The sequence below is a fragment of the Podarcis melisellensis genome (assembly GCF_964234715.1).
Source record: "Podarcis melisellensis genome assembly, chromosome: 16".
In the NCBI taxonomy this organism is placed as follows: Eukaryota; Metazoa; Chordata; class Lepidosauria; order Squamata; family Lacertidae; genus Podarcis; species Podarcis melisellensis.
Genome location: NC_138533.1, coordinates 2,579,971 through 2,720,407, shown reverse-complemented (window position 1 = coordinate 2,720,407; position 140,437 = coordinate 2,579,971). Strand labels below are relative to the sequence as shown.

The window sequence follows — 140,437 nt, the reverse complement described above, 5'->3', positions numbered from 1 at the left end:
TGTCTGCAGCCACAGCAGGCGCTGTGATTCTTCAGCCGTTTGACTTCACCCCAAGAGGCACACTCCATTGTCCCTCAAGACAGGTGGATGGCAAAAACTATTGGCTCTGTCCATGGTGCCAGAGCATAGTTGTTGTGGCTAGTAGCATTCACTGGCCATGAATTTGTGCAATCTTATTTGAAAGCCATTTAAGCTAGCCGCCCCAGAAAGCCAAAGATTGGAAACACGTCACTTGATGTTTTGGGGAACTTCCTGAAGTTGTGTTAACCCTCAGGATGCTTTCCCCATTTTTATTTTATTTGCAAAATGAGAAATCTCCAAAAAGAGAAGTTGTTTTTCTTCCCCTCTCCGGCTTATAGAAAGGGGCTGGATAACACCCCTTATGTCCTATAGAAAGATTGTCACAAATCTCCTCCGATAAGCAACGAGAATCTGACACTAGGTTAATGAACCCAAAACTCTTTGGGTTGGTATCCAGCTAAACAATGTGCAGAGTAGACCCACACTGAAATAACTGGATCGATGTTAGTCATGCCCATGGATGTCAGTGGGTTGTACAAAGTTATCATCAGAGTAGAAATTAATGAGCCTAAGTTAGCCTTGCCCATGAATTTCAATGGATGTGCTCTGCGTAGGCCTAGTAATGGATACAATCCTTTGTTACTGCAGCATAGGTTAACAAGGGATAATGTCTGTCATTCAAATATGTCAAGGGAGCCCAAAATGCATGCATCCAATCCAGCTCAGGAGTGCTAATTACTCCTGCTCATGGGATGAGCAAAGGAGTGATTAAAATCAGGGTTTCATTGGGGACAGCCTGGGCCCAGAACTTATTTTCAGTGCTGATGTTTAAACTGGAAATTGGCAGGTATTTAGCTGGCTGAGGGAGTGGCGGGCATCAAGTTGGGGATGGACTGGTCCAGGAAGACAGATATAAATACAGTTACACACACACACACACCACAGTGAACACACACATGCCCATCAGATCCACTAAGCGCAGCTCACCCTAACAGCCCTTAGTGAAAAATTAATTGGCTTACGCAAAGGTTTTAAAACCTTAAGAACATCAGAAGGGCCTGGCTGCTGGATGAGGCCCAAAGGCACATCTAGTGCAGCACATTGTTCTCACAGTGGCCAACCATGTGCCCCAGTGAGAAGCCCACAAGTGGGACCTGGGTGCGAAATCAGCTCTCCCCAACTGCAGTTCTCATGAACCAGCATTCGGAAGCATTTAAGCCACTGGTTGTGGAGGCAACATGGCCAATAGCCACAGATAGCCTATTCCTCTGTTGATGTGCCTAATCCTGTTTTCAAACCATCCAGGTTGGTAGACCTTCCTACAACTTCTGGGAGGGAATGCCAAGGTTTAGACTATGCGCTTTTTGAAGAGGTATCTCCATTGTGAGACAGCATCTTAAAAAGCAGAGACATCACCTTGCCAACAAAGGTCTGTATAGTTCAAGCTATGGTTTTCCCAGTAGTGATGTATGGAAGTGTGAGCTGGACCATAAAGAAGACTGATCCCCGAAGAATGGATGCTTTTGAATTCTGGTGCTGGAGGAGACTCTTGAGAGTCCCATGGACAGCAAGAAGATCCAACCTCTCCATTCTGAAGGAAATCAGCCCTGAGTGCTCACTGGAAGGACAGATCCTGAAGCTGAGGCTCCAAGACTTTGGCCACCTCATGAGAAGAGAAGACTCCCTGGAAAAGACCCTGATGTTGGGAAAGATGGAGGGCGCAAGGAGAAGGGGATGACGGAGGACGAGATGGCGGGACAGGGTTCTCGAAGCTACCAGCATGAGTTTGACCAAACTGCAGGAGGCAGTGGAAGACAGGAGGGCCTGGCGTGCTCTGGTCCAGGCAGTCACGAAGAGGTGGACACGACTAAACAACAACTACAAGATCTCCCTTGTATAAGTCCTGTCTCTCCTAACATTGCTAAGAACATAAGAGGACAAGGAGAGACCACTGGATCAGGCCAAGGGCCCATCTGGGCCAGCATCCTGTTCTTGCAGGACCCCCTCAAATGCCTCTTCTGGGAAGCCTACAAGTACAAGAATCTGAGTGCAAGAGCTCTCTCTCCTGCTGTGGCTTCCAGTGACGGGTATTGAAAAGCATGGCTTCTTCTTCGTTTGATGGCCCTGAGTTCAAGTATCGTAGAATCACAGAACTGTAGAATTGGAAGGGACCCCAAAAGCACAGCTGTCAACTTTCCCCTTTTCTTGCGAGGAATCCTATTCGGAATAAGGGAATTTCCCTTTAAAAAGGGGGAAATGTTGACAGCTATGCCCAAGAGTCATCTAGTCCAAGCCCTGGATGGGCTAGAACCACCAACCTTCAACAGAGAGACACACTGACCCATTGCGCCACCAGTACTATGAGCGAAGAGAAAAGCATCTCCTCTTTCAATTTCCCCACAGTTTACAATTTGATACAAAACAGATTTCCTGTATTCAAGCTCTTTCCCCCCAGAATTTTTGGGTGCTTTCGATAGGAAAACGTACGCGCAAAGCTTTTAAACATCTTCTTGATAAATGCCTCTGAGATTTGGCTCAGTTCTAACGCACGGCGCCTGGATGCTCTGCCCAAAATTTCAGGCCATTTGGAGAACAGCATTTCATTAGCATTTAAAGAATGCTCAGACCCGGGAGGCTGGTTCGTTAGGGTGAAAGGGGCCGTGCCCTGCCAAATGCACGTCTGCTGTCTGCCAGTCACCACCTGTCTGCCTTCTTGCAACCCATCCAGCGGGTGGTGACCTTGGCCGCCATCTTCCTCCTCCTTGATCTCAGTGTTGCCCGTTTAGAATTGAGCAGGAAGGAGGAGGAAGGCAGAACCAGAATGAGCTCTGGCGCCTCCTGCTGTTGGGCTCCCTGCATTCCACCCAGTGGGTGCCTTCCATCGCTGTGCTCAGCGTTTACAATGATGCCTAACCTCTTCCATCCTTACTGGCAACCTGCCCGTATCAGCATATTATAAGACAATAAAAAATAAAGGGACCCCTGACCATTAGGTCCAGTCGTGACTGACTCTGGGGTTGCAGCGCTCATCTCACTTTACTGGCCGAGGGAGCCGGTGTACAGCTTCCAGGTCATGTGGCCAGCATGACTAAGCCGCTTCTGGTGAAACCAGAGCAGCGCACGGAAACGCCGTTTACCTTCCCACCGGAGCAATACCTATTTATCTACTTGCACTTTGACGTGCTTTCGAACTGCTCGGTTGGCAGGAGCAGGGACCGAGCAACGGGAGCTCACCCCGTCGCGGGGATTCGAACAGCTGACCTTCTAATTGGCAAGTCCTAGGCTCTGTGGTTTAACCCACAGCGCCACCCGCATTCCAATATTATAAGACAATGGGGGCAATCAAATACACTGCAGGGGAAAAGAACCCACCGTAGAAATTCAGAACCAAATAGGTGAATCTGTGCATAGACAGTGCAAAGTTGATCCACAATGTGATAAAAGAAAGTACTTTTTCGCACAGCGTCTACTGTGGAACTCCTACATGAGATATTCATGGCCACCATCTTGGATGGCTTTAAATGGGGACTAGACAAATTCATGGAAGATAAGGCTATAGAGCCAGTGTGGTTAAGTGGTGAGAGAGCTGGACTAGGACCCGGAAAAGAACAGGGTTCAAATCCCCACTCGAATCCATGAAGATCACCGGGTGAGACTTTGGGCCAGTCCTTGCCTCTCAGCCTAACCTACCTCACAGGATAAAAAAATTCCTTCCAGTAGCACCTTAGAGACCAACTAAGTTATTGGTATGCGAAGATCCATATAGTTAAAGCTCTGGTTTTCCCAGTAGTGATGTATGGAAGTGAGAGGTGGACCATCAAGAAGGCTGATCGCCGAATAATTGATGCTTTTGATGCTGGTGCCGGAGGAGACTCTTGAGAGTCCCATGGACTGCAAGAAGATCAAACCTCTCCATTCTGAAGGAAATCAGCCCTCAGTGCTCACTGGAAGGACAGATCCTGAAGCTGAGGCTCCAAGACTTTGGCCCCCTCATGAGAAGAGAAGACTCCCTGGAAAAGACCCTGATGTTGGGAAAGATGGAGGGCGCAAGGAGAAGGGGACTACAGAGGACGAGATGGTGGGACAGTGTTCTCGAAGCTACCAGCATGAGTTTGACCAAACTGCGGGAGGCAGTGGAAGACAGGAGGGCCTGGCGTGCTCTGGTCCAGGGTCACAAAGAGGCGGACACGACTAAATGACTAAACAACAACAACAACAACAACAAGGTTCTAGTGGAAGGAATTTTTAAATTTTGTTTTGACTATGGCAGACCAACACTGCTACCTACCTGTAATTACCTCACAGGGTTGTTGTGGAGAATAAATGAGAAATGTAAGAAGAGCTAGCTGGGTCAGGCTAATTGCCCATCTAGTCCAGCATCCCTGTTCTCACACTGGCCAAGCAGATGCCCCCATGGGAAGCCCACAAGCAGAATTTGAGCACAGCAACACTTTCCACTCCTGCCGTTTTCTGATATCTGGAACCATGTAGAACTGCTCCCTGCGGCAGCGAGTTCAACTATGCTCTGTAGGCATACAACCATGTGCACCGCCTCAAGCCCCTTGAAGAAAAAGGTGGACTAGAAATAAAAATAATAATAAGTAAGTAATTTATTATTTGTAACCCACCCATCTGGCCGGGTTTCCCCAGCCACTCTGGGCGGCTTCCAACAAAAGATTAAAAACACATTAAAATGTCACACATTAAAAACTTCCCTTCAGATGTCTTCTAAATGTCAGGTAGTTGTTTTTCTCTTTGACATCTGGTGGGAGGGCGTTCCACAGGGCAGGCGCCACTACCAAGAAGGCCCTCTGCCTGGTTCCCTGTAGCTTAGCTTCTAGCAACGAGGGAACCAGCAGAAGGCCCTCGGTGCTGGACCTCAGTGTCCAGGCAGAATGATGGAGGTGGAGACGCTCTTTCAGGTCTACTGGGCTGAGGCTGTTTAGGGCTTTCAAGGTCATCACCAACACTTTGAATTGTGCTCAGAAACGTACTTGGAGCCAATGTAGGTCTTTCAGGACCGGTGTTATATGGTCTTGGTGGCTGCCCCCAGTTCCCAGTCTAGCTGCCGCATTCTGGATTAGTTGCAGTTTCCAGGTCACCTTCAAAGGTAGCCCCACGTAGAGCGCATGGCAGTAGTCCAAGCGGGAGATAACCAGAGCATGCACTACTCTGGCCAGACAGTCCGTGGGCAGGTATATAATAAATAAGCTTCAACACAAGTCCCTGGAGGAAGCCCGGACATGGACAGCCAGACCCAGGCCAGGAAGAGGGAGAAAGCGCGCCCCTCTCTGAGATTCTACCCCGCCCTGCATTCAACGCAACTGACTTGCCTAGAGTTTTCCTCCCCTTTGCTTCCGGCTAGGAATTTGTTGAGCATCCCTAAGCCAACCTCCCTCGCGCTGCCCCATTGTTCGGCTATGGAGCTGTCCTCGGTGCTGAAACACAGCTGGCCAGATCACAATTAGAAGAAAGGCCTACCTTGGGGAAGACGGGCAGGAAATGGACCGGGGGGAGGGAGGCTGGAGCAACCCCCCCCTCGTTCGCCATGGAGGGAGGGAGGGAGGGAGAGAAGAAGAAAGAGGGGCGGAGGGAGGGGGAGAAAAGGCTGTGCCAGCAGCCAAACCTCTACCCACCTCTTCTCTCTCATATGCACACGACTCTAGCCTACCCATTCGCACTGGCACGAGGCTTGGGGCGTAACTGGCTCCTGCGCTCACCCTGGAACCTTCCCCCACCCCCAGGATATATGTACAAAGAGAGTGCCTCTGAGCATATGCAGAGAGGCTTGCTTTCAAAAAGCAGCCAGCCTTGTGATTCAGGGATCTGGAAGGGTTGGAGAGACCCCTGCCTTAAACCCAGGAGAGCTGCCGCCAAATGATAACAACAATAACAATAATATCCCACCTTTCCCCCAGACAGGGTCTCAAGGCGGCTTGCACAGATTAAAGCGGAGACAAAATTTTAAAAAGATAATTATAAAGTAATTAAACTCTAGTAGAATCAGGACAATAAAAAACCTACCCAAATACAGAATCAAAAGTTTCAATTAGTGTTGACCATACTGGACTCCAATGGCTGACTCAGTACAGAGGCAGATTCTGTGGTTCCTAAGGTAGGTTTTCAAGGCAGCCAGTCACACAAAGAACGACAACAACAACAACAAATCAACCAGAAGAAATCCAAAATCTACATTAAGGCAATCTTTTAGAAAATTATGAGCAAGTTCCTGGGTCCTTCAGTCTAGAATGGTGGAAGAGTTGTGGGGTGCTTAAAAGCTTACATATTGTTTTTAAGCAACGCGGGTGGCGCTGTGGTCTAGACCACAGAGCCTAGGACTTGCCGATCAGAGCTCCCATTGCTCGGTCCCTGCTCCTGCCAACGTAGCAGTTCAAAAGCACGTCAAAGTGCAAGTAGATAAATAGGTATCGCTCTGGCGGGAAGGTAAACGGCGTTTCTGTGCACTGATCTGGTTTCGCCAGAAGCGGCTTAGTCCTGCTGGCCACATGACTCGGAAAAACTGTCTGCGGACAAACGCCGGCTCTCTCGGCCAATAAAGCGAGATGAGCACACAACCCCAGAGTCTTCTGCAACTGGACTTAACTGTCAGGGGTCCTTTATGGTTTTTATTGTTTTTAAAAAATTTGGTGGCACAGTTAGTGTGACTTTTACAAGTCCTGACATCTCTTTTTCTTTTAGAAAATATGTCCAACTATTGTTCTCAGTTGCCCTCTCCTTGTATAAGGATTTCTCTATGGCATTTCATGCTTGCACGACTCCCCAGGCCTCTAATTTGAAAACCACCTTGAAAGGTGGGCCATCAACCTGCCTGTTGTATATCTCAAAGATTAGAAGACTTGCCTGCACCTTTTCTGCAAGAAAAGGGTAAAGCCTTTGGGTCTTGGGTGATGGTGGGGATATACCCAATATATTTTTGGTCTGGAGACATAAAACCAAAACAGCTTCCTGTGGCCCAGAAACTCCAGCGGGTGCAGAATGCTGCAGCGAGGCTCCTCACGGGGTCTCTGCCATGGGAGCATATTCACCCAGTGCTTTTCCAGTTGCACTGGCTCCCGGTGGAGGGCAGGGTCAGATTTAAGGTGCTGGTTTTGACCTTGAAAGCCCTTCACGGCCTAGGACCCTCGTACCTACAGGACCGCCTCTCCTGGTATGCCCCACGGAGAGCCTCAAGGTCCATAAATAGCAACACCCTAGAGGTCCCGGACCTTAAGGAAGTTAGGAAGGAAGTCACCAAAGCTAACTATCCAGACTGGTCCTACATGGGCCAGAAAAAAGCCAGGGAAGTCCCAAAATAGGAGTTCCATCACAGAAGGAAAAAGGAAAGAGGGGAAGAGGATCAAGTGGATTCCAAGCCAAAGGCCAGGTGGAACAACTCTGTCTTACAGGCCCTGTGGAAAGAAATCAGATCCCGCAGGGCCCTGGTCTCATGAGACGGAGCATTCCACCAGGCAGGAGCCATCACTGAGAAGGCCCTGCCTCTGGTTGAGGCTAATCTGACTTCCTTAGGGCCCGGGACCTCTAGGGTGTTGCTTTTTATGGACCTTAAGGTCCTCTGTGGGGCATATCGGGAGATGCCTCTAGCAGAGCCCTCAAGCAGGGCAGAAGGCCTGAGCTGCCCCCTGGCACTTGAATTTCAGGGGCACACTACACCTATATGTGGGTGTTCTGTTCCTAAAGATCACGCCAATAAGAGAAGAAGGAGAGACCTGCTTAATCAGAACAGGTAGCCACCTCCAATACCAGCTTCCTGCTTCCAGCAGAGGACAGCCAGAAAATCTCTGGGAAGGCCACAAGAGGAACAGGATGCGCCAAGGGCCTTCTGGAGGCTCCCTCATTGCGAGAAGTGAGGTTACAGGGAACCAGACAGAGGGCCTTCTCAGTAGTGGCGCCTGCCCTGTGGAACGCCCTCCCATCAGATGTCAAGGAAATAAGCAGCTATCTTATTTTTCAAAGACACCTGAAGGCATCCCTGTTTAGGGAAGTTTTTAATGTTTAATGCTGTATTGTTTTTAACACTTGATTGGGAGCCACCCAGAGTGTCTGGGGAAACTCAGCCAGAAGGGTGGGGTACAAATAATAAATTTGTTGTTGTTTAGTCGTTTAGTCGTGTCCGACTCTTCATGACCCCCTGGACCAGAGCACGCCAGGCCCTCCTGTCTTCCACTGCCTCCCGCAGTTTGGTCAAACTCATGCTGGTAGCTTCGAGAACACTGTCCCACCATCTCGTCCTGTGTCGTCCCCTTCTCCTTGTGCCCTCCATCTCTCCCAACATCAGGGTCTTTTCCAGGGAGTCTTCTCTTCTCATGAGGTGGCCAAAGTCTTGGAGCCTCAGCTTCAGGATCTGTCCTTCCAGTGAGCACTCAGGGCTGATTTCCTTCGGAATGGAGAGGTTAGATCTTCTTGCAGGCCATGGGACTCTCCAGAGTCTCCTCCAGCACCAGAATTCAAAAGCATCCATTCTTTGGCGATCAGCCTTCTTTATGGTCCAGCTCTCACTTCCATACATCACTACTGGGAAAACCAGAGCTTATTATTATTAGCATACTTTCCAGTGCATGCCACCTTTTTGCAATGGCTCTAGGTTTGAGGGGGAGTACCCCCAGAGCAAGAGCCCCCCTTCTCTCCTGTCTGTCTGTCTCTTTGCCTAATCTGTACCAGTGTCCAGCATAATAGAAGAGGGTTTGGGGTGGTTTTGTTGCTGCAAAGGAGGAGAAATCGGAGCAGCCACAGCAGAGACAAGGCCCAAGAGATGGGCAGTGCCCCTCTGCCACACGCAGGTCTCAGCCAATGCCCCACGCTGCTGCTGCTGCTGCTCCCTGGTGCCTTCCAAGGCTGGCGATTCCCTTCCCACCCCACCCCCACCCCACCCCATGGCTAATAGCCTCAGCGCCGCCACCTCCAAAGCGTTAGACTTGCGGAACCTCCTCTCTCGTAAGAGGCCCTCGGCGCCTCGGCGTGGGGATGGGCGAGATGCCCGCCCGTGTAATATATATTGGCATCTGTCGAGGAGCGTGCACTGTTTGTTGATATTGGAGATGACAAGATGATTTAAGAATTTGCTCGTTTCCACGATGATCTCATTCGTGCTTGGGGAGGGGGGGCGTGCAGAAGAATGAACTCTCCACTTTCCCTCTCTTTCCCTCTGTCTGTGTAACACACACACACACACACACCACTCGTCTTATGCTAGCAGCCTGGTTCTGAGATACTCCCCACCCTCCCAGAGGCCAGTATTTAATTTTTCAAAACGAACGGTGTTTTGCTCAGCTGTAATTCGTTTTGACCTGGATTACGGTGGATCAAATCAAGCGGAGAGGCAGTAGATCTAGAGCGCAGGAAAAGGTGTGCTTAAAAAGGGAGGCAGGCGGACAGCCCTCAAGACTCTCAGGGAGCCAGAGTTGGAAGGGACCCTCAAGGATCATCTAGTCCACCCCCCCCCCCACAAAGCAGGAACCACAACGAAAGAATCCCTGACAGTTGTTCTCTTGCAAAAGCATTCCTACATTTTCTGGGGGTGATGCTCTGTAACCAGAAAGGTCCATCGCTGGAGAGCTCTAAGCAAAAAAGGACTGTGTACCATTCGGTGGGGGTAGAATCAGATTTGCAGGGAAAGTGTTTTCCAGGCAAGGCAGTGGAGTCTGGTGCTGCTCAGTTAACTCCAATGCAGTCTGACCAAAGCTTGTCCAGGTGGGTGATGCTTTAATTCTAGAGCATTTTAGTCCAAAAGCAGGTTATAAGTCAGGGACCAAAAGTGCTCTTCAGGTAGGGTTACCAGATGTCCCCGTTTCCCGGGGACAGTCCCTGGATTTGCGAATAAGTCCCTGGACAAATTCCATCCCCGGAATGTCCCTGGATTTCATCTAATGTCCTCGGGAAACGCAGCAGCAGCAGTCTTAGCAGCCTGGAGCAGTTGGCTCTTGCTGGCTTCAGGAGCTGCTCAGAAGTCCCCATATGATGGTTGTGCAGGGGCTCAAAGACGCAGCTTCCGGGCTGCCTCCACCTTCCCTGACCCCAGCAACTCAGCTGTGAAGGGAGGCTTCATGCTGCCTATCAGAGCTTGCGTGCAAGTAGGAGGGGGCAGGGATATCTCAGTGAGGCAACGGGAAGCCTCCCTTCCCAGCTGAGGGATCCCCGCCCCCTCCTGCTTGCACGCAAGTAGGAATGGGATTGGGGCTGCTCCGATGGGAAGGGAGGCATCACACTGCCTGAGAGATCCCTGGCCCCTCCTGCTTACATGCAAGTAGGAGTTGGGATGGGGCTGCTACTCAACGTGTAGCATTTATTTATTTATTTATTTATTTATTTATTTAAAGTGTTCCAGGATTCATTGGGGAGGGGGGAACTGGTAACCTTACCCGGGCTTCAGGTGCTGTTGATCTCCCAGCTCCCATCAGTCCCAGGCCTTAGAGGTCAGACTATCCTCCCCCTGGGCCAGGGCCTTCTCAGTGGTGGCTCCGACCTGGGGGAATGCTCTGTCCCATGAGACCACAGGGCCTGTAAGACAGAGCTATTCCACCTGGCTTTCAGTTTGAATGTAGCCTGATCTTTTATTCCCCTTCCTTCCCTCCCCCTCCTCTTCTTATGAAGTTCACCCGCTCTGAGACCCCACAGCTAATTCTCCCCTGGTCTCCTCGCTGGCCCAAGTAGGACTAATTTAGCCAGCTAGCCCTGGTGATCATCTAATGTTTATTGGATGGATTTCCCCCCTAAATTGATTTTTGAATTCTGAATTTACTGTTATTCACATTTTATACTGTATTTTAAGCTGTTTTTTGTTGCATCAATTAAGTGTTTTAAGTTTGTTGTTAGCCGCCCTGAGCCCAGTTTTTTGAATCGGGAAGGGCAGGGTATAAATAAAAAAATAATATTATTATTATCAGAATTTAAAGACCCATTCTAGCTATGATAATAACAAAATGAATGTGGGCTGGGGAGAATCCTAAGGGCCAGAAAGACAGGGCTGGGGGCCACATCCCAAAAACCTGCTCTAATAGTTTTGGTTTTGAGAGCCCGTTCAAACCTGGGAAGGGGTGCAGAATGTGCTTTCCTCCACAGCTTTGTTATCTGTCAGCTTTGTACCAGAGGGGGGGGAGCTGGTTGGATGGAAGGAACATGCACTCGGGAGGGGGGGCGTCAAGGCGAGCCTGAACAGCTTGAGCCCTCCATGCCAGGGGGTGGAGGGGAAGGAACAGAGAAAGTGGGTCAGGAGGCAGCCCGTGGCTTAGAGAGACGGAACAGCTGCTGGAGACGGAGGAGGGCAAAAGGCAGGTTCGGCGGAGGGGCGAGAGCGGAGGGGGTGTCCCTCCATCCTGATTTGGAGACCTGCCAAGGTGAGTCTTAGCAAGAGTTTTTTTTTGGGGGGGAGAGCTGCTGGGAATGGCCTGCCTTTTCCTGGATGAGCTGACAGGTTTCCTCAGCTGATTTCTGACCGTGAGGGGTGATAAGACGTCTCTGCACCCCAAGACTTAAACCAGCTTTTATACAGTCACAGATAACAGGGAACACAGGGAACTGGCTTGTGTTCGGTTAGGACATAGGTCCATCTACCTTAGTACTGCAGACACTGACTGGCAGAAGCTGTTCAGGGTTTCAGGTCTTTCTTGGCCTTGTACTGGGAGATCTCACTGGAAGGACAGATCCTGAAGCTGAGGCTCCAAGACTTTGGCCACCTCATGAGAAGAGAAGACTCCCTGGAAAAGACCCTGATGTTGGGAAAGCTGGAGGGCACAAGGAGAAGGGGACGACAGAGGGGGGTCACGAAGAGTCGGACACGAATAAACGACTAAACAACAACAACAATTGGGAGATGTTGGGGGTTGAACCTGGAAGCTTGAGCATGCAAAACAGGCATGTATGTGATAAAGGGGAGCCATACCGGGGTGAAGGTGTCTTCTTCTATTTGTCCCCATGTCAGTTTCAGTTTTGGGGACGCAGGTGGCGCTGTGGGTTAAACCACTGAGCGTAGGGCTTGCCGATCAAAAGGTCGGTGGTTCGAATCCCTGCGATGGGTGAGCTCTCATTGTTCAGTCCCTGTTCCTGCCAACCTATCAGTTCAAAGCGCAAGTAGATAAATAGGTACCACTCCGGCAGGAAAGTAAACGGAGTTTCCGTGCGCTGCTCTGGTTCGCCAGAAGCGGCTTAGTCATGCTGGCCTCATGACCTGGAAGTTGTACGCCGGCTCCCTCGGCCAGTAAAGCAAGATGAGCGACGCAACCCCAGAGTCGGCCATGACTGGACCTAATGGTCAGGGGTCCCTTTACCTTTACCATTACAGTTTCAGTTTATTGGTTAATTTTTCTAGTAGGGCTGTTTCCCATACTATTTGGTACCACAGTGCCCCAGTTCACACAGGATTTTGCTCCCAAAGTTAAGACAAGGTCCCTTTCTGCTGTCTGGAAGACCTGGGAGCCGAAACCCAGAAAGAAATTCAAATTTCAGCAGTATCTCCAGTTAATTCCAGGGAAACCTCAAATGCAAGGATGACCCAGGGGGATTGGGATAGAGATGAGAAATTGCACCTTCTGAGACCATATGTGCCTATCCCTTGAGATTTGTAATTCTTTAAATGTTGTGATGTTGTTCTCCAGAAACAACAAAAGTGTACAGAAATGCTTATATTACTAGGGTAAAGCATGCATAAGGACACATATATTAGTGAGAACAACCTGCCAAAATAAATCAGAGGAAACTGCAAATCCTCACACTGAAATCCTCACTTTCTACAAATTTTGCGATGCCGTTCTACAGCCATGTTATGTGCACAAAAATGCATATATTGTACTGGGAAACAAGTATGCATATTAACATATATATTAGGGGAAGTTGCTTTGCAAAAAAATATATGTGTGTACGCTGGGCCAGACAGCATACAAAAACGTGTATATTGGGAGTAATTTGCACTAAACCACTGAATATATTTTGCATGGACTTTTTAAACAACAAAAATGTACAAACTGATGGAGAATGTGGTGAACGGAACTTAAGATTGTGTCAAAATGAGAAACTGGAATTGACTGTATTTGCTCATCCTTATCCTGTCCCAAAGGGGATGCGGATGGCACTGTGGGTTAAACCACAGAGCCTAGGACTTGCCGATCAGAAGGCCGGCGGTTCGAATCCCCGCGATGGACGGGGTGAGTTCCCATTGCTCAGTCCCAGCTCCTGCCAACCTAGCAGTTCGAAAGCACCTCAAAGTACAAGTAGATAAATAGGTACCGCTCCGGTGGGAAGGTAAACAGCATTTCCGTGTGCTGCTCTGGTTCGCCAGAAGCGGCTTAGTCATGCTGGCCACATGACCCTGAAGTTGTCTGTGAACAAACACCGGGTCCCTCAGCCAGTAAAGCAAAATGAGCGCTGCAACCCCAGAGTCGTCTGCGACTGGACTTAACGGTCAGGGGTCCCAAGGGACCGCTGACCATTAGGTCCAGTCGTGACTGACTCTGGGGTTGCATTGCTCATTTTGCTTTACTGGCCGAGGGAGCCAGCGTACAGCTTCTGGGTCATGTGGCCAGCATGACTAAGCCGCTTCTGGTGAACCAGAGCAGTGCACGGAAATGCCTTTTACCTTCCCGCTGGAGCACTACCTATTTATCTACTTGCACTTTGATGTGATTTCGATTTGTTATATCATGTGGGGTTTTTTGAAAGAGAGAAGGGGGTGTTGAAAGGAAGCAGCCGATCATTGGACAATCAAGGAGAGAGATAAGGGACGCTAGAGATAAAGGAGGCTGCCTGGGAGGGGGAGGTAAAAGCTCATGGATCCTCAGGATTTTTACATTGGGTCATCCAAAATTCACCATCAGATCACATGTCTGTGGCCACAGCATGGACCACAAAAACCATACATCCACTGTTGCGTTCAAAATATTTTTCCCCCCTTGTTTTCCTCCTCTAAAAGCTAGGGGCGTCTTACGGTCAGGTGTGTCTTATGGAGCGAAAAATACGGTAAACAGCTGAGCTCAGGGTTGAGGAAGAACCATTTCCAGCTTGAGGGCCACATTCCAGACAATGGGCCCAAGTTAGCCAAATCCCTTAACCTTAATGGGTCTACTCAGAGTAGGACCAACACTGGCAACAAACCTAGCCAGATTTCTACATGTGCTCCTCTCTATCCAAGGAAGGAAGGAGCACGGCTGGAGTCCAAGGGCCCAATCCGACCAGGCAAAAACACTCCAGGAAAGGGTGCAATGCAGGGTTGCAGAAGAGGGCAGCCTGGGCTTTTATAGAGAGGACTTGACGGTCGCATTCAGCCACTGGCTTGGCCTTTCCAACCAAGGAAATGGAAAAACCACGACCCGCCCCCTCCTGACTTTGCACCCCTAACCAATGCCTCCCTTGCCAAGCTCTTGCCAGCTGCCTCCTTGCCTCCTGCTGGGATGAGGGAGAGCAGCTGGGGCACCTCCTACGGCAAAACATGGAAGGACCGCAGGAAGCAGCTTTCTTCATGTCTATTATCTGCTCCCCACAGAGAGAGGGGAGGAAGGAGGAGAAGGGGGGGCACAGAGGCGGGGCTACAGAAGGGACCTGTCTGAAAAGCTGAGGAGTGGGTGGGGGTGGATGGGAGATGCTGCCTTCCCAGCGGGGGGCCCTGAACACATCATCTCTTGCAGAAAGGGAACTGGGCAGATTCAGCTCCAGTGACTTCTGGGAAGGCCAGGGCCGTATTCAGCATATCCGGCGCCGTGGTGCAAAGATCCCTCTGATGCATGCCCCCCCCGGCAACTCCAGAACAAGAGAGGGGGTGTGGAAAATGTCCTCTGCCTCCCCCACCGCCCTGATCCCTGGTGTGGTGGCGGCAATTGAGCAGGAAAACGTGCTGGCGGATATGCTGTCTGGCATCAGGGCACCCAGGAAGGCTGCACATCGCCTTTCGCCAGGAAGTAGGAGGAGGACGATGACCAGGATCAGGGCCGTCTTTAGCAGATGCAGAGGGCTCTGCGGGGATCACTCTCCTCCCAAGGAGGCTTAGGAAGGAAGCTGCCCACCTGCCTGCCATATACCGTATTTTTCACTCCATAAGGCGCACCTACTTTTTGGGGGGTGGAATTCAAGGGGGGGGAAATGCGGCTCTTGGGGGCTTTTGTGGGAGGTGGGGGAAGTGAGAGAGCCTCGCTCTGTCCCTTCCCCCACCTCCCGCAAAAGCCAGGGATAGCCGCGCAAAGCCTTCCCAGGGCAGCAGTATGAAGCCTTCCCGCTGCTCCCCAGGGCTGGCAGTGGGGGAAGTGTGGCTTTCCCCCACCGCCAGCCCCACAAGCTGGGGAGCAGCCTTTCTGTTGCTCCCTGCGTTTGTGTGGCTGGCGAGGGAAGCCCAGGTCCACCCTCCCAGCTCCAGGGACCATACATTCGCTCCATAAAACGCACAGACATTTCCCCTTAGATTTTAAGAGGAAAAAAGTGCGTCTTATGGAACGAAAAATAGGGTAGTTGGTGGGGCGCGGCTGGCAGACGTGCTGGCAAAAGGGAGGCTGCTAGCAAAGCCACGCAGCTTCCCCTCTCGCTGGGGTGCCCCTGAGAGGCCGGCACCCTGGCACAACACACCACTAGGACCAATGGAAAAGACAGCTCTGGGGACAGCAGAACCGGCTCCTTTCTAAAGGCAGACACAGGGCTCCCATTTCCCAATATGCCTGTGGCCGACCCTCCTCACCCACCCGCTGCCTGGTCGCCGTCACAGCGACAGAGAAAGCGACTATATAAGAGGCAGCGTGGCCTAATGGTTAGAGTGTTGGACTAGGACCTGGGAGGCTGGGGTTTGAATCCTCGCACAGCCATGGAGCTCCCTGGGTGTGACTTTGGCCAGCCACTGCCTCTCAGCCTTACCTGAGGGGCTTCCCCAGCCCTGCCTGGAGTTGCCAGGGGCCGACCCTCTGCATGCAAGCTGGGCGCTCTTTCCCTTAGAACAGGGATGGAAGAACTGTTAAGGGCACTGGGAAAGGGTAGCTCTGTGGGGGGGGGGGGTCCTAACAACTCCCAGCATCCTTAGCAGCCTACATTTCCCAGGATTCCTTGGGGGAAGCCATGACTGTTTGAAACAGCACAATAGTGGTTTAAGAGCACCGTGTGGGTGCGACTCAGCTTCAGATACAGTTGAACCAATATGGCATACCAGACCTTTCCAAACTGCACTGATTTATAAAATTTCCGTAACATTCCAGTCCTCATGGTTCTGAAGAAAGGGTTGGATTTCAATTGAGAATCGAGTCAGGCCACTGGTCCATCGAAGCCCAGCATTGTCCATACTGACTGGTAGCCGCTCTCCAGGGTTTCAGGCAGGAGTGTCACCCCCTCTCCATCCCCCCTCCCAGTTCTGCCAGGAGATGCTGGGGATTGAACCTGAGATATTGTCTAAATGTTGTTGTTGTTGTTTAGTCGTTTAGTAGTGTCCGCCTCTTGGTGACCCCATGGTCCAGAGCACGCCAAGCACTTCTGTCTTCCACTGCCTCCCTCATGCTGGTAGCTTCAAGAACACCGTCCAACCATCTCGTCCTCTGTCATCCCCTTCTCCTTGTGCCCTCCATCTTTCCCAACATCAGGGTCTTTTCCAGGGAGTCTCCTCTTCTCATGAGGTGGCCAAAGTCTTGGAGGTGTTGGTCACGTGAGTCACCCAGAAGACGAGCATCCCAGTTTTGGGTTTGAAATGTTGGATGGTATGGTACTGGCCTGAGAGAGGGCCTTCTTAGGTTCATCCCCCCAGCATGTGAAATTCCCTCCTCGCAGAGGTGTGCCTGGCACCTTCATTGTATAATTTATGTCATGGGCTGAAGACGCATCTCTTTGCTCTGGCCTCTGATGCTTGAAGATGTGTATTTGTAGGACCCTGCCCTGTTCTTGTGACTATGATGTGTTGCAATGTTTTTAATACCGAATTTTAAATGTTTAAGAAACAGAGTAAGTAATGCTTAGTAGTGATCCTTCTTGACTGGCAGCTGAATATGGGGATTGACACCCCACCCAAAACTATATTTTGAGGCGTGAGGTCATATGGGGTGATAGGAGACTTTGAGCTACAACTGGCAGTTTTGCAGTTGGGCCTATTCGTAGGCTTGTAGACTTTCTTCTTTGGCTTGGTTTCATGAAAAAGTTTGCAGACCCCTCCATTTGGAGGAGACTCTTGAGAGTCCCATGGACAGCAAGAAGATCCAACCTCTCCATTCTGAAGGAAATCAGCCCTGAGTGGTCACTGGACGGACAGATCCTGAAGCTGAGGCACCAAGACTTTGGCCACCTCAGGAGAAGAGAAGACTCCCTGGAAGAGACCCTGATGTTGGGAAAGATGGAGGGCACAAGGAGAAGGGGACGACAGAGGACGAGATGGTGGGACAGCGTTCTTGAAGCAACCAGTATGAGTTTGACCAAACTGCGGGAGGCAGTGGAAGACAGGAGGGCCTGGCGTGCTCTGGTCCAGGGGGACATGAAGAGTCAGACACGACTAAACAACAACAATATGAGATTTGGAAGGACCCAAGCAGGAAAGCTGCCTGCTGCATTTTGGACTAGCTGAGGTTCCTGAGCAGTCTTCAAGGGCAGCCCCACATAAGGGACATTGTAAACAATCAAATCCAGCCAAAAAGGATGTGTGTGTGTGTGTGTGTGTGTGTGTGTGTAACATCAGATTGATTGCCCGGTTCTTTGCCAGGTTGCAGAAAGAGGCCCGTGGGCTGCTGATTGCCCTTCAAGGAGCAAATGTGCAAACGACTGTGTTTAGCGATGCCACGGCCGCCTCCGCTCGTCAGGAGATAATTGTAATTATCCTGCCAGGCCAGCTTCCCACCACTGGCAGCGCCGTGCGCAGCAGCCTCTGTGAAGTGACATGAGGCGGCGAGGAGAGGTGAGCCCATCCTCTCAATTGGCAGGGCTTAATTTGCACCAAGGCAGCCGACAGATCAGTTTCCAGTTGCCATGCTCATGAGAATCTAAGTGGAGACTGTTACATTAGACCAGGGGTAGGCAAACTAAGGCCCGGGGGCCTTCTCAATCCGGCCCACGGACTTTTCATGAGTAGAATGTTTCTTTTTATTTAAAATGCATCTCTGGGTTATTTGTGGGGCACAGGAATTCGTTCATTATTTTTTTTCTTCAAAAATATAGTCCGGCCCCCTACAAGGTCTGAGGGACAGTGGACCAGCTCCCTGCTGAAAAAGTTTGCTGACCCCTGGATTAGACCAAAGGCCCATCTAGTCCAGCAACCTGGTCCTACAGTGGCCAAATATCCCTAAAAATCTAGGAATCTAGATAGACTCCCCTGGAGCTGGAGGTTTTATAAAACAACCCTCCCTGAATCAGGCCAGCATCCTGTTCTCACAAGTCATTGCCACTAGTCCTTTGTGCAACAAAGCACATCCTTTGGCACTCAAAGCATCTCTCCCCATCTCTCTCTCTGCCAGTTTCTCCTTTCCTCTTTTCCAAAGGTCGCGGCTCTATCCAGAAATCTCAAACCAAAAGTCATCTTGGCACAAAATATCGACTCTGGAGTGCGTGGCCTTCTTGCAGGCAGCTATTTCAGGCCCTCCTCGTTTTCCCACTTTCCCATCCCTCTCTATTCCCTTCCCCATTCCTCCATCTGACATTCACTTGAAAGAAAATCTTCCCTACAAAAACCACAAGGGGGGGGAGGGATGTTTATATATCCAGGAGAGTGAATTTGGCAATGCTTCCCAAACCACCCCCACCCCCACTCCACCTGCCCAGAGATGCTGGCTGGTTTGTGAGAATTTCTTCTCGAAAACTCACTAGATGGAGGCCTTGCTTACACACCCTTGCCAAACCCCACGACGCTCCAGGGGGCAGCCGTTGCCAGCTCCTAGCCTTGCTACAGGGAACCAGGCAGAGGGCCTTCTCGGTGGTGGCGCCTGCCCTGTGGAACGCCCTCCCACCAGATGTCAAAGAGATAAACAACTACCTGACATTTAGAAGACATCTGAAGGGAAGTTTTTAATGTGTGACATTTGAATGTATTTTTAATCTTTGTTGGAAGCTGCCCAGAGTGGCTGGGGAAACCCAGCCCGATGGGCGGGGTACAAATAAATTATTATTAACTATTATTATATTAACCCTAACCCCCCGAAACTTGAAGCATGGGAAGTCCCAACAAAAGAATTATAATTTAGGCAGAATATTTGGACTATTTGAAACGTATTTGTAACATTCAATGTGATTGGATTGGATTGTTAAAATAGGAAACTTAACATGTTTTTTTTAAAAATAAAAATTTATTATTATTATTAATCATTTATTATTATTATTATTACAGGGCCTTGGTGCTGTCCTTACCTCTTTACCTGCCCCGCATTGCAAGAACGCAGCCTCAGTTTCCCTTACGGTCTCCTCTCTGGGCAGTTAGGCAGTTAGGCAGCAGAGGGCGTGTAGGTGCCATGGCTTTGGAGCGAACCCCTGGTGGGGCACGAACCCCAACAAAAAGCCTGTCGGAAGATGAGATGCGATAGAGAAGGGAAGCTTCTGAGCATGGGCAGAGTGCCTACCTCGCCAAAGGGCAAGAATGAGTTGCTGGGTCGGCCTGCACCACAATAACAGTGCTCACTCTTTCTGTCTCGTTTTTGTTTTCCTTAATTAACCAACGCTGATATCCCGTTCAATTTCCGTGCCCTTGGTGTGGGAAGAGAACTTTGGAAGGTTGGTTTTAACCTTTCCGCCGCCATCAAACCATTTTGCTGCAAGTTTCTCTTCTCATTTTGCCCCCTCCACCCCGCACTCCTGCTCCTTGGCCATTTTCAAGGGAGGACTTGCGGTCGCTCGGAGAAAATAAATAAATCTATTTATACAACCGCACAGCGAAACGAAAGAGGCTTCAGATAGGACTGGGAGGCTGCCAAGGCCCTGAGGGCTGGGGAGGCTTAAGATAAACTCACGGGTCAAAACACTAACTGCCAGTGCCTGCCCAACGCCCAGGAGGCTCACGTGCCTTTCCCAGCTGCACATTCAGGCAGAAATCCAACTGGTGAAGTTCTCTCCCCCAACTGCACTTGAAGAATTCCTGCCTGTGTTAAAGGCACAGCGCTTGTGCCAGCTCTGCTGATCGTGTTTACTTCTTCACCTTATTTATTTGTCGACTTTCTTACCCTTCGTCATCTCTCAACCTCAGCTGCCTCACGAGGTTGTTGTGTGAGTGCAGAATGGGCAAGGAAGTGGGAGAGAGAGCCAGGTATGTCACACCTTGAGCTCCTTGGAAGAAAGGTGGGATATAAATGAAATGCCTTATTTTTCGCTCTGTAAGACGCACCTGACCATAAGACGCACCTAGTTTTTAGAGGAGGAAAACAAGAAAAAAAATATTCTGAATGAAACAGTGGATGTATGACTTTTGTAGTTCATGCTGTGCCCACAGACATGTGATTTGACGGTGAGTTTGGGGTAGCCCAATGCAAAAATCCCGAGAATCCATGTGGATCCGTGATTTGTAACCATGTTTTTGCGCCATTGCGGCCCCACGCAACAGCGGATGCGTGATTTTTTCGGTGCAGGCTGTAGCCATGGACATGCTATGTGATCTGATGGTGAATTTGGGGTGACCCAATGCAAAAATCCTGAGGATCCATGGGCTTTTACCTCTCTCCTCCCAGGCAGCCTCCTTTATCTCTAGCGTCTCTTATCTCTCTCCCCAATCGCTTGCCGATCAGCGGCTTTGTTTCAACACCCCCTTCCCTCTTTCAAAAAAAAGAGAGCATGATCTGCTTTTTGCCCCTGGGCAATTCGGCTCCCGGGACCACGCATTCGCTCCATAAGACGCACAGACACTTCCCCTTACTTTTTAGGAAGAAAAAAGTGTGTCTTATGGAGCAAAAAATACGGTAAATATTACTAAATAAAGAATAATCTCCCCTGTCTGCAATCAATTGGTGGTTAAGAAGCCCTGGAAATCTGGGGTCTAGGATTTTTCTCTCTCTCTCTAGGTTCTCTTTTGTGGATTCTCCCATATAGAGAGGGTATATTATTGAAACTGCATTTACTGCCTGAGGTATAAACAGCGCATACCCGGAAGGAAGGAAGGAAGGAAGGAAGGAAGGAAGGAAGGAAGGAAGGAAGGGAGAGAGAGAAAAAGATGGAAGGAAGGAAGAAAGGAGAAGGAGAAGGGGGGGAGAGAGAGAGATGGATGGAAGGAAGGAAGGAAGGAAGGAAGGAAGGAAGGAAGGAAGGAGAAGGGGGGAGAGAGAGAGAAAGATGGAAGGAAGGAAGAAAGGAGGAGAAGGGGGGGAGAGAGAGATGGAAGGAAGAAAGGAAGGAGAAGGGGAGAGAGAGAGAGAAAGATGGAAGGAAGAAAGAAAGGAGAAGGAGAAGGGGGGAGAGAGAGAGAGATGGAAGGAAGGAAGGAAGGGGTAGGAGAAGGGGAGAGAGAGAGAGAGAGAGAGAGAGAGAGAGAGAGAGAGAGAGAGAGAGAGAGAGAGAGAGAGAGCGCCTGCTTCCCGAGGAATCTGGCGGGGATCCTGGCATGCGTCTCTGTGTGTCTCTGTCCCCATGGCAACGCCAGCCGCCTGCCTGCCTGCCTGCCTGCCTGCCTGAGCATGGCGCTCCGTGACATGGTGGACTTGGACTCCGGCCTGCAAGGCCAGGACTGGGGGGCCCTCAACCCAGAGCAGCAGATCAAGCTCTCCCACTTCAAGGTGGGTCAAGGGGAGGAAAGGGGGGGTGTACGGGGAGGGGGTCCCTTAGAAAAGACCCACAAAGCTCGGCACTGTGGCTCCGCTTTCCCAAGGCATGCTGGGAGTCTGGTTCACACTCCCTGCAAAGGGGCTTCTCTCGTGGTTCGGGGGGGCAAAGCGGGTTTGGAGAGGATGCCATGAGGCAGCTGGGCAAGAAATAAAGCGGATGAAAGGTGCGAAGATGGGGAGCACGGGGAAATAGGCAGTTTAGTTTTGGGGTGTGCAAAAGTCACAGCCCCCTGGAGAAGTTGCTTAGCATAATCACATTGGGGTTATGATTATGATTACTATTATTAAACCTCTTTCTTTCAGAACAGAGTTTTAAATAACTGCCTGCTTCGCGTTGGCTTCTTTTTGTTGTCCTCCCTCTCTCTCTCTGTCTGTCTAATCTCTCTCTCTAATATCTATCATCTATCTATCTATCATCTATCTATCTATCTATCTATCTATCTATCTATCTATCTATCTATCTATCTATCATCTCTCTATCTCTCTGTCTAATCTCTCTCTCTCTCTAATCTAATCTCTCTCTTCTATCATCTATCTATCTATATCTATCTATCATCATCATCTATCTAGCTTTTCTTTGTCTCTCTCTAATCTATCTAATCTCTCTCATCTATCTATCTATCTATCTATCTATCTATCTATCTATCTATCTATCTATCATCTATCTATCTATCATCTATCATCATCTCTATCTCTGTCTAATCTCTCTCTCTCTAATCTATCTAATCTCTCTCTCTTCTATATCTATCTATATCTATCTATCTATCTATCTATCATCTATCTATCTATCTATCTATCATCTATCTATCTATCTATCTATCTATCTATCTATCTATCATCTATCTAATCTGTCTGTCTATCATCTATCTATCTATCTATCATCTATCTATCTGTCTATCATCTTTTGTCTTTTTTTATGTGATGGCGCAATTTGGAGCAGGATTGACTTTATTTTTCCAGTGCAAAAGCTTCCAGTATTTGTCCATTTTGGGCGAGCCTCTGGGGCTGGCGTTAGCGATGGCTGCAAACTTGGATGGGTTTTAAAGAGGACTAGGCCTGCTCACAGAGGATATAGCTTTCGGGGGGGAGGGGCTGGCTGCAAGTGCTCATCAGCACTCTACACATGCTCAGAGGTACTTATTTTGCACTCAAAACACTTGCCTGCAATTAATGGTGATCTTTGCAGGTTGGGCTGTGCTGCTACATGGCTGCTGCTGAGATACGACAAGCAGCTGTTACCTGTACTTTCCGGAAAGAATCGAATACATTTTTATTTTATTTCCAAACTGGATAAAAAGATCTCTTTTTTATCTTTTCTTTGCTTACCATCTTCAAAACTCTCTCTCTCTCTCTCTCTCTTTTTAACGATACGACGGCAAATGGCCTTGAGACATGAATGTAAAAGCAGATTCGTAAATTAATAAATCATCGCCATCCTTTTAAGTAGACGCCCTCCCCGGTTTGCAACTACATCGGGATTGTTTTGAGATATTTTAATTGCTTTCTCGTTTGTGCAGTTGCTGCCCTGGGCTCCTCTGGGAGGAAGGGTGGGATATAAATTTAATAAAATAAAACAAAACAACCACAACCACCATAAAAGCTAACCGAGGCCGTATTTTAACTGTGACACGTCCCGGAGAGGGTAGCCTGGAGTTACGTCTCGATTCAGCCAACACGGGGGAAAAGAGGAGCGCCGTGGCACCATCAAGACAAAACAGATTTATTGTGGCAGACGGTTTCATGGACTGGAGCCCAGCACATCAGGCGCATCCAGTCCGCGAACGTTTATGCCACAATAAATCTGCTAGTCTTTAAAGGTGCCACATGGATCTTTGTTGTACATTTTAATGGGCCTCTCTGCAAGCTAAAGGTGTCTATATTATTATCGGAGTGGGTGGGGAGGATCCCTGTGGTCTTGATTTTCTGGGTAGTCTATCCCCTACCCATATTCTTCCCTTTAAGGAATGTATTACTAAAATGGCTCGTGCGGACTACAAGCCCCATCGTCCCTGACCATTGGCTCTGCTGGCTGGGGGCTGATGGGCATCGGAGTCGGAGAACATTGCTGAACTATAATTCACACCCCCTTGGCCACTGGCTGTGCTCAGGGCTGACGGGGCTGTAGTAAGTTACCTCCCACTGATTCTTCAAGACCAACTTCGCTGGGGTGGTCATGTTGTGCGGAAGCCTGATGATTGTCTTCCAAAGCAACTCCTCTATTTTGTACTTAAAAATGGAAAGCGTAATGCTAGTGGTCAACAAAAGAGGTCCAAAGACTCTCTCAAGGCAAATCTAAAAAAAATGTAGTATAAACACCGACAACTGGAAAACACTGGCCTGCGAGAAATGGGTTGTGAACAGTCTCCTTCAACAGTTACCAGGTTTTTTGCCATAGCCTGCAATAAGATTTGGAACTGGGGAAAAACCTCGCCTCCAAGTCAGGACAAATGTGCTTAGATGCTCAGATTTTAGCTTCTTCTCGACTCTTTCCTCCACCCAGATAAACACCAGGATCGCTAATGAGAAATACCTTCGTGCGCACAAAGAAGTGGAAATGCTGCTGTCGGGATTTCTCAGGTAAGTTTTTCGACTTCTATGATTGGCAGGTGTGTGTGTGTCCATGTGTGTGTGGCTCAGCCTTGGAAGAATCAGCTGGCGACCCACATTTCACTGAAAAAGTTCTTTTAATTTACAAGGTGCCCAGGGTATTTCTTGCGAGGCTGCAGTTCACCCTCACGGAAAAAAAGTTTGGCAATTTCCCCCCACCCACCGCACTTTCCTAGCTGCCTTGCTAATTGCTTTATCGATTCCCAATGAAGGAACCGTTGTAATTACGAAGAGGTCTTCTTAATTGTTATAAATATTTCCTCGGCCCTGTGACGGTTGTACGTTCTTGTTCCTTGTTTTTAATATAAAACTCCATCACACACACACCCCCCCAAAGGTGAATGCAGATGTAAATTAAACGTTTCTCCCCGCTTGCTAATTGGCTTATCGATTCCCAATAAGGAAAGAGTGATTTACCAATTTGTCTTGCGTACCTTTGACAAGGACTTACAAAATCAACAGAGAGGAGAAAGGGGGGGGGGGAGACACAATCAACTGCTTAAAAAACTCCCTTTTAAAAGTCTTTTTTTTCCCTGTCCACCTCTCTCCCCCTCCTCCCTGCTCCATGTTTCCAGGGAAGTTCTGCTGCAAAGACCAAATAATATTCGGGAGTTTGCTGCTGGTAAGAGTTCCATTTCCTAGCCTTACATATTGAGAGATTTTACTTTTTCACATACCAGTTGTTGGAAGGAACTGGAGGGGAGTATTTTCTTGCGCTCAAATCACACAGGTTTCCCGCAGGCATCTGGTTGCACTCAGGATGTTCAAACGGAAGGGCCGATGGCCTGATCCTGCAAATGCTTCCTATGCTATTAAGAGAAGGTAGCACAGCAGCGTCTGGCGATGGGGTACCTGCAGCTCTCTGGAGGCTGTTGGGACTCCCAGCATCCCCTCACCCTTGGGTGTCCTCCCCCCATCCCTGGCCTCATGCGTGCAACACCCGTGCAAAAGATTGTGGAGTCCGTCCCTGGCCATTACCTCCACAGCTGGCAGGACCAGCTTATGTGAGATGGCACTGGGCGTCACGGAACGCCCACAGACATTTCAACTGTGCAGGGGAGAGAACAGTCACGGTCCGGTTCCCGGGCGGTCAAAGTCCCGGATAGGGATCTTGGAACCGGGGGCAAAATGGCGGGGTGGGAGCAGGAACAGGGGTCCAGAAGCCAGGAAGCCAAGAGTCCAAGGGTCAGAGAGCTGGGAGTCACGAAGTCAAGGGGTCACAAAGTCAGGTGTCCGAGGGTCAGGAAGCAAGGGGTCATGAAGTCAGGGGTCCGAGGGTCAGGAAGCAAGGAGTCATGAAGTCAGGGGTCCGAGGGTCAGGAAGCAAGGAGTCACGAAGTCAGGGGTCCGAGGATCAAGTAGCAAGGAGTCGCGAGTCAAGGGTCCGAAGATCAAGGAGTCAAGGAACCAAACGCAGCAAGGCAGGGAATGTGTTGCTGTGGCCAAGAGCGGAAGGGAAATGCTGACCTTATATCCCTTCCCAGCACTTGCCACCAGGTGCTGTGAGTTACCAATTGGCCTCACCTGTGCAACCGTGCCTTGCCTCTTCAGAACAAAGTTAGGAAGGCCCCAGTCCTGCAGAGTCCTATTGGTCACAGAGCCTGGCTCCTGCACACACACCTGACAAGAACCAAGCACACCTGAATGAACTGCACACCAGTTTCTGCGCGGAGACAATGTGCGCTTGAGCTTCTGCCATGTACCAAGGAGGTTCCCACCTTCCCGATTCCCATCCCTTGTAAATCAGCGTCCCCGTTTTTCCCTTTCGAGAGCGTCCGGTCAAAATTTAGCCAAGAGTGACCAGTACTGTTCTCCTACAGGGAACCCAACCCATGTCCTTCTGAAGGCTGCTGGATCCCAGTTCCCACCAGCCCCAACCACAGGAATGATGGGAACTGTAGTCCCAAGAACAGGTCGGGGGCCACGGCTTCCCCTGGAGTCCCTTTCCCTCATGACGACACAAGACCCACCTGAAAAATCAAGTTTTTTGAAAGAGGAAGGGGGCTCTCAGCGCAAGGGGCGCCCAACTAAGAACCCAGCCCCGTCAGAAATCAAATATCAGGAGGGAGACACGGCTTGCAGAAGGAATATAAACCGAAGTCATTCCAACAAGGGCTAATGGGCTGGTCCCCTGGGTTTCCGTGAGGCGTGGTCCGAGTCCAGTCCAAGGTCGAGGCTGCAGTATTGAGGCCGTCTGTCAAAGCTGAAGCTGGGTCCAAGGCAGGGAGCCGGGTGAGGTCAGGAGATCTGGTAGGACAGGGTGCAGGCAGGAACTGGCTACCAACAACATTGCTCCCGCAACTTGGGATTGGGACTGGCTGGCTTTTATCTGCCCTGAGGCATAGGGCGGCCCCGATCCTCAGGTGACTCGCCTCTCCTGGCCTGGAGGAGAGCACTCCTCCTGCGGGAACTTAGTTCCCTCCGCCTCTCTGCCCTGAGCCTCTGCAGCTCAGGAGAGGCTGGAGGGTTAACGGACCCAGAGGCAACCTCAGCTTCCTCTGACGGGGCTGAGAGTGGAGCACCTGCAGGCAATGGGTCCTCCATCACTTCAGGGGCCAGAGCAGACTCAGCTGGTGCCTGCATCTGAGGATCCAGCACAGGTGAGGACCCTTCAGGCTCAGGCCCCAGGCTCAGCTGGTTCTGGAGGCAGGGAATCCTGTGCAGGTTGGGATTCCTCAGGTTCAGCCTCTGAGTCCGAATCCCAAGCCATCACAACTGATGCTCTGGCACTGGGAGGGGCGCTCAGGAATGGCCAGAGCATGTAATACTTGCTGTCGGGTCTGTGACAAAGAGAACAGATGGGGCCATTCAATCATGGCCGGGGTGGGTGGGAAGAGAACAGGAAGCCGAGGCCTTGCTGTCCCTTTCTACTCTGCGCCCTAGAGCTTTTATGGAGAATGAATGGATGAGGCAGGCACCAGGTGTGACTGGGGGCTCAATGCGGCCCCCAAACCACTCTCCCTGGCCCTCGGGGAGCTCTCGCCAGGCCACGTCCCTCACCAGCCCTGCCCCACAGATTCCTTGTCTGTTTTTCTCTGGCTGTGACATGCGCTCTAGGGCCACGTATGGGGAACGTCAGGAGCCAGATGTGGCCCTCCAGACCTCTCCGTCTGGCCCCCGAGAGTCTCCCCAGGCAACGCTTCCCTTCCACAGCCACACACGACCAGAGGGCTTTTGCTCGGCTGGGATATGCCCTTGAATTCTTGAGGACGCCTTGAAGGTCCTCGGTGCACCTTGGAGATGCAATAAATCTGTTAGCGGCACCCAGCTTCCCTCTCTTTGGCTCACCTTCTCGTCTTCCTTCGCTCTCTCCTCCCAGACTACTTCACCAACCCAGAACTCCCCAAGAAGATCCAGCAGCAGATGATGGAGAAACTCAACGAGGCTGTCTAAGCGATGCCTCGCACTTGGGGCCCTCTTGGAGGAAAATGCAAACTCTTCGCCTTTGGACTTCCCATCGCAAATGAACAGACCTTCCCCTGGAAATGGGTTGTTTGCGACTAGCTTTTGCTCAAGAGGAAAACCTCTGAAACCAACGTCCACCAATTTCAGTGGGTCTCCTCAGAGCAGGAGTGCAGAGCAGACAACCCAACTCTTTTACTCTCTTTTACAGAGAATAAAGCTGGACTTCCAAAACAAGGGTGATGTTGACTTCATTTGCCATAACAATTATTTGCTTGGGGATTAGAGAGTATCCACGAACCAGGGGTCAGCAAACTTTTTCAGCAGGGGGCCGGTCCACTGTTCCTCAGACCTTGTGGGGGGCTGGACTATATTTTGAAGAGGGGGGGGAATAAACGAATTCCTATGCCCCACAAATAACCCAGAGATGCATTTTAAATAAAAGCACACATTCTATTCATGTAAAAACACGCTGATTCCCGGACCGTCCACGGGCCGGATTTAGAAGGCGATTGGGCCGGATCCGGCCCCCGGGCCTTAGTTTGCCTACCCATGGGTTAGAAGGTAGACCTTTGTAAAAGGAAGTATGCCATTCTAAGTAGCCTTCCTTGGGAGTAAGGCCACATTTACTTTAAACAGCAATACCACTGTCAGGGCTACCCCCCAAAAAATTCTGGGAGCTGCTTTTTGCACCCTAGTCAGAGACCCCAGTTCACCTCACAGAGCTACAACTCCCAGAACTACTCCGGGGATTGTACAACGAAGCTGCATGCCGGTTCCCTGCTCAGTCCACTTTTGCCCAGCTTGGATCCGGAGTTAAAAAAAACCCCTCTAGTTTCCTCTTTGGTTCATCTAGCTGGTCCCTGGATACCCAATGAACCCTCTGCTATTTGTGACGCATATTCTTTGAGGGATGTGCTTTGATAGTAGGCTCAAGCGACAGCAGGGCCTGGGCAGGGAGGGCAGAGTCTTTAGGATACCTGCAGGATACCTGTGCCGCAAGGACGTTAGTTACGAAAACAAGGTAGTGTTGGGAAATGGGTGGCGAGAGGCAGAATTCGCTTAGCGGTTCGAGGAGTCGAGGGCAGGATGAGGGCAGACAAGACAAGGGAACGCCCTCGTAAATCACCCAGAGGTGTGATTCGGCTGCCACCTGGTGGTGCCAAACAGGAAGGGGGGGGAATTTACGTTGTCAGGGCTGTAAAATGAATAAAAATAGAAGCCAAACTGTAGGAAGGTAGACACCAACAAAAAAGGGGAGGTGAATCTCTGCTTCATTAGTGCAGATTGCCCTTCCCCTCTGCTCACAGCTCCCCAAGACTCCTAAGAAAATAATAATAATAATAATAATAATAATAATAATAATAATAATAATAATAATAATAATAATAATTTTATTACTTATACCCCATTTGGCTGGGTTGCCCCAGCTACTCTTGTGTCTAGGCCCTGAGCTCTCACTAGGGTCCCAGATGGCATTTGTTTCATTATTTACCGTATTTTTTGCTCTATAAGACTCACTTTTTCCCTCCTAAAAAGGGGAAATGTGTGTGCGTCTTATGGAGCAAGTGCAGGCTGCGCAACTATCTCAGAAGCCAGAACAGCAAGAGGGATTGCTGCTTTCACTGCGCAGCGATCCCTCTTGCTGTTCTGGCTTCTGGGATTCAGAATATTTTTTTCTTCTTGTTTCCCTCCTCCAAAAACTAGGTGCGTCTTGTGGTCTGGTGCATCTTATAGAGCGAAAAATACAGTATCTCCTGCTTTCCTATTGGAACAAAGCTGCTCAGAATTTAAGAAAGGGGAGAGGGCAATGGTGACCAAGAACTGGTGGCCACCCCTCTGGTTCCACTGGCCAACCTCTGGAGGAGCCGGTGTAGCAGTGTAGCAATGCCAGGCAAGGACTCTGAGTGACGAGGGTTCAAATCTACACTTGGCCATGAAGTTCACTGGGTGCAAGCCTTTGGCCCTATCTGAAGGAGTCTCCACCATCGTTCATTCCGGACACTGAGGTCCAGCTCCGAGGGCCTACTGGCGGTTCCCTCACTGTGAGAAGCCAAGTTACAGGGAACCAGGCAGAGGGCCTTCTCGGTGGTGGCACCCGCCCTGTGGAACGCCCTGCCACCAGATGTCAAAGAGAAGAAGAACTACCAGACTTTTAAAAGACATGTTTGATGCATTAAAAAGGTAAAGGTGAAGGGACCCTTGAACATTAGGTCCAGTCGTGGACGACTCTTGGGTTGTGGCGCTCATCTTGCTTTACTGGCCGAGGGAGCCGGCGTACAGCTTCCGGGTCATGTGGCCAGCATGACTAAGCCACTTCTGGCAAACCAGAGCAGCGCACGGAAACGCCGTTTACCTTCCCACCGGAGCGGTACCTATTTATCTACTTGCACTTCATGATTTTGAACTGCTAGGTTGGCAGGAGCTGGGACAAAGCAACGGGAGTTCACCCCGTCGCGGGGATTCGAACCGCCGACCTTTGGATCAGCAAGTCCTAAGCTCTATGGTTTAACCCACAACACTTTTAATGTTTTGTTGAAGGCCGCCCAGAGTGGCTGGGGAAGCCCAGCCAGATGGGTGGGGTATCAATAATAAATAATTATTATTATTTTCCCTGCCTCTCAGCCTGACCTACCTTGCAGGTGGTTGGGGACACTACAGAGAAGGGGGAGAGCCCTGCATATGCCGCCTTGAGCTCCTTGGAGAAAAAAAAGATATGGAAGAAATTCAATAAATCAATGCTAAACGGCTGGGGAGTATCTACAAGGGATGGGGAGAGGCAGTAGGCCACACAATGGCAGGAGAACACTGCAGGGGTAGCTAGCATGGCTTCTTCCAGATATTGTTGCCAATGGCCAGGGATGCTGCTAGCCACAATGGCTGTGCCTTTTCTCTACAGTCGGAGGAAGCAATGCTTCTGAAAATTGGTACTTTTCCGAGCACAATTCAAAGTGTTGGTGCTGACCTTTAGAGCCCTAAACGGCCTCGGTCCAGTAGACCTGAAGGAGCGTCTCCACCCCCATCGTTCTGCCCGGACACTGAGGTCCAGCTCTGAGGGCCTTCTGGCGGTTCCCTCACTGCGAGAAGCAAAGCTACAGGGAACCAGGCAGAGGGCCTTCTCGGTAGTGGCACCCGCCCTGTGGAACGCCCTCCCACCAGACGTCAAAGAGAAAAACAACTACCTGACATTTAGAAAACATCTGAAGGCAGCCCTGTTCAGGGACGTTTTTAATGTGTGACATTTTGATGTATTTTTAATCTTTGTTGGAAGCTGCCCAAAGTGGCTGGGGAAGCCCAGCCAGATGGGCAGGGTATAAATTATTATTATTATTATTATTGCTGGAAACCACAGGAGGGGAGACAGTGCTCTCAGGCTCGGGTCCCATTTGCATGCTTCCCTTTGGGGTGACACGGTTGGCTACTGTGAAAACAGGAGGCTGGACCAGATGGGCCATTGGCCCATCCATGAAGGCTCCTCCTGTGTTCCTGTGCTGATGGGAGTCTGGCAAGATCTGGAGGACCAAGCGTTAAGGAGTCCCTGAGCTAGCTGAGGGTGGGTGTCTATAGACTGTGGAACCGACTCTCTCAGAAGGCAGCGGACTCTCCTTCGCTGGACGTTTTTCAGCAGAGGCTGGATGGCCGTCTGTCAGGAATTCTTGGGCTGCGAGGGGGTTGGACTGTATGACCCCTGGGGTCCCTGCTTGCTGGGCTCAGGGGTAACCCGGGTAACGTGGTCCAGGTCCGGTCCTAAATCCAAGTATGCCACGAGGAGTCAGTCTGCCAGGACACGAGGCAGAAAGCCAGGCAAGGTCAGGCACCGGATCTCAGGCAGGTTCTGGCAAACAGCAATGTTGCTCCCACAACCTGGGGCAGGGTCCGACCACCTTTTATCTCTGTCAGGATAATGGCCAGTCCTGATCCCCCGGCAACTCACCTCCCTGTCTCGCCCAAAGGCGAGCACTCCTCCTGCGAGTACTCAGGTCTCTCCTTCTCTCAGACCTGAGTCTCTGCAGCTCGGGAGACATCAGTGGGTTACTAGACCCAGAGGCCGCCTCAGCCTCCCCTGACCCAACCAGTAGTGGAGCAGCTGTAAGTGATGGCCCAGCTGGAGGCAGCGAGGTCATCCCCACATCTGGAGCCAGGGCAGGCTCAGGCCCCTGACTCAGCCCAGCTGGTGCTTGTTGCAGGGGGACCTGTGCAGACTGGGACTCTTCAGAATCAGGCCCCAGACTCGGTTCAGATGCCGCCTGAGGCAAAGGATCCGGTGCGGACTGAGACTCCTCTGGCTCCGAGTCCCAGGTCATCACACCTCCCAACTCTACCATTCTATGACCTTCCAGGTACTGTTGGGATTCCCAACTCCCACCAAGAGCGACGGAACTGGGGGTCCAACCACATCTGGATGGCACCACGCTGACCGACTGCGCTTCGCAGCAAAACCAGTTTGTGTGTGTGTCTTTACTCGCTAGCAGATGGACAGATATTTGCATCCCAGCTGGGAGATCAACTTCCCACATCCGTCCCATTAAAGGACGAGACAGGGGTCAGTGCGCCACACCCTCTCCCTCCACCAGGCCCCCCCCCCGTCCTCTGAGCCGCCTTCCCCTCCCTAGCTTGGAAGAATCATCCTCTGACATTATCTCGGGAGTCACCTTGACGAGGTGGGACGTCAGCCACGCCATAACTGATGGGCCTTCTGCGGCAAAGGGCTGAGCGCCTCTGTGAATATTCATGGCCGTGTTCCGTCTCCCACCGGCAGAGAGAGCCCCTCCGCCGGCCCACGTAAGGGGCTTAATGACACTTTTGGCAGCTTCCCCTGCTTTGCTTTTAAGAGGGAGGAGGGGAGGACGAAATAAAAAGCTTTCCCGGCTATCTTCCCCGCGGGGAGGACGCAGCAGCACGCCCACACTTTCTTCCTGCCCGGGCCGCTCCAAGTGCTTCGCGGCTAAAGTGAGTGAAAGCTCGTGCTTCCCCTCTTGGGAGGGAGGGTGGTTTTTTTAAAAAAAGGAGGAGGCAGAGGGCCCCATCCATCATCTGAAGGGTTGGCTCCGAAGGCACACCGCCCCAGGCGTGAATTATTCCAGGGCGCGCTTCAAATGCCATTGTTCATGCCGAAGGTGCGCAATGCTGTAATTAATGGCTGTGGAGGAGAGACGCAGACCCGAACAGGCGAAAGTTCACAGGCTGGGCTGCCAGGTGTCGTCCAGGATGGAGCCATCGGTTCCGTCTCCTTTTGCATGACCCGGGGAAGGGGTTGCCAAGGCGGCAAAGTCTCCTTGTGGCGGGACACACCGCAGAGGGAGATGCGTCGCTGCTGCAAGTCCTTCCAAGAGTTCTGTTCTCGAAAGGTTCAAAACTTCAGCTGGGTCACAGCTCAACCCACGCAGACTGCCAGCAGCAATCCAGTGTCTCAGACAAGGATCCCAGTCCTATCGGGAGGTATCATGACACAATGACCCTAGCACCTTCTGTATGCACTGAGCCACGGTGATTCCTTTAAAAATAAAGCAAGATCCCAATTCTCACAACTCTGGAAACATGATTCTGATGATGCATGGGTTTCTCCGACCCACAAGCGCCTCTCTTCTAAAAGGTAAAGGGACCCCTGACCATTAGGTCCAGTCGTGGACGACTCGAGTTGCAGCGCTCATCTCGCTTTATTGGCCGAGGGAGCCGGCGTACAGCTTCCGGGTCATGTGGCCAGCATGACTAAGCCGCTTCTGGCAAACCAGAGCAGTGCATGGAAACGCCGTTTACCTTCCCGCTGGAGCAGTACCTATTTATCTACTTGCACTCTGACGTGCTTTCAAACTGCTAGGTTGACAGGAGCAGGGACCGAACAACAGGAGCTCACCCCATCACAGGGATTCGAACTGCTGACCATCTGATCGGCAAGCCCTAGGCTCAGTGGTTTAGACCAGTGTTTCCCAACCGGTGTTCCGCGGCACACTAGTGTGCCGCGAGACGTTGCCTGGTGTGCCGTGGGAGGGAGGCGGGCGAGTCGGGCGGCGGGAGCGCAAGGCTTGCGGGCGGCAGCCGGCAGCACGGAGCAAGCCTTGCGCACCCGGGGGCGCGTGGGGCGCCCTGAAACAGAGGGTTCCCCATGCTGCGGACTGTAGCCTGCCGCCCGACGCGCGGGGCGCCCTGAAGCAGAGCGCCCCTCGTGCCAGGCAGACATGGGCCAGCCCCACAAGCTCGGGGGACAGCGGGGAGGCGCAGCACCGCCATCCCACTGTTCCCCGACCTGGTTTTTTGGGGGGGGAATAAAGGAAAAAAAAATTTCCTTTATTTCCCCCCCCCAAAAAAAGTAGGTGCGTCCTATTTCATAATAAAGTAATTATAAAATACTTTCTTTGTGTTTATTTGATGCCTATTAAAGAGAGTTACTTTATATATAGTCAATATAGGCACACAGTTAATTTTTTAAACATTTTCTAATGGTGGTGTGCCTCGAGATTTTTTTCATGAAACAAGTGTGCCTTTGCCCAAAAAAGGTTGGGAAACACTGGTTTAGACCACAGCGCTACTCCTCTAGCCTGCTCCTTTTCCTGGTTTTCTGCCCTCGCAACTCTTCCTCCTCCTGACCGTCTCCCTGTTTCCCCTGGGACCTCTCCCTCTTCAAACCTTCCCGTTCAAGTCTTCTTCCACCTCTTTGCTGGGATATTCTGCCAGCCCCACCCCTCTAGAGGAAACCAGGGGCAACTCAGCCAATGGCCATTGACAACTGCCTCAGCTTCAGGGCAAGCTCGGCCAATGGCAAATCCGTAACCTTTAGGGTCAGAGCAAGGTTCGGCCAATGGCAGATCAGCGGCTCCCTTCCATCTCCACACCCTGCGACCGAGGCAATTAATGGAGGCCAAGTCCTCCATCGCCATCACAAAACCCTTTCAGCGCTTTACTATCCAGATGCCCTTGGACATTAAGAGAGGAGAGACGCAGAGTGCTTCAGAGGCTGATCTCCCTCCGACTCTCCTTCCTGGTCCACAGGGGATCTTGGCCAAATTACTCACTGCAACCAGGAGGAGTTTCTGATTTTGAAACATTTTTATTTGTAAGAGTCTCAACATTCTGTTGCTCCTCAGGAGAGGAGAGAAATCATAGAACTTTAGTTGGTGTTTTACTCGAGAGAAACGTGTCCGTCAGAGATGCCTTTGAACATTTAGGACAGGAGTACACCTCCCAAAAAACCTCCCACCAATCTGACGAAGATCTTGTCCAAACCCGATCTGATGAAGGTCCCTGGATCTCCTGAGCTGTGCAGGCAAGCTGGGTGCCCCCCAGTCTCCATCGCTTGTTTCGAGAGCCCCCGCTGCTCCCTTCTCCTCCTGGGGTGGGGCGGACTTCAGTGATATTGCTGAGGAGCGTCTTCCGGCTGAGCCAGCCAGACTCTGTAGCTTTCGGGCTTGGGCTCTGCAAACCGCACCACGGAAAGAGGTACCCGGACGGTGTCGAGGTCATTCACCTGCAAAAAGAGGGCAGAAGTGGGACAGGGGGCCCGGGTGTGTCCCCCAGAGCCAAGACGATGGTCAATCGAAAGAGGAGATGGGGAAGACGTTTAAACTCCCCTGCTGAGACTAGGACTGCCTTTCCCCATCCCTGGCCAGCTACGGTCCCTTTCAGGCAGACGCATCGGCCATGGGACTCTAACGTCCAGGCTGGATTATCGCCCCCACAGAAGGCAGTGATGGCCTCATCCAGCAGACTCTTCTTAAGCTTTCATTATTACTGCCATGCGCTCTATGTGGGGCTGCCCTTGGAGGTACCTCGGAAACTTCAACAGGTCCCAAACACAGTGCCCACATTACTAGCTGGGGTTCCATTTAGATGAAATGAAATGAAATACTTTTTTGTCACTTGTACAACTTGTATACAGTGAGATTACACGAGCACCCCCCACTCAGCTCTCTTAGTCTTAATTTAATCTTAATTAATCTCTTAGTCTCATATGACGCCACCGTTTTTAAAACAGCTGCCTGGGCTGCCAGTTTGTTTCCAGGCCCAAATCAAGGTGCTCACTTTAGAGTTTGAAAGCCCTAAATGACTTGGGCCCCAAATATTTGAAATATCATCTCCCTGTACCCCACAGACACTCTCGGGTGCTAGGATCAGTTGAGGGGTCTCTCTTGGCAGTTCCAACACCCTCAGAAAATTTGGGGAATGTCCCTTGGCCTGGGGAGGGGGGTCTTCTCTGTGGCAACCCCCTAACCTGCAAAATTTCCTCTCCTGGCACCATATAGAGCTTCTGTTGTATGCAGAAGACACGCCTCTTTCCTTTCATACCTGAGATATATTTTTTTAAGACCCGCCCTAATCTTGCTCCCATAACTTGTTTTGAACTGGCTTTCATATTGTACTTCTTAAATTGCTGGGACCTTGTGGTGACGAGTGGGCAAAAAACCCCGAATAAACAAAGAAACAAACGAACGAACGTATTTTACACAATACATGCATCATTTACCCTGGCATTTTGGAGAAAAAGAGGGCACAATTTTCCTATTACAAATATCCCATACATTGACCTGCGCCAACGTACAAGAGGCAAACTTACCGTAACTTCGCACCAATATTCCCCCAATTCCGTGATGGGCTCGTCCGGAAGCTTCAAGGTATGCGGCAGAACCACAACCCCGAGCTGGAAGGACCAGGGCACAGCGTTATCAGAGCAAACCACTTCAAGCGGGGCAGGGGCATGTTGTCTGAGACCTCCGCATCCCCTAGGAAAACACCTCCTCTCCCCTCAACCCTACCTGCAAGGATATATGCTGCCGAGAGCCCACCCTTATCAGGTAGAGATCAACTCAACAAAATGCTCTTAAAACCCTCCGTTGCTATACCTCACCACCCCGTAACTCATTAGGGCTCTCACACAAACATCCTTGCCTTTCTTTTTTTGCAAATGGAAAAACACTGTCACAAATCTAATGGGCAAAACAACAACAAACCTCTGGTTACGCGAAACATTCAATAAGAATACAAGACATAACTGGCTGTACGTTTGAAAAAAATAATATGTATTAAATTGTAGATTACAACAGAAGTAGCTCAAAGTTCAACGAAAAAAAGTAGAAGACCCAGTGGATCAGTTCATTCTCTAATCGGTTTATGCATAAGGTCCATATATGTGAAAGTGTCTATTCCACCTGTCTGTTCATAGAGTCCAACAATCCACACGAAAGGTTGTTGCAGTTTCACAGAATCCTTTCACAGAGTCTGAGACAAGGATTTCCAGAATATTAGCCTTGTTTCACCGTCCTACGCTTCATCAGTAGTATAAACTCTAGGCAATGCAAATAAATACAGTATCGTAATCTCACACCTTTTTACAGCAAAAATAATATAAAAACCGTCAACAACCATACGTACCATATATGATATCACAGGACACTGGATCTTTTACAGAGCGGAGTTATATGGACAAGCACAATACTGATTCGAGTAACAGGTGTTGGCAATCAACAGAAACAAAATTTCTTTCTTAAAAGTGACCCATGTGGCACAGCAGAAGTAAAACAAACTTAATCCATACTCAGATGTTATAAACAGTAATGCAAGTCATACAAAAATGTAATCAAATATCAGAAGGTATTATTTTTTCAAACGTACAGCCGGTTACGTCTTGTGTGCTTATTGAACAAGTCTAATGGGCAGCATGGCCATTTTGGCTGACGATTCCCACCAGCCCCTGCCAAGACAGCCATTTTTTTACTACGGCTCCCATCAGCCAGCCCAGGACTGAGAGGAGCCGGCCAGATTCCCTCCGTTCCCCACGCCAGGAAGGCAGGACGCCAACGGCCGCGCAGGCGGGTCTCACGTTTCTCAGGAAGTGCCGTGCCACGATCTCGTGGGTCAGCTCAAACTGCTCGCAGTCGTTCACTCCGACTTCCAGGGTGCACTTGCGCAGGAACCGGACGGTCTGAAAACCGGGAGAGGAACAACAGAAAGCCTTAAGAAAAGAAGCCCTCCAAAAAACTACACCCGGAAGATCGTCTTTCGCCCATGGCAGAACACCTGCTTTGAATGCAGAAGGTCCCAAGTTCAATCTCAGCATCTGGGGCTAGGGGAGACCCCCCCCAAATAAAACCCCTGGAGAACTTCTGCCCATCAGTGTAAATGCGGAGCTGGATAGGCCAGTGGTCTGGCTCGTGTAAGGCAACTTCCTCTGTTCCTATTTATCAGCCCTTTGTTTAGAACAATAAGGACTAGACGCTTGCTTTTCTTTCAGGGGAAAGGCTTAGCTCAGCGGACAGAGCAGAAGACACCAGGTTTAATGGAGAATGGGAATGGAGTTGAGAGATGACCTAACCTGGGGAGAAAACAGCCAAGACCCGATGAAGAGAGCACAGCAGAGGTTATATTTTCTGAGAATCCTCCGGGAAAACAATCTCTCAAAGGACCTGTTGATGGCATTTTACCATTGTACTGTGGAGTGTATTAACTTATGGCCTGTGTGTGTGGTTTGGGAGCTGCACGGTCAGGGAAAAAACAATGCTGTTCAGGGTTGTAAAGACTGCGGAGAGAATAATTGGGTGCACTCTTCCCACCTTGGATCAAATCTATGCTTCCAGGTGTCATAAGAAAGCTGCAGAGATAGCGCAGGATAGTGCGCACCCCGGAAATGATCTCTTTCAGCTTCTGCCTTCTGGAAGAAGGTACAGGGTTATAAAGACTAGGACTAGCCACCCGAGAAACAGTTTCTACCCAAATGCAATTCTGGTTTTAAATGCGGTATAAGGAGTCTCTATAGCAGTATATTGTATTTTAAAATGGGGTTTCAGAGTTTTTAGGGGTTTTTGAATGTCGTACGTAGATTTTTCAATGTAATTGTTCTGTATGGGACAATGACAGTAAAGATATTGCATCGTATCATAATCCCCAACAACTCCAGGGGGGCTGGGGAGACTCCCCACTGTCTGAACTCCTGGAGAGCCAGGGAGACGAGACTGAACTAGGTGCACAGGCAGTCTGACTCTGTAATAAGCCGCTTTCCCTGTTCCTCATAGTGCTGGGTCCTCCTGCTTGTAGCTGAAGGTGCCATTTGATGGGGCTTCTGCATATTCAAATGCAAGGTGGGGTTTCCTGGCCAGGGAGGGGAGAGATGGCCTGCTGCCACCTCCCGCCCGGCCAAAGAGAGAACTGCAAGGGAGAATATACAAAGCTACCTAAATACTGAATTATGAGAGTTCTCTGCAAGCCCCACAGCCATTGACCACACTACCAAGTGGTTGCTATTTTTATTATTATTATGAGACGTATTGCTCACAAGGCCTCCCGGTGGGCCACAACAGTGTACAACAATGTATGAACGTAGTACAAATTCACTGTTGTATTCAATGTACAAGATGTATTCAATGTACAAGGGGAGGTTAAGGCTATCTCCAGCTTTCCCACCCCGCACCCCCGCCCAGGAATCCATGAGTTAGGAACTCTCACAAGATTTGCAACGTTCACAAAAGCGGCAAGCACTCGGCCACACATGTTGCCATTGATCTGGTACGTGGCCTGCCAGGTTCTCCCTGTTGTGCCAGGTAGGGAACTTGGAAGAGTTTTAGTAAACTTCACTTCCCAGCATTAGATTTTTGTGCTCTGTTCCTGCTTTCAGGTTTCCCACTGGGGCATTGTCCTACCAGAAAACTGCATTTACACACACGCCGCAGATCTGCATCAGTTTACCTTTTCGCCAGTGTGGGTCTGCAGCCTCGGCAGTTTCCCTTCCTGACGTAACTAAGGGGCGAAAAAACAGGAGAGAAGTCAAGGACGAGCGAGACAGCTTCCATATTGTCCCACACAGCTCAGGTGGACCAAGGCTACAGGCATACACATATCAATATTGAGGAAGGGTGTAAAAAAATAATAATCATGCACTTTCAGGAGAAAGCAGATAATCTTTTCTCCCTCGCATATAATACGAGAGCACGGGGCCGTGCAATGAAGCCAGATAACGAAGATTCAGGGCAGAACAATGCACTTTTTCATACAGCAAATAATTAAATGATGCTGCCACAGAGAGTATGTTGATGTCCACCGATTTTGTTAGCTTCGCAGGCATGCACCATCCTAAAATCCACCTTTTTGTACACAATTCTGGCCAATATGCATTTTTTGTTGTTGTTTTTGCAAGCTGTAGAGACATAAGAGGTTTCTCTCACTCTCTCATCATAACTAGAAGTTATGATGATGATGATGATAATAATAATTTATTTATACCCCGCCCATCTGGCTGGGCCTCCCAAGCCACTCTGGGAGGCTTCCAACCAAATACCAAAAACAATACAGTGTCAGACATTAAAAGCTTCCCTAAACAGGGCCGCCTTCAGGTGTCTTTTAAAAGTAAAATAGTTGTTTATTGCCTTGACATCTGCTGGGAGGGCGTTCCATAGGGCGGGCGCGACCACCGAGAAGGCCTTCTGCCTGGTTCCCTGTAACCTCACTTCTCGCAGGGAGGGAACCGCCAGAAGGTCCTCGGAGCTGGACCTCAGTGTCTGGGCAGGATGATGGGGGTGGAGATGCTCCTTCTGGTATACTGGACCAAGGCCATTTAGGGCTTTCAAGGTCAGCACCAACACTTTGAATTGTGCTTGGAAACATGCTGAGCTTCAGAGATTCAGTCCAGGCAAAGGGAAAGATCTCTTCACACAGTGTGGTTAAATTGTGACGCTCAATCCCACGAGAGGCATCGAAGGCCCCCAACTTGGAAGGCTTCAGGAGAGAACTGGACAACTCCATGGAGGTGAAGCCTATCAATGGCTCTGCTCTGCTGTCACTGTCAGAAACTGCTTTTGTGCTTGTGGGGCACCTGATTGGCTGCTGTGAAAACAGTGAAATCAGGATGGTGGACTAGATGGCTCCCTTTGGCCTGATCCAGTAACCAGGCTCTTGTGAGGTTCTTCTGGAACCTCCAAGTCCAGGGGCAGTCTATCTAGATTTCTAGGTTATACGGGGCATTTGGCTGCTGTGAGGACAGGAGGCTGGACTATGATGAGCCCCTCCCCCGGCCTGATCCAGCAGCCAAGGTCTTCCAGTGTTCTTACAGCACTCACCCGGTTTTCCTCCTCAAATATCTTCTTGTTTTCCGGAGAGGCGTAAACGGCTTTGTTCTGGTTGAGGAGACGGCTGCGGCCGAAAGATTTGGGCACCAGGACCGTGTCGCCTCGGCTTCCCACATCTGCGAACGAGAAACGTGGAATGTTTTCGCCTGCAAAGCGGGGTAGGAACTAAAGCGCTCTCCCAAAACACAGGGCAAGAGAGAGAGAGATTATGCTCCCTTTACATAACACACCCGGTGTGCAATTCCTTCCTGGGTATCCCAGCTCAATTTTAAAATAAAAATTAAGGCAGGAGAGAAGTTTCTAGCCTGTATCACAGGGGTCAGCAAACTTTTTCAACAGGGGGGCCGGTCCACTGTCCCTCAGACCTTGTGGGGGGCCAGACTATATTTTGAAAAAAAATAATGAACAAATTCCTATGCCCCACAAATAACCCAGAGATGCATTTTAAATAAAAGGACACATTCTACTCATGTAAAAACACGCTGATTCCCGGACTGTCTGTGGGCCTGATTTAGAAGGCTATTGGGCTGGATCCGACCCCTGGGCCTTAGTTTGCCTACTCATGACTTACATCCTAGGAGCCTACACAACACAAAACACTGTTGCTGTATGTAGGTTTTATTTTATTTTATTATCTTATATTTTGGAAATGTACATCCAGTTTTTTCCCCTTTACATTTTTTGGCCCCCCCAAAAAGAGTGGGGCCCTAAGCTATAGCTTGTTTAGCTTATATGTAAATGCGGCACTGGTCGTCGCATACATAAATCATTGTCTCTGCTCCTCAAAACAAGGGATTTCAACTCACACAGGTCTGTAGGTGCAACGGCTCAGAGAAGCAGGTTGGAGAACACCACAGAACTGGTCCTTTCTTCTACTTTCCTTAATTGCGGGAGTGGAAGACAACGCCCTCCTTGGGCGAATCTGATTCACTTCCATCCCATTCTGCCTAGCCCGGATTTAGAAGGCGATTGGGCTGGATCCGGCCCCCAGCCTTAGGTTGCCTACCCATGCTGTATCACAACAGTTACTAACCTGATGCTCTCCAGATGGTTTCGGACTACCCCCTACTAAATATACTTAACTGCACTATCCTAGCATCTATGTTTGGATGAAGATGCGATTTAGAGAACACGAACGAATAAATCTATTGGAGATATTTTTGTTTTAATATAAAGCACAAAGTCCACAGATAGCCCTGGACCCTAATGAAGGAAAATCAACTTAGAAACGTATTTATTTACCGTATTTTTCGCTCTGTAAGACACACTTTTTCCCTCCTAAAAAGTAAGGGAAAATGTGTGTGCGTCTTATGGAGCGAATGCAGGCTGCTCGGCTAAGCCAGAAGCCAGAACAGGGAGAGGGAGCGCTGCCGAGTGCTCTGTCTCACTGTTCTAGCTTCGGGCTTAGCTGCGCAAAGCCTCCGCAGGGCAGTGGGGTGCCTTCATCCCGCTGCCCTGCGGAGGCTTCACGGGCTGCCCCAGAAGCCAGAACAGGGAGAGGGAGCGCTGTGCAGCGCTCCGTCTCGCTCTTCTAGCTTCGGGCTTTGCTGCGCACCCCACTGCTCTGAATTGCCCAGGGGCAAAAAGCAGATCATGTGCTTTTTTTTTGAAAGAGGGAAGTGGGTGTTGAAAGGAACCAGCTGATCGACAAGCGATCAGGGAGGGAGATAAGGGAGCCTAGAGATAAAGGAGGCTGCCTGGGAGGGGGGAGGTAAAAGCCCATGGATCCTCAGGATTTTTGCATTGGGTCACCCCAAATTCACCATCAGGTCATACAGCATGTCCATGGGCTACAGCCTGCACCACAAAAACCATACATCCACTGTTTCGTTCAGAATAATTTTTTTCTTGTTTTCCTCCTCTAAAAACTAGGTGAGTCTTATGGAGCGAAAAATACGGTAAATTCGGATTAGCATCTTCTGCAGAACGGCACCAGATGTGCAAGTAAGATGAGGAGCTACGTACCGTCCACGGTTTGGGTGAGGATGAGCTCCAGAGGCTCCTTGGGTTTGTGTTTGGTGTCCTCCACCAAGCGGTAGACCTTATACCGGCGGTGCTTAATCCGAGGCTCCCGGCCCACCTTGCTCAAAGGCACCTTCCACCAACGCTCCACGATGCACGTTTCCTGAGCAGCGGAGACAGAGAACTTGGGATAAGTCACCAACACCTCCGCTCTGACACAGCCGCTTGGCCTGCCTCCTTGCCACTCCCTGTTAGGAAGCCCCCTCTCTAAAAACAAAGGTTCTAGTCCTCATGGTTCAAAGACAAGCATAGGAAGCAGCCTTGGGGCAAAAGCCAGTTCTTTTTTTAAAAAATTATTTGCTATAAACTTATTACATACATACAAAAAGGAATAGGTAAAGGTAAAAGGACCCCTGACCATTAGGTCCAGTCGCGGACGACTCTGGGGTTGCGGCGCTCATCTCGCTTTACTGGCCGAGGGAGCCGGCGTACAGCTTCTGGGTCATGTGGCCAGCAGGACTAAGCCGCTTCTGGCGAACCAGAGCAGTGCACGGAAACGCCGTTTACCTTCCCGCCAGAGTGGTACCTATTTATCTACTTGCACTTTGGTGTGCTTTCGAACTGCTAGGTGGGCAGGAGCAGGGACCGAGCAACGGGAGCTCACCCTGTTGCGGGGATTCGAACCGCCGACCTTCTGATCGGCAAGTCCTAGGCTCAGTGGTTTAACCCACAGCGCCACCCGCGTCCGATGTGAGTATTGTACCCCTAAACAATTTTTTAGGAAAAAAGCACTGGACACACACACACATAAGAGAGATGGACACTTCCCAGACACCGTTCCCACCTTGCATTCTCTTTGAATTTCCCCCTAGTCACCCCACTCCAGAGCAACCCCAGAGCCTCCCTTCTGCATTTTCTCTTGCATCCCCTTACCGAAAGAAAAGTCTACTCTTAAAGGCAGCAAATGCCTAGATTTAAATATATAGCAAAACACGGCCACGTGCTTCTCTTGTGCTCCAAAAGCAACCTCAAAGCCCCCCTTCCCCCCCAAAAAATCTTTGCTCCCCCCCCCATCTCCTTTGTCTAAACTTACACCCCCTGGGCAGCAGAGACATACCTGCACTGCAAAGACATAAATGCACAGAGTCCATTGAACACCCCCTTTTACAGTCTCTCTCAGCTCCCGCCCCCCAAATAAAGAAATCCCAGGGCCCCCTCTCCATCTGCACTGCCCCCTATATTGTGTGTCTACTACATTTCCCCCCCACCCCACCCCACAAAAGAAACTCAGCCAGATGGGCGGGGAATAAATAATCAATTATTATTATTATTATTATTATTATTATTATGGCAGCAAAGGCATAGATTTAAATTCAGATTAATGCAGCCCCACACCTGCCCCCTGAGACTCCCCTCCCCAAAAAGCGACCCCCAGAGACACCCCCGCCCTGTAATTTCTCTGAAATGACCCCCAACCTTCGTCCCCCCCAAAAAAGAGCCTCGTTTTAAAGGCCTCCATTTAGATAGGCATCAAACACACTCCTGCCCCCTTTCGCCCCCTTAGCAGCCTCCTCCAAGCGACTCCCCTGCACCCCCCACCCCCTATATTTCTCCCCAAATCTAATATTTTAAAATATTACTCTCTTTACCCCAGGGGTCGCTTGGGGGGCCCACCCACTTCTCCCCATACATTTTACCCCCCCCCTCCTTCCTCACCAGGGGGGCCGAGAGGCGAAGCCCCCTACACCCGAGCGGGACCCCCAGGGAGGCCCCTGCCAGGATCAGGCCCCTCGCCGCCGCCAGCATCGCCCTTCCCCTCACGCGCCTCGCCTCGCGCAGGCCCCGCAGAAGCCTCGGCCTCGCCTGGCTCCGCCCGCCGGGGTGGGTCGACCGCGGGGCGGGCAGCGCGGGAGGGAGGAGCCGGCGTGGGGGCGGGGGACAAACCCGGCACGCTTTCTTCCCCCAGGATTTATTTACTCCTTTTCTCTCTTTCTCTCTCTTGACTATCGTGACACGGAAGCAAAAGCCCACCTCCCCCGCCGCCCCCCAAATAAAAGCATGTCAAGAGTGCCACTGAGCATACGCAGAGTGCAAAAAATATTATTATTTTTTTGCAAAGAGGAGTCCTTTGCTGCAACCCGCCTAGGGTTAAGGCTGAGTAATCGATTTACATTCACTAGTTGTTATCCCCAGAAAGTTTTTGATTTGAGTTTCTGCTGCATTTTAATGTTGTGTTTTAATAAATTGTATTTTAATCCATTTTTTAAAATGAATTTTATTAGTATTTTCCACACAACAACAACACGAAAGATATCAAAAAATAACTACACAACACACAAAAATCAACATTCGAAAACTAAACAAAAAAACACACACCAAAAACAAAACAAACAAATCCATATCTTACAAGTTAATATTATTAACACTAAAACAACAACAACAACAAGACATTCAATGTCTTGGAAGTCAATGTCTTAATCCATTGTTTTTATACCTGGTGTTAGCCGCTCGGTCTTGGCTGGGGAGGGCAGGGTATAAATAAAAATTATTAATAATAATAAGAGATGGTGGAACTAGATTGGAAAACTTAAAGTTTATTTATGGAAATACTGTAAAATTAATGAGTGATAGAAAAATCGTGGAATGTTATTATATGGATTTAGTAGAAATGTTAGAAGAAGTTAAGAATAGATAAGTACGGTAATTTAATCTTAAAGGGAAATAAGGTTAAAAAATATGTTATTTACAAGACGATAAAAAACAGAGAAAGATGGAAAGGATTTGCTGAAACAATTAGAAGAATTGGAATACAAAAAGGGAGGTGTGAGGAAGTCGAGGAAACAAGGAAATGAAGGATAGAATATGGAAAAGGAGAGATGTATTTTAAATTGTTTTTGTTTTGATTTATTTATGTGTTTAGTGTAATGGGATTGGGATGGGGTTTATACTGTATTGTATTGTGGTGTTTTTTTTTTTTACTTTTTTGTTTTCTTTCTTTCTTCTTTTGTCTTTAAACTTCCTTTTCTTTTTCTGTAACTTTTAAAAGTAATAAATATTATTTTAAAAAATAAATAAATAAAAATTATAAATATTATTATTATTCATATTTCTATTGCCAGCAAGATCATCGTTAAATTTATTTACTGACGCCCTGGATGCCGGTGCGGTTGGGCTGCATGGTGCCCGCAGGATGGGCACTGGGGCCCAGTGCGGAAGAGTGGTGAGTAATGGGGTAATGATCTCCCTTGCTTTGAATAGGCTGGACCAGTGGCTCTGGGCTGTGGGCCGCCTCCAAATACTGGGAAACAAGATCCTGGTCCTCATGATTGCAGCCGAAAGCTTTGCTGTTGGGCTCTGGGCTCCAGGCAGGTTTGTCCACAGACAGCTTCCGGGTCATGTGGCCAGCATGACTAAGCCGCTTCTGGCAAAACCAGAGCAGCGCACGGAAACGCCGTTTACTTTCCTGCTGGAGTGGTACCTATTTATCTACTTGCACTTTGACGTGCTTTCGAACTGCTAGGTTGGCAGGAGCAGGGACTGAGCAACGGGAGCACCCCCGTCACGTGGATTCGAACTGCCAACCTTCCGATCGGGAAGTCCTTAGGCTCTGTGGTTTATCCCACAGCGCCACCCGCATCCCTCTTAAGACAACAACTAAAAATCTCGGCCCAATATGGATGGCACAGCCCAGGTTCGCTAGCACCCTATTTAAGGGGCAAGGAGGGTCGAGTTTGTTCAGGGGTGGGGAGCTGGGTCCTTCACACCAACCACAAGCCCCTCTTTCCCCTTCTGATTTCAGGACATCGATGTCGGTGCAGAGCTGGTGCGCTTGGGCTACGCTGTGCAGTGCCCGCAGGATGGAGACGGCGGGGCTGGAGATGGGCCCGATCCGTCGGACAAAGGTGCCCAGCACAGAAGCCTGGTGAGTAATGGGGTCTGTTGATCTGCCCTCCCTTGCTTTGAATAAGTTGGACCAGTGGCTCTGGGCTGTGGGCCGGCTCCAAATGCGAGGAAACAAGATCCTAGTCCCCATGATTGCAGCTGAAAGCTTTGCTCTTGGGCTCTGGGCTCCAGGCAGGCTGGCAAGCGATAAGAACACAAGATTCTAGTCCTTAGGATTGCAGCTCTTGCTTGAAACGGGGAGTGGGTGGGGGGCAGGATGTGGGTGGGGGGCGCTGTTTGATGCATCCCAAAGTCTGGACTGCATCTGTCCACGTTGGTGGAGCAGAAAGTTACAAAAGTCACAAATTAGCAGGGTGCTCTCTCTTTTTTTTATAACACTTTTTATTGATTTTAACATATAAATTATAATACGTTCCACAAAACTTTATCACTTATATAATCTTTTTGGACTTCCATCAGCACCTCTGATGATCCACCGTTTTAATCACTTCTTATGCATTTCTTAACTTTATTTTACCTTTAAATTTCTTAACTCATCATCCTCCCCCTTATCCATTTTTGCAATAGTTCCTATCATACTCCTCACAAAACTTCTTGCAAACCTACAAACATCGTCTGATCTTCACAAATGCTTTTCAAATAATCCGTAAATTTACTCCAGTCTTCGGTGAATCTCTGGCCCCGCCGATTTCGAATCCTTCCTGTTAGTTTGTCCAGTTCTGCACAGTCCATTAATTTCATCCTCCAAATTAGCAGGGTGCTCTCAATGGCCTCTGAGCATGCACTGAGTGTTTCTCCTTTCCTTTCTGCAAGTACAGCATAAAGGTGATTTTTAAATTTATTTAAAAAGTCGTAAGACAAAGTGACCCAGAAGCAGCACACTGTGTCTTTCTCTCACCAACAACCCCCACAGAACAGAGGGTCTTCAAAAAGGAAGAGCAACGTGCCTCTGAGCGTGTGCAGAGTGCGCCCCTGAAGATAATTCACTGGTTTTTTTAAAGAAATGCATAGAAAAAAAATGAAATGATTTTAGGCTGTTGTAGCATTTTACTGTTGTTAGCCGTCCTGAGCCTGGCTTCGGCTGGAGAGGGCGGGATATAAATAAAATTTTATTATTATTATTGTTATTATTAATGCAGAAGGTCCCAGGGTTGGTCTCCAGCATCTCTTAGACCCCTGCCTGAAACCCTGGAGAGCAGCTGCCAGTCAGTGTGGACAATACTATGGGCAGTCCTGAACCATAGATTTAAAGCACACCCACATACATTTCAAACACATGGCTTCCCCCAAGGAATGCTGGGAACGGTAGTTTGCCAGGGATTCTGCGAGGGGGGGAAACTACAGCTCCCATGATCCTCCTGGGGAAGCCGTGAGCCGGATATATGTGTGTTGGATGTGCTTTAAATGCATCCCATTTGGTGCGGACCCAGAGCCAGGTGTCCTTAGGAGGGAGAGGATGCTGTGGTACCCAGGACTGGGAGGAGCTTCGCCTGGGTGTGGCCAGGAGGGGGCGTGGCCTCTCACAATGATGCTTGTGACACAGCCCAGTTGCCATGGGGCAGAAACTCACGCAGGTCACAATAGGGGTCCCTCGGGTACTTAAGGCAGGGGCCCTGCCACCTAGGACCCACTTTGCCCGGGGCCGGGAGGCACTGCCCAGCAAAACGTGGCGGAACCGGGCACCCACAAACACCCTTTCTTGGACCAAGAAACTGCCTTTCTCCGCTCTCATTCTCCAGCCCCTCTTTCTGCGCCATCAGCAAGCGCCGCCTTAGATATCGGCGGAAAATGACGCCCAGTGGCAAGAGGTAAGAGGGGGGCTACCTTGGGTGCAAGGGACACTGGTGGCGCTGTGGGTTAAACCACAGAGCCTAGGTCTTGCCGATCAGAAGGTCGGTGGTTTGAATCCCAGCAACGGGGTGAGCTCCCATTGCTCAGTCTCTGCTCCTGCCAACCTTGCAGCTCAAAAGCACATCAAAGTGCAAGTAGATAAATAGGTACCGCTCCGGCGGGAAGGTAAACAGCGTTTCCGTGCGCTGCTCTGGTTCGCCAGAAGTGGCTTAGTCATGCTGGCCACATGACCCGGAAGCTGTACGCCGGCTCCCTCGGCCAATAAAGCGAGATGAGCGCCACAACCCCAGAGTTCACCACGACTGGACCTAATGGTCAGGGGTCCCTTTACCTTGGGCGCATGGGTGCCACATAGGTATCTTGGAGGACGCCCCCCCCCCCCCGCCACCCATACAGTGGTACTTCGGGTTAAGTATTTACCGTAATTCGTTCCGGAGGTCCGTTCTTAACCTGAAACTGTTCTTAACCTGAAGCCCCACTTTAACTAATGGGGCCTCCTGCTGCCTCTGTTCTGCTGGAGCACGATTTCTGTTCTCATCCTGAAGCAAAGTTCTTAACCTGAAGCACTATTTCTGGGTTAGCGGAGTCTGTAAACTGAAGCGTATGTAACCTGAAGTGTATGTAACCCGAGGTACCACTGTATATTGCTAGGCACATATAGTAAGCACAGCTAAGGATCAGAGACTATGGGAGTGGCTGCAATGTCCTCCATCCCTGTATTAGGACTGGGAACTTTTGGACCCCCAGATTTTGTTGGGACAGCCGTCTGGAGATGTAGAAGCACCATAGTTCAATGGTGGCACAGCTGCTTGTCATACAGAAGGCCCCGGGTTCTAGGCCTGGCTTCTCCAGGCAGAGCTGTGTCAGAGACATGTTTTCAGAACGATGAGGACTAGGATCTTGCTTCATTTTTAAATCTCAGTGGTAGAGCATCTGCCTTCAAGCAGAAGGTCCCAGGTTCAGTGCCCCCACCATTTCCAGGTAGGGCTGGAGGAGACCCCTCTCTGAAATGCTGTTACGCTGCTGCCGTCCTGTGTAGACAATATTGAGCAAGATGGACCAATGGCCTGACTCTGCTTAAATCTGCTCGCTTGCTATTTCCCTATTTAAGTCAGCCCATTATACTGCAGATATTAATATTGCACAGCTTGAAGCAAGTGGAAGCATACAAACTGACTCCTTGTTGTCCAGACCCACAGGTTTGATTTGAGCTTTACTTTTCCTTCAAAACAGAACAAAAACATCAGAGATACATCCAGATAATTCCATGCACTTATCTTGTGCGTGTCTAGCACAGGCTCAGCATCTTAAAAATAACTTTGAACAGGATTGAGATCAAAACTCTTCTCTGTCCCCCATCCCAGCCTGAGACTGCAGGCTCCTGGAGAGCTTCCTTATCGCATCTTGCTTCTACTCTGTTTGGGAACAAAAGACTATAGTCATACATCGGGTTAGATGTGCTTCAGGTTGAGCATTTTCAAGTTACACTCCACGGCAACCCGGAAGTAATGGAGTGCATTACTTCTGGGTTTCGCCGCTCGCGCATGCGCAGATGCTCAAAATGACGTCACACGCATGCGCGGAAGCGGCAAAACGTGACCCACGCACGCGCAGTCGCGTCTTATATTTTACTCAGGATGCGAACGGGGCTCCGGAACGGATCCCGTTCGCATCCAGAGGTACCGCTGTAAAGGCATCTCCCTTTCAAGATGAGGATTTGCAACCCAATACTTCCCATGTGATCTAAAGTTAAACACATTGCCAGAACTAGCAGATAACAGTAACAGTTCATTTCCAACCCATCGAGAAGCTCGGAGGAAAATCTCCCATGTTAAAAGCCTTCAGGCATTTTTCATTTCAGTGTGAATTGAGCCATTATACTTTGCACATTATTATTCAGAACTATGGGGCCTAATGTCAAGTTTCCAGTCCCTTCTGTTCAAGATACAGTACCTGCCAATTTCAGAACCTGCTTCCCGGGCTTATCCATGCCGTCTTATTTTCTTGTTTCCGTTCTGCGGCACAGCTCAACCCTTACCCAACGTGAGAGTTTGAGTATCCGGCCCCGCTACTGCCCGCAGTGCTCCTGAGTTCGTGGGCGGCTGCCCAGACAGGAGAAGGAGCCTCGAAGGAGACCAAGCGAGCCTTAAAGAGGTATATAAGGTAGGCCTCTTCTGCCTCAGGCCTTTCCGGCCTTGCATATGATCATTATTTATTATTATTATTATTAGAAAGTTTATTACGGTCCAGGGACCCAACAAATCCTTACAAAGCAATGCACAATTCATACAGCCTACCTCCAGGTTAAACAAGCATTTTGTTCAGACTTAAAGATAGGGATCATTGGTTCTTGCAACCACCGATAAAAACTTCACCACTGCTAATGTTCTAGCATTTGTCCGGTCATCCAATAGGAACCTGACATAGTGAGCCTCTGATTTTCCCGGGAAAGGTACCAGCAAAGGTAATATCAGTTCAGCCCTGGCTTGCTCATATTTTGCACAGTGCAGCAAAATATGCTTTATGGAATCGATGTCTTGAGCACACGAGCAAAGTCTGTCCTGGTAGGGAACTCCTCTCAACCTGCCATCCAACACTGCAGAAGGAAAGACGTTCAGTCTGGCTTTGGTGAAAAGCCTTGGATAGTTTGGTACTGTCAGGTTTTTAATGTAAGATGTTACATATTGTACTCCTACTGCCAGCGGACTACAGACTGCGTGTGATCGAGTTTGCAAGTCACTGTGTGCATTATCCCATAATCTTTGCTTTAGCATCTTTTGGGCTCCTTCATAACCCAGGTAATACAGTTGGGGTGGTGTGACAGACCGATAGAGGTGGCTTTTCTAGCCCTGGTTTTCTGCCATTTGCTGACAAACTCCTCATTGGTCTGGTGTTGGTACAAACCCATCTCTAGATCAAACACTGAAATCCTGAGCCAATGTTTTAGGGCAGCCCACCACGCTTTAGTTGAAACAGGGCATTCACCAGCTTCTAACAGAAGTATGGAGTTGGGGACACAGTTGGGTACCTGCAGCAGAGATCGGAGAAATTTTGCCTGAAAGCCATCTATAACTTAGGCAGGTCCCCATTATGCCAGACATTTGCAGTGTACAGGAGTTGAGAAATGGATTTTGAAAACCCTTAAGGTTGCTGGAACGTATTTGCCGCCCTTTGTGTTATAATAGACCACCATCTGCTTGCACGATGCTGTACAAAAGTGCACAGAAAGGGTCTCAGCCCCAATGAGCTTACAATCTGAAATCTGACAACAGGGCTCCCACCCCCATTATATATCTACCCCACCGTTTTTCTCCAAGGAGCTGAAGGTAGTATACACAGTTTGCCCCTACCCCCCCAACCTCAGGGAAATATCCTGTGTCTGAAGTCCTGAACAGCTGCTGCCAGTTTGTGTAGACAACACTGGGTTTGATGGACTCATGGTCTGGCTCAATACAAGGCAGATTTCTCAGGGGAGAATATTCATTCAGCCTTTACTGACACAATTTAGAGACAATAAAAATCACAAGAAGAGGTGTGGGTGGGAACATAAAATATTTGCAATACAGACCTATTGAACACATATAAAAGACTCAGAAGCCACCATTAAGTAGCTTTAAATGAGATTTTGAAAAAAATCTCAACTAAATAGTCTGAAACCATCTCAGTAGTTGGGGGCAGGAATATCATCCCTCAGTGGATATTGGATTACAGGTGCTTTGCAAATAGATACTTTAAGCTTCAAAGGAGTCGCCAGCAGGTCTCTCAGAAGAGTGTTGATTTCACAAACTGAGTTGGGGGGGGGAAGGTTGTGGACTCATTATTTTGCTAGTTTCCTTCCTTCAACTGGTTTAAATATATTGCATGGGATTGGGGTGTATATCGCCCTCTGGGGTCCCTCTTCCAAACTCTACAATTTTCTAACGAAATGTTGCCATAACTCAGCACTTGTGCAAACCAGCTGACATCTCCATCTTCCCCAGGGATGGAGGCATTTTAGCCAATCAATCAATCAATCAATCAATCAATCAATTAATGGCACTCTTCACCTGAAGGTTGGAATCATAGAATCCTAGAGTTGGAAGAGACCACCAGGGCCATCGAGTCCAACCCCCTGCCAAGCAGGAAACACCACCAGAGCACTCCTGACATATGGTTGTCAAGCCTCTGCTTAAAGACCTCCAAAGAAGGAGACTCCACCACACTCCTTGGCAGCAAATTCCACTGTCAAACAGCTCTTACTCTCAGGAAGTTCTTCCTCATGTTTAGGTGGAATCTTCTTTCTTGTAGTTTGGATCCATTGCTCCGTGTCCGCTTCTCTGGAGCAGCAGAAAACAACCTTTCTCCCTCCTCTATGTGACATCCTTTTATATACTTGAACATGGCTATCATATCACCCCTTAACCTCCTCTTCTCCAGGCTAAACATGCCCAGCTCCCTTAGCCGTTCCTCATAAGGCATCGTTTCCAGGCCTTTGACCATTTTGGTTGCCCTCCTCTGGACACGTTCCAGTTTGTCAGTGTCCTTCTTGAACTGTGGTGCCCAGAACTGGACACAGTACTCCAGGTGAGGTCTGACCAGAGCAGAATACAGTGGCACTATTACAGTGGAAAGAAGGGGGATTTTGCTAAGGTGTTTTCTAACCAGTAGTTGCAAACGTTTCACCCAATAACGGCACAGGCTGGGAATCTCACTGTTTTCGCCGGCGAACGCCAACATCCCGACCAGCCGGTTCAGTTGGACTTCCATTTTGCCCGCGGCAGCCAGGGGGTCAGCCACTGGCACGGCCTCCTCCAGGCGCGCACGGTTTTCCTCGACACGCCTCACCTTGCCCTGGACTGCAACAGCCGCGAAAGGTGAGAGCGATTCTCCGCTGCGACTGGGTGTCAGAAGTGGTTGGCTTTGTCATTGCGCGCGGAGTAGACCCACTGAATGTCCCTACGTTGGCTGTGCCCATTCTTCTCAAGACATCTGCTCTGAGTAGGACTAATGTTGGAAACAGCCCAGCGTTTTTCCAGCAATTTAGAGACCACCGCTCACCCCCACTCCAGCTCTCGTGGGGGGAAATATTAGAAGCAAAGTGGGGGAGGCACAAAACCAATGGAACCCAAACTCAAAGCGCTGAGGATTTATTTATGGGCAGAGATGGTGCTGGGTGCTGTCGCCTGCACCGGACCGTGGGAACCTAAGATTTACAGGAGGAGGAAAAAAGCTGATGGGTTGGGGTTGAACTTCAGAAACAGCCCAGTGTTCTGAACATGCTCAATGATAATGGGGTGCTAATTTTTGCATGAGCCAGAGGGAGGGAGGAAATGGAATAGAGTACTGTATTTTTTGCTCTATAAGACTCACTTTTTCCCTCCTAAAAAGGGGAAATGTGTGTGCATCTTATGGAGCGAATGCAGGCTGCGCAGCTATCCCAGAAGCCAGAACAGCAAGAGGGATTGCTGCTTTCACTGCGCAGCGATCCCTCTTGCTGTTCTGGCTTCTGGGATTCAGAATATTTTTTTTTCTTGTTTTCCTCCTCCAAAAACTAGGTGAGTCTTGTGGTCTGGTGCATCTTATAGAGCAAAAAATACAGTATCTTCAACAAGAGCTCCTTGCGCTGCAATTTTTTGCTGCAGCTAACGTCAATAGATTTCCACCTCCCAAAATGGCCGATCTGAACCGCTAGCAAACTCGGCACTATGCTTTGGCTCCGTAAATAATTGTGGGGTGCATGCAAAGGGAGTGGGGTCAGACTGGGGCGCTTATGGCTGGACCTCCAATTTAAAACGGGGAAAAAATACACAACACCTTTCCCTGTATGTAGAAATCTAGCATGTCAAGGAGAAGAGTGGCCTTTTCTGTGACAGTCTGGTTTTCTAGGTCTAGGGAATTCTTTGTATGGATACACTCATGGGAGATCTCACCCCCATTTCAGTGGTATGGGCCACACACAACCTGAATGCCTTACTGAGGACTAGTCCCTTTGCAAGCCCTGCTTGCAAGAGAACAGCGCCCTTAATAATAATAATAATAAACGCTCAATACAGACCCTGTGGCTGTTTCTGCTCCTAGCCTGACTGCAACGCTGGAATACGTGGAAGAAAATACAGAGGCGGACCAGGTGCTTGTTAACTTCCACAAGTCTCGACGGGACAGGGGTAAGAAAAGAAAGATTCCCCTTGCTAACAGAATCTGGGTTTTGGGTTCTGGACTATTCCACATGCCAGAAATCTGGAAATGATATAGAAAAGGGCAAAGGGGGGGAGGGAGGATCCCAATTCCAAATTTGGGCTTTTATTAGGCCAGAAAAAAACCACCATAAAAAAGCATTAAAAAGGGCCAGAACATTTTGGTTGAGCGTCATCCAATTTGGTCACCAGGTAGGTCCAGGAGAGAACCTTGCCTGAAACCGCAGAGATGCTGCCGGTCAGTGCAGGCAGACTTAGCTGGACTAATGGTCTGGCTCACTCTAAGGCAGCTTCCTATGTTCCCATTCAAAGCCACGTTTTTTTCAGAACCATGAGGACTGGAACCTTTACTTTATTCCAAGGGGGTCCCAGGTTCAATGCCCAACGGCATCTCCAGGTAGGGCCGGAATCTACCTGTCTTTAGAGTGTGAGGTGGAAAGCGGAGTGAAAACCAGTTTGCTACTGGACCACTTATGTTCATTCACAAAGCTCCTCTAACAGCTGGGTGTCCAAATACTCCCTGATCCTTTATGCTCTGCCATGATCCTCTGGCAGGGCGCTTTCAGAGGTTGCTCATGCACCTCTTGAAGTTCAGTCAGCTCTGTGGCCCTGCGGAACTCCTCGCCACTAGAGGTTGGGCAGGAATAATCCCTGCCTTGCTTTTGATGTCTGTTAATCTGACAGGCCTCTGCCATGCAGTTTTATTTTTACCAGCCAGCACCAACTGCTGTTTCGACTGCTCTTAAGGGAAGCGTGTATATACAGTGGTACCTCGGGTTAAGTACTTAATTCGTTCCAGAAACTGTTCTTAACCTGAAGCACCACTTTAGCTAATGGGGCCTCCTGCTGCTGCCAGAGCATGATTTCTGTTCTCATCCTGAAGCAAAGTTCTTAGCCCGAGGTACTATTTCCGGGTTAGCGGAGTCTGTAACCTGAAGCGTATGTAACCCGAGGTACCACTGTACACTGCATTTTTATGAAAGTGTGGCTTGACAAACATGTGGATAAATGGGATAAACCAGAGGAAAGATGGGGAAAGATCATCTCGCCCTTGGTTTCCTAATCCTCTTCTTTTTCTCCCCTCGCTCGAAGGAGACTTGCTACGAGCCTTTGGCTTCTTGGGTTTCACGCTCCTGCGGCCGGATCACCCTTCCCTTCCTCCCTGGGAGGACGTCATCTTCATGGCTTACCCCATGGAACGAGAACTTTGCCAAGCGGAGGAGGATGAGAAGTGGAGGACCCGGAAACCAGAGCCATCTGGGCGGCAGGGTGGGGCTGTTCTCGGTGGACAGGCTCCCTGAATGAGCAGATCACCCATTCCCCCAGAGGGTGGCATTAAACTGGCACCACAGCTCACAGCATCCCGTTTGTTTCTTTCTTTAAAGGTAAAGGGACCCCTGACCATTAGGTCCAGTCGTGGCCGACTCTGGGGTTGCAGTGCTCATTTCGCTTTACTGGCCGAGGGAGCCGGCGTACAGCTTCCGGGTCATGTGGCCAGCAGGACTAAGCCGCTTCTGGCGAACCAGAGCAGCGCACAGAAACGCAATTTACCTTCCCGCAGGGCCCCCAACCAGCGACTAGTTCTTGTCAGCTGATGGCAAGCGCAGTTTTGGTCTCCCTCTTCCCCCTCCCCATCTCGTAAATCCCTGTTAAGACGGAACAGGTGTCCTTTGTTCCTCTGGTCATGGTACCACATCTGTATAAGGAGGGCCAGTTGAGGTCCAGCGCCGAGGGCCTTCTGGCGGTTCCCTCACTGCGAGAAGTAAGGTTACAGGGAACCAGACAGAGGGCCTTCTCGGTGGTGGCACCTGCCCTGTGGAACACCCTCCCACCAGATGTGAAGGAAATAAGCAGCTATCCTATCTTTAAAAGACATCTGAAGGGAGCCCTGTTTAGGGAAGCTTTTGATATTTAATGCTGTATTGTTTTTAACACTCGATTGGGATCCGCCCAGAGTGGCTGGGGAAACCCTGCCAGATGGGCGGGGTATAAATAAAAAAAAAATAAAATAAAAATAATAATAATTAATATTACTATCCTCCAGTCTTTTTTCTAAACCTCTTTTAAAGCCCTCCACATGCCCTGCTCTTGAGGCAATACCATGGTTTACCTATGCGCCGTGCTCAGCACTGGTTTCTTCCTGACAAGAACTCGAGAACAATCCAAAAACGAGCCTTTATTTAAAGAGGAAAACAAGAATCAATGTAATAATGCATGTAACGCACATCGAGTTCAAACACCGCATTTTGTTTGTGGGGGGAAGAGGCGGACACAGCGCCAAAGGCGCTTCCACCTTTATGTACGACACCCAGTCTTGTCTGTCCCCCCCAGATGCAGACATGAGAACTCCCACCATATCCAAAACTAGGATGCTTTTAAAAAATAATGGGAGCAGGAGGCAATGTGGTCTCTTTCGGACAACACAATCTTCTTGCTTCTGAGAAAAGCCCAACCCCCTTTTAACACCAAAAGAATAGGGCTCAACCTAAGGTTTTTAAGACTTGTGTCACAGTAGGGCTAGATGTTGAGGGCACCCCTTCTCTCACCACCCCTGGGCCAAAATGGCCAGAGGCAGGTTGCCACTCCTAACAACCCTCTAGATCAGGCATGGGGCACCTCTGTGCCTCTAGAGGTTGCCGGACTACAATTCCCATCATCCACGCCAGTGGCCATGGACGATGGGTGTTGTAGTCCGGGAACATCCGGATGCACAAAGGTCCCCCTGCCCTGCTCTAAGCTGGACTCAGCCTCCTCCCTTCCCTGGCCCCTTTCCATATCTGAAACGTCAAGCTTCCCATTGCCACTGCCATTTACAACCACCCTTGTGAGAGGACGGCTGTCGTTCAGCCTGTCATCTTAACGATGGTTTGCCTCCTTTGAGCTTGGCCTAATCGATGGTCTTGCAGCCCATCAACACATGCAACAAAAGTCACCCGATGCAATCCTGCCGGACTGTACTATTTAAGGATATGGCTGGGGGACCTTTGCGGACAATCCCCTCCATTTCAAATGCAACAACAACGCTAGGAGAGAACTCCACTGCCCTCTCCGCAATATGATAAGGAGGCATTGAATCTGGACTGGGTGTGGTGGGAGCATTCGCACCGTTCCCCCCGGGCAAGCCGAAAAATGGTACGACCCTGGAAACAAGTGACCAAAAGAGACCAGATGAACGAAGGTCGCTGCAGTTGGTTCCCTACCCACCCTGTGACAGAGGGAAGAGGAACAGTTAGCAAAGCCAACAGAACTTAGAATAAGGTTTGCAACATTCCTCTGCTGAGGCCAGCTGACCTGCAGGAGAAAAGACGATGACTCTAGTAGCTGTGCTCGTCTCCCAGCTGCTAGTACCGGTTGAGGATCAAGAGGACAGAGTCTCAACCCACAGCTGGGCATCTGTGCGTGGGCAAGATCCTCAACGGAGCGCTTGACCCTTCACCGCAACGGCGCTAACAAAACTTTGCAAATAAACAGCAGCAGCACATGCGAATCCTTCTCAGAAATCCCTTTGGAAAAGCTGTGACCATGCGGAACAGAACACAGCTCTGGGCCTGCCGAAGTCTTACAGTTTTGCAAGCTTTGAGAAGGAGCAAAAGTCTTTTTTTAAAAAAATAAGGCTCTTCGCGGCTACAGCCAACAGGCGTCCCCTTCCCCTCGGACGTGGCGACACGCCAAAAGCGTCAACTTCCCCCGGCCGGTCAAGAAGTCGGGATGTTCCCGGGTCACTGAGCAAAGCTGGAGGAACAGGCGATTCCCTGTGCTGCTCAAATCCAGGCAGAAAATCTGGAAGCAAAAGTGAGGACAAGAGAAGGAGAGATCAAATTCCCTGTCATTTGCAAACAGCTGCCACCCGTTCCTTCTAATACCCAAATCGGCTGCTTTTGTGCCAAGCGTTTGCCCAGCACAGCAGCTGCCCATTTCTCCCCGAATGGTTTCTCCACGTTTGGGAGACTTGCCAGGTATGTAGAAATGTTAAGTGTGCAAATTTAAAGCCCCTCAAAAGTGAGCAGGCGAGAACTTGAGAAGAGCCTGTTGGATCAGGCCAATCGACTGGGCACCAAGGTTCTTGCTCGCTCACGATCCTTCCTCTCTCAGGAAGGGCCCCCCAGGCACTCGGCACCCCCAGGAACTCACCGGCTTCACAGCGGGGCTCCCCACCTGCGCAGCTCAAGGGGTCAAGGAGCCACTGTCCAATGGAAGGAGCTCACCAGCCTCTGAGACGGAGGCAACTTCTGCAGAGTTGAGAAAAAGTGAGTGTTAGGACGAGGTTTGCTGGGGGGTTTCCCGCTACCGTTAACAGCGACAGTGTGCCACAGGGAGTGTAGATGTGCTCAGAAAGCATCCCAGGAGTACAAGCCCCTTCGAGTGAGTGCGTTAAACCCCACAAGAAGCAGGATGAAACCTGGGATTTGAGCCTGACAACCACCGATTTGGAGACCCCTGCTGTTACATCATATTCTGCCCGGTGCTACCAGAGGATGGGAGATCTTTCAGCAAAGCGGACCCCAAAGGTCTGAGTGGGTGCTGCTGCACTGGGCAACAAAGAGGACGGACAACCCCGCTTGTCATTTTTAGCTGATCGCATATAAAACAGGCGGCTTTTCCAAGATGCTGAGGACAAGGCAACAGCTCAGCAAATCATGAAAGAAAGCTACAGCCTGCGGAAAGGTCCCTTTCACGGAGTACGGTAGATCCAGGAAAACCTGAAGGAGGTGTTGGGATCGTGCTACTCGCGTGTAGGACCCTGGCAGAGGCACATGCCCGACTGGCACGTTCTCTCCCTCTTGGTCGTCGTTCGGGAGCTTCAAAAGCTTTCTTCAGCCCGAACATCACAGCGACCGATTCCAACAGACACCGGCACACATAATAAATAAATAAATAAATAAATAAATAAATAATAATAAATTATTTATATCCCGCCCTCTCCAGCCGAAGCCGGGCTCAGGGCGGCTAACAACAATAAGGGATCCGCAGAGTTTGCGCAATTGCATAACAGATCTCAGCAACTCAGCATTTTGGCTAATCTACTTTATTTATATATAATACACTTGGGGCATTCTGCCCTAGCTCCTTCCTCTTTCTCATCAGACAACAAAGAGAAGAACAAAGGAAAATAGTCCCACTTCACAGAACACAGTAATACCGCAACATCCCATCTCCGTCACTTCCCACACTGTGGAATGAAAACACACACCATCATGTGATAGAAAACAATCCCATGACTGCGAACATGGAGCAAGAATCCTAACAGGAGGTCGTGTGTCAACTTCCAGTCTCGATGGCTCCCATTAGCCTTCAGGGGTCAACCAGCTTAAATGAAAGTTGATTAATCTACGCATAAAAAATAGCGGCTTTCCCCCAAATACCTAAGGTCCCAGTCCTCATGGTTCTGAATAAAAGGGTTGATACTTGAGGTCTGGTGGGGCCCCCACGGTCTCCTACCTAGGGATGTTTCCCCTCCACCCCCAGAGCTCTCCAGAACACAACCGCCGTCCCAAAGCAGAGGTGATCAAGGCAACCGAAGCTGGCATCCCGTGTGTGGCAGGCAGTGTGTCCAGTGGCCCCCGGCTCAAGCGCAGTGCTCCCCCTTCGACACCTCCAGGAGTGCCGCTTCAAGCGGAGAGGACCATACCTTCCCTCCCGCTGCCTTCAGAAACGGGGCTGGAGGGGCTGCAGGACGTGCCGCTAGACTCGTCGTCAAGAGAGGGGGACCCTTTGCAGTAGAAGACCGAGGAATCGCAAGTGTCCCCGGACGAGGAGAGGTAGTAGAAGTAGCCCCGGGGAGAGTAAGTGCTGCTGTCCGCCTGGCTGATTGACAGGTCCTCCTCGCCGGGGGAGCCTTCGCTCGAGAGCCAGGGGGACGAGGCCCCCCCTCCAGGTTGGCCAAGACCGCTGGGGGTGGATGCCTGTTCCGCTTTGGCCGCCCACAGCTCAACATCCGGCAGAGGGGTCAACTCCATCGCCGCCTCTGCCTGAGCGGGCGTTTCTGGAGGCAGGTTCGAATGGGAGCGCCCACTGCCGCCCCCTGTTTCGCAGGGGCGAGGTGTGGAGCGGTAACCCTCCGAAGGGGTGGCAAAGGGGAGGGAGAGCTGCAGGGACTCCAGCGAGGGGGGGAGACCTTCCAGGGTGGATGCCAAACAGTGGGGGGGCTCCGTCTCATCCCGAGGTCCTTCAACAGGCTCATCTGAAAAGGGCTGAGTTCATTTCACACACAAAAAAGACATACACTGCCTGGTTGCAAAAAACCTCAATGCGGTTTACACACACACAAAAAAAGATTACTGGTATGAAACAATCTTAAGAATTCCGAAAAGCTTTTTTTAAAAATAGACTTAAAGACAGATTAAAACGCGCATCAACTTCCCAGTATGCTTTTAATATTCATAAAATAAGTATTAAAATATAGGGGGAGCTATTGGTTTTATTTTTATTATGTATTTTGTGGTTTTATATCTTGGTTTTATTCTGTGAACTGCCCTGGTATAGGGCGATATATAAACTCAATAAAGAATACTAATAAATAATAACTTGCGTACTGCTCTACACCTGTAGCTCTCAGGGCGGTTCACAACATAAAAATACAATATAAAAAAACCACAAAATACATAGTAAAAACAAGAGCTTGTCTAAACGCACGTGTTTTTAAGCAGGTGGCAAAAAAGAGTACAGCGAAGGCGCTTCTCTTCTCAATCGGCAGGGAGTTCCAAAGTGCAGCTGCTGCCACGCTAAAATGTTGAGTTCTTCCAAGGGCGGAATGGGTGGTAGATGGCACTTGTAGAAGTGCCGATTCTGCCAGGGCACTTATGGGGTAAGGCTATCTCGTGGGTAAACTGGTCCCGAGTTGTTAAGGGCTTTATTCACTAGTAGTAACTCCTTGAACCTGGCACCGTTAAACACGCACCGGAAGCAGCCGTCCTTCGCAAAGGGCTGCTAAGACTCAAAGCTGGAGACAGGACACTTTCTAAGGGAATCAGCCAAAGCCTGTCTCTTGCTTTAATTCCCTCTGTAAAAAAAAACCAACGCAAACACACTCCATTTACACTGTGTCAGGAGTTATTCAAGGTGCAGGATAGAGAAGGGGTTGCATTCAATGTTCCAGAACTTCCTTCCTCTCTCCTGAATGGCCCTGAGTTCCCCCCAGACTGCAGGAGCAGATTTGGGGGCAACAGGAAACACACATTGGGGTTTTTTGGGGGGGAGGGAAGGGAAGGGGAGTCACACTGACCCCTGTGTTAGCGCAATTATTGAGCTGAATACTGAGCAAAATATAAATGACTCTCCCCATAGTGCAGAAGATTTGATAGGAAAACTACCGTCCAGAGATGTTCATACTAAATGCGGCCAAGACAAAAGAAAACGGTGGTGCGATTTATTTATATATAATGGAAGTGTGGCTTAACGGTTAGTGGGTTAAGGCCAGGGCTCAAATCCCCACTAGGGATAGAAAGCTGACTGGGTGTCACTTTCTCTCGGACAAACCTACCTCGTTGTGGGGATAAAAAGGATGAGGTTGTGGAAGAGGAAGAATGCTGAATGTCATTTTGAGAAACTTGGATATAAACGTCAGTAGCGAATACACCAGTTGCTGATTTGCTACCTGGCCAGGTTCAAGGTACTGTTTTCAGTCAATAAAATAAAGCCCCCACTCTGTGTTTGTGAGAATCCATCATGGGAACTCCCTGCCTATTGAGGCGCCTTCGCTGTGCTCTTTTCTGCACCTGCTGAAAATGGTTTTGTTTGGAAACTGAGAAGGCTCGAGTGCAAAAGCAGGGACTGGCAGAGCTGTGAAAAGCCCCTTGTATTTACGGCACCGCCTCTCCTGGTCTGCCCTGCAGAGGAGCTTAAAGTCCATGAATAATCATAGTTTAGAGGTCTCTTGGGCCCTAAGGAAGTCAGACTATCCTCCACTAGGGCCAGGGCCTTCTCAGTGATGGCTCCAACCTGGTGGAATGCTCTGTCCCATGACACTAGGGCCCTGCAGGATTTAACTTCTTCCGCCGGGCCTGTAAGACAGAGCTATTCCGCCTGGCCTTTAATTTGAATTCAGCCTGATCTTTCATTTTCCTTCGCTTCCCTCCCCCTCCCCTTTTATGAAGATCACCCGCTCTGAGCTGGCCCTCGGGATTATCTAATGCTTATTTCCCCTAAATTGATTTCTGAATTTTATTGTTATTCATGTTTTTATACTGTATTTTATGCTGCTTTTACAATTAAGTGTTTTAAATTTGTTGTTAGCTGCCCTGAGCCTGGTTTTTGAACCGGGAAGGGCGGGGTATAAATAAAAATTTATTATTATTATTACTTGGAGAGCCTCTATGGGGCTCACAGACCAAGCGCCCAGAAGCCAGCTTTAGACAGCTTCCGGTGTCCTCGCGTTCCTGTTTTTGGAAGTGACCAGGGCACACCGGTGCACAAACCCACCTGGCGGGACAGAGGAGCTTACCGGAAAGGCTGAGGCAAGACAAAGTGAGGGGCATCTCGTCGGGGGTCTTCTGCGTGTCTGAGAGAAGGCTCTCCAGGGACACCCCCGTCGCGTCTCCCTAGGGGTCAAAACAAGGGCTGTCAAGGCACATGCAGAATGAGAAAACATTTGGCCCTGTCTCTCTTTTTCCACTGGAAATATGGCTTACAGAGTTTGGTGCTTCTTCCAGATTCATAAAGCGATAAAGAAATGTAGAATTGGAAGGGACCCACATGGTCATCTAGGCCAACACCCTGCAATGCCAAAACATCTCATAAAAACAGCCTGCTGGATGAGGCCCATGAGTCTGGCATCCTGTTCTCACAGTAGCCAATGAGACGCCTCTATGCGAGCAGAACCAGAGCGCAAGAACTTTCTGCCCCCTCCACCAACCGGTATTCAGAAGTGTTTCTGAATCTGAACATGGAGGCAGAGCACGGCCATCGTGGATGGACAAAGCCAAGACTTTGGGGTGCAGCATAAGTGGAAGTCACAAACTATACCCACAAAGGAGGAATGGATTTGTAAACTAAAAGAATATTTAATTTTGGCAAAATTAACTGCTCTAATAAGAAATCAGTCGAATCAAAATATTTTAAAAGGAGTGGAAATGTTTTGATGAATACTGTATATGGCAAAATATTACTAAAAAAAAAAAAGATACGCCAATGTGCCTAGATTAAAATGGAAGAAAAATTAGTAAGGAAAGATAGTAAGACTATATAGATGATCTGAGAAGACTGTAGAATGCAAAGATTATTGTAAATTGTATAATGTGGAGGAAGTCAATTGATGGGTTGAGGAAATATAAATGTAAGGGGGGATGCGGAGGAAATGGTGTTGGCTTTGGAACATCTGTATTGTAATGTAATATGTGAAAACCAATAAATAAATTTTAGAAAAAAGAAAAGAGAGAGAGACAGAGAGAAAAGACTTTGGGACGCAGCAAACGGCACCCCCCAACATCTTGCCCCCCACCCCACTCCCCGTTTCAAGCAAGAGTTTCAGCTGCCATCCTAAGGACTAGAATCTTGTGTTCTTATCGCTTGCTAGCCTGCCTGGAGCTCAGAGCCCAAGAGCAAATATTTCGGCTGCAATCATGAGGACTAGGATCTTGTTTCCTTGCATTTGGAGCCGGCCCGCAGCCCAGAGCCACTGGTCCAACTTATTCAAAGCAAGGGAGGGCAGATCAACAGACCCCATTACTCACCAGGCTTCTGTGCTGGGCACCTTTGTCCGATGGATCGGGCCCATCTCCAGCCCCGCCGTCTCCATCCTGCGGGCACTGCACCGCGTAGCCCAACCGCACCAGCTCTGCACCGACGTCAATGTCCTGAAATCAGAAGAAGGGGAAAGAGGGGCTTGTGGTTGGTATGACGGACCCAGCTCCCCACCCCTGAACAAACTCGACCCTCCTTGCCCGTTAAATAGGGTGCTAGCGAACCTGGGCTGTACATCCATATTGGGCCGAGATTTTTAGTTGTTGTCTTAACAGGGATGCGGGTGGCGCTGTGGGATAAACCACAGAGCCTAGGACTTCCCGATCGGAAGGTCGGCAGTTCGAATCCACGTGACGGGGTGAGCTCCCGTTGCTCGTTCCCTGCTCCTGCCAACCTAGCAGTTCGAAAGCACGTCAAAGTGCAAGTAGATAAATAGGTACCGCTCCAGCGGGAAGGTAAACGCTGTTTCCGTGTGCTGCTCTGGTTTGTGCGGAAGCGGCTTAGTCATGCTGGCCACATGACCTGGAAGCTGGACGCCGGCTCCCTTGGCCAGTAAAGCGAGATGAGCGCCGCAATCCCATAGTCGGCCACGACTGGACCTAATGGTCAGGGGTCCCTTTACCTTTTTAAGATCTTAACACTCAACCCACGGAAGGGCGCCACACAAACCGTGACCTACCTGCCTGCTGGTGGTATTGTACAATCTGACGTGAGGCCAGGTGCTGCTCCCAGCAGGCAGGTAGCTGGAGATCTTCGCCAGCACCGGCTTCCACTTGGCGCAGTGTGTGAGGCGGTCAAACTCGTCCAACGCGGCTTCGGACCAAGACTCTCCTGTTCAAGACACGGAAGCAAAAAGATATCAAGGTCAAGCAGCCCCATCCTAAGCGCGTCTCCCCTGGAAGGGGATTAAAACTTTGCACCTCCCCTGGAAGGGGATTAAAACTTTGCGCCCCCAAACCAAGTGGTGCGTGGAGGGTGGCAACATGAGAGCAGAATGCTTTCCTCAGGGAGATGTGCCTGGCACCGTCCTTGCCAGTCTGCGGCCTTTTAACTCAGGCCTTTGGCAATCAAGTTTCCTTCTCCCACGCTGCTTAACTTTTAGTGTTTTATTGATTTAAGAAAGTGTATAGCCGGAGGCCTTTACAACAAACGGCAGAGGGCAAGAACAAGGTTTTCTTCTGAAATCACACAGCATAGCCTATGAAATTTTACAGCATTAAACATTCGCAGCATAAAGTTTTAAAATGAGAAAGCATCAACAGAACAGAAGAAAGCAGCAAGGGAGCTGGAATGGAGCTTCTTAGCTGCCAGAGCAAATTTGACTACCAGGCATGTAATTTGTAGATCTTTATTGGCTAAAAGCTCGACTGTCACTTCCTAGGGGAGGCGACACCTTTTAGGAGGGTGGACTGGACTTGTCTTTATCAACAGCATGTTGCTGGTGAAACTCGAAAAATTAGAATATTGTGGAAAAGTTCATTTATTTCAGTAATTCAGCTTAAAAGCTGAAGGCTGCTTTTGAAGCATCCTGGTCTTCCATGACACCTCAGCAGTGCTACAGGCTGATAGCATCTATGCCATGTTGCATTGAGGCAGTAATTGATGCAAAAGGGGCCCAAACCAAGTACTGAGTACATATGCGTGCTTCTACTGCTCAGAGGTCCAATATTGCTCTATTTGAAATCCTTGTTCTGCTGATTTCATTTAATATTCTAAATTTCTGAGATTGTTAATTTGGGGTTTTCATCAGTTGTACACCATAATCATCACAATTGTAACAAATAAAGGCTTGACATATCTCGCTTTGCATGTCATGAGTCTATCTCATATATTAGTTTCACCTTTTAAGTTGCATTACTGAAATAAATGAACTTTTCCACGATATTCAAATTTTTTGAGTTTCACCTGTGTATCCTGGTTCCATGGCCTGCTTTGCAGGGCGACTTGGTTAAGAACATAAGAGCATCTGAGCTGGATCAGGCCCACCCAATCCAGCACCCTGTTCTTACAGCAGCCAAACAGATGCCTCTTCCGAGAATCCTGCAAACAGGACCCAGGCGTGGCAGCAACGCTCCCCACTTGCGATTCCCAGCACTTGGTTTTCAGAAGCGATTCGCCTCTGAGAGTGGAGGGAGAACATTGCGGCTAGCAGGCTTGGGTGGCCTTTAATAATAATAATAAATTTTATTTATACCCTGCCCTCCCTGGCCAGAGCTGGGCTCAGGGTGGCTAACACCAATAAGAGCACAGTAAAAACATAATAGGGGGGAACCAATTTAAAATACAGATTAAAGTGCAATTTAAAATGTAGCCTCATTTTAAAAGTAGCCGATAGATCAAGACCATAAGGGGAGGGAAACATAAGGGTCAGACTGAGTCCAAACCGAAGGCCAGGTGGAACAGCTCTGTCTTGCAGGCCCTGCGGAAAGATGTCTAGTCCCGCAGGGCCCTGGTTTCTTGTGACAGAGCGTCCCACCAAGTCGGGGCCAGTACTGAAAAGGCCCTGGCCCTAGTTGAGACCAATCTAACCACCTTGCGACCTAGGACCTCCAAAGTGTTGCCATTCGTGGACCTTAAGATCCTCCGCGGGGCATACCAGGAGAGGTGATCCCTTTGGTATGTGGGTCTTAGGCCGCATAGGGCTTTAAAGGTCAAAACCAGCGCCTTAAACCTGACCCTGGACTCCACCGGGAGCCAGTGAAGTTGGTAAAGCACTGGATGAATGTGATCCTGCGGCAAGGACCCTGTAAGGAGCATTCTGCACCCGCTGGAGTTTCTGGGTTTCTTTATCCTCTGTGGATGTGTCTGTGCCTATGAAGAGTCAAACTGGTGTTTCCTGAGCATGCAACTCACCCACTGGAGCGATTCCGGCAAGGCCACACTCTATCGCTTGGAAGGGGAGGCTGAGGAAGTCACTCCTGGGGGAAAAGAAGATGGGGAATAGGCCTTAGCCACCTTAAACAGGGGCTTATGTTTACTTCCAGGGAACAACAACCCTCCCAGATGCCTCGGTGCACAGTTTCAAAAGAGCCAACAGAAGCGGCGAAGGGACTTAAACCTTCAGAAGGGGACCAATTTCTCTTGCTTTGGGGGTGCCGAGGGGGGGGGGCTAAACACACAGCCTGCCAAAGGACTGCCCGCCGCCGCCACAAAGGCAGTGGTCGAAACTCCCATTGCTCCAGGTGCATTTTGCAACAGGGAATTCCCCCTTTTTTTTAAAAAAATATATATATAAATTTTATTAGTATTTTCCAAACAACAACCACAACAGGAAAAATATCAAAAAATAACAGTGCACAAAACACAAAAACCAACATTCAAAAAAACACAAATCCATCTTACAACTTAATAATATAAACACTAACAAGAAAAACAAACATTGACTTTCACCAGTCCCACAGCACCTCCTTTATCTCTCATTGTGTCTTCCTGTCTTCCTGATCATCTTTATCCTAGCTATGACAACATCATTATGATGGGAGATATGAACGGGATCGTATAAACTAACATGGATAAGTCACAAGGCCAAAAAGTTACTAAAGATGGCAGACTACCAAAGACTTTTTTCGAAATGACAGACAATATGGACTGGATTGATATTTGGAGAACGAAAAACCCCTTGGGAAAAGAAGGAACATTCTTCTCTGAAGCCCATCTGACTTGGACAAGAATCGACCAAATATGGATTACTAAAGGTCTGGCACCTAAGGTTAGGAAAGTGGAAATCTGCCCAAAGACCTGCTCCGACCATAACGCCTTGAAAATGGATATGACATTACTACCAACCGGTTCCTTTAGATGGAAGATGAATGACAACTTATTCAGAGATCAGGAGATCATCAAGAGGGCCCAAAAAGTTTTGAAGGACTATTTTGAGATAAATTTGAACACTACGGTGGAAAAAAGAACAATTTGGGACGCAAGCAAAGCCGTGATGAGAGGGTTCTTGATACAACAGAATGTTATAAAGAAAAGAAAAGAAAATGAAAAGAAAGACAAGATTTTGGAGAAAATTAAAGAACTAGAGAAGAAGTTAAGAATAAACCCGAAGTCACAGCTGATTCTGAGAGAAATCAAACTTCACCAGGCACAATATTCTAAACTGATAAATCAGGAAATAGAATGGAAGATTAAATCAATGAAACAAAAAACGTTTGAATCGGCAAATAAGTGTGGGAAACTGCTGGCTTGGCAGTTGAAGAAGAGACAAAAGTTGAATATAGTAACAAATTTGGAAATTGAAGGAAGAAATATCCAGAACCCAGTCCTGCTGGCCATATGACCCGGAAGCTGTACTCCGGCTTCCTCGGCCAATAAAGCGAGATGAGCGCCGCAACCCCAGAGTCAGTCACGACTGGACCTAATGGTCAGGGGTCCTTTTTTATATGCCTATCACACTTTTAAACTTAAAATCCATTGTTGTATAGTTTAAAATGTTTGTTTTGCTATTGGGATTGTAGTTCCATTTGTGTTTCTCAAGCTGGTCTCTGACAGTAATAAATTTCATGTTCAAATTGTTGCAAGGGTGTGTTAAATGCATGGGGCAGATGTCTCTTGTGGTCGGGTTTTCACAACGTGCTCTGGGAAGCCTAAAAAGCAGGATAATAATGCTTTAACACAAGGCTTCCTCAACCTCGGCCTTCCAGATATTTCGAGACTACAATTCCCATCATCCCTGACCACTGGTCCTGCTAGTTAGGGATCATGGGAGTTGTAGGCCAAAAACATCTGGAGGGCCGAGCTTGAGGAAGTCGGCTTTACACAGAAATGAATGCAATTCTTTTTTTAAAAAACCTCGACAGATAATATCCAACAGGTCAGTTGATTAAATCCTCTTTTTTTAAAGGAGCATCCGAACACCCAGGAATCGGGACGCAGGTGTGGCGTTTGCCTCCTAGGTGAGTCATAAGGAAACGGTTAAATGAGTGTGATGTGATTGGCCAATGGGAATGCAAGGGGAGAAGTAAAAGTTAGAGTAGGAGGTTTTGAAAGTCAGTTGAGGTTTGGGAGTTCAAGAAGGAAGAGGGAAGATTAGATGTGGGTTGCTCGAGTTGTATTGTGAGAGAGTGAGAGGAATTGTTAGGTTGAGTCAGATAGATAGTTGGAATAATCAGTTTGGAGTTGTTAGGAACCAAGATTAAAAAACTGAGAAGAGAAAAATTAACTGAAACCATACGCTTGTTCCTGCATTTAAAAATAAACTTGATTATTTGTTAATGTTAACAACTGTCTGGACTCCATGTGTCCCCGTGAGAAACGAGATGGTGGTAGCGAAGAAAGCAATCACAGTGATGGCACAGGGTCAATAGACCGTCAAACGTCCGGGGGCCCTGTGTGATCACCACAGCAGGTTAGAGGTGTCATCCTCTTTCCTCCCTCACCGTAATGGCTGCAGCTTCTCCAAAGGAGCCTCTCCATTGTCACCAAAGTCCACGTAGTAGAGGTCCATGTTTCCATTGCCCAAGGTGCCGAGGACTCTGGCCCTGTACCAGGCGCGGTCTTCGGGGTACGGGGCGGCCACGATGTCCCCCACGTTCACCTTCAGGGGTTCCGACTGGGGAGCCTGAGTGAAGGAATCGGTTTCCCAAATCTAAAATCGGACTGTGCATTCACTCTGAAACGGGCCCCAAAATCCCATTCTCCCTTCTCCAAGGGTGCATTAGCTAAAAACCATTAACTTGAGCTCTTGAGCAAATGTATAACAGGAACCCAGCTGTATAAACAGAGCTCTCTCCTTTATCAGTCTGTGAGGCCTAATGAATGGCCTTGTCAGTTCCAAAGTTGAGCAGGGTTGACACATCTGGGTCTTATCTTACATCCTGACCACGCTGACGCACAGACCTTGTCAGCCACCCGGGAAAGGCGCCAAGAGTGCTCTTAGAGTTGGTGACCTTCTTACCCCAAGATAAGGAATACAGGAACAGGAACACCCTTTTATGGTTAAGAGTTCAGGAGCAGGAACATCTGTAATGTCAACTTACGTGTATATGCTTATGTGGCTGGATTCCTGGGGAAGGGGGGAGAGGGTATATATACTGCGTGGAATCTCTCATTTCTTTGGACTTGCTGTGAACTGACCGCGCAAGTGCCTTCTGCTATCCGGAGAGCAGAATAAACTCTTTCTCTGAATCAACCTCAGTGTCATTTGACTTCCTTTCTCCCTCCTGGGAGCAACACAGACCCCACCAGTCGGTAAAGTCTAAGAAGGCTACAGAGGCACTAGGAGGGGACCCTCGGACACCCACACACTAGCACTGCAAAAGGACTCGGAGTTCAGACCGGGTGGGCGAGGGAACGAAGGGGGTGCCCTCCTCTCCCCCATGCCAGGGGCCTCCCCCGCCGCACAAAGCCTCACCGAAAGGCCACTGTCGTAGTACTGTGTCATTTCGTGGGTGAGCTTGTCCAGCTGGAAGGTACGCGAGCCGATAATCTGGATCCAGAAGTGGTTCGGGCTCTCGGAGGCCGAGACGTAGACCTCCAGGTGCTCATTGGCGTGGAAGCTGAAGTCCGGGCTGGGGACTGAAGACCCAGAAGGCAAAGAGTGAGGAGCAGATGCCAGCCCTCTCTCTAAACCAGCCTTTCTCAACCTGTGGGTCCCCAGATGTTGTTGGACTACAACTCCCATCATCTCTAGCTGGCAAGGCCAGAGCTCAGGGATGATGGGAGTTGCAGTCCGACAACATCGGGGGGGGGACCCACAGGTTGAGAACCGCTGCGAGTCTAAACCCTCCCGGACGCATGGCCGGAGGGGTCAGGGTCTGACTCGTAGCTTCCCTCCCCCCATCTCTTCCTCCCTAGACAACACCCCAAAGATGGCGCCTCCACAGGACCCCCCAGCATCAGATAAGATTGCAGTTGTGGGAAATCTATTTCAACCTATCCTACCAAGAAAAAGGCACTAGTCCTCATGACTACCTCCTGGAAGCGGGTTAGCACACGGCAGGGAGTCAACTGTCTATTGTCAAAGGTAACAGTCGCTTCTACAGTTGTAGATATCTACGCAGACCAATCTAGCAACTAGGCCAGGCATAGGCAAACCTGGCCCTCCAGATGTTTTGAGACTACAGTTCCCATCATCCCTGACCACTGTTCCTGTTAGCTAGGGATGATGGGAATTGTAGTCCCAAAACATCTGGAGGGCCGAGTTTGCCGGTGCCTGGACTAGGCGGTTATAGAAATAAAATCATCACCATCATTATCATCATTCCCAGGTGGGAAGTCAATACATGAAACAATGTGACTATTTAATTTGTTGTTGTTTTAAAAAAAATTATTTGGTTTTTCAGATTAAAATTTTAGCCACACGTCAAGCATACAACATAAAAACAAGAATCCAAGGAATCTCTGGAACTTCCCTCCTCCCATTTGAGGGTCCTATTGTTAATAATTTTCTCCTGCATCTTTTATAACACAGTTATACCTCGGAAGTCGTTCAAATGCCTTGCGTCTCGAACGTTTTGGCTCCTGAACGCCGCAAACCTGGAAGTGAGTGTTCCGGGTTTTCGAACGTTCTTTTGGAAGCTGAAGGTCCGACAGAGCTTCCTGCAGCCAATTGGAAGCCGCACCTTTGTTTCCGAACATTTCAGAAGTCGAACAGACTTCCGGAATGGATTCCGTTCGGCTTCCAAGACACGACTGCAATCCAAATCTTTTGTCTCTCCATTGTATCCAAAATTCACCATTAAACTACAAGCGATATTCCAATCCTACTAACGATTTCAACTGTTTACAATGGTCTTTGAGATAAGTTATAAATTATCCCCATTCCTTCTTAAAATTTAGGTCTTCCTGATTTCTGATTCTTTAAATTGAAGCTAATTTATAAAAAAATATAAATGGAAACGCAATAAAAATTATATTGTGGGGGGGGGCGTGGGGAAGCTTCCTGGACCTTACAACTGAATTAGCGGCAGTACGTATGGGGCTGCCCACCGTCTTAAGACGGTTCCTAAAGCGTTGAGGAAGAGATCAGACAAGCTGACAGAGAAGTCGACCAACAGCTGATAATTAAATGGAACCTCCAGCTCCAGAGGCAGCCTACCTCTGAATGGGCTTGATGGACAACAGCGCAGGGGAAATTTTGGTTTTTTTAAAGAGAGATGCCTCGTTCCGCTTACCTTCAAAAGCATAGCTCAGGCAAGAGGCTTCTGATAAGGACTCCTCGGAGGAGCCGCCTTGGCTCCTCAGCTCCTGCGGCTCTTCGGCGGGATATTCTGGGAACTTCCCGGCGGCTCCTTCCGGGCGCTGGGTCCCCAGCGGCTGGCTGAAAGCTTCTACGGTGCAAAGAGGATCCCCGCTCTGATCGCCGCTGGCGCCAGCGTCCTCCTTCCTCGTGCCCAGAGGCTGCTTCCGCTGGGACCGGGCCAAAGCCGCGTGCGAGAGTTTCTTGTGGAAGGCCTCATCCTCCAAAACCTTCTCCGCGATCAGCTTCTATGGGAGATTTGGAAGAGTAGGAAAGCATGCTGATGGGCCGGGTGCGAGTTCCCTTTGTCTAGAGCAGGCTGCAGTCGGAACTGGCTCCCAACGTACTTCAGGGGTCCCGATTCAGCTTGCAGCCTGGCTGGCCAAGGAATTGCACCCCTGCAGAGGCCTAGGACTTGCCGATCAGAAGGTCCAGCTCCGAGGGCCTTCTGGTGGTTCCCTCCCTGCGAGAAGCTAAGTTATAGGGGACGAGGCAGAGGGCCTTCTCGGTGGTGGCGCCCGCCCTGTGGAATGCCCTCCCATCAGATGTCAAAGAGAACAACAACTACCAGCTTTTTAGAAGACATCTGAAGGCAGCCCTGTTTAGGGAAGTTTTAAATGACTGAGGTTTTAATGTATTTTTAATTTTTTGTTGGAAGCCACCCAGATTGGCTGGGGAAACCCAGCCGGATGGGTGGGGTATAAATAATAAATTATTATTATTATTTGTGTGTGTGTGTGTGTGTGTGTGAGAGAGAGAGAGAGAGAGAGAGAGAAGATGAATGAGAGAGGGAGAAGAGGGAATGAAACTTCCTCACCTCTGCGATACAAGGAAACAAAAATCTTTTTTAAAAAAAGAACAAGGAGCCCAGTATAGTAGCAGCCAGGCTTAACAATAAAACCCAGCCTTGGAAATAAGTTGCACTTAATTATAATTACAACTGACTAATAAAACTAATAAAATTGAAAACTAATAAGAATAATTATAAAAAAGGAAATGAGTTTCACAGTGAAGCTTCTCGCCCCCCCCAATAAAAAATAAAAACCCAACAGTGCCACTTTCTGAAATAGAACTGGCATAGACACCACATATTTACCTCCTCTGGAATCCCCAAACTGTAGTTTAACCCTCACAGAACTACAACACCCAGCACCCTTAAACTGCACTTCCCAGGATTCTTTGGAGGGGGGGTGTTGGGCCCCCTGCTCAGAAAGGAGGTTATGCCTGGAGCTTCAGAGGGAGTAAGGCAGGCCTCCTTGGGGCCAGGATCCCAGCACACGGCGAGATCGAATCGGGGTCGCCCACCACGACCTCACAGAACGACGCTGGCAGCTGGGGAGCAGGGCAGGGGGCTCACCTTAGCTGCCAGCACCTCCTTGCGAGTCCCAGAGAGCGTGATCTGGCGGGTGAGCGAAAAACTCCCTTCGCGGTCGCAATCGATCTTGGCCCCCGTGCTCTGGTGGATGGCTCGCACTGTCTCCCCGCCCCTGCCTGGGGGACGAGAAAAGGTTAGCAGAAACCGCAAGGATCGTGTCCTGTCCCCTCCACTGTCCTCTGAGGGCCCCTCCGTTGCAGCACTGGGAGAGATTGGAAGAGGAAGGCTTCCTCCATCAGCTTCGCCGGAGGCCCATTTGGTCATTGGAGCAGCTGTTTAGAAATCGGTGCCTGAGTGTTGGGGCTTTTGTTTTCCTCTACCCTCCCAGTTCCTCTTTCCTTGTGTGCTGACCTTTGTTGGGTTTTTTAAAAACATCGCAAGGGATTGTCTTCTTTAGACCGTATGTAAACCACTCCTGGAGTCTTTATGCCTGAAGCGGAGGGCACTAAATGCTCCAAATAAATAACATCAAACTATATAGGCCCAAAGAGCCTAATCTACGGGCAGCAAAATATTTGCCTTGTTAACTTTCTGCTTGTTTCCTCCTAGGGTGATGAGTCTGCAAACCCTGACATGGGGGGGTAAAGGCAGAGTCCAGCAAATTGCCAAGTGGCTGATCAGAGTTTGCAGAGCCTGGGGCTTTGTGAACACTGCTGACCTGTGCAGGTAATACAATTTAAAAGTAATATTTAAATATCTAAAGGGCTTTCATCTGGAGGAAGCTTGTTTTTTTCCTTCAATTTTTTTTAATTGATTTTCAACATTTATCACAAAAATAACATTAACACACAACAAAGAAAAACACACCACACTACAACAAACTAAATACATACAAAAAAGTTCTTCAAATATCCAACTCCCATCACACTGATAACTGACTTCGAGTCCTCTCTAACTGAATCTCATCATATCTCCTGTATAACAGTTCTCCAAGTTCATATTTCTAATAAAATTAACTCCTTTCATTTACTAACCTCTTCTCCTTTATTGATATTCTAATCCTTAACATTTACTACCACATATTCTTATTCTACCCCTAGGCCTATTTGTTACTAGAATTATCTGTTTATCTTATATCACAATATTTAGCTAAATATTCCTTGAATTGGCGCAAGTTGGTTTCCTGCGGCCCGGAGGGCAGGACCCGAAGCAGTGGATTCAAGTGACAAAGAAAAGAGATTCCAGCTCAAGATCAGGAAGAACTGTCAGACGGCAAGAGCCATTCAATAGGGGAAGAGATGGCTTTGGAAGGTAGAGGGCTCTCCTTGGGGGAGGCTGCTAAACGGAGTCGGGTGGCCGCCTGTCGGGGATACTTCAGCCGTGCTTCCTGCTTTGAAGAGGGCTGGACTAGATGGCCCCTAGGGTCCCCTTTTCCAACTCTACAATTCTCTGTTTCTATGAAATAATAATATAGATGGTCCTCGCCTTTCATTTTACCCTCGCAACGCAGCAAGGCACATTAGGATGAGGGACTGTGACTGGCTCAGTGTCACCAAGTGAGCTTCATGGCTAATAAAAATAATAAATTTATTTATAGTCCATCCCTCCCCAGCCAGAGCGGGGGCTCAGGGTGGCTAGCACCAGAAAAATCACAATAAAAACATAATAGGAAAAAAAAAAACAATTTGAAATACAGATTAAAATGCAATTTAAAATGCAGCCTCATTTTAAAGTAGCCGATAGATTAAGACCAGAAGGGGAGGGAAACGTAAGGGTCAGACTGAGTGCAAACCAAAGGCCAGGCGGAACAGCTCGGTCTTGCAGGCCCTGTGGAAAGATGTCAAGTCCTGTAGGGCCCTAGTCTCATGACAGAGCGTTCCACCAAGTCGGGGCCAGTACTGAAAAGGCCCTGGCCCTAGTTGAGACCAATCTAACCACCTTGCGACTTGGGACCTCCAAAGTGTTGTCATTTGTGGACCTTAAGGCCTTCCGTGGCGCATACCAGGAGAGGCGGTCCCGTAGGTACGTGGGTCCTGGGCCGCATAGAACTTTAAAGGTGAAAACCAGCACCTTAAACCTGACCCTGTACTCCACCGGGATTTGAACCCTTGTCTTTTCAGGTCAGAGTCCAAGACTCTAACCACTAGGCCACACCGACCCCCAACAGCAAAGGCACCTGAAGTTCCCTTGCTGTTGGTTTATAAGCCCAGGACAGGCACCAAAGGGTGCAGGCTTCCCGCCACCCAATCAAAACAGAGCGCAAGAAAGTTTTGAGGGATTTAGAGGACGCAGAAGAGGGATTACCAATGATGCGCCCCACGGCACGCTGGGGCACGAGGATCTTTTCCGTCACGGCCATGTTCTCCTCCAGGATCTGGTGGATGGCGGCTTTGGCCTTGCACACCTGGACGGCGGAGCCACAGATGCGGATCAGGCGCTCCTCGCCAGAATCCTCCACGTCAACGTCTATGCGGGCCTGGGTCTCCTTCCGCAGCTGCAGAGAGAGGGGACAGGGGCTCTTCAGCCTTGGCAATCTCCAAAACAGCGACGGCAGGGCCGGGTCGGAGTGCGCCCGGTTCCCAGCAGCCTCTACGGTGGGGGCCTCATCCAATTTTATAGATGGTGGCAGAGGCCCCAATCACACCAGCGTGAGGATTAAACGGTCGCCGCTTCCCTCAAAGGATTCTGGGAGCTGTTGGTTGTTCAGAGTGGTATGAGTTGTTAGGGGACACCCCTTCATTTCCTTCCCAGAGGTACGATTCCCAGAAGGAGGACGGGTTGTTAAAGCCCTCTGGTAACTGCGGCTCTGTGAAGGTGTAACAGGGCGCCTCCTAACTACCCTCAACACCCTGAAACTACAGCTCCCAAAATTCTTTGGTTAACTAATTCTACCCTTAATAATTCTAGCCTGGTCCCGATATCCTCTTCCCTGATTTCTGCAAGGCGATGTAGAGACGAAGGCTGCATTCACACCAAACATTTAAAGCACCACGATACCAATTTAAGCAGTCGTGCCTCACCTCAAAAGAATCCTGGGGGGCCGCTGTTAGTTAAGCAAGCCATTAGGAGACCCCCGCTGCTCCCCTCATATAGCTACCCTTTCCTGCCACTGCAGATCCCCTCTTTGTGGGGAACTCTGGGGAACCGTAACACTGTGAGGGCCTTAACCAGGGTTTGGCAAGGCTTATCGGGCATGGGCTGGATCACTCCCACGGATATCCTCCATGGGCTGGACCAGTGCAGCGCAATGCCGGAAATCACGCCTGCGCATGCCCAGATGCTGAAAATCGCGCTTGCGCAGAAGCGATTTTTGGCACTGCAGACATGTGAAGACACAATTCCCAGCGTCTGGGCATGTACAGAAGTAACTTCTGGCACCACAGACACAATTTCCAGTGTCTGGGCATTTGCAGAAGTAATTTCTGGCACCACGGACCAGCGCAGAAACAATTTCCGGCGTCTGGGCATGTGCAGAAGTGATTTCTGGGGCCATGGAAGAGAGTCCCCGCTCTGCGCCAGTTTAGCGCAGATTGCAAGGACTCACCAACTCAGTTTGGAGGTGGCTCGTCGGCCAGTTAAACAGCCTCCGTGGGCCACTTCCAGCCCATGGGCCGCAGGTTGGGGACCCCTGGCTTGAACCCAGAGATGCGGGGATCAGGCCCGAGGCGCTGTTTTCTCCCTCCCAGTTGAAGTGTTGGGCTGAGGGCAGCGCCGAATTCACCCGGCTCCGGGAGTCAGCAAACCTACCTGCTTGACGTTGGCTCCGTGGCGCCCAATGAGCAGCTTCACGGCATCCTTCGGGACCTTCATCTCCACCTGGAGCTCCTCCTCGCCCACAAATGTCACCCGTTCCTCTGGAAGCCCCGGCCAGGGAGAAAGACAACAGACACACAGGGCGATGAGGACCCAAAACTTCCCCCAACTTTTCAGGCAGCTGTCTCTCCTCGGCAGCCACGAGCCCATCACCCCAGGGAAGAGATGGTGGCCGGCCTCCCTGCCCACTCGAGAGATCGGGGACCTGCCCGTCTACTAGCCCCAAAGGCTCTGTGCCACCTCCGCTGTGGCAGGCACGGCGCCACTGAATGCCCGTTGCTGGGAACAGCCAAGCAGGGAGATGTACTGCTGTGCTGGGGGTCCCGCTTGGGGGTTTCCCTTGGGGGCGTCTGGCTGGCTGGTGTGAGAACAGGATGTGGGGTTAGAAGGGCTCCCTTTGGCCTGATCTGCTCAAGATATTATAGAACTAGAGGAATTCCCTATCAATGGCTGCCGGCCATGGCTGTTATACTCTGTTCTCCACGGTTGGAAGCAGCAAGGCCCCTGAACACCGATGGACATAAACTACGGCGGGGGGTTGCTCTTGCTTTTGAGGGCCTGTTTATAGGTTGGCCCCTGTGATGTCGGCTAGGTGGGCCTGATCCACCTGTATTTTAAATTTGCTCCCCCCCCATTATGTTTTTATTGTAATTTTACTGGTGTTAGCTGACCTGAGCCCGGCTCTGGCCGGGGAGGGCGGGGTATAAATAATTTTATTATTATTATATTATTAAGGGCTCCCGTAATGTTCTTGACCAACACTGCTACCCCCATGCAGCAGTCTAGGAAAGAAGGATGGGGAACGGTGAACCCGGCCAATTTTTATTAGTACAGTACTGTTAATAATTCACACAGCGGCTGCACTTTCCCTCTGTTGAAAGCCATCATGGCGTCTCCTTGACAAAGCACAGTGCTTTTCGAGAGGGGAAAACAAACTCTTACGCATTGCAAGGGGTTAGACTAGATGACTCTTTGGGTTCCTTCCAGCTCCCCAATTCTGTATGAACCTGCCTACAGAGACCCAGCACTTTCCTCGCTGGGGTGAGGGAGGAGGAGACCAGTAAGTTGGAAGAGCAGAGAGCAAGCACCCAAGCAGCCCGCGCTCTCTCCGGGATTTCAAAAGGGGTCCTTGAATTCCTGGTTCTGACCCAACAAGTGCCATGTGGCGAGTCAGGAGGCTCCACCAAACACAGCTGGACTCAACTTCCAAGCAAGAATAGGCTAAAAGCACTTAAAACTTTACATAAATATTTATGTATGCAACTACGGCGGCAAGGTTGTTGATTGCCAAAAATTGGAAAAGCAGCAGCGTCCCACCTAAAACAGACTGGTTATCTAAAATGATGGAATACTTCCAGATTGCCGAATTAACAGGGAGCATAAGAGGAGAAATGGTACAAAAGTGAATAAGGAGGGGGCTATCTTTAAGGAATATATCAACATTTATGTGGAAAAAGTAGAATTTCTGACAGATACTGAGTGAATCCAGAAAATGATTAGAGTGAAAGGAGAGTAAAGTTAAGATAGAAGAAGAGATTAAAGAAATAAAGAAATGTGTTTAAGCCAGTTGGAAAAATAAAGTAGAGTAACAAGAACGGCTGGAAGTCAAGTCACTTGGTGGGTGTCCATGTGGGGTAGGTGTGTTGATATGTACAGTATAGGTAGGGATTATATAGAGTAAGGTAGTTATGTTTTATGTTATGAAAACTAGGTAGTGTACATGTATTGTGTAAATGTATATATGTGTCTTATATGTCAACAACAACAAAAAAAGAAAGCACTTAAAAGCCCCATTTGCCACCCATTGGGTTTCACCAACGACCCTGCCCTCCGCCTGAGCCCAAGGGCAGAAAGATGTCAATATGGGATGCGCATACGAAATGACAGCAAGCGTCAAGCGAACGCTCGAGGGCAGGAGTGGCTCTGGAAGCTTTCCCAGAATGAGCGGCGCACGCAGACAGGAGAGGAGTACAGCAGGCAGGCACGATCGATTGTTCACAGCCCAGTGCCACCCACACAGCAGATGCCAGCCACACAGCCGTGCTTCCCTCCGGCCCAGGGCGCACACCCACCTTGGCTCTCCTGGTAACGGCGATACAGGATGTAGAGAATCGCCCCGCTGGCGGGGACCCCGAGTGCCAGGGCCACCTTCTGCAGCGTGGTCAGACTGCTCCAGGAGCCCTTCTCGGATGCCATGGCCCCTGCCGGAGGCGCCCTAAACGGGAAGGGGAAAAATTTCCTCAGCTGCATCTCCCCTCGGGAGAGGCCGACCAAGTACATCGCCCCGCAGGGAAGCAGCAACAGCAGACGGGATCCGCCAGACAGGGAGCACAGCTCCACGGTGGAAGCAACCTGGCCGACGCCTGAGAAATGACTTTGCTTCTCAAGGGTTTGGACGGCTGCCTGGAGCCGCCTGCAGCCAAGCTTGCTGTCCCAGGCGGAGGTTTCCCCTCCCCACCTCGGGAGAAAGGAAGAAACGGAGAAGGTGCCAGGTATTGTGTTTCAAAGAGGATGGCCGAGCCAAGCCAGGGGGGGTGTGAATCAATGTGGTTTCAGAAATGCACTTTCAGGGCTGACTTCCACTACTCACTCCTGGCAGAACAGGCCAAGAGTCCATTTAACCAGGCCTGGGGAACCCAATGCGGCCCTCTGGAGCCCTGAATCTGGCCCTCATAAATTTCCCCAAGCCACATCCTTCTATGGCCATGTTTTGCACCCAGGGTTTTCTGCTTTTTGCCTGGCTGTAAAGTTTGAAGGGACGCGGGTGGCACTGTGGGTTACACCACAGAGCCTAGGACTTGCTGATCAGAAGGTCGGTGGTTCGAATCCCTGTGACGGGGTGAGCTCCTGCTGCTCGGTCCCTGCTCCTGCCAACCTAGCAGTTCGAAAGCGCCTCAAAATTCAAGTAGATAAATAGGTACCACTGCGGCGGAAAGGTAAACGGCGTTTCCTTGCGCTGCTCTGGTTCGCCAGAAGCGGCTCAGTCATGCTGGCCAAATGACCCGGAAGCTGTACGCCGGCTCCCTCGGCCAGTAAAGCGAGATGAGCACCACAACCCCAGAGCTGGCCACGACTGGACCTAATGGTCAGGGGTCCCTCTACCTTTACTTTAAAGTTCCCTTGAACTCTTGAGCATGCCTCTGGATGAAGGATTGTGGCATCTTGAGTGGGTGCGGAAACCAGTTACATCAGTTCCCATACCCAGTTCTGCCCACCACTGGCAAGTGGCCCTTGGAAGGTTTCTGAATGGGGAATGTGGCCCTCAGGGTGAAACACAGGTTTCCCCCGCCCACAGCAGCATGTTCCCATGAAGCTTCACACACACACGGGTTGAGGATTGCCTTCCTTTCTTCCTTCCTATGTCCCCAACTCAGGTATACTGCCTCAGTATCTGGAGGTTCCACTCCTAACTAGCATAAAGACCAAAAGAGCCCTGCAGGGTTGGAATGAAGGACTGAATTCTGTCTCCCACAATGGCCAGGCCACATAACCCTGGGAACTGCAAAAGCAATGCGTGAAGCACAGCCCTGTTTTTGCCCCTCATTCCAGCAAGTGGAATTCACATATCGAGCACTCTGAACATGGACATTTTGCCTAGCCTTCATGACCAATGTCTTGATTATTTCCCCTCCACAGTGAATTGGCTTGATGGCCTTTTAAAGCCATCCAAGTCTGTGGCACTCGCGACATCTGGTGGCAGTGAGTTCCACAGCTCAGAACACACCCTACACAGCAGCCCGTTTTCTTCTATATGCTCCAAACCTTCTGCCCAACCCTGCAACATCTGGTCGAAGGTGCAACCCTGCAACATCTGGTTGCCTCACCATTGCTCTGAACCTCTGTGCAAATAGCGGCCATTAACCCAAATGCCTGTTGTTGCTTTTTTATTTAAACGACCCCAGAGTTGAGGGATTGAAAACAACGCAAAAGCCGTGGTCCAACATTTGGAACGTTTGTTGAAATCACAAGATACATGACATGCATCCTTTTGAAATTTGCTCTTTGCTCAGCAACACACAACTTTCTCCCCAACCCCACACAGAGCCCTTCTCAGCCACACCCTGTGTAGCTATTTGCTGGGCTTCTTGGAAAGGGGTGCTCTGTTGGAGCAGAAAATTAGGTTCAGGTAATTATAAAAATGTAGGGCTTTTAAGAAAAATGATGCAATCTTTTTCATAGGTTAGAAAATATTTGCGTCCCACTTTATTCAAAATGTCTGATACGCTGCTTGTATTCAGAAACGCTTAAAAAATTTATAGCACCTATTAATTAAAGACACTCAGCCTAGAGGGTCATCTCCCAGCAACGGACAGCGGGTCTTTCTGTAAAAGCCTATGAAACAGGCTCCCTTCTGCGAACCAACAGGTATCTGCTGTAAAACATATTAACTTGGCAATAAAATTAATTAAAATTATAGACAACATGCACACAGAATCTTAGCCACCCCACACATGGGGATATTGACACTATACAAAGCACCTGAGTTTCAGCAAGGACTGCTGGGAACCTTAGTTTGTTAAGAGCGGTTTACTATGTCAAGAGAAAACTGCAGTTCCCAGGATTCTTTGAAAGAAGTCATGTGCTTTAAATATATGGTGTGTTCCTCTGCTATTCTTCGTGTGATAGGCGATGAAGGAAATACTCAGAGTAGACACACTGAAAGTACATGTAAACAAGGCCTTGGTTCAAATTTATCAACCTGGTAATAAAATGAATGAAAAATACAAGTAACACCCATAGAGAATCCTGGCCTACCTGTTTTTATCTGAGAAAATCCTATGAACCCGACAAGCAAACGAACGAAAAAGTAAATAAAAGCCCACCAAGAGAACGCTGTCATCCTTATTTCTCAGTTAAGACATATAAACCTGACAATAAAATAAAATGAATATAAATACTCCCACACAGAATCCTGCTCTCCGGTTTTAATCCGAGATAATCTAAACCTGGTAATAAAACGGAAAAACGTAAATGAAATTCGAGCAGAATCCTGGTTCGTTCCCATTTCTCCCAGCTGACCTAGTAAGCAAGTAAATAAAGAATAAGATATATTCTTATGCCCTTTCAAATTTCTTATATATTCTTATGCCCTTTCAAATTTCTCCAAGCAAAACCCATTAGCTTGCTATATATAAAAAATCACATCTGCAGAGAATCCTAATCTCTCATTTGGGTTTTTTAAAGGTAATAAAATATATAAAGCCCACGCAGAATCCTGTGCTCTGAGATCATCCTAGAAGCCTGGTAAGAAAAATGAATGAAAATGTAAATTAAAAGCTGCGCCTGTAAATAATGCAATGCAAGGCTTGCCTCCCCATTGCCTTTAGTTAAAATACATTAAACCTGGCAGTGCAATGAGCATAAACAGAGGCCCCGTCCTCCCCACGCCGACACCCCCCAGAGACCTTCCAGAGCGCCTCCCCGGAGCCCTCCGCTCTCCTCCGCGCCGGAATACAAATGAGAATGACGACGCCCAGCGCAGGCTGCTCCTCCCTCCCGCTTACGTAGCAGCTGCTTAGCCGCGCCCCTTGTCCCTCATTGGTCGAGGGGAGCGGCCACAAGCAGTAGGGCGGAGAAACAGTTGTCATTGGGCGAGATGCTAGAGGGAGAGGCGGGACGGAGGAACCATTCTAATTCGACGCTACCCTCAGGGAGGGAGGGGGTAAAGAGAGGAGTCCATTCTAATTGGGCGCTGCTAGCAGCATGCGGAAGAGAAGAGATTTTCATTGGGCACCAGGGGCCGGAGGGCGGGTCGACCCGTCAGAATGCCTCTTCTCCGCTACTAGAAGCCCCGCCCACAAGCTTCCTCGACCAATAGGCAGAGCGGTGCTGAGTTTCTGAGGCAACTGGAGGAGGGGTCGTAGTTACGATGGGGGCGGAGGGAGAAAGGTGGCAGCAGCCAATTAGGAAGAAGAACAGCGCCCGAGGGGTAGGGGTGTGAGCGAGGGTGGGGATAGGTGCCTGAGGAGGGAGAATATAAAAGCCGACCAATAGGCAAGGAAGAAGTCCAGACGGCAGCCAATCCCGAGGGTGGAAGGGGGAGAGGGGCGGGAAGAGAGCCTTAACCGTCGTCCTCTCGCGCAGGTGTAACTGTTTAGCATCACAGGTGCCTCAGAAGTGGTCCCATGATGCGCTGCGCCCATAAGAGGCTGCCGTTGCTGGCTTCCCATAATGCACTGCGGAGAAAAATTGGGCCTACGGGGTTGCTATGGTTACACACATAGCATATGAAATAAAAAAATAAAAAAATTGTCTAGTAGCACCTTAGAGACCAACTCAGGTGCTACTGGACAATATTTTATTTTATTTTATTTCGACTACCTCAGACCAACACGGCCACCTACCTGTATCTACAATGCAAATGGTTTTGGAATTAGGGTGTGTGAGCAGGAAATGAGTTCATCAGTATTATTAGGATTGTGCTAGTCGCCCAACACGTTAAATTCCTCTTGCAATTAAAGGTCCCATTCATTTCAATAGGTCTTTTCTGAGTAGTGTGGCTGGATGCCCAGCGCAGAATAAAAATAAAGAGTTAAAACTACAGGAAGGGTTAAATCAATTTATTTACTCATCAAATCTATAGCCCCTCTTTTTCCCTCCCAAGGAGGCGTTTGTGGTTCTCTCCCCCTTGCAACGACCCTGTGAGGTTGGCACTCCATGTCATGCCCAGTGAACTGCATTCGCTGAAGCATGATTTGAAACTTGGGTCTTTCCTGACGCTCTTACCACTGCACCACCTTGGGAACATAGGAACATTTGTTTGTTTTGTTCAAAAAAACTGTTTTCAAACTTTATTGACAATATTAAACGCTTTATTTTTTCTGCAAACCGCTTAAGAGGTTCTATTTACAATCAAGCGGCGGATACATTTTGCTAAATAAAATAAATAGCATCTCTGGCGTCTGTCCTAACACTATCGTCCATGCCGTTTTCCCACAGTGAACCGACCAGATCCCAAAAACAGGACTCTCCTCGCTCATCTCCCCCATCAACTAGTATTCAGATGCATGGCGCCTCTCAACCTAAAATATGAACCCCACGATAGGAATTGTCCATAAATTGCTGAATCACCTTTTAAAAGCCAATTTTCCCAGTAACTTATGGGCAGAGCAGAGGCGTAGCATGGAGGGTCTGTGGGGTCTGTCACCCCAGTTGCAATTTTGTGAAGGGGGCGCACCCCCATGCGCCCGCCCCGGGCATCGTGGGCATACACTCCGCCATTGGGGCAGAGGCACAGTTATCTTAGAAGTTTCCTGGTTCCTCTCTTTCAATTCCCAAGTTTTTTTTGGGAAAGAGCATGCCGTGATCAACACCACCCAAATGCAGCCTTCGCCCCTCTTGTGTTTGGTTCAGTTCATTATGCATTATGAAACCCAAAACCCTTTCTCCACTTTCAGCTGGTCATCAACCTACGGTTGCGTTCCTTCATAACTGGATCCTTCCTCTCGCTCCTTTACAGAACCTTCCCGCTGATTTTTATATATATATATAAAATGCACTAACTGCATGCACTGTTAGGATTGTAAACATTATATAGGCTGGGCCTTTGCACACTGACAAACTGGAAAAAGAAGCTAGGAATCATTGGCGTGAGGGTACGACGGCAAAAAGCGTCCAACTTTGATCTTTTTGAGATAATCCGCTTCCGGGTGAATTCAAACACACAGGCAGTTGAGTTCTGGCAGATGTTGACAGCTGTTTTGGCATCCAGCTTATGAAGTAAGGCAGAAGTTTGGCCAACATTTGCTCCAAAATGGCAGTCCCGGCCCAGAAGCTGTTTCGCTACATAGAAATCCCAATTCTTAACAGTTGGGCATGGAACCCAAATCAATCCCATGCCTTCTAGCAGTAAAGATTTCACAGACTGTGCAGCTCATGCAACAAGACAAAGCCTTGGGTTATTATGTCCAGAATCTAGAACAGAAATGTAACAATAAAGTGTGGAGCGCATTTCTTTTCATTACTGGAAAATGGTTTGCTTAAAAAAAGGAAATTAACTCTGGGTAAACCCTACCCAAGTTGGGAAGGGCCACTGGGAAAACAAAATGGTTGGCGGGGCTGGATTGAGCCAGAGTTTAGTCCAGGATGGCTCAAGAAACATTCTTTCATTGGTAATCGTACTGGAATGGACAAATCAAACCATCAATGACAAGTCTTGCCTTCCTTGATTCTTCTCTGACTTTCCACATTTCCTAGTGAAAGGCTATTCTGGAATTAGGAGCCAGGGAATTAATTCTCTTTTTGTGTGTGTGGGATGAAATAGTGGGCTTGGAGAAAGTTGATGGATGATGGATCCATTTTTGTCGAATTGGGTGCGATTTGCCCAATGCTCAAGATTGGGCAGGTGGGTCGGGATAATTTGGTGCCCCTTGTTTCGTTTTCAAAGACAGACAGACAGACAATTAGTTGGCAGTGTGTGAAGAGATCTTTAGCCTGGTCTATAGCAAGAGAATTGTTATGGTGAGGAACAAGATGCCCATAGCCATGACTGCCACGGAGACCTCTGGGATCCGGCCGCTGTTGAGGGTGACTTTGAAGGCTGTGATTTCCTCTTGATAACCTTCTTCTCTGGAGGTGCACTTAAAGACCCCCTGGTCCATTGGGGTGCTCTCCCCGAAACGGAGGGTGCAGGACTGCTCGTCCATGGAGCATGGGTACGTCTTGTCATCTTTGACCCAGGTGTAGATGGCGTGGTGAGACCGCAGAGGGCATGGCAGGTAGATGTAGCCAGTGGGATCTACACTCACTTTCTTGAGAGCCTCCTGGGCTAACTTTTCTTCAAGGGTCAACATTTAAAGAGAGAGAAAGAGAAAAAAACAGAGGAGAAACCATTTTTAGGTTTGTTTGCAAGTTCAACTAAGGCTCCTCTTCCAGAAGGCCCTCAGAAAGTTGCTCTGAAAGGAAGGCAGCTTTCAGTTGGATAAAGGTTCCCAACCCCTGTTTTAGAGAATTGGCACCCATGTAGAACTTCACTTACCATCAAGACATTTAACAGAAACCAAGCCTCGCATCACTTAAGGCCAAGGGCTTGCATTGAAACAGCAGTTTATTCCATTTCCCCATTATATCTGAGCTTTCATGTGATGTAAAAGCCACTTAATGGAAACCTAATGGAATATAGCACATGCTCAGCATTCATTTCCTTGTTTTCTAATTCCAGAAGAAGCTCATTTTGCAGCCCATGAACCCAGAAGATTGCAGGAGTAAAGTGACCAAATGTGGGGCAGTATGTTGGCACTCAGTTCTTTCCTGAAGTTTCCATGGAGGAACAGAAAGGATGCAAGTGTAATAGTGTTGTCCAGTGGCATTCATTGTATCACATGCCCACTGGTGTGAATGCAATTTAGCATAAAATGCTGGTATATTTGTCAATAAGCTACGGTTCCATAACGCAGCAGGTACTATGTAGAATCACAGAACTGCAGAGTAGAAAGAAACCTGAAGGGTAATTTAGTCCAATACCTTGCACTGAATGCTCTGCGCAAGAAACATTAGAAAAAGGGGCACAACCACAAGCGTTATAATCAGGAAAACTAATGCAATATTCTCCCCCTCTGAATACAGCCTAGGCCTAGTCCTGCCCTTTGGAACCAGCAGCAGACAGAAGTCTTTGGTAGTTAATTGTTTCAGTCCTTGGGCCAATCAAACCTGTGCTGGAATTATCTGAGGGTTCAGGGAGAAGAGGGCTAGAAGAAGCCTCAAGTAAAAAGAAACCCAGGCTTTTCATTTCCCCATCATCTGTGACCCTTAAAGACAACCCAACCCAGCCGTTTGCATCCACAGGCCTAAAAGGTTTCTATGCGGCATCGTCTTACCTTCAGCGTTTTCACACATGGAAGCTGTGCTCGATGAATCTAGGTTCTGAAGCAAGCTGTTGAAGGAAACATACGGGTGTAAGAAGAGCCCAGCTGGAACAAACCAGTGGGTTGGACTAGGTCCCGGGGGACTCAGCTACGTTAGTCAAAAAACAACACTTTGAATGCATGATAAACATGCAAGACCAGGGACTCAGCTACATTGGCAAAGAAAAAACGTTTTATATGTTTTGTTTATGCATTCTAACACTGCGACGCCAGATGGCGCTGTGGAGTCCTGTTTTTGCCAACCTGATTTCTCATACAAAGTTTGCAATGCGTTTAACTGAAACAGTTCTTTGATGTGTTTAGATCTAGCCCTGATGGTGCTGGACAGCAAAAAATAAATAAATCTAACATAGCGTTTCCCCTCCTTTTGTTATAATGGTCTAATTTTTGATGTATTTATAGCGGGGTTTTCCTGTGTGTAGATCCACCCCAACTCTACAATTCTATGATTTCTATTATCCTGTTCCCCACAGTGGCCAAAGAGATGTTTCAAAGAAGTATAAAAGCAGCACATGAGGGCGAAAGCTCCACCCTTGTGTTTTGGAGTTTCCTTAGTCCCAAGCACCAGGTACTCAGAGGTGCAAATGGACCAGCAGTTAGAATGGATAAATATGTAAATTTTGTTTCCTATCTCCCTTTTCCACACTGAAGTTCAGCTCTCCACATTTCCATATCAGCTTGTGCTTTTCTTAAAACAAGTCCTCATGAAAATTTAGCAGGGTTCCAGAGCAAATTCTTCCTAATGTTCACGTTTTTGGGATGCAATTTTTCCAAACACCCTTGCAAACACCCTCCCCACCTTCCACTAGTCTGGAGGGGCCATCAGTTTCAATAGATCAACTTTGAATATCACTTAATTGGATACAGGTAAGGTAAAGGTAAAGGGACCCCTGACCATGAGGTCCAGTCGTGACCGACTCTGGGGTTGCGGCACTCATCTCACTTCACTGGCAGAAGGAGCCGGTGTACAGCTTCCGGGTCATGTGGCCAGCATGACTAAGCTGCTTCTGGCAAACCAGAGCAGCGCACGGAAACGCCGTTTACCTTCCTGCCGGAGCGGTACCTATCTATCTACTTGCACTTTGACGTGCTTTCGAACTGCTAGGTTGGCAGGAGCAGGGACCGAGCAATGGGAGCTCACCCCGTCACAGGGATTCGAACCGCCGACCTTCTGATCAGCAAGTCCTAGGCTCTGTGGTTTAACCCACAGCGCCACCCGCGTCCAATTGGATACAACGTCATAGGAAAATGCAGCAATCAGACTAAAGCAACATGCGGGCGATGGGGAGGAGGTGCTTTGGAAAGTCGATTTATCAGGATCAGACACCCCAAATTTCCCTTCCCCTTTTGATTTTGGTCCAGACCTGCCAGTTGTGTTACTGTCCTGGGAGACGGCGGAGCAGGTCTTCTGTTCCCCGTCCCACCCACAATATGGGTCACGGGCCAGGATACACTTCCAGCAGTTTTCCTTGTACTGGTCACAGTCCGCCAGCAGCAGGCGCACCACCTCGAACTCGGTGCTGGCGTACAGGTGGCCCTGCCAGAGAGAAGACGGATTAGAGCGAAGGGCAGAAGAAGGAAAGGAAAAAGAGCTGCCTGAAGGGGACCCCACCCATTGCAAGGAAGAGAGGACCGTAAGATGTCCCCCTAGTTTGGGAAACTAAGATGGATCACTGAGAAAGGGATTTTTTTTATTTTCTTTTTTTGAGAAAAGCAACCCTGCCTGGCTGTTCTTTTAGGAGGGGAGAAAACATTCTTGCACTTGCCCAACTAAGCCGTTTGTCTGCACTCTTACCGAATCGTCGTCCAAGATCATAGAAGAGACAGGGGCTTCCTTCTTGAAGGGACTCAGCTCAGCAACAATCACCGTCTGGTCTTTGCTTCTCAGCACCTTGTGGATCTTCCCTTTTGCTGCGGCACCGAGAGAAGGAGAGGCGTTGTGTTCATAGGAAGCTGCCTTATATTGAGTCAGACCATTGTTCCATCTACCTCAGTCCTGTGTACATTGACCAGCAGTGTGGCCCTCTGCAGTTTCCTGGCAGAAATATCTCCCTGCCTTACCTGGAATTGCCAGGGATTGAATTTGGGACCTTAGCGCATCAGGTCCTGCCCCACTGAGAGTTGTCTGTTTCCTCCTCCTCAACATCAGAATTCACTCTGTGTATTTAAAGCACTGCAATACTGTACAGTGGTACCTCAGGTTAAGTACTTAATTCGTACCGGAGGTCCGTTCTTAACCTGAAACTGTTCTTAACCTGAAGCACCACTTTAACTAATGGGGCCTCCTGCTGCCGCCGCACTGCTGGAGCACGATTTCTGTTCTCATCCTGAAGCAAAGTTCTTAACCCAAGGTACTATTTCTGGGTTAGCGGAGTCTGTAACCCGAAGCGTCTGTAACCTGAAGCGTATGTAACCCGAGGTACCACTCTATAAGGGCAGGCACACTTTTGTTCTGGGTTCCTCCTCCCTCCTTCGTGTGACACAGGTCAATAAAGATCAGGCTTACTAGCTGCTTTGCTTCTCAATATTCTCTGGTTGGTCTCTGTTCTTTTCTCCTACCAATAGGGAACCTACGTAAGGACTCTATATGGGCTCTTGGGTACCCCATAAGGGGAAAAGGGGCAGATTTTTGTTTGCAGCACCTCATAAGGGAAAGGGAGCAGTTTTTTCTTATAGCACAAAGATCCCCAAGCAGTTCCACAGAGCGAGAGTGTGGTGCCAAAAGGGTCTGCCAGCCATGCCAAGCTCACCTGTTCCCAGGAAGAGGACATCGCGGGAGATGCCGGCAGCATCCTGCACGCTATCCACCACCACCTGGGTGTACGTGTCGTTGTTCTGGAGTATGTAGAGGGGGTGCTCTTCATCCGGGTAGATGACCGAGTCTATTTCGGGGTGGTCCTTAATGAAGGTCAGGGTAGATTTGGGCAACGGAGGGTGACCATCTGGTGGCACACACTGAGCAGGAGGAGAGAAAGGTAGACGGGGAATAAGTCAGCGCATGTGTAGGAGAAATGAACATTTTGTACAAAAAAAATAAAATAAAGATTCCTGCTTTTGGGTTACCTTTATTAAAGATTTTCTTGATTTACAAAAGTGTGTGCAATGTCTCTCTCTGGTATTTTTTCCCCCATGTAACATTTTTTACAAATCAGTTTCTTTTGTGGAGACTTTAGGAAGAAATGGGGGAAAGATGGGTGGGGTCGGGGGGCGATGCTTCTATTTTACGTACTATATGTGGGGTTTGGTGTCAGCGTTGTTTGTGCAGGTTCTTTGCTGTTCGCTTGTGTTCCTTTGGTGGTGAGAGAGGTTGGGGTTGGCCATGGGTGTGGCTGTTCATTTGTGGTTGGCTGTGGTGGTCTTTGTTTTCGTGTGTGAGTGGGGTGGGTGGGTGTTTTGGATCAGGTTAGCCATATTGATTCATATGCTGTTGGTGGATTCTTGTCGTTGTCTTGTTGGGCTGTGTAAGTGATAAAGGGGAGCCATACTGGGGTGAAGGCGTCTTCTTCTATTTGTCCCTGTGTCAGTTTCAGTTTATCAGTTAATTTTTCTAGTAAGGCTGTTTCCCATACTATTTGGTACCATTGGTCCATGCTTACTCCTGACAGGTCTCTCCCGTGTCTGGCTATGATGCTTCTGGCTGCTAAAAGTAGGTAAGTGTGGTGTACTGAGTGGAATAGGATCCAGAAGGCAGCAGTCTGATTGGTCCTAGAACAATAGGATTCAGAGTGCAGCAGTCTGATTGGTCCTAGAACAATAGGAACCAGAATGCAGCAGTCTGATTGGTCCGCAGGAGCCACCCAATCCAGCTCCAGGTGGAAGTGAATCCACAACCTGATTGGCCTACAGGAGAATCCCGGAATTAGCCAATCACGTGGGGCCCATTGTGTAAATAATGTATATAAAGCAGACATTTCGGGGGAACTTCCATTCCTCCTCACCACTATGGGTTGAATAAAGAGCATGAAATCCACTCTCGACTCCCAGTATATTTCAGTGGGTTATGAGTTCTTTGTGGTGTAAGTGGGCATTATTGTCTTGGAAGATGTTTAGTAAGATTCCTGCCTTTTCAAAAACCCAGAGGCCCAGCAATGACCTTACCATGCCGGGTCTGGGCACAGGGATGGGACCAGTGACCCCTTTGAACTTCGAAGTCTTGAAAACGTTGCTGATCCGGTTCATCGAGTACGAACAGACAGCAGAGGAACCCCTAAGGGGGGGGGGGAACCAAAAACATTGGTGTGATGTCAGTCTTACAGCCGACTGACCATTCCAGGAAGCACAAAATCACAAACGCAAAATCGGCTTTTCATGTGTCCTGATAAATTCTGCATTTAACATGAGGTATGCCTGTAGTACACTTAATGGGACTTAGGTAGGCTGGCCTTGATATGGGAGCTGGGTTGAATCCTGCCCAGCCCTTAACTCACCACGCACTGGAGAAGACCCCGTACAGCACCGTCTCGCCCTTGCTGCCCTCCTTCCTGGAGACAAAGGCGTCCTGGAGGCGGTGGAAGCGCATGGGCTCGGTGGGGTGTCCACACACCAGCCTCGCCTTGAGGAAGGTGCTCCAGGAATCCGCCATGACAGGCCTGCCGCCTTGGTCCACCTGGAAGGGCAGAAGACCTGATGTCATGGACGGGCTGGATGTATTCAGAGGAGAGGGGGAGGCAGCAGCTGGAGAAGGAGACTCAGAACTCGGGGAGTGGTGGTGGGACGACAGCAACGGGTGGTCACAGGGAGCAGACTGGGAGGAGGTGGGCGAGGTAACAGGGTTTGGTGAGCAGGAGGAGGCTGTGGCAGAGAGCAGCCCAGACTCCGAGGCAGAAGCGGAGGCTGGAGGGGAGTGGGGCCAGGAGACAGAGAGGAGCCCAGCTGGTGAAGAAGCGAAGGCAGACCCTCCAAGTGTCTCTATTTTCCAGGGACAGTCTGGGATTTACAGAATCCTGGTTTCTGATTAGATCCTGGAATGTCCCATTTTTCCTTAGGAAATCCCTATTTTCATTGGAGAAATGTTGGAGGGTATGGAAGGGGAAATAATAATAATAATAATAATAATAATAATAATAATAATAATAATAATAATAATAATAATTTATTATTTATACCCTGCCCATCTGGCTGAGTTTCCCCAGCCACTCTGGGTGGCTCCCAATCAAGTGTTAAAAACAATATAGCATTAGATATTAAAAACTTTCCTAAACAGGGCTGCCTTCAGATGTCTTTTAAAAATAGCTGCTTATTTCCTTGACATCTGATGGGAGGGCGTTCCACAGGGCGGGCGCCACCACCGAGAAGGCCCTGTGTTTGGTTCCCTGTTTTCATCGGATAAATGTTGGAGGGTATGGAATATGATGCCCCTGTTTTCATCAGAGAAATTTTGGAGGGTATGGAATAGGGCGTCCTCATTTTCATTGGAGAAATGTTGGAGGGTATGGAATAGGATGTCCCTATTTTCATCAGATAAATGTTTCGAGATACCCTCCAAACCAAGGACTCTCCCCCTCCTGCTGTGACCAGTTCTCCCAGAAGAGGGATGAAGTGGAGCAGAGACAGACAAGGCAAGGAAGTCTCAGATTGCTTGGGAAGGACCCAGGGGTAGGAACAGACTTATGCAATTGTGGGAAGGCAGGGATCTTTAGTTGGGACGCAGGTGGCGCTGTGGTCTAAACCACTGAGCCTAGGGCTTGCCAATCGAAAGGTCGGCGGTTCGAATCCCTGCAACGGGGTGAGCTCCCGTTGCTCCGTCCCTGCTCCTGCCAACCTAGCAGTTCGAAAGCACTTCAAGTGCAAGTAGATAAATAGGTACCGCTCCAGCGGGAAGGTAAACAACGTTTCCGTGTGCTGCTCTGGTTCGCCAGAAGCAGCTTAGTCATGCTGGCCACATGACCTGGAAAAACTGTGGACAAAGCCAGCTCCTCGGCCAGTAAAGCGAGATGAGCGCCGCAATCCCAGAGTCGTTTGCGACTGGGGTCCTTTACCATTACCTTTTAGGGACCTTTAGTCCTTGCAACTGCCTCATGGGGCAAGTTCTACTGTGATGAGTTGCTGCGCTAACTAGGCCTGGCTTCCTGAGCTCTTTTGTCTCTGAATAAAGAGCTTCACTGACTCCGTGAGTTATTACTGACCTGCTCCTGGCACTTGTCTAAGCGGCCTTCCGGGTGCTGCTGGGACCAAAACTCCCCCTAGCCCCTGCCCACGGGCCATGTAACTGGTCCGCACCCCACCCCTCCATCCTTCTCAGATGTCGCTGGCTCGCTCTAACCTTGCAGACACGCCCGAGCCCAGCTTTGTAAGGCTCCTCGTCCAGCCCGGCCGACTGGTTGACCTCATTGTAGAAGAAGAAGATTTCGTCTTTGCTCTGGTCCTTCTCCGCCAGCAGGGCGGCGCCGACAAACTCCGCTCCTGCTGGGGCGGGAGAGAATTGAAATGGTACAATTGGTATTTAGGACCTGTGCTCAGAAAAACACACACAAGAGGAGCCCTTCTCAAGGGATAGACTGGATCTACACATGGAGGCCCCATTATTGCAGCCAACAGCTGATGGGCAGCCATGTATTGCAAGGGATTATTCCTGTTAGATGTATCTAACCAGATTCCAAAAGTCCTCTGCAAGCTCTCCGTTAATAAGCAAGAGCAAGCACTACAGTGGTGCCTTGGTTTGCAAACAGTCTGGTTTGCATATGTTTTGGATTATCCAAAACCAATCAAAATATAAATAAAACCAGGAGTTTTAAGACATATACAAAGGGATGGATGAGAGAGAGAGTTTCTTACGGGGCAGCCAGCTGTTTTCTGTCTTCAGTCCCTTCTTCTTCCCATAGCTTCTCTGGATGCTGCTTTTTTCCCCAGACAATGCAGAGTAAAGGGTGTCTTCTGAAATTGGAACATGCAGGGGAAGGAAAAAATGTGAGTCGCCCATTGCAAACTTAGAAATTATGAGAGCTGAAACATAGACTTGCCTTCTTCCTGACTCCTGATGCTTGTGATCACACTTATACACTTACATATTTCTTCCACCATGAGGGCTAGAATTTTACATCAGTGCAATTGACTCCATGAAGAATTAGTGGGATGGACAAGAGCCCTTTGTACTGTGCTGGATCTACGTATAAGCCTAACAAGCTATAGCTCAGGGCCCCACTTTCTTGGGAGCCAGTGTGGTGTAGTGATTAAGAGCGGTAGACTCGTAATCTGGGGAAGCGCTGCTGGGTGACCTTGGGCCAGTCACACTTCTCTGAAGTCTCTCAGCCTCACTCACCTCACAGAGTGTTTGTTGTGGGGGAGGAAGGGAAAGGAGAATGTGAGCCGCTTTGAGACTCCCTAGGGTAGTGATAAAGCGGGATATCAAATCCAAACTCTTCTTCTTCTCTTCTTGGGGCCCCCCAAAAAAATTAAAGGAAGAAACACACCTGGATGTACATCTCCAAAATATAAGATAAAAAGCAAATAAAATGAAACCTACATACAGCAACAGTGTTTTGTGTTGTGTAGGCTCCTAGGATGTAAGTCATGGGCCCCGCCTGCTCACCTGCTCCCTCAAATATCACTGCTTTGCTCCTTTCTATATATAGGGTGCCTACATGGAGTGACTGCATGGCAACATGTGCAAATGGATTTAGATACCTATGAGATCCATCAATTACCATATACAGTGGTACCTCTGGATGCAAACGGGATCCGTTCCGGAGCCCCATTTGCATCCAGAAGCGAATGCAACCCCCGTCTGCGCATGCACATTTCGCGATTCGCAACTTCCGCGCATGCGTGTGATGTCATTTTGACTGTCTGTGCATGAGCGAGCGGCGAAACCCAGAAGTAACATGCTCCATTACTTCTGGGTCACTGCAGCGCGCAACCCAAAAATACTTATCCTGAAGCTACTTCAACCTGAGGTATGACTGTAGCATATATTCAACACAAAAAACAGTGACAATTTGTTGTGGACAAAGGACAGCTGGACATATAAAGGGCCCCAGTACCTTCGGTAGCTTAGGGCCTCATCAAACCTAAATTGGGCCCTGCCTTTGTGAACCAAGACTGTTATGTACTGAAGTTCTCGCCCTGGGCCAGCAGGGGGATACTGTAGATAGTTTTCACTCAGGTCCACATATGCAAATAAGGGATTGAAAGTGACGTTCAGTGATTGGATAGTTACAGAAAATGGTTACTGTTGCGTTGTACTGGAGCTCTATATAAGCAGGCTGGCTGAACCCTTCAGTTCAGTTCTGTCCTGGCCTGTGAATAAACAAGAGCTGTTTGAAGAATCGCTGTGTCCTCTCATATGTTCACCCACAACTTAACAAAGACATTTTGCCGTTTGAACATTCGAAACCCAAAATCTGAGCAGAACAAAACCAGCCAGGAAGATTCCCTCTGCGCCTTTCCTTACTCCGTACCTACAGTGATGACCACGGCGTTCTGAGATGGTGATGCTGGGGAGATGTTTTCCCCTGAGGCGGTGATATTCCGGCCTTGCTTGTCCGTTTGGAAGGTCGTGATGTTGACCTTGGAGTAAAGAGACAAAAAGAAAAATGAATGCATTTTGATATATCAACTGAATTTCGATTTTCATGTGACTTCCTGCCACGTTTTTTCAAATTCTTTTTACCGATAATTTCATTGCTTTATTCTTTTTTAAACTGCTCTGGGGTAGATTTCCCCACCCCCAATCAAACAACATATAATTTTTATGAAATGAAAATAGACAAAACACTTGCAGATTCCATCGACCACTCTGATATTTCTCAAGCTCACCAGAAACCAGCACTTGGGGGAAGCCGCGTTGGTTCCGCAGACCATCATTTTGTTGTCCAGCTTCTCGATCACTTGGATGAAATTATCGCAGTCCTCCTTTGAGGAAAGGTGATGGGGAGGGGAGAGGAAAAACACAGAAGCATATTGATTTATTCTAACATTTACGACCCACACTTCCATGGCATCCCTCAAGGTGGCTTCAATAAAACCGAGCCATCGATATTTGTAAAACAACAAAAACACAAACCGCAATAAAAGCAGCAGTGTACATTCGTTAGAGATGGGGACAGTTCTACTCTGTTAAAAAGTGATCTGTGCTCCACTGTGAATTTAAAAATTGCCGCTGTTTCTCTTGGAGGGAAGTTGTAGGGAAATACCTTTTTTCCTAAAGCCACCTTCCCCTTGCCATTGATAACCTCATGCTGCTGGAAAACATGAGTTTGCATTTTGCATATGCACAAACACATTTTAAATATTTACATAAAATACAGAAAACAGAGAAGAAATAAAGGTATATATACTGTATATATGGGTGTGTGGGTAAAATAATATATTTCTAGCGAGCATGAGTTGATTAACCATGCCCTCCTTGCCACTAGGGGGTGCCAACTATTTACCGTATTTTTTGCTCTATAAGACTCACTTTTTCCCTCCTAAAAAGTAAGGGGAAATGTGTGTGCATCTTATGGAGCGAATGCAGGCTACGCAGCTATCCCAGAAGCCAGTACAGCAAGAGGGATCGCTACTTTCGCTGCACAGTGATCCCTCTTGCTGTTCTGGCTTCTGAGATTCAGAATATTTTTTTTCTTGTTTTCCTCCTCCAAAAACTAAGTGCGTCTTGTGGTCTGGTGCGTCTTATAGAGCGAAAAATACGGTAATTTAATGCAGCCTTTCTAGCCCTAAGGGTTGGGTGGGTTATACAGCAAAATGCATCCCAAAACAGGCGCCCAGATTGGCTGTGGAGGTGCTGATCCCAGGAGATTTACACAATGGTCTGTGCCAGCTGTTGGCTTAACATCTGTGAAGGGTCCTCAACAAACATGGAGGCCGGGAGTTCTGTCAGGGTGGCCCCTAAAAGATGCATTGCGCAGACTGAGACCTGAGTCAGCGGTAGCTTAATTGGGCCAGCTGGGATCCTATTGGCTCCTTGCGTCGTCACGTGATTCCTGCTGGCGCTGCAGTACCCCCTCCAGCCACTGATGGCGCTGCAGTACAAGTGGGACAGGAAGTTGAGACACGCCCCCCCACCATAGTCCCTTCTTACTTAGGAAACTTTTTGTAGACCACTGATCCCGGTCCCCACAACTCCCTCCTTACCCACGCTGCTTTGGACTTGCTTTTACAGTCCTTTTCCGCCTTCTCATCAGCCTTCAGGGGGACCTGGAGCAAGGAGAGAGACCCTGGTGAGGAAACTGGGGGGCACCAACCCTACGCCCCCCCGCGAAAACTAGGAGGCTATTTTGCTCCGCGCTGGTCCTGGGATGCAGCTCACGAGAAAGAGGACCTCAGGATAGGAACCCAGGAATTTGCCTTCTACTGAGCCGAACGTTTTCTCAGACTGGTGACTGGGAGCGGCCACCGAGACCACATAACACCTGAAAGACCAACATTGGCTCCCAGTACGTTTCCAAGCGCAATTCAAAGTGTTGGTGTTGACCTTTAAAGCCCTAAATGGCCCAGTAGACCTGAAGGAGCATCTCCACTCCCATCATTCACCCCGGACACCGAGGTCCAGCTCCGAGGGCCTGCTGGTGGTTCCCTCCCTGCAAGAAGCCAAGATACAGGGAACCAGGCAGAGGGCCTTCTCTGTGGAACTCCCTCCCCATCAGATGTCAAGGAAATAAATAACTATTTGACGTTTAGAAGACATCTGAAGGCAGCCCTGTTTAGGGAAGTTTTTAATGACTGATGTTTTCATGTATTTTTAATCTTTTGTTGGAAGCCACCCAGAGCGGCTGGGGAAACCCAGCCAGATGGGTGGGGTATAAATAATAATAATAATGAATAAATAATTGTCTACAATGACTGGGAACATCTCTCCAGGGTTTCGGAAAAGGGAGATTCCCAAAGCAAGAGCTCTACAGCTGAGCTACATCCCTTCCCTGGTTGTTCGTTTCAGCACCACGGACACCTCCTAGGGAGAAACGTGCTCCCTAGTAACTCAAGCTTTTCTGAGCCTTGACCTCAGAACATAAGAGCTTTGCTGGATCAGGCCAATGGCCCGTCTACTCCAGCACTCTGTTCTCACAGTAGCCAGCCAGCTGCCCCAAAGGGAAACCAGGATTCGAACTCAAGAGCAACTCTTCCCTAGCTGCAGTTTTCCAGCAACTGGCATTAGAAACATCACTGCTTCCAGAGCCCAGCGATCAGGCCTAGTAGCCACCAAGGGGCTCCATGAATTTGTGTAACCCTCTTTTAAAACCATTCCGATTGCTGGCAATCTGTTCCTCCTGTGGCAGCGAGTTCCGCAGATTAACTGTGCCACCTGTACCTCTTTCGGAGTGACTTCAGAGTCCGTAAACGTCAAGAGCAACAGCTTTCCCCGGCCTCCGACGAGGACCTGGTTGGAGCCGGGCTCGTGGAACATGGCCGCCGGTCTCTCACGTTCACTGAAATTGAACCTCTGGGCATCTGAAAAGAGAGGGGGTCATATTGGTCATTGTTGGAGATGCGATGGAGAAATAGGAACAACAATACAGTGGTACCTCAGGTTACATACACTTCAGGTTACATATGCTTCAGGTTACAGACTCTGCTAACCCAGAAATAGTACCTCGGGTTAAGAACTTTGCTTCAGGATGAGAACAGAAATTGTGCTCTGGCGGCGCAGCGGCAGTGGGAGGCCCCATTAGCTAAAGTGGTGCGCCAGGTTAAGAACAGTTTCAGGTTGAGAACGGACCTCCAGAATGAATTAAGTACTTAACCTGAGGTACCACTGTATAGGGCTGCTTTCAGATGTCTTCTAAAGGTTGTATAATTACAGTGGTACCTCGGGTTAAGAACTTAATTCATTCTGGAGGTCTGTTCTTAACCTGAAACTGTTCTTAACCGAATTAAGTACCAAACCTGAGGTACCACTGTACATATGTGGTGGAGGTGTGAGTGGTCATAAAGTTATTATTTAGCGACTTTCAGAGATTTATAAGATTTCTGTTTATTTGGTTTCAGAGTTCCTACGGAGCAGGCTTCGGAGATCTTCGCGACTTGCTGTAATGGTTATATGGGGTTGCTCGTGCGTAAGTTGCCGCCACTCCTGGCTAGGTAGCCTGGTTAAACCTTTCCTGGCTGGACAGCCCTTCACTTCGTGGCTGTTTCAGTCGCTAGCAGAATCCGTCAGTGGGCGTTTCTTGAACTTCTTCCAGCAAAGAAGTTCTTTGACGCCAAGTCTACGCCTACTTTCCCTGTGCGGAAGTCTTCTGCGCAGGGTGGGTGTGGGTAGCGGAGGACCTGTGCTCTCCCCACTGGTCTCCAGCGAAGAGTCCTGGAGCCCTCTCTCCGATTCCCCCATCCGCCCCCCTTTATCCCTGGTGTTACGCTGATTTCCTTCCCCAGCCGATGAGTTCCCTCTCTCCCTGCTTGGCCCTTCTTCGGCATCGGTTGGGAGCCCTGCCTCCACCTCTGGCTCCGATGTCAGTTCCCTGACACTTGCAGTAGAGACTCTCCCACGAACCTCAGCGATCTGCTGGGCGTGCAAGGGATAAAGCCGTCTTTTGAAATGTTACTGTCCTGTCCGCACCAGCATGGGGCTTTGGAGCCTGAATGGATCTGGGCCCTGAGGTCTCCTTGGAGGAAGGGGGCGTGCGTGTAGAGGAGCGGTATGATTGCACAGAGGGAAGATTTGCCTTTGTTGCTCCGTCCCCTTTGTGGCCCCCAGATAGGCTGCCGAGAAGGGATCGTGGCCCTCAGACTGGAAAAATGGTTCTGCTTTCTCTCTTCGGAGAGAGAAAACGGGAACTGGCTTCCACTTAAGCGCGCGTACAACGGAACAAGCTCCATTCTGCTGCCTCATCTGTCCAGAGAGCTCCTCTTCCAGGGCAGCGATATTAATGCGGTTAATGCATAATACATGGGCTTAAAAAATAAAATCAGGCAGAGAAAGGGCAGAGGAGAACACTGAACAGTGGGTGGGGGCACAGAAACCAAGAGCGGCAGTGGGCTCTTTACAAAAATATACAATTAAAAATAACCTGCTGTGTTTTAATTACACCCTATGAGCAGGGCTGGAGAATTAAGACTGGAGGGCCACCCTTGGCTCTGAACCTGAAATTCCCCATTAGGGATTGATCTTATATCTTATCCATCCATCTATGGCAGGCATCCCCCAAACGCGGCCCTCCAGCTGTTTTGGGACTACAAATCCCCTCATCCCTGACCACTGGTCCTGTTAGCTAGGGATGATGGGAGTTGTAGTCCCCAAACATCTGGAGGGCTGAGTTTGCCTATGTCTGGTTTAGGGTGTGGTTGTTTGTTTGTGATTGGCTGTGGCGAATTTTATTTTCATGTGTGAGTGGAGTGGGTGTTTTGGATAAGGTTAATAATAATAATAATAATAATAATAATAATAATAATAATTTATTTTTACCCCGCCCATCTGGCTGGGTCCCCCAAGCCACTCTGGGCAGCTTTCAACAAAACACTAAAATACAATAACCTATTAAACATTAAAAGCTTCCCTAAACAGTTCCCTAAACTACCCAATATGGCTAAACAGTGAGCCATATTGATTTGTATGCTGTTGGCGGATTCTTGCCGTTGTCTTGTATGTACAAAATACTACTGCTGGTCCTGTTAGCTAGGGATGATGGGAGTTGACGTCCCCAAATAGCTGGAGGGCCGAGTTTGGGTGTGCCTGATCTATGGTGCCCATTGGGGCAGGTTGGGCGGAAGGCAAGGAGCCCGGCAGTAGGTGGCGCCAGAGAGCCAATGGCAGGCAGGAACACACTAATTCTAGTTTTGCATCTCTCCTCCCCCTTCTGAAAAGTGCAAAGCTGGGGGAGAGGAGGAGGAGGAGGAAGCCCCCTAATGGTTCCTCCCCCCGGACTGATTGTGAGCCAGCCGGCCGGTCGGCCGGTAGGGAGCTGTCTGAGAGCAGTGGGGCCCTGCACCATTCACCCTGATGGACCAGCCTCTCCACTGGCATACCCAGAACATCCTTTCCAAGTCCCTAGCAAACTGCCCTGCTCAACGTTTAAATGAGGGGTTCCCCCAAGGTGAGTGGTAGCGCCCCCTGGAGGGTTGTGAAATTACCTAGGGGGTGCCAAGAGGCGGTGGGCGGTCACTGGGGGTGTAAATGACCACCAGACTCCGAAAAGCTGGCATCACCAGAACACGTTCATTGAATTAATTAATCGGAACAGTTTTGGTTACATTTGCAATTAACCGTTACTGTTTCGAATGTGATCGTGTTTTTATCGTGCAAACTGCTATTCTGAATAATGCTTTTTTATAGGGGAAAAGGACATTAGGGGTGGGTTGGCGCTGTGGGTTCAACCACAGAGCCTAGGACTTGCCGATCAGAAGGTCGACAGTTTGAATCCCCGCGACGGGGTGAGCTCCCGTTGCTCGGTCCCTGCTCCTGCCAACCTAGCAGTTCAAAAGCACGTCAAAGTGCAAGTAGATAAACAGGTACCGCTCCGGTGGGAAGGTAAATGGTGTTTCTGTGCACTGCTCTGGTTCGCTAGAAGTGGCTTAGTCATGCTGGCCACATGACCCGGAAGCTGTACGCCGGCTCCCTCCGCCACAACCCCAGAGTCGTCCACGACTGGACCTAACGGTCGGGGTCCCTTTACCTTTTTACATTATGGAGGGGACCACTGATTCTTGCAATGCCATGGTTTGGACTAGATCCCTCTGGATCCCTTCCAGGTCTGCGATTCTTCAATCCTATGCTTCAAACCTCCCTAGCTCCTTTGCCCTGTGCTAACATTTTTGAATTATGGGGCTGGAGGAGACTCTTGAGAGTCCCATGGACTGCAAGAAGATCCAACCTCTCCATTCTGAAGGAAATCAGCCCTGAGTGCTCACTGGAAGGACAGATCCTGAAGCTGAGATTCTAATACTTTGGCCACCTCATGAGAAGAGAAGACTCCCTGGAAAAGACCCTGATGTTGGGAAAGATGGAGGGCAGAAGGAGAAGGGGACGACAGAGGACGAGATGGTGGGGCAGTGTTCTCGAAGCTACCAACACGAGGGAGGCAGTGCCTGGCGTGCTCTGGTCCAGGGGGTCACGAAGAGTTGGACACGACTAAACGACTAAACAACAACAACAACATTGCAGTGGGGTTGAGGAGTGGGGAGAGCGTTTATGGGGAAATTTCCCCAAGGTCACTCTTGGCTGGAAACTGTCCATCATCCACAAATGGGGGAGCTGAACTGGGAACCCGGAATGGGCATTCAAAGGGCAGGAAACCAGAGCATCCCACCTGGTCCTTGAGAGACTCTCTCTCTCTCTCTCTCTCTCTCTCTCTCTCTCTCTCTCTCTCTCTCTCTCTCTCTCTCTCTCTCTCTCTTGCAGAAATGCTGCTTAAACCCACAGGCTTTCCTTTCCGGGGGCTTTTCTAACAAATGTGTCGTGATGAGGAGCAGCGTGCAATTTGGGTCTGCGAGGGCGAGCCCTGCGGGTGGCAACCGCGTATCGGAGAACGAATCTGGGGCGTTGTTTTTGTGTTCCCTGCCTCCCCTCCTCTCGGAGCTCGCAGCTCTCTTTTTATCCGCACTGCAGAGAGTGCCAAGTCTAGCCTGACCCAGTCTATAAAATCTCCTCCTCCTCTGTTTCTCTGCAAAAAAAAGCCTCCTGTTTTTGGAAGAGAGCGGCTGTCTTACTGGCTGCCAGCCAGCCCTGCAATCCCATCTCAGGTGTGGCACTGCCTCTGGTGCCAAGGGGAAAGAGATGCCCAGGTCTCAGGTATGCCTGAAAGCAGCACTATCTGGTCTGGGAAACCTCCGAGTGTGCAGCGATCCCCTGAGGAGGTGCAGAGTGCCTTTCCTACCTTCTACAAAGCGTTGAGAAAAACCCGATGTGCGGAGATTCTCTGAGGATGTGCAGAGTGCATTTTTCTGCAGTAAAGGGGACAAACAGCTGCTTGGCCTCTTCAAAGGCCATTTTTCCCCCCTACCTACTAGACATTGCTCAGATCCCAGGGGGCAGGATGGGGCAGTAGGGTCTAGACCCCAGTTGTGCCAGTTCCTAGATGGCTATGGAATTATGGAGGCATGATTTGGCAAAAGCCAGGAAAGCTGGGGGAGAGAGGCAGCATAGGGGGTTTTAACAGCTGTAGTTAGCCATGAAGACCCCCATGGAGCCTCCAGATGCAGAGGCAGTCTACCTGTATCAATGCAACAGGAGAAGGCTGTTGCCATTGGGGCCTACCGGAGGGCTTCACAGGAGCGTCTGAATGGCCATCATGGGGAACTGGTCTAGGCCAGACCCCCTCAGATGGACCCCCCTCCAGAGGGTTCTTCCTGCTAGCCGTGGTCGTTCAGAATGGAACCTCCATTTACAAAGGCAGTCTACCCCCTTCATTAGGGCACAGGGAGAGGCTCGCCTTGCAGCGTAAAGGAAGAGAGCTGGTGGTTTCAGACCTCATGCGTGGGCTTCCCTTGGTCTGACACATCGGGGCTGTCCTTATATCCGTCCCCATCCCCCCAAAAGACCCCTTGTAGTGTGGTCGCTAGAGTGTCAGACTAGGACCTGGGAGAGGCCAGGGTTCAAATCTGCACTCGTCCACTTGGGGGCCAGTCACTCCCTCTCAGCCTATCCTACCTCGCAGGACTGTTGTGGGCATTAAATGAGGAAGAGAGCCATGTGCGTCGCTTTGAGCTCCGTAGAGGAAAAAGGTGGAACGTAAACGCAATAGCAAGAAATAAATAAAAGCCAAAGCATTCGTGCATTTGAGGCCTTAGCCCCAGAGTAAAACATAACAACAACCCAGCCAGAGTGAAAATGTTGGGCAGGCCCAATGTCCAGCCTCTCTGCTTTCGCAGCAGACAAATGCCCCCGGTTACCTAGAAGTCCAGATAGACTGCCTCTGGACCTGGAGGTTCCACAAGAATCTCAGAAGAGCCCGGTTGCTGGATCAGGCCCAGAGGGGCCCATCTAGTCTAGCATCATGTTCTCACAGCAGCCAACCAGGTGCCCCAACGAGAAGCCCTCCAGCAGGACCCGAGCGCAAGAACACCCCTGTCCGTTTGTGGTTCTCAGCGACTGGCCTCCAGAGTCCAACAGAGGACCGAGAACATAATCATTGTGGATAGTAGCGAACGATAGGCTTCTCCTCCGTGAATTTGCCTCACCCCTCTATTAAAGGGTTGCTAAGCTGATTCATTTGCTGCCGAAATGGCCTATTTCGTGGCACGAGGCCCTCAGGAAGCTGGTCTTATGTCCTTGGTCTATCTAGTTTAGTATTGCCCACACTGACTGGCAGCGCCTCTCCGGGCTTTCAGACGGAGGGTCTCTCCTGGCGATTGAACCCAGGACCGTCTGCAAGCGAAGCAGATCGCGCTAGCCGCTGAGCTGGGCCGCTTCTTTCCCCTAAAAACAACAACTAAGGTCCCAGTCCTCATTCTTGTGGAAAGAGGAACGCAGAGAGCAGCCTTGTGCAAGCCAGGCTCCATCCAGTTCAGTATTCCCTGCACTGACTGGTAGCAGCTCTTTGGGTTTTCAGAGGGAGAGGGACGGAGATTGAAAGTGGGGCCAAGCAGGTGTTGTGCCCCACAGCCGCTGCTCTGCCCAACAACATCAAGATGGAAACTTCTTGTGCCTCTTCAAACCACGCATCTGTGAATCACAAGGGTGAGATAAGCCAAGAGGCCGTTTGCCACCCGCCCCAGATGTCTATGGGTCCAGGAAAAATTGTGGGGGTCTTGGATTAGGGATGTAGGAAACCCAGCACCTCACAGATCAGGCTGTTTGTCTATCTGGAGCAGGCCTGTCAGCTCTGAGTGACGGCATCTTTCCAGGATCCGAGGCCGGGGAAAAACCAAATCCACTTTCATCTGCTAACCTGGTTTTTATTTTTATTTTTAAATCCCGGGGACTGAACCTGAACTCTTCTGCTGATGCTCTACCCCTGAACTACAGTTTCCCCAGCAAGTTCTGCTGAAATCATTCCGCAGAAGTGGAAGCCGGTCTCAGGATGACACAGCCCTCTCCCTCCTCTGAAATGAAAGAGACTCCTGCCTCTGAAGTTTAAATGGTTTTAATTGCGAACATGGATGTTTTCACGATTATAAAATGCACGGTACATTAGGAAGGTGTATGCCTCTTGAAAGGCGACGATGGCATTTCATAAACAAACAATTCGGCTTCGGACACACCCTATATTTAGAGCCCAATGCTGGGAACTGTAGTTTAAGGGTGCAGGGAATTGCAGTTTGGTGGGTGGTCAACCACAGTTCCCAAGATTCTCGAGTGGTGGGAAGTCATGTGATTTAAATTTAGGGTGTGGAGGTAGACTTCGTCCCACGCAACGGTAATGCTTAATCCTAGATCACTCAGAGAAGCTCGCAAACGAGTTTGGTCCCTAATTGTTTGTACTGCAGCATCCCTGATTGCCTACCGATTTACAGAGTTCAGTGCACTCATCACTATGACGCCTCATGATGTTCAGGCTCCTTTTGCCACTGAGCTCATGGCTCAGTATAGGATCAGAGGAAGCTGCCTTATACCCAGACAGAGCTTCATCGAGCTCAGAAGTGCCTACACTGACTGGCAGCAGCTCTCCAGGGTTTCAGGCACAGGTGCGGGTGGGCTCTTTCCAAGCCCTATCTAGAGATGCCAGGACTTGAACCCGGGACCTTCTGCAAGCCAGGCAGATCCCCTACCACCAAGTAATGTGCCTTCCCTGCTGCAGACTAGCAAGGACCACACCTGAAAGCTGCAAAAGTGATTTAAGGAAGGCGTTCGCTCCAAATCTTCCAACCAACCCTAGATATGTTTTTAAAAACCTTTCATTATCTTATGTAATATTTGAAGCATGTATGGAAGTGAAAGCTGGACCATAAAGAAGGCTGATGGCCGAAGAATTGATGCTTTTGAATTATGGTGCTGGAGGAGACTCTTGAGAGTCCCATGGACTACAAGAAGATCAAACCTCTCCATTCTTGAGGAAATCAGCCCTGAGTGCTCCCTGGAAGGACAGATCCTGAAGCTGAGGCTCCAAGACTTTGGCCACCTCATGAGAAGAGAAGACTCCCTGGAAAAGACCCTGATGTGGGGAAAGATGGAGGGCACAAGGAGAAGGGGACGAAAGAGGACGAGATGGTTGGACAGTGTTCTCGAAGCTGTGAACATGAGTTTGACCAAACTGCAGGAGGCAGTGGAAGACAGGAGTGCCTGGCGTGCTCTGGTCCAGGGGGGTCACAAAGAGGTGGACACAACTAAACGACTAAACAACAACAACAATATTTGAAGCCTGTTGGGCCTCCCTCTCCACGCTGCTTTGGAAAACCAGGATTCTATCTGCTCAGATACACTGCGCCTGCTTGGGAAGCTCCGGTGCAAATAGATAAAGGAAAACACCCCCCCCCCCCACCCAGTGCTGTCTAGTGATACAGGCACATCGCCCGCCTTCCATTTCTGCCCGGGCAGCGGGATTATCTGCCTGGAAGCCACATCTGTCCCCCTCCCTAGACATCTGCATTTCACGGCAAGCAAGATTTGGTTCCAGCAAGAAAGATGTGCACTGCCGTGTCTGGCAAAACAAAACGTCTTGACTCAAAGGAACGGGCAGATTGTATTATAATTGCCTTGGGAGGGGTGTGCTTGGAATGCACTTTGCTGTGTCAGGCTGTAGCCAGCAAAAAAAGGCTAATAATAATAATAATAATAATAATAATAATAATAATAATAATAATAGCCTTTGGTGCCCTACCCTATGACCTGACTGCTTTCCTTGGAAGTTGCCGGCTGGCATCATTCAAAAGAGACTTTTGTCTGGCAACAGGGCGTGGGGTATTGAAGTTCTGAGTCGGCTTGTTGGCAGGACACCTGCCTGGCGTGCAGAAGGCATGCAATCCCCAGAGACATCATCCCCAGGCAGGGCTGGGAAAGACTTCTGGTCTGGAACCCGTGAGAGCAGCTGCCAGTCAGTGTTGGCCATGCTGTGCTCCAGAGACCAATGAACCTGTCTTGGTAAAAGGCAGCTTCTCATATGTTGTCTCCGGCACTAGGCGTCCTCAGAGTGGACCCAGCGAAACCAATCCTTTCAATGGGTCTACTCTGAGTAGATGGGGCTGCCCATCCTGCCCACAAGTGAAATCCCTCCCTGTCAGACTTGAGAGCGAGAGATGAAAACAAGCAGAGTTACTGAGCCAGACCTGGTCCTCTCCAAAATGTGCTTAATGATAAACAGGTTTCCGTGGCAACCGCCTCCTCCTCCTCCAACATGCCTCTGTGCAAAAGGAATGCATAACATCTTAGGTTATGTATCTGTTTTTCTACCGAGTATCTCAAAGCTGGGTTGGGGGGACGACGCCCACAAATGGACCCTGACCATGAAAGGATCCGCAGACCCCCAATTTTCAGGCTGGTGGGGTGAGCCCCTTCTGACTCCCCAACAAACGCAGAACGACCACCTCGCATGTCCTGAACTCAAATCTGCAAATAGTTTCTCATGCAGAAAGCTGAGCAGAGGCAATTCTAACCTGCTCTTTTTTCCAATCTCCCGCAACTACCATGCATTAAATAAATTTAAAAACTATCGTATATACACCCCCCCTTTTTTTTGGAGGGGAGGGAATGTTTCTGGTTAGATCATCTAAGATGTATGCAAGATTGGCTTTTTAAAAAAAGAAATTGCAAGCACTATTATAATAATAATAAAAATAGTTCTCTCACAAACCTTGCAGATTGAGCTTCAGCCTGGGCACCTTTTGGGAGGAGGCGAGGCAGAGGATGGAGAGCAGGTAAAAACAGAGGCCTCTCATCTTTTTTGGGGGGTGGGTATCTGTGTGGGGAGGAAGAGAGAATGTCTGCTTCCCAAGGATGGATGTCTGCAGCAAGGAAAACTCCACAGGCGCTGTTTTTCCTCCGGCTTCTGTCAAGATAAGTGCACTCCTCCTCCCAGCTCTCGCTATCCTAATTTATAGCCCCTTCGAAATAAATAAATAACTACATCCCCACCAACCCGCCAGAAGAGAAACAAACGTCAGCATAGCTTCCTCGGGGGGGGGGGGGGGAGGAACCATGACCAACCATCACTGCCTGCCCTGCCCCTTGTTTTAAGTCGCAGGCGAAAGAGAACCGCACAGCAAAGAGATTTGCAAGGTGGCGGAAGGAAAATGGGGAGAAATCCAATTTGGTCGCTCGGGGAATGTCCCTGCGGGGAAATGGCCAGCCCAGAAAGGGGTGGGATGCTTTCGGAGCCGGCTCTGTTGTTGAGTGATGGGCAGAGGTGGCCCTTAGCGCCTGGCTTATGATGGACACATTGTCAGTCAGTCAGTCAGTTTTATTTCACATAGCCAAAGGCTGCCGCAATGTACAATATCCTGGCTATTTTCAATGACGGTTAATTAATTAAAGACTCCCTGCTTTAATGGGGAAGGGGGAAGAGTGAAGGGGTTGTGTTCATGGGATAAACGCTCATTTATGTATCAGTTTATATATCAGTGGGGCTGTGGGTTAAACCACTGAACCTAGGACTTGCTCATCAGAAGGTCGGCGGTTCAAATCCCCACGACAAGGTGAGCTCCCGTTGCTCCGTCCCTGCTCCTGCCAACCTAGCAGTTCAAAAGCACGTCAAGGTGCAAATAGATAAATAGGTACCTATCCAGTGGGAAGGTAAACGGCGTTTCCATGCACTGCTCTGGTTCGCCAGAAGCGGCTTAGTCATGCTGGCCACATGACCCGGAAGCTGTACGCCGGCTCCCTCAGCCAGTAAAGTGAGATGAGCGCTACAACCCCAGAGTCGTCCACAACTGGACCTAATGGTAATCCAAGCGGGAGATAACTCGAGCATGCACCTGCCCACTTAACAGCCTAGCAGCCGAGTCCCATACGAGCTTCAGCCTCTGGACAGTCTTCCAGGGTAGCCCCACGGACAGCACATTACAGTAGTCCAAGTGGGAGGTCATCAGAGCACGGGCAACTGAAGCCAAGGAGATCTGCCTACCCAGACATTTAGAAAGTTAATGCAGGTCTTCACCTGATTTTAAATCTATTGTTATTTCCTAAGGGCTTTCACTCCTGCTGTTAATTTTCCCTAGCGGCAAATCTTATTGCTTTATCTTCTTTTTTTTGCATTGAGGTTTTTTTAAATACGTATACAGTATAAACAACCCAGCGGCGTATAAACTTTATGAAATAAATAAATAAAACGTGGACACTCTGTTCCGTTAGCACAGATATAAGTGCTCCCAGGACACCAATGATTGGCGTGTACTGGCTCAGAACAAGATAATAAAAATTTCCCATGCAGGGCAAGTAGGGAGCTTTCTACAGTAGTTGCAGAAGTGAACACAGTGCTTTTTTTTCTCCCCTCAAAAAATGTTTAGGGGTACTCTCACTTCCCTACTCCTATTGAAATACTGCCCCCCGACGAGGCCAAACTTAGATTCACAAAATGTTTAGGGGTGTGCGTACCCCTGTGTTTCCCCAGGGGAAAAAAACACTGAGTGGACATAACAAGCGTCTGGCCGTTCAGTCAGATCAAAGACAGGCTCCTAGAGTGCATTGTCCTTTTCTCAACACAGATTCCGCAACGGGGAGCCTGCAAGCAGCACCCCAGGACAAGACCTCTCTCTCCCCTCCTGTGGTTTCCAGCAACCAATATTCAGAATGCTGGAGGAGACTCTTGAGAGTCCCATGGACTGCAAGAAGATCAAACCTCTCCATCCTTAAGGAAATCAGCCCTGAGTGCTCACTGGAAGGACAGATCCTGAAGCTGAGGCTCCAAGACTTTGGCCACCTCAGGAGAAGAGAAGACTCCCTGGAAAAGACCCTGATGCTGGGAAAGATGGAGGGCACAAGGAGAAGGGGATGACAGATGACGAGATGGTGGGACAGTGTTCTTGAAGCTACCAGCATGAGTTTGACCAAACTGCGGGAGGCAGTGGAAGACAGGAGAGCCTGGCGTGCTCAGGTCCAGGGGGTCACAAAGAGGCGGGCACGACTAAACGATTAAACAACAACAGCAACGATATTCAGAAGCATTTCTGCCTGCACCTGCGGAGGCTGAACAGCCATCATGCCATCAAAAGCCCTCTTCTCCAAGAATACTCTTTTATTTTTTATTATAATTTTTTATTTTTTTTAAACATATCAGTCCCAACAGTCATCCAACATATCTTCTCATCTTATACAATGTTTTAGACTTCCGTCAACACCTCTGATGATTTTCCGTTCTTTATCACTTATTCTGCATTTCTTAATTTCTATATTGCATTTAGTTGTCCTTAATTCTTTTCATAGTCTTTCTTGTAATATTTCAAGAAAACCCACCTTACACAACTTCTTGCAGTCCTACTAGCATAATCTGTTCATCACAATTTCTTTTCAGATAGTTCATATATTTACTCCAGTCCTCTAAGAATCTCTGATCCCGCAGGTTTCAAATCCTTCCTCTTAATTTATCTAATTCTGCATTGTCCATCAATTTCATCCTCCATTCTTTTTTCATCGGTAGTTTTTCTTGCTTCCATTTTTGTGGAATAATATTCTTGCTGCTGTCATTGCATATAAAAACAGCTTACAACCCTGTCTGTCAATATCATCTCCTACAATGCCACCAAGAATCCTCTTTTAAAGCCATCACTGCCTCATGTGTCAGGGAGTTCCATAGTCCAGCTATGAAGGACTGTGCTGGATCTTTGCTTCGCTGAATGTCCACATTCCCTAGTCTTACGAGAGAGGAGGAAGAGCTTTCCTCCGCCCGCTTCCTCCAGGTCAAGCATCATTTTGTAAACTCCCGTTATGTCTTTTTTTAATCGCTTTTCCTATGTGTAGAAGAATACATGACCAAAAGATGTGCCAACAGGAATTTATAGATATGCATAGACTTATTTCACAAAGTTAAGTTAAGCTAAGCTAAGCAGATATATAAGATTGAACGTTTAATTATTAAGATACAAAATTACAATCTCAATAATAAAGTTACAAAATAATAACAAGGTCGAGTGAAGACACAGGGCAAGAAATACGAAATGGATAAATGCTGGTACATAATGAAATGTGAAAATGTGAATTTACGAATATAATGTATATGTGTCCATATGTAAAGATTTCATATATGTATTGCAACATTAATTATAAATAAATCAAGTGCAAAATTTTTTTAATATAAAAACTAAATAAATAAATAAATAAATAAAAATCCCAGAGGCTTTTCTTCACAGGGGAGACACTCCACCCCCTTGATCCTGTGGGTCGAATTCCCCGCCGGAGGCGAAATCAAGCCTTAGATGAGCTCTCCTTCCAAAGGAATCACAGGGCTGGAAGGGAACCCCTGAGGTCATTCATCCCAACCCCGCCCCTGCAATGCGGGAAGTCGGACCTGATCTCTCTCTCTCTGCCCGCTGGAGTCTCGCCAGAGGAGAGGAAGCATCGCCCCAGTTGGAGAACGAAGATGCTCTTCTGGCACAGCTTGAACTAAAAAGGGAAAGCATTTTAAGATCAATTGGGGAGGGCGTGGGAAACAGGAGGCAGCGGAGCCGGCAGGACATCCATTTAGTATTGCCCATCACAAGCCGAAAGCCTCCGGCCTCCTCTTTCTCCTCCTCCCAAAGCATCTCTATTCCTGGTGCCTGAAACCTTAATCGCTTCTGGGAACAGCAGGTTGGGTACCAACATCAGCACCACCGTCTTTGATGCGGCGCCCTCTTCTGGTCGCGCCTGGGCTCTGCAGCCGCCTGGTGCACCCAAAATGAAGAAATAAAATCCCACGTTGCTGTGTCACGCGTCTTTAAAGGGAGCCGAAGGGGGAAGCGCTTCTTTTATTTATTTCCTTAACGCGTGCGTAAAAAAGGGCTTTGTATCCGAGATCAAACTGCTCATCTTCACCGCCCTCCCCAGCAATAAGGTGGGCAATAAAGCGTCCAGGTAAGCGCTACTACTCAGAGTAGACCAACTGAAATGAATGGATCTGAGTAGTGTCCGGTTTTTTTTTGCCTGCGTGTGACTATGCAAAAATATGCACGTTGCATTCAGAATTCTGTTTTTTTTTTATTTTCAAAGATCTTTATTGAAACTTAACATATATACATAATAACCAAAATTCCCAATGATTCCCTCACATAAAATATAACATCTAAATTACAACAGCTGCATAATTATACACTTAATTATAAAACCCACCTCCCACCCTCTACTTACCTCCACAGCAATTCGACTTCTTTCTATTTCTTTCTACCTTTTTCCCTTGCATTCTATAATATATTATTTTTGTTAAATTCTGATTTTTCCTTCCTTCTTTCTTTCTTTTGTTATTGCTTACATTTTTTTTATTCTATATTAACATGTCAATTTTAGAACAAAATGTATTAGGTTGTATTCAGAATTAAGCTGCCCCTCTTTCCTCTCTTAAATAGTGTTTAGCTACTCAGAGGAGACCCACTGAAATGGATGGGCCCGAGTTAGTTTGCTCGGAGTGGAATTAATGTCGGATAACACAGCCCCATAATTTTGCAAAGCGTTTGCTGGAGTGATTTGCAGAGATGTCTGAGAATTATGAGCAATGTTACATCAGCACGGCTTTCAGTCAACAGGAATCTTTCATTTTTGGCACCCACAATCCGTTTGATTTCTTGTCGCTATGGGGACTTGGAATAAATTTTCCCACAAAATGACAGAGGGCAAGGCGGATCTGTTGCTGAGTTTCATTGCTTCAGCCCAGATGGGTGTTATTTCTTTGGGAGAACAGCCCAGTCACTCTGGGCTTAAGGCATCCCAAATAGGTGTTCCTGATTCCTTTTAGTATGTCCCCAGAAATTTTGTTGCTTAGTCGTGTCCGCCTCTTCGTGACCCCATGGACCACAGCATGCCAGGCACTCCTGTCTTCCATTGCCTCCCGCAGTTTGGTCAGACTCATGCTGGTCGCTTCGAGAACACTGTCCCACCATCTCGTCCTCTGTCGTCCCCTTCTCCTTGTGTCCTCCATCTTTCCCAGCATCAGGGTCTTTTCCAGGGAGTCTTCTCTTCTCCTGAGGTGGCCAAAGTCTTGGAGCCTCTGCTTCAGGATCTGTCCTTCCAGTGAGCACTCAGGGCTGATTTCCTTCAGAATGGATAGGTTGGATCTTCTTGCAGTCCATGGGACTCTCAAGAGTCTCCTCCAGCACCAGAATTCAAAAGCATCCATTCTTTGGCGATCAGCCTTCTTTATGGTCCAGCTTTCACTTCCATACATCACTACTGGGAAAACCAGAGCTTTAACTATACAGACCTTTGTTGGCAAGGTGATGTCACTGCTTTTTAAGATGCTGGCTAGGTTTGTCATTGCTTTTCTCCCAAGAATCAGGCGTCTTTTAATTTCGTGACTGCTGTCACCATCTGCAGTGATCATGGAGCCCAAGAAAGTAAAATCTCTCACTGCCTCCATTTCTTCCCCTTCTATTTGCCAGGAGGTGATGGGCCCAGTGGCCATGATCTTCCACAAATTTACGTATACTCATTTATTGCAGCTAAGAACCTTGTGCTTGAGTTTGCTTTCTTTCTCTTCCCTCCCAAACCATTTTCCTTTTGTGTTGTGCCTTTAAAAAAAATATCAGGGGTGGGGAACTTCTTTTAACCTGAGGGCCAGATCCAAAACCAGTCCACCTACTGTGAGTCTTCTTTTCTAAAAAAGCAGATGGGCAGGGCCCCTACGACACCTGGTGATTCAAAGTTCACGCTAGTGAACAGGCAAAGGGTTGATCTTAGCGCTCGAGCAGCCTCTCGCCTCTCTTTAAAGGAAGCTTGTGGAAATCCCCTTTATTCTGGCACCGGGGGTCCCAACACTCTCTGCGTTTCGTCATCCTACACACAAGGTCCCTGGAACAGCTAGGGAATCCTAGTTCACGTTCAACTTGCCCCCAAAGGTACTGATCCCAGTTCACGTTCGACCCTTTACGAAACAGACTAGTTAAGTTCCTAGTTCAATCTGAGCTCCTCTCAAATGCCTCTTGGCTAAATTTCTTTCCAGCGTTCAAAGCATTGCAAGCTGCTCTGCTGAACTATGAAATAGACTTAAGAATGCTAAGAAAACATCAAAACACACACAGCAGTGGAATGTAAATGACTCATTTCCTTCCTATACTTGATCTTAAAGGCCTAGAGTCCAGAAATTACAGAAGAACTCAAAGGTGACTGTTATAAGTTTGTGGGGTGAGTGGGCTTGTTGTTGTTCAGTCATTTAGTTGTGTCCGCCTCTTCGTGACCCCCTGGACCAGAGCATGCCAGGCCCTCCTGTCTTCCACTGCCTCCCGCAGTTTGGTCAAACTCATGCTGGTCCCTTCGAGAACACTGTCCCACCATCTCGTCCTCTGTCGTCCCCTTCTCCTTGCGCCCTCCATCTTTCCCAACATCAGGTCTTTTCCAGGGAGTCTTCTCTTCTCATGAGGTAGCCAAAGTCTTGGAGCCTCAGCTTCAGGATCTGTCCTTCCAGTGAGCACTGAGGGCTTAAGTTTGGTGCTTTTGCTATTTATTTTGCGTTTTTGTTCTTGAGGCTTTTTTGGTTAATTTGTTTTTGTGACTGTGTGGAACCCAGTTCAGCTACTGATTGATTTATTGTGTGACTGCGGAAACAATTACTATCATCAGTGCAGGTAAGGATTTTTTTTTTTTAATTTTTATCATCTACAACACCATCTTATTTATTTTATAGTACATAGGTACCTCTGGTTAAGAACTTAATTTGTTTTGGAGGTCTGTTCTTAATCTGAGGTACCACTTTAGCTAATGGGGCCTCCTGCTGCCACCGCGCGATTTCTGTTCTCATCCTGAAGCAAAGTTCTTAACCCGAGGTACTATTTCTGGGTTAGCGGAGTCTGTAACCTGAAGCGTCTGTGACCTGAATCGTCTGTAACCTGAGGTACCACTGTACAGTATATTGATTATTGCTTTCATTTTATGGATCAATGGTCTCGTTAGATAATAAAATTCAGGTTAAATTGCTGTTTTGGGGGTTGTTTTTAAAAGTCGGGAACGGATTAATCCGTTTTGCATTACCTTCTACAGGAAATAGAGCCTTGGTTTTGGAACGCTTTGGTTTTGGAACAGACTTCTGGAATGGATTAAGTTTGAGAACCAAGGTAGAATCTGATAAGGGTTGCAAATACTGAGAAGGTATAACTGATAGGTGACCACAAGCTGAGAACATATATATCTGATAGCTGACCATAAAGAGTTTCAAGGTGACAGATATACACATTTAGCAGAATTCGTGGTTACAATGTTCGTAAGACACACGGCTTGTGGTCAGAGACCCAGACATGGAGACCTCTTGCACCCGGGACTGGATCATTTGGTAGGCAAATTGTGGTTTGCCTTTTAGCTTTGTCAGATGAGAAACTAGCTTGTGCCTGCATATGTGGTTAACGCACATAACTGGGACAAATTGCGGTATATTGTTTATGTCAAATAGAAGGGGGCTTTGACCATATTTGCACAACGATTAACAGGGGAAGTGGGGTGGTCCTATGTTCATAAGGCGGACGCGATACGCTGTAAACTTTGCACACCCCTTCCTGGTGGGCGTGTAGAGGAGGGACTTTTAAGCTCAGTAAAAGGATATAACCATAGCTGTCAACTTACAGATTTGAAAATAAGGGACCAGCAGCCTCGAAAATAAGGGATCAGCAGCCAAAATAAGGGATTTCCCAAGGGGCACAGGTATGTTCAACTTCTGAGCCCCTCCGAGCCAAAGGCAGAAAGCCCAGCCAGCAGCCAAACGAAGCCTCAAGCGGTGGCTCCCACAGCGCAGCAACCCGGCAAAGGGGATGTAGCAAGGGAAACCACCGTCACCTCTCCGCTGGGAAGCGCTGAGCAAAGGCGAGTCTCCAGGCAACGCGGCCAATTTGATTGGCACAAGGCATGCAAGCTCCACCCCCCAGTCGTTCTTAGATTCCTTATTGGGTGAGCAACGCAGCCAAGCAACACAGTTGGAGCCTCCCTCCTCCCTGGCTGGCAGGGAGGGAGGGAGGGAGAGGAGCTGCTTCCTTTGAAACCCGGGAAATTTAAGGGACATCATCAATAAGGGACAGCAGCGGGACACAGCGCTGGGATAAGGGACTTTCCCACCAAATAAAGGACGGTTGACAGCTATGGATATAACGCTGCGTTGGTCACCCATCTTGCAATGATGTTTTCCTTTCAATAAACTTTTGCTACTTTGCCAATTTTGCCCAGAACTTATTTAAAGGATTCTGGGACTTTTAAGTCTTAGGAACCAGTGGGGTTTTTTTTGTTTTTTGTTATCTCTTACAACAACCCAGTATGGATCATTTCTATCCAGAGAGAAAAGGCACCAGAGACGGAGAGTTTCATGTGCAAAAAAAATGAATCATATTTATTTATAAATGTACAGGCTGATTCGAAATCATTGAGCACCAAGCGTAGGCAGAAGGGATCTCAAGGCAGGGTTCAGATCCCAAGGAGAACATTATTATTATTATTATTATGCCTCTTCTTCCTCTTCACCTGAAACTGCAGGGAGCTCAGCCGTCAGAATTCGAACCCAGCGCTGCTGAGATCTTTGCTGCTGACATTCGTCTGTGAGGAGCGCCCTAAGAAACTTGCTTATGGAATTGAAGGCAACACCATTGCCTTGTACTGTACTGAAGTCATTTTCCTCGTGGTCCCTGTTCTTCGGCACAGCTCCCAAATCTGACGCCGTCCCCTGGGGTGAATTTATGGCATCCCGTCTCACTTCCAGGGAGCAGAAGGCGCCCTGTGTGGCAAAGATGATCCCCCAACAAGAAACCCACAGACAGGACCTTGAGAGCTACAGCAACTGGGATTCAAAGACATCTCGCCTCCGGCAGCTGATAAACTTATCCGTTGTGGCTAGAAGCCATTGATGGTCGCAAGAAGAATTACTGACAAAAGAAGAATGGAGGATGAAGTTGATGGACTATGCAGAATTAGATAAATTAGCACAAAGGATTCGAAACCTGCGGGATCAGAGATTCTTAGAGGACTGGAGTAAATATATGAACTATTTGAAAAGTAATTGTGATGAACAGATTACGCTGGTAGGACTGCAATAAGTTTTGTAAGGTGGGTTATCTTGAAATGTTACAAGAAAGACTATGAAAAGAATTATTAGTTAAGGACAATTAAATGCAATATAGAAATCAAGAAATGCAGAATAAGTGATAAAGAACGGAAAATCATCAGAGGTGTTGACGGAAGTCTAAAACATTGTATAAGATGAGAAGATATGTTGTATGACTGTTGGAACTGATATGTTAAGAAATCAATAAAAATGTATATATATATATAGAAAAGAAGCCATTGATGGTCTTCTCATCTGCGAATTTGTCCAGTCCTCTTTTCAGGCCCCCCAGGTTGGTGGCAGTCTCCTGTGGCAGGGAGTTCCCCTGTTTAACACTTCACTCTGGGAAGAAATCCTTCCCTTTCTCCGTCCCAAATCTTCCAACGTTCAGATTCCAATATTACGAGAGAGGAACAGAAAGCTCTCTCTGGTCGCCTCCGGACAACTCTTTTACAGAGCATTCACCCCGATTTGTTTGTGGTGAGGTCTGATGCTATCAAGCACTTTATTTTGTTTGGGTGCCATTCTGTCAAGCAAGTATCACCTCAGGGCATTTCACCATCACTTTGTTGAAAGCAAAAAATGGCGATGTTCGTGGCGAAACTGGCATTCATCGCGCAACCCTGAATTTGTTGGCATGGAATTGAATCCAGCAGAAAACAGCCTCTTCCACTAGGGTTGCCATAAGTCCAGAATTCCCCGGACGTACCCGGAATACTGTGGTCGAAAGCAGTGTCCGGGCGGAAAAGGCAAGATGTCCGCATTTTCACTTTTGAAAAATATGGCAACCCTCCACCCACTTTGCCCACAGTCGTTGAGGCCCTGTTCCATTGGCCCCTAATAGGCTGGCTTCCAATGGATGTGACTAAAGAGTCCATATAGTCCGCCATTTTGCTTCTCTCAGCGGCCAACCAGACGCTTGCAAGGCGGGGGATGAAGGCAGCGGTCCCTCAGCCACTAGCGTTCACCTCTGAAACAGCCCCTGGGCACACGGCGGGGCTTACTCCTAGGGAAACATGCATAGTAGTGCAGAATTTCATCCCACCCAGGCGCTCAGGTCCTGGAAGTGACAGAGGACGAGCCCTTTTTGTTGTTGTCCATTTGCAACCTAGTATAACTCTTACAGGATGTGGGTGGCGCTGTGGGTTAAACCACAGAGAATAGGACTTGCCGATCAGAAGGTCAGTGGTTCGATTCCCCGTGACGGGGTGAGCTCCCGTTGCTCAGTCCCAGCTCCTGCCAACCTATCAGTTCGAAAGCACGTCAAAGTGCAAGTAGATAAATAGGTACCACTCCGGCGGGAAGGTAAATGGTGTTTCCGTGCGCTGCTCTGGTTTCGCCAGAAGCGGCTTAGTCCTGCTGGCCACATGACCCGGAAGCTGTATGCTGGCTCCCTCGGCCAATAAAGCAAGATGAGCGCCGCAACCCCAGAGTCGGCCACGACTTGACCTAATGGTCAGGGGTCCCTTTACCTTTACCTATAACTCTTACACCCCTGGGGAGACATCTGAGCCTGGAGAAAACATGGCCTTGTTTGGGGTGGCACATTTCACTTTGAAAAAATGAAAGGCACTCGGTTTGGCATTAGAATTGAGCGGTGGCTGATTCAGGTATGAGAGAAGAATGGGAGTGGATTTGCTTTCATGGAACCCGTTGCAATGTTGATTGGGATTCCTGGCAATGCCCTCTGAGGGACCCCCCCCTCTAACACCGGCACCCCAACTTTGATGGGAGGTAGCAGCAGATAAAAAGCCCTAGGGCACCCCCCTCCTGGGAGAGACCTTACGCATGCAAAGCAGATGCTCAACCACTGAGCTATCAGGTTTAGTGACAGATATAGTCTCGGTTTACTTTTTATTGGAATATGCAACGTACGGGGAATGGGACCATTTTTGGCCAGAGGCTTGGGTCAAAAAGGGAGCAAGCCTCTGTAACCGTGGCCGCTTTGATAGGTGAATGCCCATCTGTCAATCACTGGGTACCCTGTGACCTCATGCGACCTCAGGTGTTTCCTCTCAGGTGAGGGAAAGTTCAAGGCGCAGGAGCTAGGGGAGAACCGGAAGCCCGTTCTGAGCCTGAGGGGGGGGCTCCCAATTCTTCATTTCCGCCTGCTGCTTAAACTTCCCTCTTTGAGGTGTCGTATTCTCATTACTCAACCCTAATTCACGACCCTTTAGTGTTTAAAGGGCTCTACCTCTCCTTTAAATCAGAACCAGTGAAGGCGGTGAAGGTCCTGTGTGAGTGTCTGGAGGCGGTTGGAGGATGGATGGTGGCTAACAGATTAAGGCTGAATCCTGACAAGACAGAAGTACTGTTTTTGGGGGACAGGAGGCGGGCGGGGGTGGGGGACTCCCTGGTCCTGAATGGGGCAACTGTGCCCCTGAAGGACGAGGTGTGCAGCCTGGAAGTCATTTTGGACTCACAGCTGTCCATGGAGGCACAGGTGACTTCTGTGTCCAGGGCAACTGTCTACCAGCTCCATCTGGTACGCAGGCTGAGACCCTCCCTGCCTGTACACTGTCTTGCCAGAGTGGTACATACTCTGGTTATCTCCCGCTTGGACTACTGCCATGCGCTCTACGTGGGGCTACCTTTGAAGGTGACCCAGAAACTACAACTAATCCAGAATGCGGCTGCCAGACTGGTGACTGGGAGTGGCCGCCGAGACCGCATAACACCTGTCTTGAAAGACCTACATTGGCTCCCAGTACGTTTCCAAGCACAATTCAAAGTGTTGGTGCTGACATTAAAAGCCCTAAACGGCCTCGGTCCAGTATATCTGAAGGAGCGTCTCCACCCCCATCGTTCTGCCCGGACACTGAGGTCCAGCGCCGAGGGCCTTCTGGTGGTTCCCTCATTGCGAGAAGCCAAGTTACAGGGAACCAGGCAAAGGGCCTTCTCAGTCGTGGCACCCACCCTGTGAAATGCCCTCCCATCAGATGTCAAAGAGAAAAACAACTACCAGACTTTTAGAAGACATCTGAAGGCAGCCCTGTTCAGGGAAGTTTTTAATGTGTGACATTTTAATGCATTTTTAATATTTTGTTGGAAGCCGCCCAGAGTGGCTGGGGAAGCCCAGCCAGATGGGCGGGGTATAAATAGTAAGTTATTATTATTATTATTAAAGCCCTAAATGACTTAGGCCCCAAATACCTGAAAGACCACTGCCTTCCCTACAAAGCCTCTTAGGTGCCAGCTTGCCAGAGGAGGCCCCCTTCGTTCTTACTCCCCCTTCAGAGGTTCAGGGGTGGCAGCCTGGGGGAGGGTCTTCTCTGTGGTGGCCCCTCAGCTATGAAGCTCCGTCCCCACAGAGATGCATGCCTGGTACCTTCACTAGACAGTTTTCGTCGTATGCGGAAGGCTTACCCTCCTTACCTTTGACACCTTAAACATCTGTAGATAATATTACGACTCACGCTAGCCTCGTGATTATAATTTGTTGTCCTTTGTTTCTGATATCGTAGTTCAAATTGTCGTGACCACCCTGGGTTCTTATGGTCATAGGCGGTTAAGAAAAGTAATAATAATTCTCATATGATAATAAGAGCCTCCTGGATCAGACCATTGGCCCATCTAGTCCAGAATTCTATTCTCCCAGGGGCCAGCCGGATACCTGGATTCAAACACAAGACCAACTCTCCCTTTCTATGGTTTCTAGCAAATGGGATTCAGAATTATCACTGCCTCTGACTAAAAAGCACCCATCTTGGTTCTAAAATTATCTGGGAGCAGGGGCAGGGAATCTACACCTTCCTTTGGCAAACTTTACACTGCCTGGGGCCAAAGAAGCAGGAGAAATTCGGTGTAAACTATGAAAATCTAAATGGCTTTCTTTGGTTCTTAAAGCACTGGCATTCCAAGAGAACCAACATGGCGGCCTTCAGACGCTGAGCTGGTACCTCATCTGGGTTTCTGGGCCACCCTTTTGTGCCTGTTTGTTACGGCCTTGTAGCCCCGGGAATATCGGGGTACGGCGTTGATGATGTGGTGCTTGGCGGTCCCTCTGCCCTTGTTCCAGAGGGAGATGAAGATGAAGCAGACGGCCACCGAGCAGAGGAAGGGCACGATCCCAATGGCCAGGATCCCCGCCAAGGTGCTGACGTCAAGGAGGAATGGGAGGGAAGTGCTCGAGGCGTTGAGGGCGCTGGCGTTGACCCTGACGGAGAAGTTGCTGAAGACGCGGAGGTGGGCCCACATGGTGTCATTCCCGGCGGCGTTGCGGGCCACGCAGAGGTAGGCCCCGCCATCTTGAGGGAAGGCATGGTGGATCCTCAGTGTGCCGTTGGGAAGGACCGCAAGCCGGCCTTTGCGGCTGGCGTCCAGGGAGACGTTGTGGGGAGACACCCAGGAGATGGTGGGGGGTGGGTCGCCGTCGCCTTTGCAGGTCAGCATCGCCCGGCCGCCCTCTTCCACGCTCAGTCTCTGAGGAGGGGTCTCCTTCTCGATGGTGGGCTTCCTGCAGGTGATGTGCCCGGGAAGGATGTCGGAGAATTTGCGGAAGACCTTCCCCTCGCCCGTCGAGTTGGTGGCGCAGACGGGTTGCCGGGCCTCGAAGTTCAGCCTCCGCTGCCTGCGAATGATCCAGAGGAGGCGGCAGTCGCAAGCCAGGGGGTTCCCGTCCAGCCGTAGGACCTCTAGATTCCCCACCGAGTGGAAGGCGCCCTCCTCGAGAGTCCGCAAGCCGTTGCCCGAGAGGTTGAGGACGCGGAAGTGGACGAGGCCGTGGAAGGCGTGGGCCTGGACGGTGGCCAATCGCCCGCCCGTGAGGTGGAACTCCTGAAGGCGGGAGAGTTCGGCCAGCTTCTTCCCACGGAGGACAGAGATTGGGTTGTGTGAGAGGTCGAGGAACCGGAGGTGGACCAAGTGGTGGATGGCTTTGTAAGGCACCTCGCGGAGGCTGCACCGGGTGACGGACAAGGCGGTGAGGTTCAGGCCCGCCAGGCTGTGAGGCCTCAGCGCCGTCAGAGAAGGCCACCGGTGGATCTCAAGGACCTTGAGACGATGCAGTTTTTGGAAGGAGTGGTCGGGGACGGAGCCGATGCTCAGGACCTTGAGCCGCAGCTCCACAAGATGGCGGAGATGCGAGAGGGCTTCTGTTGGGACGCCGGTCAAGTTGCACTTCTCCAGAGTGAGTTGCCGCAAGCTCTGGAGGCCGCTGAAGGCCTGGGACGAGACGAAGATCAAGTGGTTGTCTCCGGCCTCCAGCTTCCGGAGACTAGAGAGGTCCTTGAAGCTGTGGTCTTGGAAGAGGACGATCTCGTTCTCGCTGATGTCCAGGACGGCAAGGCTGGGAAGTCCCGTGAAGACGCCAGAGGGGACCATCTTCAGCTTGTTGCCGGTCAGACGGAGGGTCATCAGCCTCTTCAGGCTGTTGAAAGCGCCCGGCTCGATGTTGGAGAGGGCGTTGTAGCTCAGGTCCAGCTCTTTCAGAGCCTGCAAGCGGGAGAACATGCCTTGTTGGAGGGTGCGGAGGACGTTCTGGCTTAGGTCCAGGAGCTCAGAATCCGGAGGGATCCGGCCCGGTACCGCTGTCAGGTTGCGGCCGTTGCAGAAGACAACCTTGTCCTGGGACAAACACCTGCACCGCGAAGGGCAGGTGTGCCTGGATCCTGTCAAGAAGGTGGCTGGGATGACGGCGAGCAGCAGCAGCAGGGGCCGCCATTTTGTCCCAGGGAAAGCCTCCATCTTGCGTGTTTTCCTGAAGATAGTAATGACAGCAAGAGAGCCTTGCGGTTAGAGGGAGAGGGTTGGAAAGAGAGAAAGCACAGCTCCCTGAGCGTGTGGAGACATGTCCGCCTTTGAGGGCCTTCTGGCGGTTCCCTCATTGTGAGAAGTGAGGTTACAGGGAACCGAACCAGGCAGAGGGCCTTCTTGGTGGCGGCGCCCGCCCTGTGGCAAACCCTCCTGTCACATGTTAAGGAAATAAAGAACTACACAATTTTTAGAAGACATCTGCAGGCAGCCCTGTATCGGGAAGATTTTTTAAAAAGAAAATTAATGTAATATTATGTAGTTATATATGTTGGTAGCTGTTGGCAACCTGCCGGAGCACGATTTCTGTTCTCATCCTGAAGCAAAGTTCTTAACCTGAAGCATTATTTCTGGGTTAGCGGAGCCTGTAACCTGAGGCGTATGTAACCCGAGGTACCACTGTAATAATAATAATAATAATAATAATAATAATAATAATAATAATAATAATTTGAGGTGTGTGTCTGAAACAGGGAGAGCATGTGAGGGAGAAGCTCTGTGTTATAGAGAGAAAAAGAGTGGGGGAGGTGTGTGTGTGTGTGTGTGTGAGAGAGAGAGAGAGAGAGAGGGATTTTCCTGCATTGGAGGGGGCTGGACTAGATGACTAGATCCAAAAACTCCCTCCTGGAGAGTCGTTGGTGGTGCCATGCTTGGAAAGTCAGACATAAGACTAGGCAGATTTGATTTCCAATCCCCTCTTGGCCTCAAAACTCTCCCTGGGCGACTTTAGCCTCTCAGCCTAACTTTCCTGGCAAGGTTGCTGTGAAAACTAGACCAGGACAGGGGAAAGAAAGACCGCTGCCTTACGCGACTCCCGGAGCTTTGCACAAAGAGCAAAATGCAAATGTTAAGTACTTTCTCTTTCCCCCCTCTTTTTTTTTAATTGCAAGAAAAGCAAAAAGAGAAAACACACATACCAAATTTCACACAGGAATAACCCATAATTTTCTTAACAAACGATAAAACATAACTTGGTCTTCACACTAAAGACCCAACCACCCGTCAATTTCATATAACATTGCCAATACACACTTTATCATCATTAAACTTTTCCTTAATATATCTTAATTCTTATATCTGCCTTTCAACTACTACTGATGTTCCTCGAATGCTGCAACCGAGTTTAAACTACAGTATTTATATTTCAAATATTCTTTGAAAACCTCCCATTTTGAAACAAATTCCTGTTTTGATTTATTCTTTATTTTTTCAGATGGACCATCTAATTCTGCATATTCTGTTGGCTTTGGGATCCAATCTTCTATATGAGAAGAGAGCAAATGTTAAGTACTTTCAAGTGCATCTTGGGTCTCGCGACCGAAGAAAGATATTACATGAACGTAGGGAAATAAATGAAATGGTTTGGTGCCTGGAGCCCTTGGAGGAAAACAGGGGCAAGGGTCTTCGTCCACTCGGCTGGCAGAGGGAGGGTTTGCCTTCCCTTCTCCACCACCCTGCAGATCAGGGACGGGCTTCTCAATTTCCCCCTGTCTTCACCTCCATTCACCACATTTCCAAGTCAGTTTGTGTGCTTAAAACGAACAACTTCAAACTTACACAGTGGCCCGTCTAGTCCACCATCCTGTTCTCACAGTGGCCAACTAGGGAAACCCACAAACAGAAGAGCCCACCCATTTGTTGTTGTTTTTTGGAAATCTTATTTACAACATAACATAAAACCCCCCAATACAGAAATCCACCCTCATTAAACGTGAACATAACATACAATAAGCATAACATACAACAATATAAACAACCAAATAAAAGTCTTCCTTCATCCTGTATCTGGCCTCCTTATTTACCGTATTTTTCGCTTTATAGGACGCACTTTTCCCCTTCTAAAAAGTAAGGGAATATGTGTGTGAGTCTTATGAAGCGAATGCAGGCTGCGCGGCTAAGCCAGAAGCCAGGACAGGGAGACAGAGCGCTGCTTCAACGGCTGTCCCCGAAGCCATGACAGCAAGAGGCTATCCCAGAAGCCGGATCCCTTAACTAGCCAGAGAAAGCCGCTACGTTGTCAAAGGAACTACTTCGTCTGGCTTCCCCTTACACATCCTACCTGACGCACATCGGATCGCAGGTTTAGAAGGGGAACCAGGGGTTAATCCAAACGGACCCCCAAACACTTAACTATATACAGTCATACCTCTGGTTGCGTTCGCTTCATGTTGCGGATTTTTTTCAGGTTGCGAACGCGGCAAACCTGGAAGGGTATACTTCCGGGTTTCGCCGCATGCGCAGAAGCGATCTTTGCACTTTGCGCATGCACAGAAACAATCTACAAGCTTCACACATGTGTAGAAGTGCTCTGTCGCGCTTCACACACGCACAGTAGCGGTGCTTTACTTACAGACTTTTCAGGGTGCGAACGGTACCCCGAAACGGATCATGTTCGTAAGTAGAGGTACCACAGTGTGTGTGTGTGTGTGTATGCAATTTAATGCACACTAACCCTTAAAATGTGTATTGATGCACACCTATTTTCGCTGAAGAACTGCCCTGGTGTGAGTTTCAAAGGATATCGGTTTCTCGGATTATCTCAGGAACGAAGTACGAAGGAAGGTTTGCGTTAAAATGCAAACTGCATAGAATTTCTTTCTCTCCCCTCTTCCCTCCCCTAAATCAGACACATGCCCACTTTGCAATTTCTTTTTATAAAGAATCTATGCGATTTTACTTACGTATAGTTGTGCGAAGAAGAACCGTCCTCAAAAGGTGCCCAACTCTTTTCTTAAGTTCCTCCAAACGCACCCGATTTCCGTTTATACGCTTTTTATCTGCGCCTGCCCCTTTTGGAAACAAAAAAAACACAAACAGAAAAAGTGCTGTACTGCAGGCGGAACCTAATTTGAGGTGAATCATCGTTTCATATAGTTAGATCCTCATTAAACGTGGCATTTAGCTCAAAGGACTCGCGTAACCCGTCGAGGCCGAAATTAGCCACGGCCCGCAGTTGCAAATTCCCCTGTGTCTTTCGAAAAAGACAACAAATCTTTGAAGCTGGCGATGAGGAACATGTGCCGCTACAGATGTGGAGAAAATTTATGGGGATAAGATCCTTCCCCCCATTTCTCGCAGTGACACTTGAACTCGCGTTTAGCTGCCTCTGGAGACGATTCAGAAACTTCAGCCAGAGGCACACCAACAAACAAACGTGTTTGTATTAGGGGATTTCCTGAAGTAGAGGACCTTGTGCATTAAATCTTGCACTGCTCCTTATATAATGAAGCAAGAATTATGGAAAGAAGGTTTAAAATTTACTGCGTGTAATGCGCTAAAAGAAAATGTGATGAAAATGATGTATAGATGGTACATTACACCAGTAAAGTTAGCAAAAATGTATAAAGTAAGTAACAAATGTTGGAAAAGTAAGGAAAAAGAGGGAGCATTTTATCACATGTGGTGGGAATGTAAAAAGGTGAAATGCTTCTGGGAGATGATATATAATGAATTGAAAAAAATGTTGAAATATACATTTATAAAGAAACCAGAAGCATTTCTCTTGGGTATTGTTGGAAACGATATAAATAAAAAGGAATGTAAGCTTTTTCTATATGCAGTAACAGCAGCAAGAATACTATTGGCCCAAAAATGGAAGCAAGAAGAATTACCAACAATGGAAGAATGGAGGATGAAATTAATGGAATATGCGGAACTTGATAAACTAACGGGAAGGATCCGAAACCGGCAGGACCAGAAGTTTACCGAGGACTGGAGTAAATTTACGGATTATTTGAAAAGTATTTGCGATGACCAGATGACGTTTGTAGGTTTGCAAGAAGCTCTGTGAGGAATAATATTAGAAATATTGCAAAAATGAAGGAGATGGGATATGTTAAAAATGTAAAGGCAATATTAAGTTAGGAAATGCGTAAGAAGACGGAGGATTATCAGAGGTGCTGATGGAAGTCCAATAAGAATGTGTTTGTGATAATTCGTGTGGTATGTTTTATAATTTTGTATTTTAAAACACACACACACACACACACATATATATATAATGAAGCAAGAGAAAGATTTTTAGCACCTAGATCCCCTGGCCAGAACCCTTCTGACATGATTTTCTATTTCCTTGCAGACACAGATGTGACCTGGCGTGTAGCACTTTTTGCAACTGCCGCTAGGAAAATCAGAGCAAATCATATAGCCAAGGAGATGAATTTATTTGACCCTACCTACATCAAGCTGTATTCTATCTTTATCACCAAACTCCGAATATAATTGCACGCTGTATTAATTAACATTATTTTTCTAATATGTTAGTGGCCATGCGATAATTTTAGCTTATAAATTTTATTGTTTAATGTCTTAATTTGTAATATGAAGGTACTTTTATGTCTCTGTTTGGAGTAGGTAATGTCTTTAAGTTTTTTTGATCAATCCAGTATATTTTCTTTTAATTGTTGAATGCTTTTGTGTACATTGCGGCAGCCTTTGGCGATGTGCAATAAAACTGACTGACCAGAAACTTCAGCTGGTGCAGAATTCAATGGCCAGGTTGCTCAGCGGGGCGAGATGGTTTGAGCATATTACACCAATCTTGGTCTGACCGCACCGGCTGCCAATTAGTTTCCGGGCCCAATTGAAAGTGCTGGTTTTGAAGTCTTAAATGGCCCAGAACCACAACTCCTCAGGGACGGCCTCTCTCCATATGAACCTTCCCCAGACCCTAAGATCACCATCTAAGTCCCTTTTTCATGTGCCCCCTCCAAGAGAGATTCAGAGGGTGGCAACACTCAGGTCCTGCGTCCGGGCTTCCCCATTGACCACAGAGGATGAGCCCATGGCGTGATTCAGCAAGGTCGCCTTACGTCCTTAGGCTCCCAAAATGCCCTGGGGCACAGGCAAATCCGATCTACCGTATTTTTTGCTCTATAGGACTCACCTGACCATAGGACGCACCTTGTTTTAGAGAGGGAGAACAAGAAAAAAAAAGTCTCCCTCTCTCTGCTCAGCGCCCCTTCGGCGAAGCAGCAGGAGAAATGGAGCCCCTTCTATTTCTCCCCCCGCTTCGCTGAAGGGGCGCTGCACAGAGAGGGGGAGATTTTTTTCCTCTTGTTCTCCCCCTCTAAAACAAGGTGCGTTCAGTGAAGGCAACCCGAAGCCTCTGGAGTGCAGGGGGAGTTCCCCCTGCACTCTGGAGGCTTCAGGCAGCTACCTTGGAAGCCTGGAGAGTGAGAGGGGTCGGTGCGCACGGACCCCTCTCACTCTCCAGGCTTCAGTGAAGGCAACCCGAAGCCTCGGGAGCATGGCGGGAGTTCCTGCTGCGCTCCAGAGGCTTCGGGTTCCTTTCGACCTGCTCTTTGGTGCTGCTTTCCCCCACTGCCAGCCTCAAAGATTCCTGAAGCCTGTGGAGCGCAGCGTGAGTTCCTGCTGAGCTCCACAGGCTTCGGGTTCCTTTTGCTGAGGAATCCGAAGCCTGCGGAGTGCAGCGGGAACTCGCACTGCGCTCCGAAGGCTTCAGGCGGCTATCCCTGAAGCCTGGAGAGCAAGAGGGGTTGGTGCGGGCTTCAGTGAAAGCAACGCGAAGCCTCTGGAGCGCGGAGGGAGCTCTCCCTCTGCGCTTCGGAGGCTTCGCGTTGCTATCGCTGAAGCCAAGGAGCCTGCATTCGCTCCATAGGACGCGCACACATTTCCTCTTAATTTTTGCAGGGGAAAAAGTGCGTCCTATAGAGCGAAAAATCCGGTAAATCTCTAGTGTTGATGGGATCCACAGAACATCTTGCAGCCATCCCTTCCTCACTCTGGAAGGCCTTCCACGTCCCTGACTGGCCGGAGCACAACACAGCCTCGCCGTCTCTGCCAGGGAACGAGAACTCAATTTATTCTAAGTGTCCCCTTGGCACGACTCCAGCAGATGCATTAAAAGGGAGGGATCAAAGATGATTTATAAGCAAAAAAAAAGAAAAGAAAAAAAGGCCAAGAGAGAGAGGCATAAGGTGCTGGCTGAGGCAGGTTTGGAAAAGGACGCAGGCATTTTGGGACGAGCAACAGTGCTTCCTGCAAGGCTGCTCAAAATCCTGTCCTTCCCCTCTGAGACCAGAGGATGGCGGAAGGCGAAATCATCTCCTGTTTTCTTCAGCCTGTGGCTATAACGTTCAGTTCAGTTCAAGGCAATTGGTGAAAATTTGCGGAATACTGTATCTGAACAACAACAAAAATTGTACACAGTATTTTTGTACTGCGTACATTTTTTTTATTCAGATACAGTATTCCACAAATTTTGGAAGATACTAAGGGATCTAAAGGGCTGGAAGTGAAGAACAGAGATAAAGGAGAATTAAACAACAAAATAAGTGTGGTTTAGGCAGTGGAAGTCTTTTAAGATATTTTAATTAAGATTTTTATTTTATAATGTATGTAAGTGTAATTCTGGAATTACTGTTTATGGAAAACAGCATTTCCTTTTTTTTCTTCTCTCCCCCCCCCCCGTTTTTTTCTTATTTTTCCATCTTCTTTCCCACTTTATGTTTGGCAAATATGAAAATAATTGTGTTTTTGCAGATATATCTGGAAATTTGTATTAATCAATAAAGTTATATTTTTTAAAAAATTGTACACAATTAAGTTCATTAGCAATTAAGTTCATTAGGGAAGTAACTAATAAATGGAATAACGTAGAAAATGCAGTCTTAAAAATTAGCATTATAAGAAACCTCAAAGGGGGTGAATGGAAAGGCCTCTTTCTCTGTATATATACATATATGTGTGTTTATTGGGAAGTTACTGGATTTGTATGTCTGTAAAAAAAATAATCTAAAATGGGGGGGAATTTATAGAGACGAATGAATGAATGAATGAATGAATGAATGAAGTTAAACCTTTGTCTTTCTCCAGGGGAAAAAATAAGGCCAGAACTCGCAGGCATCTCAGGAAGCTGAATGTTGGAAGAGTCAGGACAGATGGGGGGAAAACGGGTTTCGGCATGCAGCGCAGAGTTAAAGACTGTGGAACTCCTTCCCACAAGACGCAGTGATGACCAACAAGCCGGATGGCTTTAAAGGACAAATTCACGGAGAAGGAAAGGGCTATTCACTACTACCATTCATATGTGGTGGGATTGTCCGTTAGTTAATGAATTTTGGAAACAGATTGGTATAGAAATATCGGGAATTGTGGGTAGGAAGGTAGAAATATCTAAATTAATGGTTCTTATTAGCCTGATCATGAAGGTGAGGCTCCAAGACTTTGGCCACCTCATGAGAAGAGAAGACTCCCTGGAAAAGACCCTGATGTTGGGAAAGATGGAGGGCACAAGGAGAAGGAGACGACAGAGGACCACATGGTGGGACAGTGTTCTCGAAGCGACCAGGATGAGTTTGACCAAACTGTGGGAGGCAGTGGAGCAAACTGCGGGAGGCGTGCTCTGGTCCAGGGGGTCACGAAGAGTCGGACACAAATAAACGACTAAACAACAACAACAACATCTCCTTGCTCCTGATCCTGAAGGCAGGAGACAGCACTGATGGCTAGCAGCCACGGACAGCCACCAACTCCACAAATTTCTCTAACCCTTTCTAGGGTCGTTCAGTCTGCTGAGCATCAATTTTGGGAGTGGATCCCATTGTTTAACTCATGGGTAGGCAAACTAAGGCCCGGGGGCCGGATCTGGCCCAATTGCCTACTAAATCCGGTCCACGGACGGTCCGGGAATCAGCATGTTTTCACATGAGTAGAATGTGTGCTTTTATTTAAAATGCATCTATGGGTTATTTGTGGGGCATAGGAATTTGTTCTTTCCCCCCCCCTAAATATAGTCCGGCCCCCCACAATGTCTAATGGACAGTGGACCGGCCCCCTGCTGAAAAAGTTTGGTGACCTCTGGTTTAACTGTCCCCCCAGTACTTCATTTTGCCTGTTCCAAATCTCCCAAACATTTCGCTTCATTAGATTTGCAAAAACGACACTTTGCAGCAGTGGCTGTCAAACCTCTTTTCTCTACCAGAACAAAGGTTTGCTGGCGCCAAACTGATAATTATTATTATTATTATTGATAAGAAACACATTGGAAAACAAAAAGAAACTCCTAACATGGCTTGATTTATAATGCAGAACACAACAACTTAATAATCTGATCATGGCGCATGCGGAAAGTATAAAACAGCACAGCTACATAAAAGCATGAATCATTTGCAAAACATAGTTATAAACGAGCCTCTTCAGCATGTATTGCGAGCTCAATGAGAGGTGTGAGCCTACTTTGGCCGGGGAATCTCATTTGCATGAGGTCTAATTTGAGACGGAGAAACTCTCATCTCCTCATCAGCACAAAGAAGCCTTTGTCTTTTCTGACCTTTCATATTTGTCAGAGTTGAAAATCCCTGTTCACAACAATATGTTGTGGAGAACTCTGGGAGAATAGCCAATGCTTTTGAATATTCAGTGCTTTTTTTTGGAAGATGGGACACACGTTGTTGTTGTTTAGTCGTGTCTGCCTCTTCGTGAGCCCCTGGACCAGAGCACGCCAGGCACTCCTGTCTTCCACTGCCTCCCGCAGTTTGGTCAAACTCATGCTGGTCTCTTCGAGAACACTGTCCCACCATCTTGTCCTCCGTCGTCCCCTTCTCCTTGTGTCCTCCAACTTCCCCAACATCAGGGTCTTTTCCAGGGAGTCTTCTCTTCTCATGAGGTGGCCAAAGTCTTGGAGCCTCAGCTTCAGGATCTGTCCTTCCAGTGAGCGCTCAGGGCTGATTTCCTTCAGAATGGAGAGGTTGGATCTCCTTGTAGTCCGTGGGACTCTCAAGAGTCTCCTCCAGCACCAGAATTCAAAAGCATCCATTCTTCGGCGATCAGCCTTCTTTATGGTCCACCTCTCTGTTTAGAGACACACATACCCCTAAACATTTTGTGAATCTTGGAACTTTTACCCATTTACTATATTCATTTCCCCCCAATGTGAACTATAAAATGGTGCTTTTCCTGAGTGGAAATGAGAGTACCCTTAAACATTTTTTAAAGAAAAAAGCACTGTGAATATCGATCCATATTCTGCAAATAATTACACACACACACCTATGTTTAAATGTTTCTTTGATTGTCCTTGAATCTTCCTGCCACACTTAGCATCTTATCCTGCCAGGAGCTCAGGGAGAGAGTGTCTGCTTTGCATGCAGAAGGTTCCAGGTTCAAATATTGGTGGCATCTCTAGGTAAATGCTGGGAGGGACTCCTCACCTGAAATCCTGGAGAGCTCCTGGCAGTCAGTGTTGACAGTACTGAGATAGATGGAGCAGTGGCCTGACTCAGTCTAAGACAGTCTAAGACATTCATGTTTCTTTTGCAGGAGGTAAGGGGAAACCAGGCCTGTGGGGGGGGGAGGGGGAGGAACATCTTGAACAGAAGCACTTTGTGCTGCAAGATTTTGTTGCAGCTCCCACGTTGATATATCTATTAGCGCCATGCTAGCAATGACAAACCTAGACAGCATCTTAAAAAGCAGAGACATCACCTTGCCAACAAAGGTCCGTATAGTTCAAGCTCTGATTTTCCCAGTAGAGATGTATGGAAGTGAGAGCTGGACCATAAAGAAGGCTGATCGCCAGAGAATGGATGCTTTTGAATTCTGGTGCTGGAGGAGACTCTGGAGAGTCCCATGGATTGCAAGAAGATCCAACCTCTCCATTCTGAAGGAAACCAGCCCTGAGTGCTCACTGGAAGGACAGATCCTGAACTTTGGCCACCTCATGAGAAGAGAAGACTCCCTGGAAAAGACCCTGATGTTGGGAAAGATGGAGGGCGCAAGGAGAAGGGGACTACAGAGGATGAGATGGTTGGGCAGTGTTCTCGAAGCGGCCAGCATGAGTTGACCAAACCGCAGGAGGCAGTGGAAGACAGGAGTGCCTGGCATGCTCTGGTCCAGGGGGTCATGAAGAGGCGGACACGACTAAATGACTTAACAACAACAACAGCGCCATGCTTTGAAAGGAGGCAAGAGAGGCAAAGCGGTTGTGGGAAGGGCCTCGTTCCCTGAATGGCAGGAGGCGGGGGAAATAACCTCTCTCTGACGGCGGAGAATAGCTGCCAGGATGTGTCCTCAGCCTAGCGGAGAAACTTAATCAGGCTAATGCAATCACATACAGGCCAGAGACCGAAGGAACAAGGTGTCTGGAGCTTCGCGCGGGGGAAATATGAGATGCTTTCTGCCAAAACCAATCTCCTGATGGCCCCGCTTTGGCCGAGGCCCCGACCCTCTACCAGCAAAGTAGAGAGAGCCTGCAAAAGATGCAAGACTTAAACGGGACTGAGGAGAGATGCACAGATCTGCGCTGAACCCACCAAGGAAGTAGGATGGCTTCTGAAATTCTCCGCATCTGAAGCTCTCTCCAGATTTGGGGCTTCCAAATTCCTTGGTCTCCTTTCCAAAACAGAATCTGGAATGTTTGGGTTCTCATTGAGGAAAAAGGGGATTTTAAAGCTGTCTCGAGTTGGGCAAGAGCTTGCAGGGTCCTAGACCTCATGGAGGAAAAAGAGTTTTCAACTGTGCTGAGCTGAAGCCCAGCTTCTCAGAGATAATTCCTCACCGGTTCCCTTTGGCTGTGAGTGTTTTTGTTTAAGAAATCCCCCTCATTCGGTGGTGCCCATTGCAGACCAGTAGCAGGGGTTTGTCACAATGACCCTGGAGTCTTCCTGGACTACAACTCCCATCACTGGTGACCTTTGGGCCACGCCTGGCCGCAGGGACTGCTGGGAGTTGTAGTCCAACATAATCTGGAGGTCGGAGAAGGCTGGAATATACCAGTGTAGAGAGGCAGCGGTGGTGTAGTGGTTAGAGTGTCGCACTAGGACCTGGGAGACTTTGAATCCCCACTCAGCTATGAAGCTCGCTGGGTGACCTTGGGCCAGTCTCTTGGCCTAAGCTACCTCACAAGGTTGTTGTGGGGATTAACTGAGGAGGTGCAGAACCACTTTGAACTCCTTGGAGCAGTAAATAAACAGCAAATAGTCCAAAAGGACATGAGGGTCTGAGGCTGAAAAACATTGCCGTAGAGTTGGGTAGGCAAACTAAGGGCCAGGGGGCCGGATCTGGCCCAATTGCCTTCTAAATCTGGCCCATGGACAGTCCGGGAATCAGCATGTTTTTACATGAGTAGAATGTGTCCTTTTATTTAAAATACATCTCTGGGTTATTTGTGGGGAATAGGAATTCGTTCACCCCCCCCCCCATATAGTCCGGCCCCCCACAAGATGTGAGGGACAGTGGAGCGGCCCCCTTCTGAAAAAGTTTGCTGACCCCTAGACGGAGATATATATTTACTGATTACATGGGTCTTCCTTATTTTATCCTCAACTTTGTGAGGTAGATTAGGCTGAGAGATGGCAGCTGGCCCAAGATCCGTCTCTGTCCCACCCCCCAATGTGCCTCCTGTGGCCAAGTGGGGATTTGAACCCAAGACTCCCAAGGCTCTAACCACTACACCACACTGCCTCTCAAGAAGGATGGAGTGTCTCTCGCACGAGTAGCCATGGTTTCTTGAGTCTGGGCCCAAGAGACCTCAATGGCTGGCGTGCTAACGCTCAGCGATTTGAGACTGAGAAGCGGTGGGCGGCGAAGGGTCAAGCCTCCCTTCCCGCAGAGCTTTCCCCTTCCAGATCCTCCTCCCCAAAGCTGCTTTTGCTACTCATTACGCATGTAACACCTCATCCCACCCGCTAAGCTCAGCCTATTCCGAAGAGGAGGCGGATGTATTTCCCAAATGTGTGCAAGCCTCCGTTCCTAAGTCATCGTTTAATTTTCAGATCTGGCAGGAAACATCCATTTAAGTGCGCGGGAGTTTGCGCGGGGGGTTTTGCGTGTGTGTGTTTCTGCAGGGAGAGGGGCGTGGGGTGTTGAAGTCGGAGTTAACTTACCATTGTCTGCTGTGGAACTCCCCGCGCTTAAAAAAAAAAAAAGCCGGTTAGCATTTGCAGCTGAAGCGCAAATTCACCCCCTTCTCCCAAATGTCGCGAAAAGCTTCCCACGAAGACTGGAAGCCACCTGGATCTTGGCAGACGGAGCCGGCAGCATCATATTCGCTGTCCGCCTTTTAAAAATAAAAATGAATGAATGAACAACTGGGGGAACGGAAGAGAACTGTGATGCTTTCGGGCTGGAAAATCCCTTCAGACGTGCGGGTCTGGGGAGCCATATTCCGGCAATGGAGTCTGGTCCATGGGGGCAAATGGGGCACAGACTCACTAGCCCCCCATGGCCAGCCCCCTTACTCACAACCAGTCCCAGGGGTGCCTCTCCCTGCCAGTAAACCTCCTCTTTTTCCTTAGTCCCAGTGTTGCCCCTTGCAGAAGGATGGGGACAAAGCTAAAACCATTTGGCTCCGCCTCTTGTCGGCTCTGGCTCCGCCTACCGTTTTGGGTCCCCTTTGCCAGCCCCAATGGGCAAGAGCCACAGCTGCACCGAAAGAGATTTAGTGGATCTCTGCTACAAGCCAACAGCTGCAGGGATCAGGAGCCACAATCGGGATTCTAATGAAAATAATTATCCCTTCTAAATTCCGCTCAGAGCCGCAGACCCAGCGAAATTCAGAAATCTAGGTGAGCCGCGCCCATTAACTTCAACAAGTCTACTCTGAATAGGACCGGCACTGGGTACAACCCAAAGCATCCCGCCTCCTAATTTTCCCCAAAAAAATCAACCCAGCTAATCTTTATATCTGCAACATAGATTCTTTCAAAGCTGTAAATGACGAGGTATGAAAGGCAGCAAAAAGCAAAAGTGAGTTGTAACTGAAATACGGAGTTCGTGTAAATAAATGCAGATGTTCTCCCCCCCGAACCCCCGCTCAAATTTCTCTCTTTCCTCTGGAGTCGCTGCTGTGTTGACTTCCTGATTGGAAGCTCTTCGCGGGCAGGGACCTTTCAAGTTTGGGACACGGTGGAGCAGAGCTGGTTTGTTTCAAAGCACCCCCATTCCCAAACCTCACGCGCACGGATGTTGCCGGCAAGTAAGCCTGGGATTTCCGCGGCACATAGAAACCTAGAGCTGGAAGAGACCCCAAGGATCATCTAGTCCAGCCCCCTGAAGTGCAGGAATCATGACATGCTTTCATCCTGAATTTAGGAACCCTGCCTTTATACTGGAGCAGACCATTGGTCCATCCAGCCCAAGATGCTCGACTTGGACTGGCAGCAGCAGCAGCAGCAGCTGTTCGCCACGATTCCTTCCTTCCCTCGCCACGGACGGAGGCAGCAAGGAGTCGTCGGTGGAGACAAGAGTCCTGCTGTTGCGCTCCTCCCACGGGGCATTTGAGAAACCATGACTCCGGACCAGATGGATCCAGAAGGGCTCTTACGCCCAGGTCACCTTCTGCCCCAAATCCTCCCCCCCCAAACCGGTTCCAAACCGGGAATCCCAGGACAGGATGGTGAGAGCGCTCTTCGCGCAAAGGAGAGGCGCAAACCAGGTGAATGGTTTTGCAAACCTCTCTCACCCTCTTCCTTCCTCCTTGAGCTTTCCGAAAGGTCCAAAAAGCACGCAACCCGCTTTCTCCCGTGGCAAAAGGGACCGAGCCGCTTGCCTTTATCCCCCCCCTCCTTTTTTTAAATCTGCTCCGGACTCTCCAAGGGAGCGAGCCGGGCGGCTTACCTGGAACGTGCTTCGGGGAGACACAACAAGGAGGCTTCTCTCTGCCCAATGATGTCTCATGTGTGTCTCTTTCCCTGCCTGTCTCTCTCTCTCCCGCCCCCCCCCGCTTCGCCACCTCCCTCTCCCCCCTCCCTCTGCCAGCCACGTGGATGTCATTTTGCCAAGGGAATGTTCCATCCCAGAGTTTCTTCTCTGTGCTGAACAACTCAGCGCAGACGGCGTCGTCGTCGAAACAGCCAAAGCCACCATCGTTCCAAGACAAGGTGGCCTGACAAAAGAGGCGAAGCGAAAGAGAGTTAACTGCTGGCACCCATCTGTCTCGGGAGACAACGGAGAACGGCGCCTTTGGGGGCGAAGTCAGACTGGTGGAGAGTTACAGCGCCTGCTGTGGCTGTAAAGAACAATACGGGAGAGAGATGTTGAGATGTTTTGTTGCAGTTGGGGAAGGTGAAAGCGTCTGGCACCTGTTCGCTGCTGCAGGTGCCCCATGGCGTTTCTTCTCTCTGCCCTCCTCCCAGCGGTCATTCCTCCTGTGGTCAGTGCTATGGATGCACAACCTGACTGTCTCCGGGCACTGAGGTCGGTCATTTGCAGGGGATTTCCACATGGTGGGGTTCATGTTGCCGAAGTCTTTGTAGCGCAGATTTGGTCCGACAACCAGTATGGTGCCTGAAGCCAGCTCCCAGTAGAGCACGTCAATAATAATAATAATAATAATAATAATAATAATAATAATTTATTTATACCCCGCCCATCTGGCTGAGTTTCCCCAGCCACTCTGGGCGGCTTCCAATTGAGTGTTAAAAACAATACAGCATTAAATAATAAAAACTTCCCTAAACAGGGCTGCTTTCAGATGTCTTTTAAAGAGAAGATAGCTGCTTATTTCTGTCACATCTGAAGGGAGGGCGTTCCACAGGGCGGGCACCACCACCGAGAAGGCCCTCTGTCTGGTTCCCTGTAACCTCAGTTCTCGCAATGAGGGAACCGCCAGAAGGCCCTTGGCGTGGATCTCAGTGTCCGGGCAGAATGATGGAGGTGGAGACACTCCTTCAGGTATACTGGACCGAGGCTGTTTAGGGCTTTCAAGGTCAGCCCCAACACTTTGAATTGTGCTCAGAAATGTACTGGTAGCCAATAAAGATCTCTCAGGACCGGTGTTATGTGGTCCCGGCGGCTGCTCCCAGTCACCAGTCTAGCTGCCGCATTCTGGATTAATCCAATTAATCCTTGGGGATCCTGCCGTCTTCCATTCTGTGCACATGGCCAAGCCAGCGTAGACATTGTGGGATCTGAAACCCAAGAGCAGTCAGGTACAACATTCCTAGAGTGAACCTGTTTACACATGGGGAGGAATGTTTGTCCAGCCAGCAGGTCAACTTCCTGTTTCCTTCTGGGCTGGGACAGACTTCCTCTGCATGTGAATTGAGGTGGGCGTGGCCTCACCTGTGCAGGTAACGATAAAAGCACAGGGCAGGGCAGCCATCTCTCTCTTTTTGACTACATGCGTCGAAGAAGCAACATCTGCTTAGCCAAAGATGCTCTCTTGGCCTCCAGCCAAGAGAGGACAAAGGGACTGTCTCCTTATGAGATAGTTTCCAGGTGTATGTTACTTTTCTAAGATAAGTCTGCCTTCTGGGATCCGATTGTGAACAGAATGTGAGTACAGTGGTGCCTCGGCTTACATACGCTTCAGGTTACGTACGTGTCAGGTTACAGACTCCACTAACCCAGAAATAGTGCTTCAGGTTAAGAACTTTGCTTCAGGATGAGAACAGAAATCGTGCTCCGGTGGTGCATTGGCTAAAGTGGTGCTTCAGGTTAAGAACAGTTTTAGGTTAAGAACGGACCTCCGGAACAAATTAAGTACTTAACCTGAGGTACCACTGTAAACTCTTTATATACTTTTATAAAAGACTGTGTCGTGTCTTATCTTTTATGAGGGAATAAGGGGAAAATACCAGAACAGTTATTATAGAGGCTTTAGTGAGCCTGAGCAAATGCATCCGCTGTGAGTTTAAAAAGGGGAATGTTACTCTGCTAAATTGTGAACTTGTTCATGCAAGTTGGAAAGGCTATAATCAAACAATATATCCTCTCCTGTATCCCTGAACATTCCCACAGACACCGAGACAGCAGTGCGAACGTGCTGGGGATGTGAGCTTAGCAGGGAGCATCTTTCTTTGAGACTCTGCCCTGCCCAAAATCTTCCTGACACAGTGCATGTGGAAGCTGTTGATGTGTTGTTCCTGGATGGTTCAAGTACCCCTTGTCTCACAACCACAAAGCAGCGTGCTCAACATGCAAGCCTGCTAGACCTTCACCTTGGTATTGGCTGCTAAGCATCACATTCTACCAGACCCTTTTGGAGAGGTGAGCCATTGCTGTAGCTGCCTTGCCAATACACTTGTCCAGCTCAGGATCGATGGAGAGGTTGCTGGTTACGGTGGAACCTAAACGGCCTCGGTCCAGTATATCTGAAGGAGCGTCTCCACCCCCATCGTTCTGCCTGGACACTGAGGTCCAGCACAGAGGGCCTTCTGGCAGTTCTCTCACTGCAAGAAGCCAAGTTACAGGGAACCAGGCAGAGGGCCTTCTTGGTGGTGGCTCCCTCCCTGTGGAACGCCCTCCCATCAGATGTCAAGGAAATAAACAACTATATGACGTTTAGAAGACATCTGAAGGCAGCCCTGTTTAGGGTAGCTTTTAATGTTTGATGTATTACAGTATTTTAATATTTTTTGGGAAGCCGCCCAGAGTGGCTGGGGAAGCCCAGCCAGATGGGCGGGGTACAAATAATAAATTATTATTATTATTATAACCCAGGTAGACAAAATCACCTACGTCTGTGGTCACCAATTCTGAGCCGTGGAGTGCATGGCCATTCCAATGATGTGTGTGTGTGCGCCATGTAAGTGATGCGTGGCAGGTCTTATCTGGTCCCTCCCTGCCACATTTTATTTTATTCAAGTTGGTGCCCCTCTGGAAAGCCCAACAGATGTTTCCCCATTATGGTTGCCATGCCAGGTACACCCCACTCGCTGAGACTTCAGGACCCAAACCTGAGACCTAGGTGATGTGCCCCTCTCAGCACTGAGCTCAGGAGACGGAGGTTAATTGGGAAAGTGGAGGCGGTGGTTGTGGTGGAGGGCACACCCCACAGAAAGCTATGCAATGATTTGCAGAGATGGAGGTTAATTGGGAGCGGAGGAGGGCTGACCCCCCCCAGGCAGTCTTATGCAATAATTTGCATTCGTCTCCTGCCAGCCTGAAGCTTAGAATCATGGTGAAATACATAAACTCCATCGGGTTCTGTGGAACCTAGGCCACAACCCCACTTTAAAAAGCCATGGTTTCCCCTCCAAAACCCCGGGGACTGTAGTTTTTTTTTTTAAGGGCGCTGAAAATTGCTAGGAGACTCCCTTATTCCCCACAGAGATGTACAATATCCATTTTACAGGGGACTCTGGGGAATGTAGCGCTAGCACCTCTCGGCACCCTGAACGAACTACAGCTCCCATAATTCTTTAGGGGAAGCCACAAAGGTTTAAAGCGGCGTTGTGGTGCTTCAAATGTGTGGTGTAAATTTGGCCCTTCTCACTCTCTTGCACATTCTGAATTTATTGTTATTCACGTTTAATACTGTATTTTATGCTGTTTTTTGTTGCAGCAA

At 48.9% G+C, this 140,437-nt stretch overlaps 6 protein-coding genes across 10 annotated transcripts; 2 read left to right on the top strand and 4 right to left on the bottom strand.

The window, feature by feature from the left end:
• Positions 1-21,503: 21,503 nt before the first annotated feature.
• On the top strand, positions 21,504-27,791 carry RIIAD1 (regulatory subunit of type II PKA R-subunit domain containing 1). Its single transcript, XM_081892706.1, has 4 exons — positions 21,504-21,656; positions 24,205-24,281; positions 24,887-24,933; positions 27,631-27,791. The coding sequence occupies exons 1-4, from the start codon at positions 21,558-21,560 to the stop codon at positions 27,702-27,704; spliced, it is 297 nt and encodes a 98-aa protein (XP_081748832.1). The 5' UTR covers positions 21,504-21,557; the 3' UTR covers positions 27,705-27,791.
• Positions 27,792-34,738: 6,947 nt separating this feature from the next.
• MRPL9 (mitochondrial ribosomal protein L9) lies at positions 34,739-44,597 on the bottom strand. The gene is made up of 7 exons (XM_081891982.1): positions 44,438-44,597; positions 42,725-42,884; positions 40,751-40,875; positions 39,384-39,434; positions 37,525-37,626; positions 36,262-36,345; positions 34,739-35,175 (listed from the first exon to the last, which is right to left on the bottom strand). The coding sequence occupies exons 1-7, from the start codon at positions 44,525-44,527 to the stop codon at positions 35,056-35,058; spliced, it is 732 nt and encodes a 243-aa protein (XP_081748108.1). The 5' UTR covers positions 44,528-44,597; the 3' UTR covers positions 34,739-35,055.
• A 5,866-nt stretch (positions 44,598-50,463) lies between these two features.
• OAZ3 (ornithine decarboxylase antizyme 3) lies at positions 50,464-56,006 on the top strand (the record flags this gene model as incomplete). Its single annotated transcript, XM_081892129.1, is given in 5 exon segments — positions 50,464-50,562; positions 50,564-50,638; positions 53,153-53,328; positions 54,533-54,618; positions 55,741-56,006. Coding segments are annotated over 5 exon segments (645 nt in total). The 3' UTR covers positions 55,950-56,006.
• A 1,057-nt stretch (positions 56,007-57,063) lies between these two features.
• TDRKH (tudor and KH domain containing) lies at positions 57,064-83,129 on the bottom strand. 2 transcript variants are annotated; one of them, XM_081891454.1, is made up of 14 exons: positions 83,042-83,129; positions 79,709-79,851; positions 77,571-77,677; positions 76,128-76,317; positions 73,866-73,999; positions 72,444-72,756; positions 70,682-70,845; positions 69,708-69,889; positions 67,180-67,244; positions 65,006-65,157; positions 64,317-64,439; positions 63,089-63,185; positions 58,780-58,877; positions 57,064-58,428 (listed from the first exon to the last, which is right to left on the bottom strand). In XM_081891454.1, the coding sequence occupies exons 2-13, from the start codon at positions 79,830-79,832 to the stop codon at positions 58,813-58,815; spliced, it is 1,716 nt and encodes a 571-aa protein (XP_081747580.1). In that variant the 5' UTR covers positions 79,833-79,851; positions 83,042-83,129; the 3' UTR covers positions 57,064-58,428; positions 58,780-58,812. The 2 variants fall into 2 exon arrangements, with proteins under 2 accessions (XP_081747580.1, XP_081747579.1); XM_081891453.1 differs by lacking the exons at positions 57,064-58,428; positions 58,780-58,877 and adding an exon at positions 59,704-60,829.
• A 1,052-nt stretch (positions 83,130-84,181) lies between these two features.
• Positions 84,182-108,528, bottom strand: LOC309358438 (semaphorin-7A-like). 3 transcript variants are annotated; one of them, XM_081891519.1, is made up of 14 exons: positions 108,094-108,528; positions 98,745-98,884; positions 97,571-97,633; positions 96,254-96,349; positions 95,896-96,004; positions 94,274-94,372; positions 93,762-93,904; positions 91,927-92,105; positions 91,598-91,706; positions 90,250-90,454; positions 89,295-89,410; positions 88,864-89,036; positions 87,452-87,507; positions 84,182-86,412 (listed from the first exon to the last, which is right to left on the bottom strand). In XM_081891519.1, the coding sequence occupies exons 1-14, from the start codon at positions 108,176-108,178 to the stop codon at positions 86,075-86,077; spliced, it is 1,911 nt and encodes a 636-aa protein (XP_081747645.1). In that variant the 5' UTR covers positions 108,179-108,528; the 3' UTR covers positions 84,182-86,074. The 3 variants fall into 3 exon arrangements, with proteins under 3 accessions (XP_081747645.1, XP_081747647.1, XP_081747646.1); XM_081891521.1 differs by having other exon boundaries at positions 93,762-93,901; positions 108,094-108,527; XM_081891520.1 differs by having other exon boundaries at positions 96,254-96,346; positions 108,094-108,527.
• Positions 108,529-120,422: 11,894 nt separating this feature from the next.
• LINGO4 (leucine rich repeat and Ig domain containing 4) lies at positions 120,423-136,857 on the bottom strand. 2 transcript variants are annotated; one of them, XM_081891568.1, is made up of 4 exons: positions 136,765-136,857; positions 135,033-135,205; positions 125,868-125,975; positions 120,423-123,133 (listed from the first exon to the last, which is right to left on the bottom strand). In XM_081891568.1, exon 4 carries the CDS (start codon positions 123,118-123,120, stop codon positions 121,336-121,338), a length of 1,785 nt encoding a protein of 594 aa, XP_081747694.1. In that variant the 5' UTR covers positions 123,121-123,133; positions 125,868-125,975; positions 135,033-135,205; positions 136,765-136,857; the 3' UTR covers positions 120,423-121,335. The 2 variants fall into 2 exon arrangements, with proteins under 2 accessions (XP_081747694.1, XP_081747695.1); XM_081891569.1 differs by having other exon boundaries at positions 135,110-135,205.
• Positions 136,858-140,437: the final 3,580 nt, after the last annotated feature.

Coding starts and splice junctions, on each gene's coding strand:
- RIIAD1 (XM_081892706.1), top strand. CDS start 21,558: ATGGCGCTCCGTGACATGGTGGACTTGGACTCCGGCCTGCAAGGCCAG. Junction 21,657..24,204: donor TCAAGCTCTCCCACTTCAAG/GTGGGTCAAGGG, acceptor TCCTCCACCCAG/ATAAACACCAGGATCGCTAA. Junction 24,282..24,886: donor CTGCTGTCGGGATTTCTCAG/GTAAGTTTTTCG, acceptor CCATGTTTCCAG/GGAAGTTCTGCTGCAAAGAC.
- TDRKH (XM_081891453.1), bottom strand. CDS start 79,832: ATGGCATCCGAGAAGGGCTCCTGGAGCAGTCTGACCACGCTGCAGAAG. Junction 69,890..70,681: donor ACTACGACAGTGGCCTTTCG/GTGAGGCTTTGT, acceptor TCCTTCACTCAG/GCTCCCCAGTCGGAACCCCT. Junction 64,440..65,005: donor ACAATACCACCAGCAGGCAG/GTAGGTCACGGT, acceptor TTCTGATTTCAG/GACATTGACGTCGGTGCAGA.
- MRPL9 (XM_081891982.1), bottom strand. CDS start 44,527: ATGCTGGCGGCGGCGAGGGGCCTGATCCTGGCAGGGGCCTCCCTGGGG. Junction 37,627..39,383: donor AGACCCACACTGGCGAAAAG/GTAAACTGATGC, acceptor CCCGGTTTTCAG/ACCGTCCGGTTCCTGCGCAA. Junction 36,346..37,524: donor CACGGCACTTCCTGAGAAAC/GTGAGACCCGCC, acceptor TGGTCCTTCCAG/CTCGGGGTTGTGGTTCTGCC.
- LOC309358438 (XM_081891519.1), bottom strand. CDS start 108,178: ATGAGAGGCCTCTGTTTTTACCTGCTCTCCATCCTCTGCCTCGCCTCC. Junction 97,634..98,744: donor CTGAAGTCACTCCGAAAGAG/GTACAGGTGGCA, acceptor TCCTTGCTCCAG/GTCCCCCTGAAGGCTGATGA. Junction 94,373..95,895: donor CGCCGTGGTCATCACTGTAG/GTACGGAGTAAG, acceptor TTCCAATTTCAG/AAGACACCCTTTACTCTGCA.
- LINGO4 (XM_081891568.1), bottom strand. CDS start 123,120: ATGGAGGCTTTCCCTGGGACAAAATGGCGGCCCCTGCTGCTGCTGCTC.